General features: G+C 51.3%; 7 protein-coding genes across 14 annotated transcripts; 5 read left to right on the top strand and 2 right to left on the bottom strand.

Moving 5' to 3' along the window:
- The first annotated feature begins 42922 nt into the window (after positions 1 to 42922).
- RSPO1 (R-spondin 1) lies at positions 42923 to 66584 on the top strand. 3 transcript variants are annotated; one of them, XM_085081385.1, is made up of 8 exons: positions 51767 to 51823; positions 51948 to 52023; positions 52154 to 52274; positions 59356 to 59744; positions 61328 to 61519; positions 62337 to 62486; positions 62863 to 63051; positions 63636 to 66584. In XM_085081385.1, exons 4-8 carry the CDS (start codon positions 59651 to 59653, stop codon positions 63785 to 63787), a joined length of 777 nt encoding a protein of 258 aa, XP_084937511.1. In that variant the 5' UTR covers positions 51767 to 51823; positions 51948 to 52023; positions 52154 to 52274; positions 59356 to 59650; the 3' UTR covers positions 63788 to 66584. The 3 variants fall into 3 exon arrangements, with proteins under 3 accessions (XP_084937514.1, XP_084937511.1, XP_084937512.1); XM_085081388.1 differs by lacking the exons at positions 51767 to 51823; positions 51948 to 52023; positions 52154 to 52274 and adding an exon at positions 42923 to 43066; XM_085081386.1 differs by lacking the exons at positions 51767 to 51823; positions 51948 to 52023; positions 52154 to 52274 and adding an exon at positions 52524 to 52775.
- A 4375-nt stretch (positions 66585 to 70959) lies between these two features.
- GNL2 (G protein nucleolar 2) lies at positions 70960 to 80530 on the top strand. The gene is made up of 16 exons (XM_085081381.1): positions 70960 to 71115; positions 71198 to 71282; positions 72147 to 72241; positions 72640 to 72779; positions 74047 to 74231; positions 74487 to 74553; positions 75631 to 75789; positions 76349 to 76462; positions 76607 to 76735; positions 77084 to 77188; positions 77290 to 77448; positions 77574 to 77690; positions 78014 to 78456; positions 79107 to 79186; positions 79835 to 79935; positions 80350 to 80530. Exons 1-16 carry the CDS (start codon positions 71052 to 71054, stop codon positions 80497 to 80499), a joined length of 2193 nt encoding a protein of 730 aa, XP_084937507.1. The 5' UTR covers positions 70960 to 71051; the 3' UTR covers positions 80500 to 80530.
- A 655-nt stretch (positions 80531 to 81185) lies between these two features.
- Positions 81186 to 84233, bottom strand: DNALI1 (dynein axonemal light intermediate chain 1). Its single transcript, XM_085081384.1, has 6 exons — positions 84110 to 84233; positions 83885 to 83988; positions 83636 to 83805; positions 82912 to 83090; positions 82477 to 82641; positions 81186 to 81528 (listed from the first exon to the last, which is right to left on the bottom strand). Exons 1-6 carry the CDS (start codon positions 84188 to 84190, stop codon positions 81493 to 81495), a joined length of 735 nt encoding a protein of 244 aa, XP_084937510.1. The 5' UTR covers positions 84191 to 84233; the 3' UTR covers positions 81186 to 81492.
- On the top strand, positions 84197 to 88067 carry SNIP1 (Smad nuclear interacting protein 1). 2 transcript variants are annotated; one of them, XM_085081383.1, is made up of 4 exons: positions 84285 to 84487; positions 84559 to 84661; positions 85121 to 85701; positions 86592 to 88067. In XM_085081383.1, the coding sequence occupies exons 1-4, from the start codon at positions 84336 to 84338 to the stop codon at positions 86854 to 86856; spliced, it is 1101 nt and encodes a 366-aa protein (XP_084937509.1). In that variant the 5' UTR covers positions 84285 to 84335; the 3' UTR covers positions 86857 to 88067. The 2 variants fall into 2 exon arrangements, with proteins under 2 accessions (XP_084937508.1, XP_084937509.1); XM_085081382.1 differs by having other exon boundaries at positions 84197 to 84661.
- A 1671-nt stretch (positions 88068 to 89738) lies between these two features.
- Positions 89739 to 96449, top strand: MEAF6 (MYST/Esa1 associated factor 6). Of its 5 annotated transcripts, XR_014856310.1 has the most exons (9): positions 89739 to 89893; positions 90013 to 90128; positions 90212 to 90299; positions 90850 to 90895; positions 91449 to 91641; positions 94400 to 94429; positions 94533 to 94590; positions 95192 to 95225; positions 95688 to 96449. XR_014856310.1 is itself a non-coding variant. In XM_085081367.1 (8 exons), the coding sequence occupies exons 1-8, from the start codon at positions 89798 to 89800 to the stop codon at positions 95694 to 95696; spliced, it is 612 nt and encodes a 203-aa protein (XP_084937493.1). In that variant the 5' UTR covers positions 89739 to 89797; the 3' UTR covers positions 95697 to 96449. The 5 variants fall into 5 exon arrangements, 3 of the variants coding, with proteins under 3 accessions (XP_084937493.1, XP_084937494.1, XP_084937495.1); XR_014856311.1 differs by lacking the exon at positions 94400 to 94429; XM_085081367.1 differs by lacking the exon at positions 94533 to 94590.
- A 2201-nt stretch (positions 96450 to 98650) lies between these two features.
- On the top strand, positions 98651 to 100715 carry LOC146427843 (uncharacterized). Its single transcript, XM_085081371.1, has 5 exons — positions 98651 to 99016; positions 99208 to 99295; positions 99379 to 99545; positions 99616 to 99718; positions 99983 to 100715. The coding sequence occupies exons 1-5, from the start codon at positions 98834 to 98836 to the stop codon at positions 100048 to 100050; spliced, it is 609 nt and encodes a 202-aa protein (XP_084937497.1). The 5' UTR covers positions 98651 to 98833; the 3' UTR covers positions 100051 to 100715.
- A 3191-nt stretch (positions 100716 to 103906) lies between these two features.
- Positions 103907 to 111882, bottom strand: ZC3H12A (zinc finger CCCH-type containing 12A). Its single transcript, XM_085081366.1, has 6 exons — positions 111765 to 111882; positions 111216 to 111650; positions 108084 to 108223; positions 107304 to 107538; positions 106721 to 106827; positions 103907 to 106616 (listed from the first exon to the last, which is right to left on the bottom strand). The coding sequence occupies exons 2-6, from the start codon at positions 111605 to 111607 to the stop codon at positions 105622 to 105624; spliced, it is 1869 nt and encodes a 622-aa protein (XP_084937492.1). The 5' UTR covers positions 111608 to 111650; positions 111765 to 111882; the 3' UTR covers positions 103907 to 105621.
- Positions 111883 to 138101: the final 26219 nt, after the last annotated feature.

Genomic DNA, 138101 nt, shown 5'->3' with positions numbered 1-138101 from the left:
ATTGTCTGTTGGCAATTATAAGGAGAACAGTTATAAACCCCAACAGATGGAACTCAAATGGGTCAGTCTCTCTTTTTTTTTTGTTTTATTTATTTCCATCCCCAAAAGGCATTTGCTATGAGCTAAACTCAGGTTCTCACTAGGGTTCAGAAGGCAGCCAGCCTGTGAGTCAACGAGCAGCAGGGTCCCTGCAGGCTGCCATCCTGCACCCCAGCCCTGCACATGGAGCTGGTCCTGTCCAGATCTTCCCAAATGACCCAGCTTTGAGGCCGGGGAGTTCAGCTAATAGCGCTGTGGTTTCCATCATTTACTCTCTGTGGTGTTTTTTTAGTAGCCGTGGAAAAGTGGAGAGCAGAGAAATCCACCTGCAATGTGTAATTCCTCTCATCCAGTTCTTCATGACTGTACAACTTCAGGTAATACCTTCTCTTCACTCCCCAGCCGTGACACAAACCAATGGTGCATCCCTGAGCATGATTTCTGAATCTTTCGAGGTTGTCTGAGGGATTTTCATTCCCTATCGAGGCTGAGTCAGAACAGGGCTCTCTGCAAAGATGAGCAGGGCAGGAAGCAGTGCTCTGCTTCCCCTCTCCTGTCACAAGAGATACCAGCAGAGCAGCTCCCAGAGGGCAGAGATTATCTCACTGCTCAGAAATGCCTGGGTGATGCAGCACCAGGACATGACAGAGGGGTGGAACATAAGCCCTGGACTCAAGGGATGGCTCAGCACATGCTTTACATCTGTTTGAATCAAACACAGATGCTCCTACCTGTGACACTTTGCTCACCTCTGGGTGGATTTTGTGCTCCATGAGTTTGGCGTTAAAGGGATGCTGTGATGGGAGTGTGCCGAGTTGTGGGAGTTTGGGTGGAAGCTGACAGAAAGCTGCAGCTATCGAGACCTTTAGATATTAGTTAATGGGAGACAGTTAATGGGAAGTTAAGCTGAGCCGCCCCTAGCAAGGGCAGAGACTGATAGTATTGATAGGTGATTAACAGGGGTGATTGGGAGTGATGAAGGTCATTAGTAACCCATTAAGACCCAGTTCTTGTAACGGCTAAAGTTATACTTTGTATAAAACCATGATGTTTCTGTTCAATAAACAGAACTTTGCATGAACCAGGCTGAGTCCCCAAAACAACGCCGACACCGAATGGATGAGAAATCATCATTTACCTGTAAACATTTTCTCTGCTGAAGCGTGTCAAGGTCCAAGCTGTGCACACAGAGCAGTTTGAGGCCAGAGGCATACAGGGGGCACACAAGGAAGCCTGAAGACCCTGAGTATTCCAGCCTGGCACATGCCAGTCTGTTCCTTGGGAGTGTGGGAGCAAAGCTGCTCTGACACATGGAAACTGATTCTGCATTTCAGATTCCTTTCTAGAGTAGGGACCAGTATGGACAGATTTGGCCTTAAACAAAGCATCCCAGAAGGTATCCTGAGGTTCACTAAGGAGCCTCATATCTACATTCAGATGGTCTGTGGCCACAGAAGGAGCTTTGCCCCTTATCTTTCCTGGATGTTGGTGATGCCAGTGACTATGGCAAAAGAACATCCTCATTTTGGGTCTAGCTGATACCCAACACAGACAGCTGGGTGATCTGAAACAGATTAAGCCCAGCAACATGAATTTCATAAATAGCAACACAAACCCACTGCACACCTTCAGCTGATATTAAACAGGGGATGGGTTGGAATTCATCTCAGAGCAAATGCATTATAATGAAATGGAAACATCAGGTTTTACTTAGAACCTCCAGGTTTCCCATAGGAGGCAGTTTATGTAGTGCCCATTTATTAAAGACAAATGCTATCATTTGGAACATATCTCACGGAGAGCAGGGGACTGGCTGATGCAGGGGAGCAGTAACTGGAGATGGAGATTTGCATTTACAAGCAGTTGTTTTCAACAGGATCTGCATGTACTGCCACGTGTGATGAAAGCTGCCAGGTGCCCCAGTGTCCACCAGGAGCCTCAGCACTGACCTCCCACCATGCACAGCCCTGTGAGGCGCCAAGGGCTGTGAACCAGGCGAAACATTCTGGACTTCAACATATATTTAACAGCAGACAGAAAGATAATCCAGTTATCTGGAGTCAGGCTAAAATAAGCAGGGCTAAAATAAGGTATGGATGGGAGGTCCAGCTCTGGCCCCAGGAATCCCCTGAAATGAGAGCCAGCTCCTGCAGAGCATCTGCTGGGGCTGGAGGAGAGCTTGGCCAAGGAGCAGCAGGGATAAGGATCCTCACTCTGCCCAAGGACAGAGGGCAGCCTGCAGGTCACCTCCTCACCGAGGTTCTGGTGTCTCTGATTTGGGGTCCTCACTCAAAAAGCTTCAGAGGGATGTGCCTTTTGGAGAGAGATACTCGCGGGTTCAGCTTGTTCCTTTTGAGGCTCACTGGTATCAATACCCACTAGTCAGCAGCCTGGTGTTCCTTTCCTTTCATGAGTGAGTGGATCTGAGCCACAGGGAAAGTGCTAAACAACAACTGCTGTTATAGCCACATCTACAGTAAGTTTGGGTTGGGTATTCAGCTGGAAATAAACAGTGTCCAGTCAATGAATTGAATAACTATATATTGCCTTCCTGAAGTCATTCTGGATAGGTCCTGTTACTGAACCAAGATGGTGCTGTTTGTTCTTTATTTTTGAGATCAGAAGCTCAGGACAGGCCTGTCCTTCCCGGGCAATGGCAGTAAAACTACACGCTTTGGGAAGCATAAGTTCCACTCTTTGCATAGAGAACTTTCTGGCTCAATGCAGGATGACATTTGCAACCATTTAATTTGTGTAAATTCCATTTTCCTGCTCCATCCAGCTTTTAGTACCTCAGCCAAAGCTTTCCTATGGGACAGGATGTGTGATCATCAGGGATCTGACATTTAATGCCACTGTTCCTTTTACTTACAGAGCTCCCAAAGGTCAGCTGGTCAGATCCTGGAGTCCTATGAGAAGCCATGGATTCCTTTTGGGTAGAAAATGGGGAAGAATATTGACATTGCTGCAGATGGGATCCACCCAGTGAGCACTGCAGTTATCAGGGAACCTCCTGTCACGATACAGGCAGAGGCAAAGGTACTGGGCTGAAGAGCCATCTTTTGGCATCCCTGAATGAGAAAATCAAATCTTGTCCCACAGAACTGCCTGTTCCAGGTAGCTTTTTCCTGGGAATGTTGGTGGGGAAGATGTCCATCTGCTCTGAGCCTGCCTGGCCTCTGCACAGAGTGGAATAACCCCCCAAAAGACAAATGGTATCAGACAAGGGATCTCCTAACTGCCTTATCCTCCCAGCTCCACATCTGGGAGGAGAGCAAGAGGGCAGGGAAGTGCATTGCCTGTACTGTGCAGACAGGCTGGTGACAGCTCAGCGATGTAAATGATGCATAATAAGCCCTAAATAAAGTGCGAGGAGCATGTTTGGGATCAGCAAATCCATTCTGACAAGAAGAAGCAAAGGAATGAAATCCCTTTTCCCAAACAGACTGCAAAGTCGTGGACTAAATGTAATCTAGTCCCACTGAAAAATGGCTGCTGAAGATTTATAGCTGGGCTCTCCCTGCTGTGATCCATGGGGACACAAGTGAGTTTGTACCAGGGAACATGAGGAGGAGGAGGCTCAGGAGTGGGAGCCACATTCCCCTCCTCGAAATGCTCAGGTTCTTTCTCCACTCACATTTACAGCCAAGTCTCTCTCATTTTCCTACATTCCCCCATCAGCCATTTATCATCTGCAAGGGGTGGCTGCAGCCAAATGTTCCCCTGACCTTCAACAGCCCTGTGAGCTTTTCTTCTCTGCTTAAGTGGGAGACTTAAGATAAGCCCAGAGTCTCTTAAACATGCCTACTCCAAATAAACAGAGTGGGCTGATGGGTTGCAGGCTGTGCTGGCCAGATGAAGAGGACTCTCTTCACAATTCTGTTGGTGCTGTAGAGTCACTTGTCCTCACAAGATGACAGGTTGCTTCAGCTTTGCACTGTTAATTTTCCATGGGTTTCTATGCTGCCTCTGCTGAGCCACCTCCTGCAGGTACATGTTTTCCAGGGAAAATGCAATTTTTGTCTCTGTGCCCACCCTGGGAGGTGCTGAGGCTGTTCCTGTGGAGTCCTGGGTAAGCTGCAGGGAGAGGCTCTTCCTGGACCTCATTGGGATTATAAGTCTTTAGGCAATTGTTTTATGTTCTTTGCTGCCCTTTCGTTTGAACAGGGGCCAAAAAGGTGGGATCCAGATTGCAGGTGTGTTTCTGGAACCTCTTTCTGCTCAGGAGCTGCTGTTCCTGCTCTTTGTGGGCTGCAGTGAGGTTCTCTCCCCATCCCCAGGGCTTGGGAGCCACAGTCCCCCCAGGGCTGTGCCTTTGGAGTGCTGTGGGTCAGGCAGCTGTCCCAGGACACAGGGCTGCACTGACAGCATGAGATGCAGGCTCAGAGTGCAGGAGGCTGCCAGGACACCTCACCAGATGCAGTTTGCCTCTTTGTTCCTCTGAAAACCACAGAAAAAAAAGTTCCTCTCTTCACAGTTCAGCGATGCCCAGACAAAGATGATGTGAAATCTGTGGGAAGACTTATTTTATTACAATATAGGAATGCACAGAACCAGATGTTTAGGCTTAGCTGTGGCTCCTCCATGAGAGCCCTGCTGTCCCTGCTCAGGGAGCTCCTTGCAGGGTGATCTACAATATTTTGAGCATGTTTGCTGCTGCTCAGGTCTCCAGGAGCTGCTTGGAGTCAGGGCTGATGCCACAGCAGGTCCCCTGGATGGTTCTGTGCCACAAGGCCTGGTCAGAGGTGGCAATGTGACACAGCAGAAGAGCAGGTGTCCCTCAGTGACCCCACCACGACTCACAGGAGCATCCCCCAGTCCTTGCCCATGGCCCCTGCAGGTGCTGCCCTGTGCAGTCCCAGGGTGTGTCACCTTTCTGTGCTCTCCTGCTTCGCTGGTTTTCTCTGCTGCCTCTCAACTGGGTTAAAACCACTCAAATCCCAGCCAGAGCTGTGTCCTGGTGGGATCTGTGAGCCGGCAGCTGTTTTGCAGCAGCCTGGGATCACCTCCCCAGCCCGCCAGCCTCTGAGTCAACCCAGCGCTCTGCTCTGCATCCCCAGGCTGGAACAGGGAAGCAAGGCTCACACGCACGTCCAGCCTGGCAGCCTTGTTTGTTTCTCCAGCAGCCAGAATTTCATCTTTTCCACCTCCACGCTGCCAGCAGAGCCCTTATCCACTGCCCTGACACCTCCAGGGTTTATTTCCAGCTGAACCACGCTGCCTCCATATGTGCTGCCGCTGGCTGCTGGTTATTAAGTTGGTGCTGTTGTTGGTCCTCCTGCCTCCATTCAGAAGTTGGCAGTCCTTAAAAGCTCATTCATCTTGGGAGCCTAGTGGCAATTACAGCCTCATCCTGCAGGATGGATTAACTCCTGGTCTCCCACCAGCCCAAGGGGCAGCAGGCATGCCTGGTTTGGATTAACACTGTGCACAAAATCCAGTGTGTTCCCCACACTGCTCAGGGGAGGCATGGAGGTGGAAAGGAGGAAAACAGTGAAAACTGCCTGTTTTCAGGAGAAACTTCCTCTCCTGAGGCAGGAGATCTCTGGATTATTGTGAGCTGCAGGCACTGCATCCCTTCTCTGGGAAGGACAGTCCCTACAGAGAGACAGTGACTGCAGGAAGGATGAGAGAGGATGTAGGTATTTCCCCAGCAGGCCTTGCAAGATTAAATTGTAAAATTGTAAATCTGATCACCACTTATTGCTTTCCCACCTGCCAAGGTATTCCTGGCTGTTGGAGGAAGAATTGGCAAATGTTTGTGGGGAATTCCAGGGACTGTTCCCCAGGAGGTTTAGGTTGTGAGTAAGGAATAACAATTCACTACCTGGAGAAGTGCAAGGCTCACACCAATTCCCCCATTTCCAGTGACAGGAGGGGCTGCTCCCCTGGATGTGGTCACTGTTTAGCAGAAAACTCCAGCAAATCAAACGCTCTGAACTGTCTGTGGGTACAAAACTCCCAAAACACATGGATTATAATGAGCAGGAAAGAGTGAGTCGAGGGTTTGTGGCCCCTGAGCAGACTGTTTGCAAATCCTCCTGCTCCAGAGGTTCCCTCCAGTCTGCAAGTCAGAGCTAATGCTAAAAAAATATTTTTTATGCAAGATCAGCTCTGAAGTGAAATAGAGAAACGTACAAAGGAATCTCAATTGATCATCTGGCTCTGATGCTCCTGAAGCTCGTCACCATTTATCTCTCTCCAAAAGTGTGCTTTAAAGACTCAATGGGAATCTTTGGGGAGAGAATGGAGTGTATGTTTGGCCTCCAAGCATCAAATCGAACACCAAAGCTATGGGAAGCACATAAATGCCAGAGAACAAATAAGCTCGCTCCATACCTGAGATGAAGCTTGATTTTTCATGCAGAAATGTGTTTATTTTCTTGGAAAGAAACAGGCTCAGGCCTTTCAGCTGTTACAGATTTTCTCAAGGGAATAATTTTCCTAGCAAACCTTGTTCCTTCTGCAGCCCTTTGTAGCAACTCACCGAGTCATGCTGCCTTTGCTTTAAAAAAAACGTTTTCAAAGCCCATTAGCAAATTCACAGGTTTTTTTTATACACTGAGAATTAAAGTGAAAACATAAGACCCAGCAAATTATTTTCACTTTATATACAGTCTCCCCAGTAAACAAGTGTTGCAAGAGGCAGTGTGCTGCCGGCAGAGCGGAGGGATGGAGAACAGAATGTGGTCACATGTGGTTTTATTCAGCGAGTTATTTATATAATCTGAAGTATAGTAACAATGTCCTTGGATCCAGAGTCTCCCAGCTCCACAGTCCCAGCCTATGGTGCCTCTTGGCTTTTCCCACTGTGTCTAGATGGACGTGCCTGAGCTCCCAGTGCTTCACTTCCATGTGACACCTCTGCATTCCAGATCCTTCTTCCTGGGAGTTTGGGTCTGCCGGGCTCTTGGACACATTTCCAGAGGTGCATCCTGGTACTCCCATAGTACAGCATCCTGCATCCTGGTACTCACTTGGTACATCATCCTGCATCCTGGTACTCATTTGGTACAGCATCCTGCATCGTGGAGCTCTCCTGGTACATCACTGTGTGCCCAGGTACTCCCCTGGTACATCATCCCATGTCCTGGTGCTCCACATGGACACTCAGCATCACCTGAGGCTGGGCAGGAGGTTGTGGTGAGAATAAAGGACAGGATATCCCAGCAGCCAGCACAGCCTCATCCTCCCTGGTTCTACCTGCCTCTGCCTCCCCAAAGGCCCAGTTTTATGCCCAGAGATGTCCAAAAGAATGTGACTCTGTCTCCTCACCTCCTCTGCATCCCCTGGCACATGGCATCTCCTCCTCTGCCCTCCCAAAGCCGTGTTCCATTTCCCACACACCCTGGCCCCACAGCCCAGATCCACCTGCACAGAGCTGGGCTCTGCTGCACGCCGTGTCTGCATCCTCTGGCACTGGGAGAGAGCACAGCAGCACTCCTGGCTTCCCCAGGAGGGCACAGGATGGGCAAAGAGCTTGGCTGCTCAGCTGCACGATGGACTATGCAACATTGCAGACTAGTGGCACAGGAGGAGATCAGCTGGGGCTGGGGAGAGCCAGGCGAGGCCAGAGCAAATCTGAGGCTGTCAACAAACACCTGATCCATTCCCTCTGAAGAAATGTCTTTAATCTTGCTGGCATTAGAGGTTACAGTCAGCCATTCTCCAGGCAGGTGAATGGAACTCTTTATTGTGGGTATTTGGTTATATCTTGGATAGCAATAAGGATTATCCTCCAGATTTCTGTGTCTCACTCGGAGCTCCCAGCATGTGTTTATAATTTTCTTCTCCCTTTCAGGCAATGCCAGCAATCTCCTGAAGTTCTTAAACTGAACCTGTGAAATTTAATGGCTGGACAGTGTATCTGACATATTCCTCTAAAATTCAAGTGTGCTTCTCATACTGATTTATGATATTTTTTTCTCCAGCAAAGTATCCACTGTATTTTATCTCTAGTATTTCTCATGTGATTCTGTGTCAGAAAGGAAGGTCAGGCACGACGCTGCTCTGAATTTCCAAGCAGCAGCAGTAGGTGGCTGGCTTGGATTTCTTTAGTCTGGCTGTGCTTGTTTGAACAGCCAAAAGCTTCTTCATGGCACAGTCAGAGTCCTGGGCTGGGCAGGTCCTGTCCCTTGGCTCTGGTGCTGCAGGCACAGCAGCAGGGGTGGGTTGGGGTCTGGGGGAGAGGTGGTGGCACTGCCCAGCCCTGCTCCCTGCTTTGGTGATGCCAGGCTGGTGCTGCTCAGCTGCATCCCAGCACAGCTCAGCCACCCTGCTCCACTCTTGGTTGCCTTTCTGTTATGAGCCAGGAGTTTAAAACTTGAAATAACCAAGGATAATTGCCCAAATTGAGGGGGATGACGCTGCTTCTCTTCCTAAGCCAAAAGAAAGACAATTTATCATAAAAATTCCATAGGTTTTCCGACACTTACACACACACTGCTCCTGCAGAGCTGGCTGGGTGACTCAGGACACTCAAATATCTCCATATCAGATTTTAGGGCACCTTTTGTGTCATGCTGTCCCCCTGGGATGCACCCAAGGCTTGTGCCTGGCATGGTGTGGGGGCAGCCAGCTTGGCTCTGGGGCCACAGAGGGTTACAGGCAGTGCTTGGTGGCAGGCAGGATGCTGAGCTCCATGAATCTGTAATTGCAAATGTGGAGTTGTGGTACTGAGGGAATTCAATGAATCCACAGATTTCGTATCTCCGCTGACCCTCTGTGGTCCATAAATGGTCTAAATGCTGGTTCCTCTCGTCTGTGTCCAAGAGTTAGCTCTTGGGTTTTTTGAACAAGAGCTGGCATCATCTGGCAGTGGATTTGAGGCTGTATGGAGTCATCAGCTCTGTTTCCCCAAAGCTTTTTTTCCAAAGTGATTTCTTCCACTGAACCTTTAACTGCTGCCCTCATCCCATCCCAGCCCTTCCCTGCTCCTGCTGGATCCTCAGTCATCACATCCTTGCCTGGGGTGAGCAGTGGGGCTTCTCCTCTGCCACACAGCAGTGAGGTGAGTGATTTAGGGTAAACAGGCTCCACTTCCCACCCCAGGCACTGCGTGTGGATCCCAGTTCTCCTCCACCGAAGAGCTGGGAGCAGGCAGGAGGAGGTGGAAACGCCAAGACAAGGAGCTGCCCCAGGGCGTTGCACAACCGGAGGGTTTGCAAGAGGGATCCAGCAGCACCACCACGCACCGGCGTGTGCTGGGAGGAGGCTGGCAGAGAAACTTATTTTCTTTTCAAGTGGTCATCCCACCCCTGTCTCTGCCTCAGCCAAGTGTTTCCAGCTTTCAGGAGAAACGGCACAACGCAATCTGCCGCTGTCCCCTGGGGCAAGCTGAGGTGGGCAGTGGCACTGCCACCATCCCTGCTCCTGTCTGGTGGCTCAAGGCTCCTGCCATGCTATTCCTGCATTCCTCTCCCACCCTGATTTCCCGTGGCCTCTCCTCCCACCCAGTGCCCAGCAGAGGGGTGGCTGCTGCTTCCTACAGCTGCCCAGCCCAGTGCCCACTGCCCACACCATGGCCACAGCCTCGGTAGCCATCGAGCCCAGGACCCACATCCGGGGACAGCCAGGCTCTTTTCCAGCCCAGCAGAAATCCACAGCTTGGCTCTCTGCTTCCTCCCATCTGCCCAAGTTTATTTTCCTTGTTTTCTGTTTATGAGCTAGGGGAGTATTGAATTTCCCAAAGTCACTGCCATCCATTGCCACAGGTCTTGCACACAAAGACTCCCTCAATGCCAGGATCCAAGTTTTGCAATTGGACTCGTTCCCTTCCCCTTCAACCATTGTGGAAACAGCCTTTGTTTTGCTTCTGGATCTTGTTCCTCAGGCCCAAATCAAGGGCCACTGTCCAAGCCTGGGTTTTTTGAAATCCGATTTCACTGCTTTAATGAAAACAGCACATTTCAGGGGATGGGGCTGAGGTCCTTGAACAGTAGGATTTTTTCTGCAGGACTTGTATATCTGCAAATGCTGCGCTGTCCAGCCCTGCCAGTTCCCTCTGAGCAGCAGGAACTGGAGGGACAGGACATGAATGCTCCTCAGGGACTTGTTAAAAGAGAAAGCTGCTCAGAATCTCCATTCCATCTGCAGACTGACAGCCAAGGTTGAACATCCTGTGTCTCAAAGGGGCTGGGGAGCTTGGCAGGTGCAGAAGCAGAGAGCAGGCTTTGGCAGAGGCTGTGGTCAGTGGCAACCATCATCCTGCTCTGTCTCCTCTAGGGCCTCTCTGGCCCCAGGAATGAGGCTCATTTCACTGAAGTCACACGTTGCCTCCAGTGGGAGATGCTTCTGCACCATGTCCTGGCAAAGGGCAGCCGTGCTCCTCTGCTCCATGCACAGAAGTCACACCAACCTCAGCCTTTCCCGATGAAAACTCCATTTATTCTGGGCCTGTAGGAGAGGAATCCCCTCTAACTGCATGCTCAGGCATGTGCTGAAACTGCCCTTGTGTGTGTCAGAGCCAGGGAGCGGTTCTGTAATCGCCCATTTTTATTTAATTGTAACGCCCCTGTCCCACTAACTGTTCCAGATGCTCTCATGGTTCCTAGCTCTGGGCTCTAAACATGCTGTTCTCCTCACCCTGGTCCCCGCCCTTCAAGCACAAACAATGGTTTTGCTGGTTTTTGAGCCTTTTTTGTGCCAACGGGATGTGGGGAGAGAATCCCCTTCATGCCAAATTCAGTTGATAATAAAAAACAGGAAGGGAGCTGCATGCCAGCTTCAGAGGAGCTGGGGAGCCCAGGCTGTGGGTGTCACCATCGCCCTGCAGCATCCAGGGGTGGGATGAGGGGGCAGGTGAGGGGAAAGCCATGGGCTGGAGGAGGCTGGAGTTGCACTGAGGGATATGAGGAGGAGGCTGTGATGCTCCCAGAGCTCCAGCTGCAGTGCCCAGTGGATGCTGGCTGCTCCCAGTGAGCACCAAGGATGCTGCTGGGTAGGGAAGCTCCAGGTGATCACAGCAGTGCCAGATACAACCAGTGCTGCCATTTTGTGGGGAAGGGGACTGAGGGATGTGAGGATCCTGCATCTGGCAGCACCTGGAGCACCCTGTGCCACAGCAGTGCCACCACCTGTAGGTCACAGCGTGTCCTGCCACTGCCCTGCAGGTGCTGTGCCCATGCTGGTGGCACCAGTGCCCTTGGCAGTGGCTGTGGGCAGGTGGCAAGGGCCCAGAGACACTCCTGAGCAGTTTCTCCCTCCTGCCCACTGCACAGTGGGTTAACAGCCCACTGTCACCTTTGCTGTTCCTTGGGGGATCAGCTATCCTTGTCCCCATGCTGAGGGCAGAGGTGGGGAGGAGCAGCTCTAGATGCAGCTGGGAAACTGGTGCCATATGGGACCAGTGGCTAGAAGAAGGGGATCTTTGCTCCCAGGATGGATTGTTACTCTGGTCTCTGCAGGTTCCTCCATCTCCTCTTTTATCCCTTCTTTACATATATTTCAGAATGATATAAATTCTCCGCTATGGACCCTGCTGGGTGAGCACAAAAGAGAACTTGCAGGCAGGCCCAAGAGAAAGGGAGGATAAAAAAAACCACAGGAGAAAATTAATAAAGCATTCGAGAAAGGGAGAGGATGCCTCGCTGGGAAAGTGTGTAGCACACAGGGCTCCCCAAAGCACATCAAAGCCTGACTCTGAAATTAGCCCAACTGATGGGAATGTAAAGCAGGGGATTCTCCCACTGAGCTGTGGATTGAGAGTCCCCCCACAGGCTGCGAGGCACTGACATTTGTATTTATCCAGGCTCGAAGCTCCATCATGGAGCTTTTCAAAGGGCACTGCTGGGACCCAGCAGGCTTCCTCCCCAGCATGGCAAACATGGCACTTTTAATTACTGCTCTGTGCCTGCACATGTGCCCGACCCCCACACTAATTCTTGTTGCAATTACAGCGATCTAATTGAGTTTATTCACTCTCTGAAGCTTTTGTGTCTTTCTTCCTCGCACTCCCTGCCGGTGAGAGCTGGGGCCTCCATTGATCTGGTAGGTAGGGACAGGGACAGTGGCTGGTGCTGGCCCTGGGGCCTCATTGTGTCCATTGAGCTGCTGGGAAATGCCAAAAACCTCCCGAAGCAGCACCCTGGTGACCCCAGCACCGAAGCATTTCACCACACTGGCGAGTGGTGTGTGCCTGACGGCTCGTTTGGAGAGGCAATTTTACATTTTTATAGGAAAATTGCTTACAATTGAGAGGGGAACGATGCTGTGAAAGTGACAAATAGGCAATATGCAGGGAGGATGTGTTCAACAGGGAGCAGAAAGGTCTTCAGACATGTTTGTGCAAATGGGGGGAAGCCAGAGACATCAGAGGTTGTGTCTCCATCTCCCCCTCGCTCTCTGCAGGTGCTCCAGGGAGGTCTGAGACTCACCAGGTTCCCACCATGAAAATGCACCACCTGCCCACCAGGGAGGGTTTTGGAAGGAGGTTCCTGGCTGAGTGTGGTCTGTTCCCAGCCAGCACCAGCTCTGTTATCAGCAGGTGCACAGCACCCTGTGCCAGCAAGTGCCATTAGTGTCTAAAGAATGACAGAATGACCTTGTGACAGCCCCCAGCTGTGCCTGGCACCTGGGCAGGTGTTGCAGGAGGAGCCAGGAGCCATCAGGGTCAGGCCAGGGAGCATCAGGGAATCCCAGGTAGGTCATTGGGAAGAGCCCCTGCTTGTTGCCCCTCCAGCTTTTTTTATACAATGGCAAATATTGATGTCTACTGAAAACAAACAAACCCACTTGCAAGTTTTCTATCGGAAATATTTTGACCAGAAAACAAATAAAAATCCGCTTAATTTCTTTTTAATCCCCTTAGTTTTTTCATCTCTTGGGAGTGAATTTTGCCTCCTCTTTTCCAGCACTCTCACCTCTTCTTTCTGTTTTCTCCCTTCTTGCTGTCTCTTTGGATTACAGGGCCATGGTGGGACATGACACTCCAGCCCCAGGGGCTGTTGCCACTGCTCATCACAGTGACCTCTTGCTTTTCCAGCTCATTTGATTAACAATAAGGAAAATAAAACTTGGCAGTGCTTGAAATTAAAATTTTCTCACCCAGTATGAGCTGGAGAAATGCTGGACCTTTACAGGGAAATGAACAGAGCTCCCACCTGAGACTGTGCCAGGGTTGAGCTGGGAGCCCAGGGACACCTCCATTCCTGGGGGCTCCTGGAGGAGAACCTCTTCTTGGAGAGCCTGGTGGGAACATCTGCCATGGCTTCTGTGGATGCTCTTCAAGAGGGAGTGAGGCAGACACATGGTGACTGGCACCCAGCCCAATGAGGGAGGAGGGGGAGGAATTAACTCTCATTTAAGTCCACTTTTGTTGTAAATAAACTATAATCACTTCAAACCTTTTGCTTAATCAGAAAAGGCTGTTGAACATTAAGTAAACCATCAGCAGGCTTGTCTTACTGCTGGATTAGAGATATTAAATGCCAGCAATTCTTGCTTTTTTTAATCTGTCCTGCAGCTGCATTATTAAAACAAACACATTTGCAGACCTGCAAAAATCCTGAAATGAAAACAAAAGATGAGATTGAAGCTCTCCCAGAGGCAAGATCTGAAATCTGGATAATTTTTAAATCTACGTTTAGTCTTCATCTTTTGAACCAAGTAATGGAGGGAAATGACGCATAATAAAATTACCACTGGAATTAGCAGCACATTCTCCAACAGAGCCAGGTTAAAACTGAGGAATCCCTCTGTGCAGAGACAACACCTCTGGAGCTCTCTCACTGCCCTGCCAGCACTCAGGACTTCTCTGCAGCCCCAGATTTCTGCTGAAGAGAACAGCCAGCTCTGGCTGTAACAACAATGCCACCTTTTTTCAGGAACTGGTGGGTTTTCTGAGAGCTCCAGCTCCTGGGTTCCAGTAAACAACCCCAGAAAGGCTCTTGCAGGTCATTAAATCTCACCTGATTTGAAAAAAATGAAGGTTTCTGGTTACCTTGGTGGCAGAGAAAGGCTTGGAAGTGTGATGCTCAGGAGCCCAGCTGGAGGCAGAGAGCAGCACATACTCATCATTTACTCAAGATTTGAGCCCTCGTGCTGACCAGGGAGCATCTGCTGGTGCCAGGAGCTCCAGGAAGCCACAGGAAGCATGAAACTCCACTGCTCCAGAGCTGCCCCCCAAATAGGTTCTGGGGGCTCCTGAGGATGAGGATGGCCAGGAGCAGAGCAGAGTCCTGCCCCAGGCTGGGGTGTGAGCAGAACCCTCCTTGCTCCACCAGAGTTACGCAGCCACTGCCACCCTACCCACAGCTCTGGCATCCTTTTGTTCCTCCCTTCAGCCCTGGGGACAATAAACCCCAATTTTAAGGGAAAGAGAGGAAGATGCCAGCTTGGCAGGGCTGGGCACACTGGGACGTGCTGCTGTCTCAGGACAGCAGAGTTGCAGTGAGTGTCCGTTGCTGACAGGGATGCCAGCCAGCAATTTATTTTCCACATTAATTTTGATTATGAGTTCTTATATGGTTGCAGAGTCCAATTTTCACAAGGGAAACTTCCCCCCCCCTACACACAGGACAACAAATCAGATTGACCTAAAGTTGTTCTTTCCTAAATTTCTTGTGGAATCTTGGCTGGATACAAGTTGTCTCAAATGCAATTACACTGTCATAAATAATTTTCCACCTCTTTTTTCCGTCTCAACCATCCCGCTCCCCTGCGGTCAGTGGAAATTTCCCCCTTTTATTAGGTTAGACTCATTGGCACTGAGAAAAACTGTGCTCATGGCATCATTGTCTGCTCCGAGCCAAATCCTCGGAGATTTCCCTCCCACTAACACAAAAGCTGGGGCCAGGGCTGGATATCCAAGCCTGTAGCCGGGTGACAAGCTGGGCCCTTCCATCAACCTCCTTTTCCCCACTCAGGAAAAACCCATTTTTATTTAGAGTTTGAAAAAAGGAGCTCAGGAATGTCACTGAGCTGAGCACCCTCACAAGCCTCACGGGGCTCCGAGCTCACAGTGCTTCCAGACAAACACTTTGCTCCAGCAAGATGCTGGCGAGAGTTTACCACACCCAGCTCTCAAGATTTTGGCCAAAATACACCATTTTCTCGTGCCTGCTCGGCTCCCTGCGCTTTCCTTGTGTGGCTGAGTCCCCCCAGACAAAAGGCCCTGCAATGTGACTAACAGCTGCCACATGTGGACATGTCCTCCTGCTATTTAGAACTCGGCTGTGCTCGGTTTTACTGTGCCTTTCATACGAGCTGCATCCCCAAACCACTTCACAGAGCCGGCTAATTAGAATCATGGGTGCAGAGCCATGCGGGGAGGAGAAGCTCTTTGAGGCCTGCAGAGAGAAGAGGGTCGTGCTCTGCACCCCGACTGCTCTGCGGGGCGAGGGACACATCCCTCCCCGGGCTCTGTCACACCCAGGCCACGTCTGAGCACATTCCATTAATTCAGCTCCTTCCAGGGCTGCTAAACAATTGCCAAGGGTCATTAAAAGTGTTATTGGGCCTTAACACCCTGTGTGCCTGGGGTAGCCAGGGCAGGCACAGAGTGGGGTGGCCATGCAGGGACAGGGGAGGCTGTGGTGCCCCAGAGTTATCCCTGACCATTTGCCCTCCTTTTTCCAAATACAAGGACACTGCCTCTCCCTCCAGATGAAGGACAGAGGACCCCAACCCTCTCTGCCTGCTCCCTGGCAGTCTGCAGGGTGCAAACAGCATCTCAGGCCGCAGAGCCCATTTTGCAACGCTGCAGTAAGCCTCCAACAGTTGGATGTATCTTCTGCTGCAAGAAGTTTGTCTCCTGACTCTTCCTTCAGTGCAATCCCAGCGACGAGACCGTCTCGCTCTGGCCTGATGGTGTTCTGGTTTCTGTCTGGATGAGGAGTGCTCATCCTCCTCCTGCTCCCGTGACGGCGTGGTTTGAATTAAATCCTATCAGAGACATGCAGGAAAGTGTGAAGTGATTTTTATTTAGGGTTTGAAAAAGTTCGGTGGGGGGAAATAGAATTTGATGAAATCGCGCTGTCCAATATTGGTAACTGGTTCACAGAAAAGCAGAGAGAGGAGCCTGCAGCCCCAAGTCATGTGAAGGCTGCCAGGACTGTGAGCCACATTACTCACTAAGTGGAAAGTCCAGGTAAAGCCCAACCCTTGGCTCCACATGTGGTAGTGATTTGGGCAGATCCTCTGTCAGAGTGGCTGACATCATGGCAAGAGGTATTTACAGCTGACAAGGAGAGCTCTGCGCAGACCTTGGCCCCCCCTCCCCGTTTTTTTGTTTTATTCTGAGCTGTTATTATAAAGTATTATTTATGAAGTGGTGAGAGCATGAGCAGCACAACCCTGCCAAACTTAAAGCACTTTTCATTTAACAGAATGAAAATTATTTTAACATGAGTATCTGAAGGAAAGATCCGCAGATTCTGGACAGCTTTATGGAGGCAGGCTATAAATTCTGAGCTCACAGAGCCATTTTTCTCACCAATAGGCTTCTCTTTACCTCTGAAAGCTTATTTTCAATAAACACAAGCTGACTCCTCAATAGGAATCAGCAATAGGCTTCTCTTTACCTCTGAAGGTTTATTTTCAATAAACACAAGCTGACCCCTCAGCAGTTTCCAGAGGAGGATGTTCACAGCTATCCCTATATCTAATCCATGTGACCTGTGGATCGTTCCAGTGAGGCACTTGGGGTAATTTTCCTTGTCCCCTGGGGTCATTTTCCTTGTCCCAGCACTGTCCCTACACGAGGTCTGAGGCTTTGCTGCCTCACCTGGCCAAACACAGCCAGAGGGAGGTTGTATTTCTTTCTCACAGAGCTCAGAATGCCAGCTGCCATCATATTATTTTTGTTGGCGATCTCATGTCAATTCAGAAGGGCTACTGAAATGGATCCTCCCCTCAGACGAGGGCTGTAGGGAAACCACAAGCTTTTTGAAATTCAAAATTGGTAAGCAACAGAATTATGAAACCACAGGAAATGAAATGAGCAATTCCTGCAGTTCATGCTTTTTCCCCTAAGTTCCTCCATTACTCTCAGAAAAATGTGCATTAAATGGGGTGTTAGCAAAAGCTTCCTGTCCTCCAGTAAGATTCCAACATCCCAAGTGAGGAGTGGGTGCTGAGAAGGATGGAGGGATGAGTTGTAGAGGGAAATGCTGACTCACTGTGACAAACACCACAAATGAAAAAATCCATCACGACCACTGGGCAGAGGCTGCCAAGGGACCCCCACGGTGACAATAGGCAGTGACATCTGCGACCCGCCAGCACACACACTGATGGCTGCATGGAGAGCCACAGCACACTCTCTGCTCCGTGTTTATGGGGTGATATTTTGTCTTCTTGTTGCCACTCCAGCGGTGGGATAACTCCACACAGGGCTCCTTCCACCCATGGCTCACACCAGGGTGCAAGGCAGTGCCATGCCATGCTCTCTGTGCTCACTGCCTGGCACTGGACAAGGGGTGTTTTCTCCTGCTCAGAGGGGTGCTGAACCTTCCCAGCCTTCTGGGGAGAAAGCTGCCCATTTTGGGAGCATCAGGCACTGTTAAGGGATAGAATAGGTAGGATAGAATAGATAGAATAGCATGGCCCACAGCACATCCCCCTGTCCAGTAAGCCTTGTCCCATCACATGGAGCCCCACAGTCCTTCCTCCTCCCTATACTCTTTGTCAGAAGTGCAATCACAGAGGAAGTACAAACCAGCTAGTGCTACTCTGACTATGGCTGGCTTCACTGTGATATGGTTTGTGTCTCACTGCTGACACGTTTATGGGGTGCCATGCCAGGGCAGCAGCCCCTGGGGATCAGTGAGAGGCATCAGTGCTTTCCCCCTTTTGCAGAACACACCAGGATGTGTGCATGAATGGCCAGAAGCTGGAGGTGGTGGCACAATCAAGCCCAGTCTCCACGATGCTTAGAGGCATGATTCATGCTGCTCCATAAAATCAGTGACCAGAGCAGCTTCAGCCCTTCACTCCTCAGCAGGTGCAGCTCTGCTGGCTGCAGAACCCATACCTCACAAGTGGGCAAACTGGCAGGGGCTACTGGCAGTGCTTATCCCATTTCATCTTGCTTTTGGCCAGGCAGAGGGTGATGGTAATCTCTCTGAATCCTTCATCAAGCAGCCCAGCAAGAGCAGCTGCCCTGGGGAAGGCTCTGTGCCCTTGGAAGGACTGTCACAGCCCGTGGGGAGCGAAGCAGCAGCTCCCCAGCCCTCAGCAGCTGCCTGCACATCACACTGCTGGCTCCACTGGGGTGTCCTGGTGCCTCCAGTGAGCTGTGAGTCTCCAGGATTTCCCCAAGAAATGTCAAGGGACAGCGCAGAAAATGATGCTTTTCAATAACAAGGAAATATTCCATGAATGAAACCAGATCTGTTTATTTTGAGTTCGCTGTTGCAAATCATTGCAAAGAGAACCCAGTCCTCACAGAATAGATCCAAAGTGGATGTGAACCACATGAGGTGCAGGTTTGATCCAGCACAGAAACTTTTTGAATTTGCTTTTTTTTTAAAATCTAATTTCTTATTGAAACAATGTGGTTTGCATTAAGGTTTTGATGTTTTGTTTTAAAACCACACATCTAATTTTAAATGTTTAAGGCTTATAAATAATACAGTAATTTTGATGCAGCCAAAGAAGATCTCATGCGAGAAACAGATAAATCAGTAAATCAGTACCTCATTTACATGTTTAACATGTGCCACATTTCATTCCCCATCCTCCTTGGATGGGACTCAAAGGGACTCTCTAAAGAATTTGCCCCCACATCCTTGCTTCATCCTGAGATAGAAACAAGTTCCAGTTTGGAAAAAAACAGCTTTTATCACAGATGTCAGCAATTAAATTGTCCATTAAATAAAACATTCGCTCACCTTATTTTTCCCTTCTCTCATTTGCTAAGATGAGAAATATTTCCCTCCGTAGCTGCATTCCTCTGGGAAGGTTTCCCAGCACATCCCAGAGGATTTGAGCTCTCAGATCAGGAGGAGAGGGAGCCAGAGCTGCTCCACGGGGGCAGAATTACAGAGCCCATCACCCTCTCATGGGGTCTGCCTGGGGTCCTGGTGGCAGTGTCAGGATGGGAAGTCCCCTGGGGGTGGTGTTGGGACACCCTGGGGGGCACACTTCCTCCAGGGCCACCTTTGGCCACCTGGACACTCCCTGGGTTACAGACTTGGCACACACAAACCTTCAGAGAAGTAAAGAACAGGCTAAGGTTGCTCAGAGAGCCCACACATCCCTCTGTGCCTGCCCCGTTCCTCTGCTCCCCAGGACTGTCCCCATGTCCCTCTGCTCTCTGTCCCTGCACCCGCCTCCCCAGCAAGGCCACAGCCATGCTTGTTATTCCCTATGCTTGCACCTGTCCTCAGTCAGATGATAATCACACCAAATTAACTCATTTCCTCCTGCTTCCCCTCACGAGAGCTTCTGCCTCCTGCAGAAGGATTAATTCCAGTAATTAATTCAGCCACTCTAGCCATGAACAGAAAATGCCCCAATTACTGTCTCTCTTCCTGTGGTGTCACAGTGAAATCTCATTAGCACTTGTTCATAGCCAGAACGCACTAACAGGGGTGTTAGATGTGTTAATGGAAAACACTTCCCTTTATCCTTTGGCAAATCCAGCTGTTTCCACCCAAGAAGTGTGGAATTTGATTTGGAGGAGTCTGCATGGCCAGGCTTTGGGGTTGTGAAGTGTTAAAGGGAGCAGAGCTCTGGCAGTGCCCTGACCTGGGCTCACCCAGCACTCCTGTCTGCTCCTCATCGGTGCTGTTGGATTTCTGCAAGGTGCAAGGACCTAAATCTTGAGCTGTTTTATGGGCTGATGTGAATCAGTGTGTAGATCTCAGACTTGCATGAGCTGGACCCTGCATGCTGAAAGGGCTGGCTGCCAGGGGAAGGTGTGACAGGAGCTCCAGGGGCCATGGGACTTTGCTCCCAGTCAGTCAGTGGCTGTCCTGGGGGTTCTGTGGTGGTGGAGAGCCCATCCTGCCTGTGGGCATGCCTCCATCAGGCCTGCTGGAAAGGTTAAAAGCATTCCTGATCTGACCCCAGTGCAGGTCTGAATTAGAAATAAATGAAAAAGGAGAGAAGACAAACCCATCATTTGACTTTTATTAAAGTTTCAGGAGGGATACAGGCCAATAATTCCTTTTTATTGATAAAAGTACCATTAAACAATGCATTCCTCCATCCCTTTCCACTTTTGGCTCTAAGGTATCTGGCACTGATGGGCAGAGGAATGCGGGGAGCAGGGACATTTTGGGCCAGGATGCCCCATAAATGCTGAGGGCCAGTGACCCATGGGCATGGCACAGGGAGTGTGGAGAGAGTGAGGAATCACATCAGCCCAGTTCCTCTTGGCCCCAGTCTCACAGGGATGCTGCAGCCCTGACCAAAAAGATACTGTTTGTTTAGTTTGGCAGGGAAAGCTGCTTCTCTTCCGCTATTTATTGACATATGAATCAGAGCTGGCACCGGCAGCCAGGACTCCACAGTTGTGTACAAGCACAAGAGCGTGTGTCAGGCAGAGCAGTGAAAGCTGCAGTAATGAGCCCATTAATCATGTTGTTCCCAGGCAGGGAAAGCCCACAGTCCGTGGTGCGTGGGACAGTCAGCGAGGGGAGCCCAGCATGTGGCCACTGCTGCTGCCTGTGGGCTACTGATGGGCTCAGGACATTTAGATATGTGTTTGTGCCACTGTCCCCATCACTGCCCTGCCATGGGGATCCCAACAGACATCACAGCATGGAAGGAGAGCTGCCCCTAGTGTGGGGGTGCCTGGCTGTGGGGCTCAGTGTGCCACATCCTGCAGTGCTCCCCTGAGCTCCCAGGTGAGACACTCTGCTGTTCCTCCTGGCCTTCCGTCCCCAGCTCCACTCACCCAGCCCACTTATGTCCACAACCCTGTGGTCCACACCCACAGCTGTCACCCCAGGTGACCCTTCCTGCTCCCACGTGCCTGCAGTGCACATGCTTCTGGCCTCTGCCTCCACCCCTGCTCTGCCTGTTCAGAGCTAGCAGGCCAGCTAGTAAAAAAGCCAGCAACTTTTATTCAGGATTAATGGACACTTTTAGTCATTATTTTTCACAACTTGAGAGGATTTATTTTGTTTGATCCCAGGATGTAAAATGTTCCCCTTCAGGGAAATTCCCACTGCAAGTACTAACCTAAATAAGAAGTTTTCTTGTAAAATCTCAGAAGGAACTTTCTTTTGAAAACGATGACACTTCAGAGGGAGTTTGCAATGAGTTTTACTTTGAGTGCAACACAGCTTGACCTTAATTTTGGAGCTGTCCCTACTGCTTCATTAAACAGTAAACAACAATAAGAAGCAGATTTGCTTAATGTCACTGCAGAGTTTGTGGGCCAAGTTCTGGATGTTAAGTGCTGCAGCAGTGTCTGTGCTGACACTTCAAGCAGGATTAATAACGACAGACACGACATGTGGGGGACATGGTGCTGGTGGAGCATCCTTCCCCCATGAGGTCTCCAGGAGCTGGTGCTGGTGGCTGTGCCTCAGAAAGTGGGTACACATTTTACTGCATTTCTACAAGCTGGTCTGTAATCCAAACCAGGCCATGGGAAAGCTGAGCTCCTCACAGCACAAAAAAACCGCTTTTTGTGTCTGCCCTGTGCCAGCAGCAAGACTGACCTCTCCTCGGGGCTGCAGCTGCTCTGGTGCCACTTTGGTATCAATAAACTACTGGAGGAGGTTGGTGAAATCAGGAAAGCACCAGATCGTGAGCACTGCTCTGGGTCAGCCATCAGCAGCCTCTTGGCAGGCGCAGCAGCAGCACAGCGTGTATTTCATGTGTGAGAGCAGAGCCCCGGCACGACTGCTCCTCATTTGCTCGGGGTGAATGAAGTGAGATGCTGCTCTGCTGAGCTGCAGGAACACAAGGAGAGAGCTGTGCTGAGTGCTGTGCCCATGGCCTGGCTGGGATCAGGGCTCGGTGGCCTTGCACAACCCCAGCTCGTCACATATGATGTCCTGCCTGTCCCACTTGGGGCTCCTGGTGCACATCTCCCTCCCTGGCTGCAGAGCTGCATTCTGGGGAGGGAGGACAAGGACAAGGACAAGGACAAGGACAAGGACAAGGACAGAACAAGGGGGTGGCATCTGCAGCACTGCATTGGACCAGCACCTGCCCTCCCACACCCAGAACCAGTTCCAAGAGACAAATGCTGTCACTGCTGCTTGTCTTCTAGTGAAGATCAGCTATGAAGCTGATTAATGCAAAGCAGAAATGAAATTCAGAGAGAGGAGGGGGAGGATGGAAACTGCATTACCCCAAGCCTTCTGGGGTTCCAGGGAGCCAGTCACAACAACCTGCTCCTCCTGGGCACTGCCTTGAGTGCCAGGTGGGACATGCCACGAGGGCAGCCCTGGCTCCTGGCTGGCAGCAACATTGGTTTTACTAGAGCAAGTACTTCCATAAGCTCTGTGCTCTAAGGGAGTGCAGGATACAGCAGAGCTGCAGCCAAAAACATAAAGTGAAGAAAACATGTGAGACAGAGAAAACCACCGGTTCCTGATCTCATTCTCTTGGAATCAGTGCAAGATCTCTCCAATCTTAGCCTATAAATTAATGGATAAATTAAACATTAATTTTAAGCTGATGACATCCCTTTAAATAAACAACAACATTGGTGTCTTGCTTGCAATCAGCTCCTGATCAATTATCTGTGTTTTCACCAATGTGCTGTTGCATAGTGTCTGAAGTTCCTTCCTGCACTGCAGCATCCTGAATCAAAGAAACCTTTCACACGAACATCACGGGCAGAAAACAATGGAACTGAGCACCACTTCTTCAATTTAAATTGCTAACAGACCACAAAATTAAATAGACTTTTTCCATCAGAGAACTCTCGGCAGCAGAGTCAATCATGAGGGACTCAGTAACATCTCAGAGTAAATGCTCAGAAAGTGGATTTTACTCATCCTGAAGTTCTTGCTCAGGCACTGGGGAGCAATGTGAGGCTGGGAGGTGACATCACTGCAGTCCTGCCCAGTGCCCAGACGTCCCAGGGGACCCTGCAGTGGTGGCAGCACCCACAGTTGGCCCAGCATCTGGGTGTGCCTGGATCCTGAGGACTGAGGGCTTTTCTGTCAATCTTTGGTGCTAAATCTCAAAATGAAAAAGAAGTTGAGTTAAAATTTATCTTTCCCCTCTGAATTACTTTCTTGGCAGAAGTATGAGCTGTGTGACAGCTGCTACTTCAGACACTAAAAACGCTCATTCATCACAGAAAATAAAACCCCTCGTTGCTGTTCAGCCGAGAGCCCATGTAATCACCATGTAACTGAATTAGAAATGGGTGACTTTGCTCAGCTTCAGTTTCACACGATCCAGACAAGACCTGCTTGGTTGACTCCTCTGGGAACTGCGCTTTATTACAGCTTCAAAAGTTCAATAACGCTCAGAAGAAAAGTTAACTTTTATGACCTCAGCCAGTGCCCACCACGCCTTGCGCCACATAACATTTATATTCTAAATTTCCAACATCAGCATAAGGCTCTTTGAACTCAGGCTTTGCTGGTTTTCTCATTGCTAGGATTGGCTTTCTGCTGCTTAACTGGAGGTGCAATGTTCAGGATTTGGGGTGCAACGTCCAGGATCTGCTGTACAGCGCCTAAGAGCTGTGAGAGCAGCGCCCAAGAACTGAGGGTGCACTGCCGAGCATCCAGGGGTGCACTGAGCAGGATTTGGGGTACAACACCCAGCACAGGGGGCTGCAGCCCCCAGGATGTGGGGGCTCAAGGCTGCTGCTGGGCTGGAGCGATTGACACCAGCTGTGGAGGCTCCTCGTGTCCGTGGTGGCTCCGCGCCCCGCGGGGAGCTTTGCGCAAGGCGATCTGCTGTCAGGATTTGCACATAAGTCACAGGGCTTAACCGAAATCCAATTTGCCGCAGAGGAGTGTTGGTTTAGATTATGGAAGAACAATTCACTTGTGGGTGTGCTGGGAGGGGAGCGGGGAAGGGAGGGCAGGGGACTGGGGGGGCCCTTCCCTGCCATCGCCAGGTTTGGTGGAGACTCGCTGAGCCTGAATGAAAACAAATGTAAAACTGATAGGTACATTTGTAACCCATTACCAGGCTGACTTTATGAAACCCTAAACTTGCTGGCAAGCGGAGGGAGGTGGCGGCTTCCAAAATATTTTTTCTTAAATGAGAAAGTTGCTTCGGATTGTGCTGGTTCTCCTGCGGGCGCCTGGCCCAGGCTGAGCCCCCACACCTGGAGCCTGGCTGCACCTCACTTTAATCACCTGAGGCAGCACTTCCAACCCCTGGTGCATGTGTGGGTGTCATGTCCACCATCCCCAGCCCCTGATCCTCACCATAAGGAAAAGCTGATCCATTGCCATGGGTGGGGATTAGCCAACAGGCCCCAGGGAAGTTTTAGGCAGGCGAGCTGGATGCCATGGATCCCTGGCCGAGCTCCCTTTGCAGGAGGGGCACCATGGCCTTCTGGTGTGTGAGCATCAGTATCCCATTATGGACATCTGTGATGGTCCAAGTGCCCCCCAGGCCTCACCACGCCACCAGCTCATGGAGACATCAAAGGTGTCTATTTATGAGTCATGTTCTGGTGACTCATTCTGCTCAAGGCACTTGGTGATTACATAACACAGCACGTTCCCTGCTCTCCCAGGGACAGGGATGGTATCACTGCAAAGGCACCTCAGCCCTCCCCAGGGCAAGGGTCCCTAGTTAGGTGTTGGCAGGGGGTCAGTGCGTGCCACTGTGTGTCCCATAAAAACCCCACAGTGTCATTTCCACCTTTTCCCATCAGGGTGATGGCATGATGGTGGCAGCTGGGGCTCAGGGCTTTGGGACAGCTCCATCCAGACCAGGGAATCACTGCAGATTGCTGAGCACAGCCAAAGCGACCCAACTGTGGACTTGGTCTCTGTTCTGTTTTCATATTTACAGCTCTCAGATTCTGAAATCCCTTACACCTGTCTCTTCCTCGGTGGGGACACAGTGGGGAGTCACGAGGAGAGCAGGAGTGAGTTTTCCCTGGAGCACCAGGCCTGCTGCAAGGTTGCAACTCCCTTCACTTGTATTGCTCTCCTATTGGGTTCCCATGTGCAAAGGAAGTTATCTGCCCAGGCAGGAGCTTTCATGGATGTGCTCACCCTTGAAAATCTGACCCTCAGATCCCGTGCAACCCACGTGAGTTTTGAAAGAAGAAATATTGGACTTTATTTCTTAAAGGAAAATAAATGTGATTTCAGAATAAATCAATAGAACATGACTTTGCTCGGTGGAATAAGCCAAGTGGAGACATGGAAAAATAAACTCTTTCTGACGACTCCTGCTGAAAGATTCTCATCTCTGTAGGTCATGGGATCAGCGCTGGAATGGCAGCACTTGAACCCTGGCAGGCAGCCCACGAGCTCTGACAGATGTTCCTGGCACTGAGGCACGAGGATGCTTTGCCAATTGCTCCTGGGCGGGACAGGGCTGGCTCCTGGGCAGCTCCACGTGCCACTCTGGGGGTCACCCTGAGCCTCCCCCTGCATTCCACCCTGCATGGAGGTGGTGGCTGCAGCAGCACTGCTGGCTCAGGAGTCAGGGATGGTGTCAGGGGTGAAGAGCTGGGGCTCCACCACAGCCTCTGGAGATGCTGAAGCATCAGGAAAGGCTCCAGAGGCAGCAGGGATGCACGTGGCTCTGTCTGTCCTGTCCATGGATGTGGTCCCAATGTCCCAGGAGGCAGCAGCTAGGAGCACTTTGTTCCTGCCCATGCAGCCAGGACAGAACTTGAGTGCCCTTCAGGGCCTCACACCCCCTGCAGTGTCCCCAATTCTCCAACCTTCTCCACTTATGGGAGGTGACCAGATTAGACCATGGAAGACTAATTTGGGAAGGCTGGCAGGACAGAGCCCCACTGCCAGCTCAGCAAGTGATACCTGTAGTCCCAGCAAAGTCACTAAAATGGGGAGAAGTTCTCATTTAATTTGGTTCATTTGTTATAATGATTCTTCACCATGGTCCATATTAAACACTTCAGTGATTTTTGCCTCTAAAACCCTCTTGCAGGGATCGTGATGAAAGGTATATTTATTGTACTTCGGCTTGGAAAGTTGTTTCAGATGTTTCCAATTCATCAACCAGTTCAGACATCTGTTCCTGGTTGGGGCAGAAAAGCTTAACTCACACACATACACAAAAACTGCTCATTTTGGAGGGTTTTATGATGAGCTTTCTAATCTTGACAAGTTGTCAAATAGTGCTAATAGCCACATCACCCGTGGCCTCATCACCCCTGGCCTCATCACCCCTGGCCTCAGGTAGTGGGCTGAGGTGACCACTGGGCTCAGGGGGCTTGGTGATGTCCCCAACCTGGGGCTGCCCCTGGTGAGACCCCCAGTGCCACCATGAGGGGCTGGACACAGCAGGACACAGCCAGGACTGCACAGCCGGACTGACTGGCTCTACTCAGGATTGCAAAATCTGGCTCTCAATTGGAACAAAACTATAATATTTAGAAATACTCTGGTACGGCAAATCAAACCTCAAAGCAGATTTGAAGGAGGGGGTTGAGATGTTTCAGCGAGGCAAAAAAAATCAATGACTTTGTTTAGTTACAACTTGTCAATAAACACAATCCATTTCTGTACCAAAAAGAAGGCAGCGAAGTAATTCCAAACAAAAAAAATCAAAGTGATTCATTCAGAAAATGTCAAAACAGGATGTTTTGATACTGTCAGAGTCTATTTCCAGATTTCTTTCGAAAGATATTTTGGTTCAGTGGACCAGGTTGCAGGAAGGGCTGGGATTTTGGAAGAAGAACCACATGCTCTGACAGGACAGGGCAGACAGATTGCCCTCGCTGTCGTTGCTCCAAGATTTCCTTCCAGCCTGCATTAATCCTGGCAGCTTGGCAGGCTGGGGTGGCCACAAGTCCCACAGCTGGGGACAAGGGCTGAGCCCTGGGGACAAGGTGACAGCAGTGCTGCTGGGCCAGCGCGGAAAGGAACCCTGTGAGTGCGGACAGGACACACACACAGGTACATATGGACACACATGGACACACTTACACATGTATGCACACACATGGACACACATAGACATGCATAGACATACTTACACACACATGGACACATGGACACACATAGACACACTTACACATGTATGCACACACATGGACATACATGGACACACATGGACACGCATAGACACATGCATAGACACACACACATGGACACATATAGACACAGATACACACATGGACACACACATGCATGCACACACATGGACACACATGCATGCACATGTATACATATGTACACACACATACACACACATGTGCACACGTGGGCACACACACATGCACATACATGCACATACACATAGACACTAATGGGCACCCACAAGCACACACACATATGGACACACACATGCACACACATAAACACATGTACACACATGCATGCACACACACATACGGACACACGTGCACACACACAGATGCACAGACCCACATAGACACACATATGCACGCATACATACACATGCACACACATGGACATACACGGACACACGTGAGATACATGGACATGCATGTATGCACACGGACACACATGTACACACATGTAAACACATGGACACACAGACAGACAGACACACACATGGTTTCTTCAGCCATGACAAGGCGTTTGGTGATGGATGTGACTTTCCAGCACAGCAACAGAGAGTGAGGAGTGAGATGCCACCCATCGTCCCCCCCAGGGCAGGCAGGGGAGGCTGGGGACACTCTGGGGACCCTTCTGGCCGCACTGGCAGCTCTGGGAACCAGCGGCTTCCAGCACCAGGCTGCTTTCCCAGGAGAGTGAAGTTCTGGGAATGTCAGCTCCTTAATTAATCCTGAGCCTTGTCACCTTCCTGGGGTGTGAACCCCCAGCCACACTCTGCGTCTGGCCCAAAGGGAAAGTGAGAAAAGTTAATTGAACTACGTTCTTCAGATTCACACAGAAGTTCCCCTGTTTCCTTGTGCCAAGCAACCTGAGAGATTCCCAGAGCCTAATCTCTGGAAAGAGACAGACTGTCTCGTGACTCGGCAAATGCCACAGATCCCGCACGGGTGAATCTGCCCTCTGGTGCCATGCAGAGATTCTTTAATTAAAGCCAGTGTTGCCATGGTGGGGTCCAGAGAGCTCCTGACAGATTCAGGCTGGGGAGCGACAGCCAATGCACAATCTCATTAGCACCTGCAGCTCCAGCTGGTTATTGGATTGGGATGCTTTGAATTTTTATTGTGTGGCCTCTCGGTTCTCACCCCTCTCGTGGCATGAGGAGCAGGTTACAATCAGCCTCACTCTGCCCAGAACAGCACATCCCAGCGTGACAGGACCGTCTCTGCAGGTGTTGGAGAAGCAGCAGCTCCTGCTTGGGCCTTGGGGGTGAGGCAGGTTCTGGTGAGCTTGTGCCAGGCATGGCCATCCTGTTATCACAGCAGCTCTGCAGCTGGAGGAAGAAGCAGACCCTGCCCTCAGCCCAGGGAAGAGCTTCTGACAGACAGCAGAGCATCCTGCACTCACCTCTGGAATGGGAGAGGACAGCTCTCTCACAGCTCCCTGCACTGCTGCCCACACTCCCAGGCAGTGGCTGCCCTCAAGGTGACTACCCCAAACAGGACATGGGGAGTCAGAGCAGGTCATGCTGGTGCACAGGCACAAAGGGGATTCAGGCCAGGCAGTGCATGCTGTCAGCAAAGTGACAAGATGCAGAGGTGCCACCCATCCCATCCCATCCCAGGATGGCCATGCTGGAGTTGTCCCTGTCCACCAGCACACAGCCCATCTGCCAAAGCACTGATGAGGTCTCCGTGTCTGTTCCTTCCCCAAATTCCTGGCAGACAGAATTCACCTTTTTGCAGTAATTCCCTTATTTTCCAGCTTTATTTGTGAGCTGAATGAAAATCAGAACGCTCCAACCTCAAAGCCAAACCGAGATGCCAGGAGCATCAGGGCATCACCCTGGATTAGTAGAACTTCAGTTCCCACTGAAGGGCACAGATTTGCTGCTCCACATCCCTCACCCCACCCTGCCATTCCCAGGCTCTCTCCGTGGCCAGTGCAATTTCCAAACTGGGTGTGCTGAAGCCTCAGAGGTATCCTGGGCCTCGAAGAGCTGGGCAGCACTTGCTGTTGCTGCTGTTGTGCTTCCAATTAGCTCACATCTGCTCCCGCTCTCCCTGCGCCCACCCCACCTCGAGCGCCTGCAAGTGATTTTATGCAGCAATAACAGAAATCACGAAACCTGAAATGAATCTAAACAAAAGGAATCATTCAAATTACCCTTAACCCGTTGAAGACCAGGCCCTGTGTGCAGCCAGAGGCTGTGGTTTGATGTGCTCCATGACACAGATCCAGCTTCTTGACCCAATTCTTGGTGACCTGCAGGAGCACTGAGTGGCACAGCTGGCCCAGGCTCCCCAGCACAGTGGGTTATTTATGTTGGGTGTGTCTGACACCGATGTGTGGGGCAGCCCCCCATAGCATCAACCCTCTGCTGTGCAAGCTGGGGGTCCCACAGTTACACCTGATTGCAGGTTCTGGAGTTTTCCAGCTAGAAGGAACAGATAGGTTTGCACTGGGAGGGCTGCTGGGGCATCCTGTTCTGCCCTTCTACCCATGCTATGTGATGTAAGATTCAATGCCTCCATGGCTAAATTATGCTGCTCCAGGCTCCACCTTTCAGGGCCAGGCTCCTCCTGGGATGGAGAGATGCTTTTCACACTGCATTCTTTGGTCCTCAGAGGATCATCTGGACGCATGACTGAGCAGCAGAGAAGCAGCAGAGAGCAGCAACCATGACCTCAGCCCATGAATGGAGCTGTCCTACTCCACGGCCACTCTGGGGTTCCTGCCCTGGAAGGCTCCAGATGTCCACAGCAGTTTTATTACTCTAGTCCAGAATTCTCAAAGGCCCCAATACATAAATAATAAAGCAGTGTTTTTTTTGTTTTTTGGGGTTTTTTTCAATTATTTCAGGAACGCACCAGCTTCTTTCAATATAGCCCAGTTCTGAGGCATTTCTGTGGGTTGTTGCAAATGACCTCCAAGCAGGAGGTTAATGCTGGTGGTTGTGGTTAGCAGTCACCCACGAGCTGGAGGCTCCTGACACTGCTAACAAGGCACATGTGTGGGAACAGAGGATGCGGCATGTGGCAGCACCAGGATTTCCTGTGTTTGGGGTTGACTGAAGCTCTCTGGCAGCACAAGATGCCAGGGTTCAGGTTTCCCTGACCTGCTGCAGCAGGCTCCAGGCACAGCAGCCCAGTGCTGACCCAAGGATGGGGACAATGAGCACCATTCCTGGCTGGAGGAGCCTCGTGCAGCCGTGAGCCTCTGAAAGGGAAACACATGGGTAGGCAATTCCTTTGTCCCTCTGCCCCACGAGTGGGTTGGCAAACATCCTTCTCTTTTTCTGATGATCACCATCATTTAGTGTCAGAGGACTCTGATTTGGGAAAAAAATCCACCTTCACCAAGGCTGGTTGTGATCTAATATTGGTTATTTCATTACAGAACCCTCTGTCCCTGTGTGGCAATGAGCATCTCCTGATCCTGCCCTTGCAGCTGACATCTTCACAGCCTTTCTGTTCTAGCAGCAGAGAGGTGCTCTCCTGTTCCCTGCTCCCCTCGTTCCCAGGCTCCAAAATTCCTAAAAACACCTCAATCCCAACCTGTATGGCCGACTGGAGACACACCTGCAGAGCAGAGAACCAAAAACCAATTCCTCACTCATCCTTCTGTATCCCCCATATGAGTTTGGGTGCCATGTGAACACCTGGTAATTTGAGGGGTAAAAAAGGAGCATTAGAGATGATGTATGCAAGAAATTCATGTCCACATCTCCAGAGAGGTGTCAGATGGGGAAAAGATATAGAAGGATGAAGGGCAGGAAGAAGGTGAGTTCCCCCACAGGAAGGTGGCTTGTCACCACACTTATTTGTGAAGCCCATCCTCATCTGTCTCAGTCAGATAAATCACTCCAAGCCCAAAATTCTCAGGAATTCTCCTCACAAGCCAGGCACTGCTTTGACAAACTGCACTGCCAAAGCAATGCCATTTTTACAGCAGCAGTGTCATTTTGCTATCACGCTGTAACAGCTACTTTTGCACAGGGGGTTCTACATTCCTCTTCCTCTGCAGTCACAGTAAATGTGTTTTTCACTTTCTTACCATGCTTAAAAATAGCATTAAGTTTTTGCTGATCACATGATTAAAAAAAAAAAACCTGAATGATGCAGGGAGTAAAACCATGTGGCACAGTAAAAACAAATTAGGCTCACATATGTTTTGTGTAACCCTCAAGACTTGTCTGTATTAGATATCGGTAATGAAAAGAATATTAAACTCTAACAGCACAGAATGCCATATGCTGAGGAATTCAAAGAGGAACAATGCATTTGCACAGGATGCTCCTGAATGGAAAATGCCCACGAATGAGCATTTTTTTCCTTAGCTGTGGAAAAAAGCTCTATCACTCCTCTACTTTTCCATAACTTTTTTGCAAGCCTTCAGGCACTGCTGTCACGTCACTGGAAGGTCTTTGTGGAATCATCCCATGCTGCTGGCCCGGGGGCACAGGAGGCTGGGACACAGGTCAGGAATGGCCATGGCCACAGCAGTGGCACCAGGGGCACTGGCAGGGGCAAGGCTGTCCTCTGACCCCTGGATGGCCACCAGAAACAGCCTTGGTTTTGCCCTGCATTCTAGTGAGAGGCATGGCCAGCAGTCCATCGCCATCCCTGTCCCTATCCCTATCCCTATCCCTATCCCTATCCCTATCCCTATCCCTATCCCTATCCCTATCCCCATCCCTATTCCCATCCCTATCCCCATCCCTATTTCTCCATTCCCATCCCTGTCCCTATTTCTCCATTCCCATCCCTGTCCCTATTCCCATCCCTATCCCCATCCCTATTTCTCCATTCCCATCCCTGTCCCTATTTCTCCATTCCCATCCCTGTCCCTATTCCCATCCCTATCCCCATCCCTATTTCTCCATTCCCATCCCTTCCCCATCCCCATCCCACCCCACTGCGAGGCCCCCAGGAACAGCCCCGGGCAGGAACGCGTGTTTCTCCCTCCTGTTTACGAGCTGTGAGTGGGGATCCTCGCCGTGACTCACAGCCACGGCTCAACCACAACTGTAACTTTCCAGTTTGCCTCAGAAACAGGGGGGAGGGCAGCATGGAGGGGGAGGAAGAGCTGGAAAATGTTAGGAAAAGGCAGCAAAGCCTCTAAAAAGACCAGAGGCAGCTGAGAAAAACAACAAATGGTCTTGGTAGGATACTAACGTTTTAACAAGAATTCCTTTAATTTAATCACAATAAGATTCACCAAGAGGAGGAAGGAACAGAAAGCTTCATCTGAGCATTTAATGAAAAAATATTCACACTACAGGCCAGTGCTCCTGCAATTAATTCCTCTTGGTGGAGAGTTTCCATGTGCACCTCCGGAGTCAGAGCTTTCACGCCTTGGCATTTGCAGAGCAACCGAAGGGTTGGCGGAGATTAATTTGCTTTAATCTTCTGCATCTTGCTCTGATGTTTGTGGCATCGCAGACATTGCCACAGCCGCTCACTGGGATGTCCCAAGTGGAAACACAAGAGGTAGCAGGAGGTTCTGGTGGTGAGAGCAGCATCCACGAGGGCTCTGTGCCTCTGTCCCATGAGACACCCAGGGTGCTCGCAAGGGAACTCGCAATGGGATGTCCAGAGTGGGCAGAGTGACTCTGCCCTGGGCACTGGGGTGTCACAGCTGGTAAGTGCTTCCCTCACCCTGCCCTGCAAATAAAATAAACTCATTTGGGTTTTACGCGGAGAGCAGCTTTTACTGCCGCCGAGCTCAGCCGCGGTGCGGAGCCGTCCGAGTCAGACAATACAAATGACACGTCCTAAACGGCATTTTTTAAAGGCTCAAAGCAAGCTTGTAAAGATTTTATTTGTATATGAGACTGTAATGAATAAAGGAGTTGGCAGTGCCGCCTCCGCCACCCTCCAGGAGCTCTGTCTGCCTTGCTGAAGGGAACACGCCAGGGAGCAGCGGCCGTGACGCCAGGGCCTCAGTGCCTGGATGGCTGTGGCACAGGGCTAGGGCACTCGGGGGGCTCAGGGCACACGGGGGGCTCAGGGCACACGGGGGGCACAGGCAGAGGTGGCTCTGATGGGATCTCTTGTCCCCCCAGCTCAGGGAGTAGGGCGCCTCTCCCTGTCACACCACGGGTGACAAGGTGTTCTGTTTTCAGGCTTGCTGCTCTGGGAAGTATCTTAACAGTAACCTACTCTGCATTCAACAGTTTTCCTTGGGAAAAAAGCAGCACACAGGGGTGGTGAGAGGCCAGGGAGGGCTGTCCTGAGGCCCTTGACCGGAACCTGCTGTGAGTCTGGCTGTCCCCAGCATGCCACGCCTGGCTCCCCAGGCAGCTCCTGCCCCCCCTGGCCTCCCCAGCACAAAATCCAGCGCTGCCCTTTCCCAGACGCCCTTCCCAGGCTGCACACGGTGATTTCACCAGCTAATCCCGGGCAACTGCTGAACCATTGTCTGCCCAGCGCTGAGCTAGGATATTATGGCTGGGAAAACTTCCTTCCGATCTGCAAGCTGTGTGAACAGAACTTGTTTAAAATAGCTGCTTTGACAAACAAACAGAGCCAGCTCCATTTCCATCAGCATCTCCCCTCCTCAAACATCAACATTTGCGTTTCGGTAACAGGAGATGGCCTTTGGAGCAGCCACAGCTGAAGCCATGCAGATCCTTGCCAGCATTGCTGGCAAAGGGCAGGAGTGAGGAAGATGCTGAACGGCCAATTTGGGCAGTGACAGAATCCCTGGTGTCCCAGCAAGGCTCTGCCAGCAGCCACTCTCCCTGCCTGCGTGGTGGCCCCACAGCATGCCTGAGTGGCTGGAGGCACCTTGGGCACCTCAGGAGGGGGTTGGTGTTCCTGGGTGCATTCCCTGGGATGGAAAGGAGCATTGCTGTCGGAAAGCCTGTGAACCACAAAGCATCCCAAGGACAGACTTTGAAGCCCACGTTGTTCTCATTTGGATGTTATTATTAAAAAAGTCACTTGCGTGTTTTCTGGTAAAACAGTTTGCTGCAATGTTTCCTCTTCTCCTCCTGCTCTGAGAAGAATGCAAGGGGAGCACACGTGGGGCCTGGCTGTGTGCATGGGGTGGGAGAGAGGTAGTTATTCTCATCAAAAACTTCTGCAAGTGACCAGAGTGGACATGGGGACAGCATCCTGCTGTCAGACCTAGTGATTCTGGGTGCCAAGCTGCCATCTCCCAGAGCTGGAGCTGAAAAAAGGCAGCAAGTCTCTGGGTTTCCAGCACGGTGTAGCCTTGCTGCAGGCAGTGCACAGGCAAAGGGAAGAAATTCTGTGGAAGAAGGAGAAGGCTGAGTGGCTGCATTGGTCCCACTGTTTAGGGGGCTGTGGGGTTGGGCCACACATCTGGCAGCACTGCAGAGCTGTGTGTCATGGTGCTGCACAGAATTAGCTTCTATCTAGAGGTGTTTGATAAAGCCAAACAGTTAGGTTTGTCCAAAAAATGAAGCAGTGTGGCATTGGGACAAGCAGGAACCCAGGAGTGCTGCAGCTGCCTCTCCAAACCAGTTCTAGAGAACAAAGGGTGTCCTGAGCTTTGGAAATCACTTTCACTGACTTTTAAACCCAGAGGATCCCTGCTTAGCTGGAAACTACCCCTCCAACAGAGAAAATTAATTATGTCCCAAAGACAGTGCGAGAAGCAGCAAGGAGGCCAGCTGGAAGCAGCCTGAGTCCTCTCGCACCCAGGGCCAAGTTCCATTTCACATGACATCAGTGGGTGCTTTGACTGTGATGCCAAAGTAACCAAGGTCTGTCCCGGGTGCAGACAGCTGCCTTCACAGAGAGGAGAAAATCCAGGCCTCTGGATGGTGCTCCCAGTGCAAACAGTTCCCTCCCTGCTCCTTGTTTGTAGGGATTTGGAGCGCTTTGCCCTGAGCCACAGTGCAGGCTGGTTTGTCCCCAGGATGTCATGGGGAGAGCAGAGCCCACCAGGCCTGTGCATCCCCATTGCCCAGAGAGCCCCAGTGAGGAGGAGCTGGTTTGGGATGGGGCATCCTCCTGCCTCTTCTGCTGCTGGCCACAGGGGCTGGGGAGAACAAGGGGGGCTGCCTTGGAGGGTGGTGGTGGGTGGCTGAGAGTGCAAAGTCCCCTTGCCCTTGGGAGAGGGCAAGTGTGGCCATGGGTGATGCTTTCAGCCCTGAGGACTGGGCATGGACAGGCAGAGAGCTGTCCCCGGGGCCTCTCATCCACCCAGATCAATGACAGGACAGCACCCTCACTGAGGGAGATCATTTCACTCAGTAACAGCCCTTGGGGACAGCTCGTGCTGAGGTCAGTACCCTGGTTGGTGACACTCTGTGTGTGCAGCCTGCTCCTTCCCACACTGGGACAGCAGCACTGTCCCTGCAGACACTGAAGAAGGTGTGAAATGACACAGGAGCAAAGTGAAGAGAGGCCTGGGGACAGCTTGGGCGACATCACCACCATCCTCAGCTGCAGCTGTGTGTCAGGGATGGTCCCTGATCAGCCTGGGTATCTCATCTGCCTGCATTTCTCTCCACTACAGCAGCAGTCCTTCAAGCCCAGCTTCCCATGTAGTATGGGGCCATCCCTCCTGGGACTGAGCAGGGCAGAAGGGCTCACTGGCACAGGCTCAACACAGCTCTGAGTCCATCCCTGCTCAGCTCTCAGGCTCCAGCCCAGCCAGGCAGCCTTGCCACGAGCTGGGGAGGCCTCGCACCATGCGCTGCCTCTCCTGCCAGCAGCACTCAGGTTACACTTGACATAGCGAAGCGGCAGCAAAATGGATTTAATTTATTTACTTTTTAAATGTAATGGTGGAAAACAAAGCGTGTTGCAAAAGTTGTTTGTTTCGTACCAGCCCTGCACAGACCCGCTGCAGAAGGAGTGGCTCCTGGCAGCTCAGCTCTTGGGAGACCAGCGATTGCTGGGCTGACGGGCTGTGCCAAGGAGCAGACTGGAGACTCCCTCCCTCCCTCCCTCCCTCCCTCCCTCCCTCTCCAGGGGCTGTGACCAGGCCAGCTCCCCGGCCAGGGTGCCTGTGACCATGGGGCCACTGAGCTGCAGACCCAGAACCAGGCAGAGCCTGAGCACATGATGAGGCAGAGGGGCTGTCAGTGGGGCAAACTCCTGCCCACCCTCCAGCAGTGCCCTTGGGCTGTTCTGCCCCATGCCGCTGCCTCCAGACTGGGCATGGGGCACAGACAAAGAGGGGGTGAGCCTGTCCAGCATCCCTGGGGAGAAGGGACACCCACCAATGCAGCTGGCACCTTCCCAGGCAGGACAGGGCATGTGGACCAGGTGGGAGGCACTGGCAGGGCTCACTGTCCCACAGCAATGGGGACAACAGCTCTGGTGAGGGGCTGGGCAGCAGCAGGGCTGGGTTGGTGTGTCCAGAGAGCCTGGCCCCGTGATGCACCCTGAGGCACCACCCCCCTCGGTCCAAACTTTCCCGTGGCACCGTCAGCACTCTCAATTTATGAGGGACCACCAAACCTGGGCATTGTCAAGCACCTAATTGAAAACACTGTGAAGGCAACACGGCAACATGGCCTGAGAGCTGATGCTGATGGCCACCCAGGTGCCTCATGGCATGGGGGTCCCAGCATGGCATGGCTGGCATGCAGGGGCAATGCCAGGCCAGGATCCCACTTGGTGGGCACTGCTTGGCTCTGAGTCCATCCTGGTCAGGCATCTGTGGAAGGGGAGAGGCTCCAGGGAAACCTCCCACAGATGTGCTGCCTCCCACACAGGAGGGTGCTCTTTCCCAGAGCTTTGGTTAGGAGATACTCATGAGTTAATTAATCCTTGAGTTTTTAAGCAGAGACATATTTATGAGCCCTGTAAGAGGCTGGGGCCCAGAGAGACATTTCTTTATTCTTCCTCCAGCTCAGCTGAAGGAAACCATAAGGGGAAAGAGCGACTGAGCCACGAAAGCATGGAAGATGGACTTCAGGCTGGTGATGGGGAAACAAATCCCCAACTTGCCGGGGTGGGAACAGTGACCCAATGACAGCCCCCTTCCCTCTGCTTTGTCTCCTCATCCTTTGTCTCCCCATCCTTTGTCTCCCCTTGGTCAATGGGTACCTCCAGTCTGAAGTGCAGATGTGAAGCCCATATGGGGTTTGAGTGCCCACCATGAACCTTCCCAGCTCCTTCAGCTGGAGGGAAGGTGTCATGGTCTCATTTGTCCCCTTCCCCAACAGCTGTGGGGAGCACTAGCCCTGGAATTCCAGCTCCCCATGCCAAGGGGATCTGACATGTCAGGAGATGTAGGACATGGCACCATGGCAGGTGGAAGCCACCATTGATGCCAGCAGCCCAGGGAGCAGAGTGCAGCAGTCTGAGAGCATCAGCCAAGGCACCAATGTAAAACCAAGAGTGGAGGACACTGTGCTTTTGTTGGGCTCTGCTGCATTCCAAGCAGCTGAGAAAATGTGCGATGGGGACAACCAGATGCCTTCCTGGGCAGGGCACATTTTTCCAGACTAAAAGCTTGGAACGGAGGCTATTTTGCTTTACCCCTTTCCCCAGAGTGAGCTGCTTATGGCGTTCCCTCTCTCTCTCCAATCACCAGTTTATCTCTCCACCTCAGATGATGCTTCCTCAGCTTTACTGCGCATCTTGGCCAATAGCAGTGGAGAAATGTGGCCACCACATGTTGGCAGCAATTGAATCCTGGGCACATTTTTTTCTCTGCGCAGCCTTTAAGCTGTGGGAACCATTTCAAAGGAAACCATTCCCCCTATAACATGCTTGTGATCTGAAGATGTCTATTTAGATGGCAGCCCGGCATTAATTTAGCAATTCACTACAGAGTTTGGCGTGATGTTTAAAGCACTAAAATAAATTGTGGTGAAGTCGTTTCCCTCAAACCAGATTGTGTGGTTTACATTATTTGTCAACCTTAAGTACAACTGGCATGTTTGTATCACTCATGCAAAGCCCCATTGTGCCTCTCTAGAAGGGGGAAGAATCCGCACAGAAATGCATCCAAGTTCCTGCCCCGGCAGTTTCATGTCCCTGGGAGATCTGCCCCGGAGGCACGCAGCCCAACCGGCTGGAAGAGAGCCTGGGCTTTCCTCAGGATGATGGGTGTTAAGTGCAGGCTCATATAGGTTATATTACAAAGGGCCGATTTAATCAGAGGCAGATTTGTGCTCTCTGCCTGCAGTGCCTGAAATCCACCGAGCCGCGATGGCTTCGACACACACACGCGAGCTTCACACACGCATGTCGCGGCGAGAGCGGGGCTGTGGGGTCACCTGGGCGGCTGTGCCCACCGAGGAGGGTACTGGCCAGCACGGTGACAATCTGCCCTGCTGCCCGTGGCCTCCTGCCCTGCCCGGTGCGCCCAAGGGAAGGTCACGGTCAGGAGCAGCAGGGAGGGAAGGGACAGGTGAGGGAAGGCTGCCCCGAGATTTTGGGGAGCCCGGCGGGTTCTGGGTGTGCCTTCTGGCATCTCCTCTCTCTTCGAGGGGTGGTGTGATGATATCCCAGGCATGCAAGCCAGCCGAGGGGAGTCGGGACGAGCTGCAGGCTGCTGGCTTCACGCAGGGGACACCCGGAGAGGTGCTCGCCTCTGTCCAGGCTGAGATGTTGTCGCAGCCTGGCTGCAGCACTAGGCAGCACTGCGCTGTCCCCTGTCGCTCCGGCCATGCCTGGCTGTCCCTGCTGCCCTGGGCTGCCGGTGATCCGTGCTCCGTGGGGACGGCTGCGGGGTCAGGCGGGGACAGCACGGCGGCACTTTCGCCAGCGCCGCCGGGAGCAGGTTGGCGGGGCGTGCTGTGGTGCTGCGCCTGCCTCTGGGCGAGCAGGCGGGATCTCGTCTGTGATCTCAGTGCTTTATCCCTTCCTTCCCTTCCCTCAGTCGCTGCAGCCAGAGAAATCCCCGGATGGCTGTCACAGCTCTCCGCACATAAGCCGGCTGGCAGCGCACAGGGTGTTTCATTCCTCCACCTCCCAGCGACTCCCCGATGCCAGAAGAGCCGTCCTGCGGCAGGCGGCCGAGGCTCTGCACTGACACAACTGCACTCGCACATCTCCTCCTCTCGCAGGCTCCCAACCCAGGGCTCTCCCTCCCTCCCTCCCCACTGAGCCGCACCCCGGGGCGCCTGGACCACCGGCCAGGTCTGCTCTGCTGGATAGAACCTTCCTCCCCTCCTCCTGGGTGCTCCCTCCTCCTCCTCCTCCTTATCACAAGCCCCTGGGATCAGTGGCCAAGGTTCTGCTGTCCCCCTTTTCCCTGCCGCCCCCTCCCAACCTCTCCAACCCCACCCTCCACCTGCCCGCTCCTCTGCAGGTCTCTGGACCTTGCTGGGAGCATTTTCCCCACCGTGCCCGCAGAGCAGCTTGGTAGGCGTGTGCCCTCCGTGTTGTTCTAGCGGCAGCTTCTCAGCTGCATCTCTTCTGCAGCATTTCTGAGTTGTAAGAGACACCCAATTTTCTGGGAATTAAACTGAGACAACAAAAAGCTCTGTTGCTCTGACCATGGACATGTTTGCGCTTTTACGGGGTGATGGTAGAAACTCCTTCGCTCTCATGGGCATTCCAAGAGACAAGCAGAAGCCAAGACAGGCTGGGCAGATATGTGGCCGCACCGGCTGCAGCCCGCTGTCGCCTGTCCCCTCCTGTCCCAAGTACCCGGGCAGCGCCTGTCCTCGGCAGCTCCTGTCGATGAGACACTGCCCAGAAGGGCTGCACAAAAGCTCCCAGCCACGGCATGAAGTAATTGTCACATTTTTCTTCTGTAAGGATTAACGTTCCTGCTAACCTTGCAAACCTTCATTGAGCCATTGTCACCCCCCGAAAGGCGGCACAATCGCCAAGGGATTAGGGTGTCTGCGGAGCAGCCTGTCCCCGCTATTGTGCGCTCCCGGCGGGGGGAGGAAATCCTGCGACATCAGGGATTTGGGGACGCCAAATTCACTGCCGGCCGGGCACACGGCAGCCCTCGGGGGCACCTGGGAGCAGTCCCTGCCGCGGTTGGGTGGCCCAAAACCTGGCTGGGCCGATGGCACCCGATGTCACTCGGGGCTGCCCTCCCCTGTCCTGGGCACCAGGGAGCCGGGCAGTCCCCAGCCCTGTCCCCTCCGGGCAGCAAGGTCTTCCTGCTCAGCTTTGCCAGTGGCTGCACTCTTGGGTGCTGAGGAAACCTCATAAAAAATTTAACGGGAAACACAGAGCCATAAAGGGAAGTTGCTGGCATTTTTGCCAGCTGTCGGCACTGCCCGCTGTGTGCGCTGTGCTCAGGCACCTGGCAAGCCACAGCGGGACTGTGGCCAGGCCAAGCTGGATTAGCAGCTCGTTCCCTTTGGAGCAAGAGCAAATGAGCATGGCAGCAGCACAGATGGATGCTCTTGGGAGCAGGACTCCAGATTCTGCACAGCTCGGGCTTGCAGACGGGCAGGACAGGCAGAAGCTGTGTTGCAAGGATGCAAGAGGAAAAAAGGAATGCTGAAGCAAACCCAAGATTTATGCATGCAGGTCCCAGGAGGGTCCTACAGAGCTTATAAATGACAATACATATTGTCATCCCAACCCCCATGCTCAGTAGCAAAGGAAAAGGAGTGGGAAGTGTCTCCAGCGTTGGGGCCATTGCACAACAACAGAGAATGGAAAACAATCTCATCTGCTTCTCCCCAGCATCTGGGTTCTGCATCAGCTTCCCCACTCCCATGGCACTTTCCCAAGAGACAGAACCATCCCTTCTGGATGGGGAGGATGGGGACAGGGGAGTCCTGAGGGTGGTGCTCAGGGAGCAGAGCCTGGCATCATTCTGTTGTGCCCAGTCTGGGCTGTTCAAACAGCAAAAACCAATCACCAGCTCCAGCCCTCTGCCCCATGCAAATAAGGACTCTTCCAGCCAAGACAGAGTGAAGTCTCCATCACGGATGTCTCTGAGTCCAGCAGGTGCTCATTTCTGGAAAAGGGCTGGAGCAGGCTCGTGGGGAGGCTCTGCTGGGGCTGGCCTCCTGCAGACCTGCACCAAGAGGATATGTCATGGCAGATGTGGCATCTGGATGCCTCCTCCCAGCAGGATCTGGACTTGCCAGCCCTTTGGCAGGGCACTCAGTGTTTGGAAGCCAGGACTTGCCCATTGTTACTGCTGTGCAGTGGGATTTCATGACAGTTTTTCATAAGCTTTGCACGTGTTTGATAGTACAAATAGGAACTGAATCTCCCCACAAGTGACAGCAGCCTGGCTGCCTGGGGCCCGCTGGGGCTTGAGAGGAAAGATGTCCATTCACATTCAGAAAAATCTCTGTATTAATTGAGCACATGGGGACAATTTAGCTTCTCTTCTCTGGCATCATGGCAGGGAAAGGGCTTCTCACTCTGCCTTGAGGATGTACAGGTGATTGTGTACATGGATCAAGAGCACTCCTAAAACCAGACAGCAACCTGGAGCTCCTCCACTAAATCCTGCAGCAGGAGCTTTCCCTAGACACTCCCACTGAATGCAATAAATGGGTTTTGCATTTTGATTTCTTTTGCCTCATCTGGAGTAATTTTGAGGAACAGGTGCTGCAGTCAGGCTGGCTCTTCTTGGTCTCATCTCCTGAGGCTGAAATGAGCCTCCATGGACAAGGAAGGGCTGCTGAGGGCACTCAGAGTCTCCCTGTGCCTCTGTGGGGCTCCTTCTCATTGAATCCTCCTCAGACCACACCTCCTGTTCCATCAGGGTGTCCATTTCCAAAAAGCAGGTGGTGACTGTGGTGACCAGGATCCCTCCCAAGACATTTGGAGGGAGGCTGATCTCCAGGAGGCAGCAACAGATGGGCTTAGTGCCTGTTGAAAATTAGGCTCTGACTGTATATACTGTCCTTAAAACACAAGCAGCTGTGCTTTAAGTAGCAAAATTCTTGGTCTTCCAAAGGCAGGAGGTGGTGATGCCCCCACTTTGCTGGCCTGGCTCGTTCTTCGTGGGGCAGATTGTGGCCATGCATACTCAATGGCTGCAGTGAAGTGGGGAAAGTTTCACTGGATTCATTTTTCACCAGAAAAGGTCGTGAAGTCCGGGATGGGTGTCCCACCCTGGGAGCAAAAGTCTTCTGATGCCAGCCCAGCCACCATCACGGCGGTCTGAGCCACCACAGTCCCTGCTCCCCTGGCTCAGCGTGACCCATGGCTATTGGCTATTCCGGAGATGGTTTCCATGAGGACTTCTTTTTTTTTTTTGGTAAAAATGTTGAACAATTCTGGTTTCATCCCCATGTGGAGCGGGAAAAATTTTGAAATCTCGGACATTTTTGAGGGCTTAAAAACAATTTCCCACCCAGTTATAGCCACCAGTCTCATCAGGATGTGTTTGAAAAGCCTCCAGCAGGAGCTGAGCAGAGCTGGTCTCAGCTGGATACCACTCTCGACGAGAAATGCCGTGGCAAAGGGTCATGTTTCTTCAGAAAAAAAGTATCTTCAATAGCTCAGGAAGTTATTAGTGTCTGCTAACAATAAGGGCTTTCGATTGATTCAATAGATGCTCATTTTAATTGTAAAATGCCAGTAATGAGAAATGTGCCATCCAATGACTCATTTTTCCCTTGTAAAAATTATTGGACATTTTTATTAGTTTTACAAATGACAGGACCTCGTATTTCTGAGAACACTTTATACAAGCCTTGCACAAGCCCACTCTCATAAAAGCGTGTCTGTGGTGACATCCAGAGCCACAAGAAGGGGAGCGGTAGAAAGGCCCAAAGTGGTGAGGACAGCCCACAAGTGGAACTGGCAGGACCGAACCCCAAGAGGGTGGGAAGGGGTGGATACAGCACCGGAGACATGAGCCCCGGCACTCCTTCCCAGCAGTGCCTTTCTGGAGAGGCACGGGGCAGGCAGGGGGATGGGTGCCAGCCGGCGCCCGGAGGTCTGCCCGGCGCGGAGCCCCAGCGCGGGGCAGCGCTGAGCGCTGTGCGGGGCGATGCGCGGGGCGCAGGGAGGGCAGGAGCCAGCCCCGGCCGAGCAGAGCTGAGCCAGGTAAGCGCCGTGCCACGGCGGCGGGCAGAGCGGGAGCGCGGAGCCTGCTCCTCGCTGCGCGATCCGTCCCGCTGTTAGCTGTGCGCGCACTGCCGGGCCGCGCTGCGCGGGGAGCGCACGGCTTGCTGGGCGAGAAACACCGTCAGGGGTCAAGCGCGGCCAGGGAGACGGGGACAGGGACAGCGGGACATCCCGGAGCGGCACGGCTGCGACAGCAGCGCTGCTGGACTGCGTCTGGATGGGCTGGAGGGGAGCGCCGCCAGAGCATGCTGCTCCTGCTCCGGAGAGCAGCGGAGCTGCTTTGGCCAGGCTGTGCTCATTGGAAAAATCCAAGCGATTTCCCATGGAGAATTAATTTGCACAAGGGGGGAAAAAAAGTAGTTGTAGAGAATTTGTCATTTCAGCATTTCATTTCTCCTCCCTTGCTGACATTATTTGTATTTTTGTTTACATCTCCTCATGAGAATTCATCTGTGACTCTGCACAGTGTACCGTGAGCTGGCATGATATGACATAATGCAAGAGCTGAGATAGCCCAACACTTCTATTTTAGTTCGGAGGATATTTTAAACTTTAGGTTATCCAGGAAATTTCTGAAATATTTGTCTTCACTCCAAGCCAGAACGAAAACAATTTTTGAAATGTCGGAAGTTCCCGTGAAACAAGTAGCGAGAGTTTCCAGCTCTGCCACCGTGCGTGACAGGGTGGCCAGTGGGGAGGCCCTAGCCTTGTGCAGGAGAGTGGCAGTGGGCATTGGAGAGCAGGGAACGGATTTCTGTGCGCCAGGACATCCCAGGAGAGACCTGTGGTCACTTTACAAACCCTCTCTGGTTTGTGGGGCACCAGTCTAGAGAGGGAGAGGCTCAGCGGGGCTGCTGCTCCAAGCAAACAGCCCCAGTTCGCCAAGGCTGAGCTGCTGTGGGATAGGCAGGGCTCTGTGGGGCCGCAGGAAGCCAGGGTCCACATGTCTCTGTGTCTGGGTGGAAAGTGCTATCAGGTTCCCAAAGTCTTTGCCTTTGCCTCTGCGCTGAGACACTCAATCCTCGGAGCTTTGTTTTGTGTACTCTGGGAACTGACAATTTGTAAAGACATGCTGCTGGGCTAATCCTCCATCAGCTCCTGGAGCGGAGACCAGCTGGATCTGGCAGCTCCTTTCCTTCTCCCACTCCAGCCTGCTAGAGCACTGAGTGTCTGTAACCAGTAGCTCACAGGTTTTGACTTATACGCAAAGCAGAGCAGCAGCTTTCCCAGCCGGCAGCCAGGACCGCACAGGCACCTTGTCCCCTGCCAGCGTGGTGACCACGGGGTGGCAATGCCAGCCGTGCCAGCGAGGTGTGTACGCCACTCGGGTGATGCCAGCCTCGGTGCTGAACTCATCCTGGCTCTCTGCTGGCCTCAGCCTGTGCTATGCCCTGCAGATGCTCTCAGGAAACCATTCCCACAGCATGGTTTGCTGTTGCTGCACTCCACAAGCTGATGCATCAGGGAAGAGATAGAATCAAGTTCTAAAAAGGACACCTTCCTCTTTGCATGCAGGAAATCTCACAAAGGAGCAAAGGGCCAAGGGCTCCTTGCCCATCGCCCCATGCACAGAGCTCACCCACAGGCCACTCAGGTCTCCTGAGTTTGGGAAACTGTGGGAGCTGGGTGTCCATCAGACTAGTCCCTGGAAAATGGGATCACCCTGCAACCATTGGTGGGAAGGCACCAGTGCTGTTACTTGGCATGTCCGAGGCCTCAGGTTTCAGGAAAACTCGTTTTTAAGCTACTTGGGGTCTGTCAAAGCAAATGAATTGCAGTTTCGGCAGCCACTTGGTCCTGGGTTAACCCTGGGAAAGCAACTGTGCTACAAATATTTACCTGATGAGGTAAACCATCAATATCCTTGAAACTTACATTAAAAAATACTGGACTAGAGCATCTTGTGGGTTTTGCTTTTTTCCCTGCTGATTTGTTTCACAATATGCCAGAAGCATGGCTTGAGTTAGGGCTTTGGCAGGGGCTTTTATCATGATTGATATAGTGGAGGATAGAAAAGAAATTTGGTTATCAGAGGATGCCAGAACTCAACTTCCTAGCACATACATTCAATAATGCAAAAGTTCTCCTTTAAAGGTCTCCTTAGAACAAATCCCAGTCATCACAAAACCCATAGAGATAAATTAAATTACATTTTAATAGCGGAGAACTCATTCCTGGGCCAGGCGCAGCAGTGAAAGTATGTTCTCTCTTAGGCAAAAGTAGCCTCATCTCCCATCAAAATTCTGAATGCTACCAGATGAAAAACTTAATTGGAAATGAAACCCCAAATCTCCCAGGGCAGGAGAGGCTGCCTGACCTCCTGCTCCACTGCCCCACTGATGCCCTGGCTGTGTTCTTGCTTGTCCTGCCCTGTGCTGGGATTGGTGTGTCTCCTGAAAAAGCCAGGTGAGACTCATCTCTTCCTCATGCCATTGTCCTGTGGATATTTAAAAGGCATACAAATGCAGGGTGTCTGAAGTGTCTGGTATGCTGCAGTGTGGGGTTATTGGGGTGGTGATGCAGGCGGATGGGGGATGATGGGGAGTCATGGGGATAGTGATCCAGGGTGATGTGGGGTGATGTGAGGTGATTCTGGGTGCTGACGTGGGGTGCAGGCTGGGCCAGCCTCACCTCGAGGTCCCACATGATAACATATCCAAAACTGAAAGGCAAAAGGCAGAAAGGGAGAGGGCAGAGCTGCTGGTCCTTCCCACCGAGGGAACCTTTCACTCCTCATCCTCCCCATCTCATCCTCCCCTTGCCCTGGCTCTGGCAGCCTGGACCTCAGTTCCTGCCCAGCTTCCTCCATCCTGGCCTCACCCTGCAGTGCTGGGCTGAGCCTCACTCTTCTCTGTGTCTGTACAATGACCAAACCCCCCGGCAGAATTAGCTCCTTGCTCAGCACTGCATCCAATTAATTATATAGTTTAGGACACAATATGTAGACATTTCCCATCCACACCAGCAAAGCTCTTGGCCCTGCTGGAGACCTCTGCATGGCAGAAGGTGGCTGGGCATGAGCTGAAGCGTGTGCCCTTGGCACGGGCACGGGAGAGTCCCAAGCTGTAATTAAAATAATTACAGGTGCTTTGCAAATGGCTTGGAATACAGCGCAGTGAGCACATCACTACAGCTTTTGCTGCTCAAGGATCCCCTCCATGTGTTTTCTGCTGATCTGTTCAGCTGCTTTCAGTGCAGTGATGCTCCTGGACTGACCTGAATGTGTCCCTGCCCGGGGGACATGTGTCTGCTGTTAATGAGGACAGCCAGACAGGCAGTGCCCACCCATGGGTGGTGTGTCAGTCCAACCCAGAGCACCAGCATCCGTTCTGTGGGTCAGCAGGAGCCTCCAGTTCATGCCTGGGGCATTCCCAAACTACCCCAGCATCCCAAAATCACCCCACAGTCCCAAAACTGGTGCAGGTCTCTTCTGCTACAGCCTGTTCTCCATGGGCACAGCTGGGCCAGGAAGGAGCTCAGTGTCACTCCCAGTGCCAGCCCAGGATCCAGGACACTTCTCTCGCTGTGGCAGGTGACCCATGGGGTGCTCAGGACTCCCAAGGTCACCAGCCTGTCCCCACGCAGTGATGGGAGCCCACAACAACAATTACAGGCTTCCTGCATGTCCTGCCTGTGGGGTTTTGTCACACATGATGTCCCACATCTGGGACTCACCAGTTGGAGATGGCAGTGCTATTTCCATGTCGAACTGTAGCTGTTTTACCCCCAGCCGTTCCAGGGCTTACAACTATTGTGTGGGGTTTTTAATGTTGCAAGAATTTATATTGGGAAAAAAGTGCTTTTTTTTTTTTTTTTTTTTCTCTATGCCTTGGGAAATGTCATCCAGCAGGAATGTTCCCAAGAACTGATCATGGCTGAGAGAAGGATGGGCTCGAGCAGGGGCTGCATGCCCAGCTCCCATCCCTGCCCCAGTCTCCCAGGACTGCCTCACAGGGCTGTGGCTCCCTTGGGTGCTCCATCCGTGCTCCCCAAACTCTGCCCCATGGTCCTGGGGGACATCTGCAGCAGCAGAGGCAGGAGGGAGGGAGCAGATGCCTGGAGAGGGACGAGCTGCTCACAAAGCCACTCCTGCTGCAGAGGCTTTTGGTTTCATGTCCTCTTGGCTGTGCCAGTGGCCTCTTCCACTTCCAGCTCTGGATGGAGTTTACAAGAAACGCTGGAAGTCCCAGCCCTGTGGTGTGTCATCATTCAAACTTCTCTTTAATAGCGTCCCAAAGTAATTTATTTTTCCCTAACATCAAAGCCCCCTAAGCGACGCTGGGAGAGGCAGGGCTTCCCCCCAGACCCTGGTGGCTCCTGCACCCCTCTGCCCTGCTCTCAGGGGCTGGACACCCTCCTTGGCTGTGCTGGGGACAGTGATGGTTTCAGGTGGGGCTGTGGAGCCAGGGGAGGCAGAGCTGTGACACTGCATGCAGGATGAGAAGGCAGATCTTCCCCCTGAAAATACAAGTGAGATGTGTATGGATTGCCCTGCAGTGAGGGTTCTGAGGCCTTTTCCAGGCTCAGCATCACATCACAGACCCCTTTCAGGAGCAGGTAGCAAAGGAAAAAGAGTAACGAGGAGAAAGAAATAGCAAGGAGATGCAGGTCTGTATTTCCATCTCTTCTGCCAGAATTCAGAGCTGCCCTCCACTGCCTGGTGTGCCAGGGGTGCTGGGGATGCAGGCAGAGCATCTCCTCAATTAGACCTCTGTGCTCAGGGTATCCTCTGTTCCCCAGAACTGCTGTCCTCCCCAGCTGCATGAGTTTTGTAGAGGGGAATTTAACAGAAAAATTGCAGCAGCTCCTGCCTTTACAAACACAGCGTGCTACTGTCCCTGCCAGCACTCCATGCTGGTTTGCCTCAAGGAATCTGTGAGATCCATCCTGCTGTGATCTGTAACAATATTGGGATTAAATTAGCTTCCCTGAGCTGCAGAGAGGTCAGTGTGTAAGGCCCCTGGTTAATCCAGCAGGCCAGAGAGAACAGAAGCCTCCCTGCATTGGGAAAGGAAAACAACGGGGTCTGTTTGCAATCCGTGGAGCTAATTCAAACAGCATTCCTCAAACAACAGGGGAAAAGGGCCTTTGGAGCAAATGGGAAAAGAGTGTTTCCCAACATGCACATAATGTTGCTCCTTGGGGAGAGGGGAAATGTCCAGACTGCACGGATGAGGTGCCAGAAAACCTGGCAGGCACAAGAAAGGGGTCTGAATAGCTGGGCAGCTGGTGGGGCACACAGGAATTACCCTCTGCCCTGGGCATGGCAAGCCTAGAGCAGGGCTGTCCTGCTGGAGCACTCCTGAGCAGCCCACAGGGAGCAGGGGAGCAGGCAGGCATCCAGCTGCTGCCTGCACATCTGGGCAGGATGGGGCATCTCATCCACCCACCTCTGGGGTGACAGGATCTTGCTCTCTTGTCACCTACAGGGAGTTTTACACTGAAGCAATGTAAAACTGCACTTGTGGCTCTCAGCACCAATCCGAGATGACAATCCAGGGACAATCCCAGATGGAGATGCTCCCTGCACAGGCTGCTGCCAGCACTGCCACCTCTGAGCACAGCCTGCAAGCAGCACTGACTGGATGAAAGCCTGGGCTTGCTTGGGAAGCAGAGGCATGCCCGGGTGATCCTATCAGGAAGCCAGCTCCACATCCTCTGGCTCTCACATCTGCCACAGAAGGCGTGATCCCAGTGCCCCTGTGCCTGACCCCCAGTGCAGCCCCTGCCAGGAATGCAGGCATTGTCAGCAGCCACAGCAAGTGGTGGTGCAGTGAGCAGGCACTGGCAGAACCCTGTTCCCAGGACTCAGATACATATTCATATAATTCCTGCAGATATTCAGGTGTTATTAGAAACAATTGCCCGAGTTTCAGTCATCCTGCAGCAGAGAATCCTCAGAGCAGCAGGCCAGAGAAGACCTCATGTCAAGGCTGGGAGCGTCACAGACACTTCAGGATGTACTTGCTTTCCTTCTGCTTTCTCTGCAAGTGTCTTTTCTGCTTTTTGCTTATGCTGAGATATTATCAAAGGCTGATGAGGCACCAGGGATGAGTAATGCACCCTCTGTGCCAGCTGGGAATTTGTAGGCACTGGTAGGGTTAATGTGGGTCTGAAAGAAGCTGTGGTGCTCAGTGCTGGATCTGCTGGCTGCAGACCTGGGTATGTCTGCAGTTCCCCCTGTCCTCAGCTGCCCTGGGGGCTGAGGGACACAGCTCCTGGTGTCTCTGTGGTCCCTGGGCAGGGTCAGCCTTCCATGGAGACACCTTCCCTCTCATTGAGAGAGGCAGGAACCATAGAGGGATGAAATTGGACCAAAATGTGGCAGGTTTAATGTAGAGCAGAACCACCTACTTGAAGAGTGGGTTGGGGGATGTGGGGGAGTCCTGTGCAGAAAGAGAGTGAGTTTCTCCCCATAGCTTTGTGCAGAGCCACTGTGCCCATGAAGCTGCCCAAGGAACCTGCTGTGGGTGTTAAGGAACCCTGAAAGCAGAGCTCTGCTTTCAATCTGGAGCCACTAGGCATCTTATCCTGCTAAAATGGGGAATTTCATGTCCTTTTGTACAGGAGAGGAACAACCTGTTTGGGATTAATTTAGGACCAGCTCCAACAGCCATTAGCTAAAAAACCAAGCCTGTAAATGAGCTCCTGTCAGAAAGGGAAGAAATGTAGGATTGATGCTGGATTTATTGTGCAGGGTGTTAAAGCAGGATTTAGTGTGATTTACCATCCTCTGCAATGACACCTCTGGCACCAGGGAGCTGTGAGCATGTCCCCTTGCCTTCAGCCAGACCTGCTGCTCTGCTGGCTAATTCCTGCTGTGCTGATAGCCCTGCTGCTGCAGCTGGGTCTGTCAGCATTGCCACTACAGAGCTCTGACTTTGGGGGTTATTGCTCACTTAGAAACATTTGCTCCAGACTGAAACTTGAGCTACAGCTGTCAGCTGAGGCTGCAGCACTCCAATATCAGATAGGAGGTTTGGCTGTTCAATGTGCATGAAATACAGATCTTGGGTTCATCAGATTTTTTTACTTGTACAGTCAATGGAGCGATATTGTCCCTTGCCAACATTTGATGGTACTTGAGAATTTCCTAGAATAGAAAGTAAAAGGGCTTTAAATATAAATAGAAAAAGGTCTTCAATATGGAGACTTGCAGCAGTGACTGCTCAGCATCTGCCAACAAGCAAACACATTCACTTCACAAGCAGCATTCACAATGCTGCTGTGAGATAGCAAGGATCTCAGTGACATCATTTACAAATAGGAAATGAGGGACATTTAACGAGGTGCCAAGGAAAATTGGAGATGAATAAAACTTCTGTGTACACGAGCACAAACACAGGGCACAAAGGAAAAGCTGCAGAAGGGGTGAGTTTCCCCTCTTGCCTCTTGTTTGGGTTATTTTGCACCCTTGTGTTCACAGCTGCCCCACACAAGTGCTGTGTACAGCAGAGAGGATGGCAGGTGGGTGAGGAAGTCATGAGGCTCTCCAAATCTGTGTGTCTGGGGGGCTGCTTGGTGCCATGTTCTGTATCCACACCCTGCCCTCCTCTTCCTTTGGGCTTTAGGGTCCAAAGTGAGTCCCACTGAGCACTCCAGGGCTCATGGCAGCAGCTGCCAGGGATGCTCAGGGATCTGTCTTCAGCAGGGCTCTTCAGCAGAGTGCTGAAGGGAGCTGCCCCAGCCCCAGCAGGGGACTGAGGAGGGATTCAGGAGCCACTACAGGGTTTGTCACCTCCTTTGAAAGAGCCTGTGCCCTATAGCTTCCAGCTCAGAGCCCTGAGAGCTTGGGGAGTCTCTTCCAGGAGATTGCCAGGGTCCATGGGTGTGTCATGCCGAGGGGCTGGCTGGCAGCCTGTCACACACCCCTGGGACAACTCTCCAGGGCACCAGGGCTCCCAGCAGAGCCCCATGGCCTTGAGCATCACATCAGCCCCGTCAGAAGCAGGGAGGAGGGTCAGTCATGGCTGGGCAGCACTGCTGGCCCTCAGGAGGCAGGTGGACACCAACTCTGTGTGGCTTGTACAGGGACACTGGGGCAGGGTTTAGCATGGCTCCTGGGAGTGCCAGCTGCTGCCCGAGCCCCAGGGCAGGATCTGCCCATCCCACCAGGCACAGTGGGGCTCAGGGAAGGTGCCTGAGCCCTGCTGTCCCCTGTGCACCTGCATGAAGCAGGGAAGTGCAGGTGGAGAAGGGAAAGGGAGCTGGGAGCACAGGGAGGAGAGCCCAGGCTGCTCAGATGTGCTGGAGGGCAGGTGTCCCAGGCAGTCCAACTGCAGCCATGCTCTTCTTCTGAGCAGGAATGTTTCCTCCTGCTGCACAGCCAGCAGTGGAAAAAGAACCAGGCTCTGAGCTCTTTGCCTTCATGCCTTCCCCCTCCAGAGGATAATAAGCTGCTTTTAATATCTGACATGCTTATTAACAGATGCAGTTGTGACAGCTGATGACTTCATATGCCACTTACCACTAAAATGTTAGTAATAACTCAGAATTAACTGTCATAAATAAAAAAGACTACAAAGACAACTCGATGGTGTGTCACTCTGCAGTAATTTACTGAGACCCTGTTGGCTCTGGATGCGAGGCTGGAAGGTCCTTTGTGGAGCTCCAGTCCGGGTTTTGCAACAGTCACAATATTTTGGCTGGATATTGTCTTAGGAGGTGGTACTAGTGGGGTGGAATTCCCTCATGCAGGAGTTTGCACTGGATGCCTTTACAAAGCTGGATACTCTGGTAATAATAATAATTAAAAGCCCCTACCCAGTGGATGGGGACGGAGTCTACGCATTGAGACCAGGATTTATTAATGTGCAAATTGCTCTGATATGATCACATACTTTCTGCTTTGCATACGCAGGGAGCAGCGTGGGCTGATGGAGTAGGAACTAGCCTGAGCGATCTTTACGAGCTGAGATCCTGCACATCGCAGAAGGGTTTGTTTCTCCGTGCAAAACCTGGGACCCCGTTAGAAACCTGCTTTAAAAAACGAGTCACCAAAATATCCAAACGCACCAGACTTCTCCATGAACTCGCCATGAATGTATTTTTCATTTTTTTTGACAGAAGCGTGTGTGTAACTTTCTCTGGAGGAACTGAGGAATTTTGTAGTTGGTCTTGATAGTATTTTCAATCTGAGAACCCAGTAGAGTCTTTTCCGCAGTGATGAGGGAGTGACAAGTTGGAGGTAAGGGTTTCAGCATGCATGTTTGTGTCGATGGAGCTTTTGCAATGTGGGCTGCTAATGAGGAACGCGAGCCGTGTCAGCATCTGACTGCGGGTTTGCCTTGTGCAACGTGGATAATGAGTTCAGACAATGAGAGCTGCACAAAATCCCAGCACGACCCGTGGGATCCCCTTCCCACCGCCCCCACCCCCCTCCCCGAGGTGCGTGGGGCTTGCAGGGAAGCTGGGCTGCTGCGTGTGTCCCCTGCCACTCTGGGGAAGGGGACATGGAGAGCCGGTCGGGGTATTGATCAGCTTGCTGGAGCTCGTTGCTGATTCTGGAGCAGCCGCAGGGTCTCGGTGCAGAGGGTGGCCGTGCCCTGCTGCCCTCCCTCTGATCCCAGGGCAGGGGCAATGGGAGGACGGGATGGTTAGGCTGCTGCTGTCTCAGTAGTGCTGTAGCTGCAGCTAACCCAGCCTCCTGCCACCCATGGGGGCACAGCAGGCGCCTGGAGAGCGTGGGGTAAGTAGGGGCTGTCTGGCGGTTTGAGTGCGGGATCAGTGGGGAAATAGTTAATAGGGGTTATGGCAATAATTAGCGGTGTGAGCAGCTGGTGCTGATGTGCAGGGGAAGTGCTGCTGGATGCACTGCTGGCTGCCATGGGTCAGCGAGGGCTCCCATGGGCTGGGACACAGTGAGGGCACGGGTCAAGGTGACACTTCAGCCTCGCTCCTCTGCGCTGACAGAGCCGGGGTGCTGTGAGACGTGGGTGTGGGTTACTGGGGATTGGTCACCCCTGGGCTGCTGGAGTGTTTTACAGGCATGTGTGTTCCCTTGAACAGCCCTGGGGACATGAGAGGGCTGTTCAGGTGATGTGGTTTGGGTTTAAAGAGGCACCTTATGGTCAAAGGCATTAAAATAGCCATACTGGCAGAAGAAAATGCTGTATGACAAGGCACACATGGAGCCTCCACTGCTGCACAGGGGTCAGCAGGTACCCACACCAAAAAATCCTATCCCCTGAATGTCTGTGAACCTGGGGCAGTGCTTACAGTGCTGTTTGGGGTGGGCAGCTCTGTGCTGAGATCCCGTGGGGACTGAGCACTTGCAGTGAAACATCTGCCTGGAGGGTTCTTCAGTTGGAATGATTGTGTCTGAAGCCTTGGGCAAGTGAACTCCTGACTCCATCCTCTCACCCCTCGGTGGTGCCAGGGCTGTGGAGGCTGGGTGGGAGGATGGCAGCAGCACTGCGGGCCTGGGAATGCCAGTGCTGCAACATGCCTGGAAACCACCCTGGAAAAAAGGCTCGTTGGAGCTGGATCAGCTCCCTGGCCCCGCGCAGCCGCTGCGAGAGCAGCAGCACCACCCTGAGGGACGCGGCAGGGAGGAGCCAGGGTGCAGAGCAGGGGCAGTGACCCCCTGAGCACTGCCAGAACGAGCTAGCCATGCCAGTGTGTGCAGGCAGCAGCTGAGAGAGCAGAAACACCATGCTTCCATCAGCCGAGCTAGATGTGAGCTGGCAGAGCTCTTCCTGTGCTGTGAGGTTGGGATTGTGGTGAGCAACAGAGCCAGGTCAGCCCTGCTGGGCTGTGGGGACAGCCCCAGGCCAGGATCATGCAGCTGAGAGAGATGGCCCTGGCAGCAGAGACCCTTCCCCTGTGTGGTGTGAGGGTGACCTGTCATCTCCCCAAGGATGGAAGTGCCTGTCTTTGCCTAAGACCTGGAAATTACTGACCGGCTTCCAGTCCTACCCACCACGAGTGGGTATGGAAGATAGATCCAGCAGATCCTCTGGGATTGCAGCTTCCCCACATGCTCATGGGCAGTGGGGTGGCACAGGCCAGCTGCAGGATGTCCTTCATTGCAAACCACCCTGAGCACTGCCAGGCCTGCTGAGCTCAGAACTTGGTCCCCCTGTCCTGATGGTGCAGGGTGCTGTCATCCCACAGAAAGGCAGAATTTGGATAGGCTCAGCCCAGGCTGGCAGCAGCAGCTGGTCTGAAGGACACCCTGGCTGCCTTCTCACTCCCTCCTGCTGACTGGGTGCTCCATCCTGCCACTCACCCAGAGCTGAGGGTTACTTTTCCCAGTTTGTTTTCCTCTGCTGCCGGAGTTGGTGCTACTCCTGCCTCTCCAGGGCTCAGGTTTCCCAGGCAGTGATGTCTCAGTGGGAGAGCCAGAGCACTGGGAATCCCTGCAGGAAGCTCCTCTTGGCAGATGATTCCTGTGCTTATGGCCAAGCAGAAAGCCCCAGGTGCTGCTCAGGGCTTTTCCCTGGGCTTCAGGCTTTGGCTCTGCCTTTGCCTGGAGAAGCAGATTGGCACGGCAGCTCATGGCTCACTGGGCTCCTGTGAGCCTGGAAATTTGTGTTTACAAAGCTGGCAGTCAGGGTTTGTGCTGGAAGGAGCTGTAAGCTCTTGTTTGCACGCATTTATACCGGAGTAAGAGGGGAATGTGTATTGAGCTGAGTGTGTGCACTTGCTGTAGGATGAGCCTCAGCACCCCTGGCTGTGCTCACCCTGCTCCCCACAGCCAGGGCTATACATGCTGTGTGTCCACCCACACCTCCAGGGGCACCTGCTGAGCATGTCCCTGCTCAACAATTGCCCTTTAGGGAACCCTTTTGGGGGAAAAGCAAAGTTTTCAGTGCCCTGGTCTGTGCTACCCCGAATTGGGCTGTTCTCTTTCCTGGTCTGAGATTTGGTTCTGCTGTTCTGGTGAGTTAATGATCTTTAGGAGGCTCAAACCCGCCTGAGTTGTGCCCAACAGGTACAGGTTTGCTTTTCCCATGAATGCAGCCATGGCAGCACCCTGATCACAGCACAGAGCTGTGCCTGCCAGGATGACTCCAGTGCAATTCCAGATGCTGCTCTGGCTCTGTGGAGAAGCAGCAGGCATGGATCCTTGCAGCCTGCCTCAGGGCTCTGCCTCCTTCTCCTCCTCCAGAGCAGTGTGCCGCCTCTGTGCTGGCATGAGGGCCATGGAAATCCCCCTGTAAAACATTTCCTGATGTTTTATAGCACTGAAGCACAAGCACTCCTGGGGGGAGGCCTGTGGCACTATGGATCACAGTGTTCCTTGGAGCAGCTACTGTGCCAGGCACTGAGCAAGGCAGGCAGGGAGCTGGGGCTGGAGCTGCAGGGGCTGAGGTGCTGCTGACCCCCAGAGCAGCCAGGGCAGAGGGGTGGCTATGAGCAGCAGCCTCTCCTCAGTGTATTCCCCATCAGTGGGTCACAGCATGGCTCTGCAGATCTGGAGAATGCAGTGCAGGAGCTGGTGGAAGAAGTCAGACCTCAACAATGCTGTGGATAGCTCTGCTGCCAGATTGGGCTTTATTATTTTATTTTTTCAGTGAAGTTTATGGGTTGGGGATTTTGCAGAACTTGGCACTGGGATCTAATATCAAATGAAGACCTTCTGGTTCGGAAATTTGACTTAATGCAGTCGTCTTTTATTGCTTCAAGGATTAAGCAGAACAAAGTGGCTCTGCCTGTGCATGTGCAGAGACATTTGCTGGAGGCATGTGAGACACCCTGTGGCAGCTGTGATGGCCGAGCCAAACGCGGTGGGACCTTCCTCTGCCGAGGGTTTCACAGGAGCTCCTGGAGCATGGGCTGATAGGGAAACAGCCCACAGAACAGAGCAGAAGAGAGGGACTTTCCCAAAGAGAACAAGGGCCCAAACATGCTCCCTCAGCCCTGGCTGCTTCCCTCCCATGGCAGGAGCTCTGCCATGGGGTCACCAGAGTAGGCGGAGCAGACAGCAGGCTCAAGGAGCACCATGGGGACATCCCTGTGTGCCTGGGGAGCAGGGACAATGGTGCTGCCTCTGATAGCTGGGTGCCATCAGTGGTGTGTGAGGAGCCTGTTGAAATCTCCAAAAAGGCAGGCTGGGGAATGAGTTGGCAGCACGGAGCTGCTGCTGCCAACCTTCTGGAGCTGGGCTGGGCCATGGGGCTGGGAGGGTTTGGGGTGGTTTGCCCCAGGTGCTGTCCCCTGGGAGACCTGGGACCAAACTAACCCGAGTGAGACCCTGGGAAACCATGCCTCCTCCTGCAGGAAGCTAATTTCCACATATTCACATCCCTCACTGACTACCAAGGGGAAGTTCAAATTCCCCATCCAGCTCGAGGACCTGGAAACCCAAATTCCTCACCTCCCAGCTGGTGCCCAGCCGGCTGTTGGCAGCGAGCTGGCAGTTCCCAGGGGTTCATTCCTACTGCTACTAACCAGGTTTGTCCTGCCTCCAGCATCTGGTCCTTCTCTCCGGGGCTCAGTAAACCTTTGGAGAGCCCGTTTACATTACAGATCCCTGGTATATTCAGCAAGAGGCAATATATCAGGAATTTAGTTATTGTGGATTAGGTCTCAGATATCCCAGGGATATAATGTTGGTCTTTCTCACCTCGTGTGTAGGAGGACTAATGGCAAATTATCTGGATGGTTTACATTTTCTGGTTTGTATTGGAGCTCCCAAGGACCAATTTATCCTGATTGAATTGCAAACAAGGCTTAGTGCCATCTCAGATTCAGGGGCCAGGTGTCTCCATAAATGAATTCAGAGCAATTCAGGTTACCCCAAATTCTTCCTGTAGATGGGATAATGGCATAAATCCTGCTAATGTTTAGACTGGAAATTGTTTGTAGCAACCTGAGCTTGACTGATGGCTGCAATAACAGAAAGAATCATAACTCGTGTCCTGCAGTGAGGGTGGGAAGAGCCAGCAGTCCAGCCAGACGGCTCACCACAGACTCCAGGTGCTCATGGGGAGGATTTGGAGATCTATGAATGGTGTGTGACCTGCCAAGGCACTGACTCTGCAGCGCCTAGAATGCCAGTGGCCTTTCTGTGCTGAGGGAGCAGCTGTCCAGGCTCTCTTTGGGCTAGAAAGCAAGGAGAAAGGAGGGAAAAGTGTGTGCTTGCTTGGTCTGTGCTGCAGTCTCAAGGTTTCCAGTGGCACCTCCCTGCCCTGGAGCGCCCAGGCTCTCAGATTTGGGGTACGTGGTGGTGGCACAAGCTTCCTGCTGGCTCTTGGCACGCTGGGGCTGTGCTGCTCCCTCCAGACATCCATCCCTGCTGCAGTCCCCACGCTGGGGGATTGTGCCCAAACTGTGAGTGTTGTGTAAACACGGCGAGTGCTTCCTGTGAACGCGCTTCACCCGCAAAACCACCGTAATTAAAAACCAGGGGCTGCCGGAGCAGGCAGTGGCACCACAGTCCCTCCAGAGCCGCTGGCACTTGGCACTCATCTGGGGACAGTTTGGGCTGTGCTGCACATGACACACCTGCTTGTGTCCCCAGGGTCCTCTGGCTGTGCTATGCATGGCCAGACCATTCCACACCACCTGCCATCAGAGGGACCCTCCTGACCTGCTGTCCCCACCTTGCAGGGAAGCCTGGCACCATGCCCAGGTCACTGCACAAGGAGCAGAGGGGCTGCAGGGATCCCCACTCTGCACAGCTCCCTGCTCCGTAAATATTCCCGCAGCCCAGCTTAAGCACTTGACAGTGTTTATAAAGCAGCTTGCAGCAAACAGGCTTGGAAGTGCAGAACAAGTTGGTGTTTACACAAGTGACTAATTATTTATTTGAAAATCCTGTGGACCAGCCGTGGGCTGTAACGACAAGCACATGGGGAGCGCTGGGCTCCTGCCCTGGCAGGCGCAGCAGGGACACGGTGAAAAGTTCAGAAGCACCAGGGAAGGGGGACAGTGGATGTGGCCCTGATGGCCACCAGCCCTGCTGGCACAGGTGAGCCAGCACTGCCAGGAGGTGCCCACATGGGGCACAGCTCAGTGTCACGGCATGTGCTGCCACATCTCCATGGCATGTCCCTGTGTCACCTCTCCCTGCAGCAGCTGCCAGCCCACACCTGCTGATGGGACAGCTCCTCCCTCCAGGTGCTGTGCCGCCAGAACCACTCTTAGGTGGGCTGGAGTAGGGGCGCTGCAGTGGCCCCTCAGCCCCCCGGGGACCCTGGCCATCCCAGGCTGAGGCCAGGCTCACTTCCAGCACGGTCGCCACCAGTCGTTTGGGGCATCAGTGATTGCGCAGTTATTATAAAGGGATTAAAACAATTTTCTGTTTCATTTGACTTCGCAGAGCAAATGTTGTCGCCTTTATTCCCACACAATGTCCGCCGTTGGCAGGGCTTTGCTCTGCCAGCTGCAGAGAGGAGCATGGCCCTGCTTGGCAGTGCCAGAGCTCTTGGTACAGCACGGAGCTTGCCCTTCCTTCACACCAGGCACAGGGAAAACCACCTGAAAACTCAGGGAAAATGCCCTGTCAGCAGCCAGCTGGAGCAAGGGCTTGGGCTCTCTCAGGAAAGGATGGGACATGTGGAGCCCTGGGTGCTGGCTGGCCGGCCATAGGGCAACTGGGCTTCCCTTTTCTCTCCAGAAGTTCGTGCAGAGCCATTGGTTTGCTGCCCAGCCCGTCCCGCTGGTGTTGCCATGCCATCAGTCTGTCCTGCCATGCACATTTGGCTGCTCCATGCCATGGCTTGCTGAGGGCAGTGTGGCACTCACAGCTGGGCTGTGTCTAACAGCAGGGCTGTGGGAGTTGGTGAGCCTGGGCAGAGCAGCTCCTGCACTGACCCTGCCCTGTGCTTCGGGGAATGGGAGATGGGAGGTTTGGAAATTCCCTCAGAGGAGAAACACAGCATTTTGGGCAGCTCACAGAGGATCCCACCCCGTCCCCAGACAGCCCCAGCCCCAGCTGGGGACAGCAGGCTCACTCTCTGCTAGGCTCAACTACCAGCCCCAGAGGTGCCCACTTGATGGGAAACATCTTGTGTGCCTGGCACCCGCAGCAGCCATCTGCCGCTCGGGGAGGGCGGCCCAGGGGTCTGGCTCTATTTTAAACAAGTTCCAGCTATAACTGTTTGCAGCACTGGCAGATGGCAAAGCCTGTGCTGAGCATTTCAATGGGTGCTGACTATTAGCAACAGGGACTTATGGATGAGGCTGGAGCACAGCTCTCCCCACACCGCTCTGGGTGCTGCCAGCACCCCCAGTTCACCCCACAACCCCTGTGCTCACCCCCAGCCATTGTGGGAACGATGCTGTCTGTCAAGTTAACCTGTTCTCCTCTTCTTTTGCAGTTCCTGCCAGCACACCTGGAACCTGCAAGCAGCTAACGCCTGCTGCCGAGCCCCCGATGGGACTGGGGCCAAGCTCCTGCACTCCTGACGGGGATGAAGGTAGAGCCATGTTACCTGCTACCTAAGCTCGCTGGTGCTGATGTAGTTTGTGGATATGGTCCCAGACCCGGCTCTGTGCACAGACTCTCAGCTCTGATCCCACCCGAGACGATTTAGTGGCAGCAGAGACCCCAGCTGTGGAGCACGCTCCCCCAACCACCCCACGACGGAGGGGCTGCAGCGCTGGAGAGTTACTATGCAGCTTGGACTGCTTGTGGTGGTGGTTTTTCTAAGCTCGATGGATCTAACAGGCAGCAGCAAAGTGGTGAAGGGCAAGAGGCAAAGACGAAGTATGTATGAAATGCTTTTCTTCTCTACTTCCTCTCATGGTGCCATGAGGGTCGTGCTGGTGTGAATGTGTTTATAGCACAGGGAGCTGGGCAGGACCTGCAGTGTCCCAAGAGCTCCCCCAGTCCCACTTCCAGGCAGACACTCCCTGCCCTGTCCCCTGACCTGCCCCAGCCCCGAGCTGCAGTGTGCCCTGAGGTCACAGTGGGGTCAGTTATCTCCCCAGCCCAGAGGGTCCCTGGCAGGGCTCTTGCAGGGCAGCCAGGCAGAACTGGCACAAGAGCAGCCGCAGGCGTTTGCCCTCCTTTATGTGAGCTCATGATGTTAGAACTGTTTTACATTAAAACCGTTTTAAATTGAATTATAGAAAATTGATTTTATATTAAAACTGGGACTGCCGAGCCCTGGGAGAACAAGGAAAACCTGACGTCATGGCTAATGCTATAAAGGGCAATTTCCAGCGAGGGCCCAGTTTATACCTTTGCCATGGATGCAGAGCTTGGCACCAGAGCCCAGCGCTGCGGGAGGGATGGGGCCAAATTCCCGGGGGTCCCTGTGTTGCCCACAGTGCCAAGGGGATCCCAATAGAGACCAGTGAACCCTTCTGGGGGGCTGAGGACCCTCCTGCCTTCTGTGTCTCTTCCCAAGGCTGCAGCAGCCCCCAGACCCACAGGCCCAGCAATGGGGCAGTCAGTGGGGACTGCCAGGCTCTTGGGTCACAGCAGGGGGACAAGGACAGCTCTCTTACCTCTACTCCTGGCACGTGAACACTGTGCTGCTCAGCTCTTGCTTTTGAAGTGTAGTAAACACAGTATTTAAAAGAATACATCTTTTAAATACATGGCTTTTCTATAAACAAGGACATGGCTTGCATAATAAACTAATAAAAATAACCTGCATTCTAGCCTGCAAAGAATGCGATTGGTTTCAAAACAAGCAGAATTTTATATGATAATTAAAAGCAGAAAACTCTCAAGACATGGGATTGAGTATTTTTCTTGGACTGAATGTAGGAGCTGAGAGAACATATCTCTATTTTGGGGGCAGTGACACCTCCTGACTGCCAGAGAGAGTTTAACATAGGCAGGGTCAGAGGGAGATCCAGCCTGGGACGCAGCATGGACGGAATTAGTGGAATTGTTTCACTCCAGGGCCGTGTGCTCTGCTCCCCACTGGTCCTCAGCATGGAGGCACGGCCAGCTCGGAGCGGGGAGGCAGCAGGAGGTGCTGGAGCCCTGGGCACATGCCCATCGTGAGTGTCTGCCCCGTGTGGGCATCAGGGCTGGGAGGCAGTGGGCTGGGGTGGACAATGCTGGGGCTCTGGGCACAGCTGGTGGCTGCTTCTGGGTTCTGCTCCTCAGTGCTGCCACTATCATGACTCTCGATGTCCCTGTGGGTGTCAGGGACAGGGACAGGGCCATGGTGTTGGGCTGGAACAGTGCTGGGAGTGTGTCAGTGCTGCAGCACACTGACCCTCGCTCTGCCCCACTTCCTGCCCTTCCTGCCAGTGGTGCCAGAGGTTTGGGGTCACAGCTGGTGCCTGCAGAGCCCAACACTAACCACTGCCTCTCTCCTGCTCTTCCAGTCAGCACCGAGCTCAGTCAGGGCTGTGCCAGAGGTTGTGACCTGTGCTCCGAGTTCAATGGGTGCCTGAGGTGTTCCCCCAAACTCTTCATCCTCCTGGAGCGGAATGATATCCGGCAAATTGGGATTTGCCTGCCTTCTTGTCCACTGGGATACTTTGGCCTTCGCAACACGGACATGAACAAGTGCATCAGTGAGTGTGGGGTGGCAGGGAAGGGGCAGGGTGGGAGGCAGAGCTCTGCAGGGCAGTGTGTGCCTCTGCTCAGGTGCTGTGGCTGTATGGAAGGGGAGAAAGGGCTAAGCAGGGCAACCATCTGCCTGGCAAGAACCCCATGAGGCAGCCGCGGGGTCTTGCAGGACCTCTGGGCAGTTTTGCTACATGGGTTGCCAGACTGGAGCCAGACTGTTCCTTCCTGGAGGAGGGAGATCCTTTCAGGCATTTAGTGCCTCTTTTCCTGCTGTGCTGCTCACCAGAGTCAGGCAGCTCTGAGTGAAATCCTTGGCTTGCATCAGAGCACCATTCTGGTGCTTTGGCTATCCAGAGCACCAGAAAGAGCTGGCCGTGGAAACGTGTGATCACTCCCCTGGCAGATCCATGCACAGCACCCTCACAGCCAGGTTTCCATCCAACTCCCTTTCCACGCAGCCTGTCATGTAGCTGCAGCTGGAGCTGGGGCTGTGTCCTTTGCACTGTCCCCTTTGGCTGACTGATGCTCAGCTGAACACTAACCCAAAACCTTCCCACCCTGATTCTGTCCTGGCAGTGGCTGCTGCTGGCTGTGAGAGCTGCAGCATAGGGCTGTCCTGCACAGGGAATGGTGCAAAGAAAACTGACTTCTGAGTGGCACGGCCAGGCCAGGCAAGATGCTCAGAGACATGCCCCGGCTGCTGCAAAACCCCTGGGAGCCAGGACTGAGCTCTGGTTGGCAGTGTGGAGCTTCTTGAGTCTTTTGTTCACATCAGACTACATGATGGCTTTGGTGTTTTTGTTTTTTTTTTTTCTTCCCCAGAATGCAAAATTGAGAACTGTGAGTCCTGTTTCAGTCGAAACTTTTGCACAAAATGTAAGGAAGGTTTGTATTTGCACAAAGGGAGATGTTACGTCACATGCCCCGAAGGCTATGCTGCTGCCAACGGCACCATGGAGTGCAGCAGTCCTGGTAAGTGGCATCAGGCATGTCTGGTTTTGGGTGCAGGGGGGTTTAGATGATGAACCAAACCCCTTCTTGTACCTGTGTCAAGGGGGTGACAGCACAGCCCTTCATGGAGCAGAGCCAGCTAGGAACCAGCCTGGCATTTGTGTAATGTGAACCAGAGCTGGTGTGGTGTGGCAAGGAATGGGCTGGCTGGGGGCTTAGGAAGCTGCTGGGGAAACACAAACTCCCTTGCAGCCTAAGGTGGGCTCTGGGATGGCTGTGGGATGGCTGTGGGATGGCTGTGGGATGGCTCTGGGATGGCTGTGGGATGGCTCTGGGATGGCCTGAGTCAGCAACCCAAGAACAGGAGCTACAGCTGGGCTCTCTTCTTATCTGGCAGCACAATGTGAAATGAGTGAGTGGGGGCCGTGGGGACCCTGCTCCAAGAAAAGGAAGCTCTGTGGCTTCAAGAAGGGCAACGAAGAGCGCACACGGCGGATTCTGCAGGCTCCCTCTGGGGACGTGTCTCTGTGTCCTCCAACCACGGAGGTGCGGCGATGCACCGTGCAGAAGAGCCAGTGCCCCGAAGGTGAGCAGAGGTGGAGTGTCTTGTCATCCCTCCCTACACCCTGTATAGGTCAGGCACGAGTAGTCAGCCAGTTGTCCAGTGTCACAAATGTTCTGTGCAGCTCCTGACCTCTCTGAAGTGCAGAGGAGATGATGTCGTGGTAGCTGGAAGAACTGCAGGTGGAAGGGGCTCAGCCCCCCAGAGAGGTGATTTTTGGCACTGCTTGCCAAGTGTGCCACAAGTTTCAGCTATTTTAGCTTCTTCCCTGGCCAGGGTGCATGCCTGTGTTCTGCCGTGATGGGAGTTCTCTACCAGAATTAGGTCTGTTTTTCCCAGAAATTAGAGTGTCTTCAGGATGAATGGTGGTTTATCTTGTTATAGACTGGATCTTGTTATAGAACGCTTTATCTTGTTATAGAATGCTTTATGTTGTTATAGACTGGACAAGGATTGCAGCTGTGTTGGATGTTTTGAGGGGAAATGGTTCTGAGCAGTGACTAGATAGATGCACAGGAATTAAGCAGCAGGGCAGGGGGAGGTGGACACAGACAATCTGTTCCCTGATGCCTCACTCCACCTCACGCTGCCCCTTTGCTTCACTGCAGGGAAAAGGAAGAAAAAGGAAGAGCAAGGAAAGCAAGATAATGGGAACAGAAATCGGAAAGACACCAAAGACACTAAGTCTGGCACCAAGAAGAGGAAGAACAAACAGAGAGGGGCCACAGTGCCTGCAACGCCTGCTAGCCCCACCCAGTAGCTGGCCCTGTGTGTCTCCTGATGGCAAGACTCCATTGCTGCTATGTATATGAAAGCTTTATTGACCAGAGCACTGCTACACCACGTACACATGTCCAGAGACAGACATATACTCCAGACTGATCCACGGACCGACAGCCACACTCACAGAACTGAAGGAGGCTGCACACACACCCTGCCCAGGACTGCAGAAGGACGCTGCTGAGGAGTGGGAGCACACAGGGAGGCAAAGCCCACAGCCCCAGGGCTCTGTGGGGACACTGCAGGGAGGAGAGGTGGAGCATGAGCCAGTGAAGGACCCAGACAAGGGATTGATTTCATGATCAAAGACCTCAACTGGAGCCCAAGCATGCGGCCCCAGTGCAGTCCCACTCAGCCAGAGGATGACTGAACCCACATGGCCACTCTCCCTGAGCTGGGACCAGACACACATGGCAGTGGCCTCTTTCTCTTCCCCCACCCCTTGTTTTGTGTTTTAAGCTGTATGACTTTATCATTGCGATTACATGTTAAAAGTTTGTGGTAAGAGGTCAGTGGTATCTGCCCTGAATCTGCTTGAAAGAATTATTTCAAATTAAAAAAAAAAAACAAAAAAAAACCCAAACCAAAATCAAAATGACAACCAGCTTCCTGAGTGTGTGGTTCATACCTTGGCCCCTATGGAGGCTGGTGTCCCACAGGACAGAGACTCACTTGTGGAAGGGAAACTCACCAAAGCTTTAAGAAAATCCCAGAAAATGCTGCCAGCTGCACTGCAGCCACAAATCAGCCGCCCTGCATGTGAGACCCCAGCTGCACCCTGCAAAGCCCCGAGGAATTCCCCACTGAAGTACTCAGTTAACACACAGCAGACTGAGAAAATGAGAGGTTACAACAAACTGCAGGTTGCTGAAACACTGTGACTCTGCTCAGTCACAACTGTGGGACCATCCTGGGCTGGGGAGAGCTGGTCCAGCTGCTGGACACCACCCTGGCATGTGGCAGGAGGGAGGCAGGTGGGAGGGGGAAAGCACAGCTCAGGTCCTGCAGAAGAAAAACAAATTTTTAGGTTGGGTAGAAACTACTTGTCTGCATCCCACTGGCTGGAATTCCCTGGATTCTCCTGCTTTGCAAGAGCTGACACCTGAGCAGAGGAACAGGGACAAGGACTGTGCAAGAGAGACCTGATGAGCTCTGCATGGGATGCATGGGAATGCTGCCTGCTCTGCTCAGGGAGTTCTACCTTCGGTGGTGTCACAGGGTTCTCACTACTCACTGCCCTGCTATTTTAAAATGTGCTTTCTCTGTATAGATATGTGGAGACACATTTAATTTCTCAGGAGCTCAGCACAAGCCCTCTGGTCCTGAGGGATGGTGCTATGGCTCCCAGAGATGTGCCCAGGGTGGATCAGGGATGTGCTGCTGGAGCTTCCAGCTTCCCTGGTAGGGCAAAGTGCAGGAGAAACCTCACCCCAGACTAACCCTGGTGAATCTGATCTTTGCTGTACTCGCTTCCATACCACCCTGTGCCCTGTGGTTTCAGAGGGCAGAGCGAGCCACAGGATGTGCAGGGTCACCTGCCAGAGAGCTCCCTGTCCCTCTGAGGGGTCACCTGCCCACACCCACAGCCCTGGTTCTCTCCTGTAGCTCATGGAACCCACCGAGGACTCAGCTCTGGCACAGGACACCCCAGCTCCCTTCACCCAGGGCTGCCTTGGCTCGGTGCAGGATGTGGGGGCTGCACAGTTGTTTTGGCTCCAGAGCTGTACCAAGCTCTCTGTGACTGCTCTGCTGGCAGAAAAACCTTTCAGCCCATCGTCCACTTTGTGTTTAAGTAAACAAGAAGCTGTTACATCTTTGAAAGGGGATTCCATTTCAGCACAATGATAAACGACCAGCATACCAAGCAGGGGGAGAAAGAGGTTCTTAAAAGTCATCCTTGGAGTTGTTTACGGATCATGTTCATACGATTTCTGAAAGCTTCCCAGCTGAATGATCCAGCCTGACTCTATTTTCTAGAATTCTACTTCTATTTTCTGTGAGAGAAGTATTTTCTTAGCAGAACCATTTCCCCTTCCACTTTTACCAGCACCCACCAGCCACCCTCTGGTGAACCTCAGCTTGCTGTGCCTCCCTCCTGCTGCTGTTTCCCCATCCAGTTCTCAGCGAGGATTAAGGAAAAGAGAGTGCATTAGGAAAGTTTTCTACATGAGGCTCTGTTAATGACTTGATTCCCTACAGTAACTCCTGGCACTATTAGCGCAACTATTTCAAAACTAAACTGCATATAATAAATCAACAGAACCTATTTTAGAGGACTCTAGAGATTATTAGAAAAACTGACAAGCTTCTTTCTGTTGTAGCCTTTCCCCTACTTTTTTTCATAGGAAAATGGGAAGAAAAAGGGACAAAAGGCAACAGGAAGTTTAAGATGCATATTAAGAATATCCAAGATTTTTCAGTAGGGGTGATTTTAAAATGAAATTGTCTTAGAACAATTAGGAGAAAAAATATAAAAAATAAATCCAATTTCTCTTTTTTTTTTTGAGTCAGCTCGAAAATTGTGTTTATTCCCACTTCCAGAGAGCTGGTTCAGTTATGAATTTAGGAACATTTTGCCTTTGACCAATATGAACAGCACGCTGAGCTCCCCAGTCCAAGCTGAGACGTCCTTAGCTGGGTGATGTCACCTCAACTCACACACACCTGAATGCTCTCTTTCCACCCACTAAATAACCCTGTTGTGGTGTTCTCTCCGTGGCATCACTGTAAAATACATGTCTTTAAACAAATAAATCAATAAATGGTTTGCTGAACCAGCTTCACTTGTTTATTCATCAAAACTGGAGTCAAATCCCAACTAATCAAAAATGTCCACAGAGAGAGTGAGCCTCTCCTGAGAGCATTCTGCCTACATCTGAGAGCCAAAGGAAGCAACATGGATCATGGATGGGAACATTGCTGCTCTGACTCCTGCATGTATTCTCACCCTGTGCTTTGAGCAGCTTGATGCTGAGCTGGAGAAGCAGCTGCTGGATGGACAGACAGACAGAGAGATCCTTGGTCAGGAACTCTACTGCACAGAAAACAGCTTCATTTTCCCTGCTGAACAACCTGGTGTTATTCACTGGACAGAACTGCATTCACTCAGAATCTGCAGGATGGCTCCTAGGCAGTTTCCTCAGCTTTTGAGCAATCCATCCCATGCCACAGGGGAACAAAGGGCCAGGATTAACGGACAGCTTCCAGTCCTGGGTTTGGAACTGTTTCATTTCTCTCTCATTTGCTGAGATTTGGAAGCTAAAGCAGATGAACGTCACCAAACACAGGTTGGTTCTGTGCAATTCTTAACCCTCTCTGGGTAATATAAATCTGTATTTTTCATCATCTACAGTCAATGCACTGTGTGCACACACACTCCTCACACAGTAATTCACTGACTTTCCACCCCCAGAGAGGTGGAGGCAATGTATATACTCCTTAGCCCATGTTTATGTTAAAATGATTTCTCACTCAGGAGAAATCTTAGCTTTGATTAAAGGAAACAGAGCAGGATAGAGAAACAGGTTATCTCCAAAACTATTGCTTGGATTACATTGTCTAAGAACACTAAAAGGGATAGTTCAGATACATATTTACAGATGTTATGAAGTCAATAGCCTTCACAGAAAGAGATGATAGGCATCATGTTTTAAAAAATCTCTATTAAAATTAGAGAAATACCAGTGTATTTGATCAGTCACCATAAATCAATCACCCTGATGGCATTTATGTACACGGTAATACATCACACCAACCAAATGCCAAACCACAGTTTGGATGGAGCTGCTTGCTGGAATCTCCATGATTTTTGAAGAGCATGATCTTAGTGGGAAAAAAAGAAGCAGCCAGGTAGGTAGTGTACTATTTATAGCCTGAGGTAAAGGCTGGTTTAGAGGCACTGACAGGACCTCCTGTGCCACAGAGGAGCCCAGCCTGCCGGGGAAGAAGTTATTTTCATGACTGTTCAAATCCAACCACAGGAACACGTCAATATTTAAGTGCTTTAGCTTCCAGAGTGCTGGTGAATGCCACATCCATGGCTCTGGCAGATGTTCCCAGAGTGAAGCTGAGGGCTCTGCAGGCTGCACAGCTCAGCCTGGGCTCTCAATGCTCTCTTACACCTTTTTGCCTTTTTTCTTGACTGCAGTTTTGTCCTCCCTCCCGATTCCCCCTGCTGCTTTCAGTCATCATTTTGGGAACTCCAGATAGAAGGCAACAATCCAGGATCACTTTGTTTTTCCTGTTCAAGAGCCTTCACACCTGGAGCCTTTTGCCAAGGAGCCCTCCCTCCTGCTCCTGTCAGCTGTATCCCTCTGATGTCTGGGATGATGTCCCTGTTCCCTCAGGAAGCCATGCCTGAGGAACTGAGCTGGGAAAGCTACTGTGGTGATAAACTGCCTACAGTATCTTCTGCTGTGCTTTTGAAAAGGAGCTAAAAAATCCACTTGCATCCTTGTGCTCCACATGGAACTGCTGCAATGGAGGGAGATGGCTGATGCTGCTTTATCCTGTTAAATAAAACAGAGCTCAATACCACACTGAAAAAGGGCTCTGAGTGCAAGTCTGGTCTTGTTCTGAACTCTTGGAAATCTACTTTTCCTTCATTTAATTGACAAAATCTGTAGATCATACAAGGAAGACAGCCCCTGCCAAAAATCCAACATCACTAGTTTTTAATAACACAATGGGAATAACCCCTCAGAACATATGTAATTATGGGAATGAGTCATTCCGATGGCATCATGTAACCACATTCACTGGGATTTGACAATGATGCGGCCACATAAAACTCCAAATTATTTCATTTCAGCCCTGGTCAGGGCAGTGGTGCTGAGGAGCTGGGGCCATGTAGCAGAGGCAACAGACAATGATCTGCGACCCCATTGTCCTGGCTGGTTGTGTCACAGACAGTGTCCTGCTGCACCAAATGGCAACAGAACAAGAAAAAGCTAAAGATTGAAGCAGAGGGATGCATGAAGAGCGAAGGAAAAGCTGTGAGTCATAGAGCAAGAAAACATCAGTTTAGTGGAGCAAAATCTCTGACTTGCACGTTATCAGATACACAATAAACAGCTGCAGCCTCAGGGATGCTGCGAGTTAAACAGCAATTGTTGGCCCCAGGGATGGAATTTGAGGCAGGGAATATGTGAGAGTGAGGAAAGTCCAGCAGGAAGGTGCCAGTCTGAATGCAGGTCTCACACATTATCAGTAGATTCTTTTCTTAGGACAGAAAATCCTGGCTCGTAGCCCAACCCTATGGAGGTGTGGGGCATGGCTGGGTAGAGGACCTGAGCTCTCCCAGCAGTGCTTCCAACCTGGGAATTCAGCACCCAACTCTGGGGCATCCCCCAGACAAGTTCTCCGTGCCACAACCTCCTGCCCAAAGCTGGCTGGCTCTGCTCTCTCACAGAGAGAGACAGCAACTTGCTGGCTGTGCCCCAAGATCTCTTGCTAACAATAAAGAGGGAGTTTTCTTAAGGGAAAGGAAGAAAGAGTGGGGGAGAGCAGAGCAAGTATTACTCAACTATTTAGTCTAAAATGTTGAAAATCAAAAGGATCTTCTGACAGATTGATATCGACTCTAATGCAAAACACACTTGTCCCAGGAAAACTCTTCTACATGAGCCTCGAGTCTGATAGCTTAAACAATTATCTACAATTTGGAATTGATTTTTTATGCCCACATCAATGTGTACTTTTTCAATGCCCAAGGCACAGATAATTCTATTAAGAGAAAAACCAGAACGCGTAGGCTTAAGCCAAACAGCCTCCAACCCCAGACTCTGTCTTACAAAACATGTCCCAAGGCCTGACTCATCATGGCTCCCTTGTACAGCAGGGACTCTACACCTCACAGCAAAACGCTGAAAATCATTAAAAGAACAAAATCCCAGCAGCTCTGTTATTGTTCTGGGTTTAAAGGAGCATTAGCAGCACCAGAAGGACATTGCACTGGCCAGGAAGGCTCTGCTGCTAATAAGTGTTTAGGAAGGATGGGCCAGAGCTGTGTTTTGGGGAAGTATTCCCCAAGGTGCTGAGCTTGGCCCTAGCCCAAGCTCTGCTATCAATTAACACTGTTTCAGAGAAGCTTTGTTCATTTCCCTTAGGTGAGGAGCTTTCAAATTGCTATTAAAATCTGGCAGTAACATGAATGTAGGCTCAGGCTTTGGACACAGAGCTTGCACAGATTTGATTTGTTAGTGCACCGTCCATGCAATTCTTTACACGCACACAAAAACACCAGTGTTGTTGTTGTTAATTTCTAAAATTCTTCACCAGTAACCCAGAAAGAACAGCCCCGTGTGCCTGTAAACACACAGCAGCACTGCCAGGACAGGGAGTCCCTGCTGCAGCAGGGCTCCCTAGCAGCCCCAGTGTCCCTCTGACTGTCCCAGTGTCCCACCAGCTCCTTAAGTGTCCCAAGAGCTGCTCAAGTGTCCCATCAGCAGCCCCAGTGTCCCAATAGCTGCTCAAGTGTCTCACCAGTAATCCCAGTGTCCCACCAGCAGCAGCCCCAGTGTCCCACCAGCTGCTCAAGTGTCCCACCAGCTCCTTAAGTGTCCCACCAGCTGCTCGTGTCCCACCAGCAACCCCAATGTCACACCAGCAGCCCCAGTGTCACACCAGCTGCCCAAGTGTCCCACCAGCAGCCCCAGTGCCCCTCAGACTGCCCAAGTGTCCCACCACCAGCTTCAGTGTCCCACCAGCAGCCCCAGTGTCCCACCAGCAGCCCAAGTGTCCCACCAGCCGCCCCCATTCATCAGCGAGTAGCAGGGAGCGTTCCTGCCGTTCCCCCGAACCGTTCCCATTATGTGTCTGCGAACAAACACCATTTCCCAAACAATGGGGGCTGCCGTGCCAGCGCCCCCGCCGGGCCTTCGAGCCACGCCGCAGCCCCGGGCGGGACCCGGGCAGAGCGCAGCGCTCTGGGGCGGGCAGCGCCGCGTCCCGCCGCCCCCCGGAGACGGGGAGAGACACGGAGCGCACGGGGGACACAGGGAAATGTGGTGACCTCGGGGGGACACAAAGTGACCCCACGGCCGGGCGGGGGCCTGGGGAGGGCCGAGCCCACGCGTTGCCACGGCAACCGGAGCCGCACGTGGTCGCGCGGAGATCCCGCTGCGCCTGCGCCGCCGTGCGGTGGCTGCCGGAAGTGCGTCAGGCGGCGCGGCGCGCCGGAAGTGCCGCTGGCGTGTGTCGGTGCCGCTCGGCTCGCTCGGGCCTGTCCCGCACCGCACGGCACCATGGTGAAGCCGCGCTACAAGGGCCGCTGCTCCATCAACCCCTCCCGCGCCAGCACCAACCCCGGTACGGCCGGGGCGGCGGGCGGGCTGGGGCGGTGCGGAGCGGTGCGGTGCGGAGCGGGGCTGATGTTGTCTTGTGTCTGCAGATCGCGTCGGGGGCGAGGGAGGGAACAACATGCGGGACCGAGCGACCATCCGCCGCCTCAACATGTACCGGCAGAAGGAGCGCAGGTGAGCGCCGCCCGGCCCGAGGGGTTCCCGGTACCGGCTGGCCAGGGACAGGCGACAGAACGGCACGGTGTCGCTCCGTCGTGTGCTCTGACCAGCCTGATCCCGAGCTGAGCTCTCATCAGCCCGGCGGTGTGCCAGGGTACAGCTGGGAAACACCTCAACACCTGCCTGAAATGTCCTGAGACCCGAAACACCCAGAATCCCCCCGTTTCCCACAGCAGAATAGCTCAAAAGCTTTGCCCCCAAATGCCTGGGGAGCCTGACTCCCCTCAGCTTCTGTACAGAGGGTCTCCCTGTGCCCCAAGGAGGGACCTGCTGTGCCCCAAGGAGGGACATTCTGTGCCCCACTCGGGGGTCTCTGGCAGGGGAGCAGCACCCACCATGTCTGTGCCGTGGCAGTTCTGGTTCACACCAGCACTTTTGGTTTGTTTTGCCAAATTTCCCATTGTTTGGAGAGCAGACAGGGAGGAGGGATTTTGAAATATTGCTGAATTTAAACCAGGTCTCAGCTTGGGAATCCTGTATTAATGAGACCTGCAGAGCTGGTTAAAAGGCTGCATGAGAGAACATAGTGGGATTTGCTAGAAAATGGTGCTTGATGCCCTTTGCAGCCCCATGAGCCCTTCCTGGGCTGACACAGCCAGCTGCAGGGAGGGTCTGGCCAGGCTGCAGTGAGACCAAGGGCTGTGACTGCCATCACTGCTGCTCAGGGTTGGATTAACTCACCCCATGGAACACTCAGGAGCACTGGCTGGAGGTGAAGGGTCTCTGCACTTCATGGCTGTTCTTCTAGCCTGGTGCACACAGGGGCTGGAGGGGTCAGTGCTGCCCCTGTACACTGACATGTCCTGATTTGTCCCTTAGGAACAAACGTGGCAAAGTGATCAAACCTCTGCAGTATCAGTCAACGGTGGCACCAGGCACAGTTGCAAGAGTGGAACCAAATATCAAATGGTTTGGTGAGTTTTGTCCCAACTTTCAGGCTCAGCAAGCTTAGAAACTATTGAACTTCATGTGCTGAAAGGGAAGCTGAGGGACTCTCACTATTGGCTGTACCTGTGCTTTGGGATTTGCTTTCCACCCACTCCCCTAAGGGTGGTTATTCTGCCTCCTGTGCCATTCCCTGTGGTTTGCCCATGTGTATGGCTATTAAGCATCTTAGAAATACTTTTAAAATTTCCTTTAAATGGTGGGAAAGGACAGGATTGGCTGCCTACTTGGGCTTGTGAAATCCTTTGGGTTTGTCACTGGTATTTTTGATCCTAGATGGAAAGTTCATGTTTTGCTAGTGCCCCCAGGGTCTTTGGAGCAGTTAAGATGAGGAATGGCCAGGTGTAATGTTTGTTTTTACCTGCAGGAAATACTCGTGTGATCAAGCAGTCATCCCTTCAGAAATTCCAGGAGGAGATGGAGACTGTGATGAAGGATCCTTACAGGGTGATCATGAAGCAGAAGAAGCTGCCCATGTCTCTGTTCCACGACAGGATCAAACCACACGTGGGTATCACTCACTGAGGTTGTGCACACAGGGCTGCCAGGATGGGGATTTAGCTGTGAACAGTTGGGTTGTGCTGTCTCTGCTCAGTCTGGGGAAGTATTGGGTTCTGGAGGCCTTGGGAGGGGCAGCTGTGGTGGATTCCTTGGGGAGGGATGGTTTTGATTCCCTGTCACTGGGTGTCAAGTGTGAGGGCAAAGAGAGAGGGAGAAGATACATTAATAAATAAAAATTTTCTTTTTCCAATAGGACATTACCCCAAAAGTTCTTATTGTAAGGGTGGGGAGGCCCTGGCACAGGCTGCCCAGAGAATCTGTGGCTGTCCCATCCCTGGAAATGTCCAAGGCCAGGCTGGATGGGGTTTGGAGCAACCTGGGCTTGTGGAAGATGTCCTTGCCCATGGCCAGAGGTGGAACAAGATGGGCTTTAAGGGCCCTTCCAGCCCAAAGCCTTTTGTGATTCTATGATAGATTATGATATTATCATATTGTGATCTAATTTCATCAGCCAGCTGATGTTCAAATGCTTCTGACAGCTCCTGGGCCTTTTTTGAGTGTGCTTCACACTGCAGACATTTGTGATGAATTTGAACTGAAATACGTGTGTTTTATCCTGTATTAGAAATTCTTCCTCATTCATCCTTCATTTCTAGTACATCAACTTTTAGTTGTTGCCATTTTTTTTCACGGTGTCTAAACCATTATTTTGGACTCTTGGTAGCTATTTTGTCTCATGGAAACTTTCTAAGTTTATGTCATAAGAATGTTATTTAAGTTAAGGAAAACATTGTGTTAAAATATGCATTACGAAAACAAATTGCTGCTTTCAACGATGGATTGTTTGCTGTTCCAAGAAAAGTTGGCTTTCATTTCAAGCTTTAAAATCTACAATTTTGATCGTAATTATCCCTGACAAAAATCTGAGAATTTGGCGAGATCTGTGCTCTTGTTAGAAAAATAAGAAATGATCAAAGATAGCAGCTGAATTTTCATCATGGTGCTTGTAATTGCATTTGACACCATTTATGGTGGAAGAACTGAAGCATGGTTCGTTGGCAAGCGCAGAATGTTTTGTTGCCTATTAAATATCCACTCTTGTGTTTCTCAAAGCTTAAGCTGGAAAACTCAAACATTGTTAGGGAAGTGCCTGTCACTTGTTACAAGCTGCCAGGGCTGTGTTGAACTCAGGGCTCCTTCACTGTGTGTCACGAGAGATGGAAAAAAACGGTGCTTGGGGTTTTTTTTTTTTAACCAACCTGTTTTTTCTCAGACCTCCAGAGTTCACATTCTTGACACGGAAACATTCGAAACAACGTTTGGCCCCAAATCACAAAGGAAAAGACCAACTCTGTCTGCAAGTGATGTGCAATCTCTGGTGGAGAATGCTGAGGCTTCCTCAGAGTCTTATGACCAGGGCAAGGACCGAGACTTGGTGACAGAGGACACTGGTGTGAGGTGACTGGAAAGGAAAAATGATTCATTGTTTACATATATGAAAAGCCAGCCTTGTTTTTAAAGAAGTATCTGGTAGCTGCATTAATGCTGTTGCTGTGTGAGGAGTAAGGAAGGAGAGATTGGCTGAATTTGGGATTTTGGCTGAATACCAGTGGTTGCTTGGGTTTTTTCTCCTCTTTTGTCTGTAAATGGCTTTAGTTAAGAGAAGATGACTCTGTATCTGTGGTTGCTGATGTTTCTGGTGATTTCTTCTAGGGATGAAGCACAAGAGGAAATCTTTAAGAAAGGACAGTCCAAAAGAATCTGGGGTGAGCTCTACAAGGTAAATGGCACTTGAAATTTGCAGCAGAGTTACATCTGTCAGCCTTTTCACAGTTAGGAGCTTCAGCACAGCATTGAAATCCTGTAGAACAACGAGAAAATCTCAAAGAAAGCAGATTTTCATTTCCAAATCTCTGCCTGACTGAGCTTGATTCTTGAGCTCTTGTCCTCCAGGAACAAACATTCTTAAAGTACATGATCTAGAAGAGGACTGGCAGAGTGAATGTGTACATTTCTCTTGGATTCCTGGGTCTCCACCACAAGCAAACGAGTCCTGTTCCCTTAAGTTTCTTTAAGCTAAAAACATCTGGCATGTTGATAGGGTCATCCTGGGAGAGCTCTGACCCTCAATTCCCCATGAGTCTCCATGGCTGCCAGAGAAATGGAGACTGAGTGCACTGGGGTGGTATGAGCACTTTGTGTGCTCTCAGTGACTCCTAGGTGTGAAATTGCTTGACTTTTTACTCTGGATTTCTGAATGTAGCTTAAAACCTTTTCATTTGGACCTAAAAGCATTGGGAATGATTGAGCAAAACAGATTTCAGTAAGAGGCTGCCAAAACTGCAGGAAAAAGCTGTGAAACAAATTCACTTGGCTTGAAGCAAGTAGTAAAATGACAGCTCCCTGCTGGAGTTGCCTAGTGGACTAACAGCAGGTTCCTGCTTGGTTTTGTGTTTCATATTGATCCAGAAAACATCCTTTATACCCTGATCCATTATGAAATGGTAGAAGGGAGTTGTTGCTGAATGGTTGATGAGCACTGGGGTTTTGTGTGCTGCAGCAATTTAGTTTTCCCATTTGGGCATAGTGTTTTCTTTCCCTGGTGCATAAGGACAGGTAAAAGTCATTCAGCTGTCCAGGCTGAATTTGGAGAGGATTTAGGAGAGGAGGAGAGGAGCATCAGTGGATGTTAGTCTGAACTTCACTAGTCTGTGAGGAAGTAGCAGTTTGTGAAGGATACAAGGTTTTTAAATTAATGATGTACTTTTAACTAGGACTAGTTTTCATTTGGGTGGTACAGATATCTTGCTTTCTGCAAAATCCTTTACTTTTGTGTGATTTTTTTTTTATTTTTCAGGTGATTGACTCATCAGACGTTGTTGTTCAAGTTCTTGATGCCAGGGATCCCATGGGCACTCGCTCCCCTCACGTGGAATCTTACCTTAAAAAGGAGAAGCACTGGAAACATCTCATTTTTGTCCTGAACAAATGTGATCTTGTTCCTACCTGGGCCACTGTAAGCACAGTCCTGCCTGTTATTATTTGGAGCTTCTTTGTTCCTGTTGTAGCTGTGCTGTAGCTCCATTCCAGTCCCCATGCTGGTCTGGAAGGGCGTATTGCAACTGGGGCGCTGGGAGTTCTCTGCTTGCCTGCAGTAAAAGTAACAATTACGATGTAAATCTGTCCAAGTTTGGCCAAGTTGAGCAACACAAACCAGCCACAAATTCCCTACTTCCTCTGTCTGGATTTAACAGTTCAGCTGTTGTCTCCAGAGTATGCTAAATGTTATTCTCCCTAGGATCCATATCCACCCCAGCTGTTTTGCTTTATGTCGTTAAACTAATGAGTTTTAGCTAGCAGTGAAGGCGTTTTTGGGAAATTGTTTGTCTTTTATACAAACAATACTCAGTGCTTTTAGCTGTCGGGTTGGGGAAATGCTTCAAAGGTTCTTCCTTAGCAATATTCGTGGCCAGTTGCAGCTGTGAGCGCAGTGGAGATGCTGTGTCCTCCTCTCTGAGCACATGGTGTCACTCTCCACCCCAGGGTCACTAACCCAGTCCCCTTTTCCTCTCCAGAAACGCTGGGTTGCTGTCCTTTCCCAGGAGTATCCAACACTGGCTTTCCATGCCAGCCTCACAAACCCATTTGGCAAAGGTGCTTTCATACAGCTCCTAAGGCAGTTTGGAAAGGTACAAAACAATTTTGGGGCTCTGTGGTTGGTTTGGTGGGGTTACTGTGTGGTCTTTTGCTGTGTTAGCATTGGGGGTTCAGGACTGCAGTGGTAATTCAGTCCCTCACTCTGAAGTGTAAAAGGTTGTGTTATTTCTCACCAGTTACACTCTGACAAGAAGCAGATCAGTGTGGGGTTCATTGGTTACCCCAATGTTGGCAAGAGCTCAGTGATCAACACCCTACGGTCCAAGAAGGTCTGCAATGTGGCCCCCATTGCTGGGGAAACAAAGGTAGGAACATCCCTGGGTTAAAGATACAAATGTGGTCCAAACCAGAATTCATGTGAAATCAGCCTAATGACTTTGTAAAGCTCTTCAGTGAGCCACACAGGCTGTGTGACTCTGAGGAGGGGCTGAAGGACAGTCCCTGCTCTGAGGCACTGCTCTGGCAGCATTCCCAAGTTCCTGCTCTGCTGTACTGCAGAGCTGTGATGGGAATCTCAATTGCCCTCACTCCCTGTCTGCCCTCTCCTGATCCAAACACTGAGCCAAACAGGCTCAGTTCTCTGACTCTGGTCTTCAAAAACTAAGCAAGGACAGTGTGGAAGGTACTAACAGGGAACTGCTGATCTCTTCCAGGTGTGGCAATACATCACCTTGATGAGGCGGATTTTTCTCATCGACTGCCCAGGGGTGGTTTATCCATCAGGGGACTCAGAGACAGACATTGTGCTGAAGGGAGTGGTATGTGTCTGCACTGGAAAGCTTTGCTGTTGTCACTGTGATGGGCTCAGAGGGATGAAAGCACACTTCCAAGGGTTGATCCTCTACTGTGCTTTTTCCAGGTTCAAGTTGAAAAGATTAAGAGCCCTGAAGACCATATTGGTGCTGTGCTAGAAAGAGCCAAAGCAGAGTACATCAGGAAGACATACAAAATTGATTCCTGGACAGATGCAGAGGATTTCCTTGAGAAACTTGCTGCTAGGACTGGGAAACTGCTAAAGGTGTGACAGCTTCCTGCATTTGCAGGCTGGAAGAGCACATGGCCTGTTACAGAATATGGGAAAAGAGCTTAGGAGGGCTGTGTGCCCTGCCAACACAGACATGAATTGCTCCTGTTTTTTCTCAGGGTGGTGAGCCTGACTTGCAGACTGTGAGCAAGATGGTTCTCAATGACTGGCAGAGGGGCAGAATCCCTTTCTTTGTGAAGCCACCAAATGCAGAGCCAGGTCAACCAGGTCCCCAGGTGAGAATGTGATGCTTATGCCTCTTCTTCTCACATACTTGATTTTCCTGATGGTATTCACTGCTACTTTTCCCAGAATGCCATGAGACTTGGGCAGCACATGTTCTGAGCTCTGCCCAAGCCTGGTCATTTAGGTGACACTTGAATTTGGTGAGCACCAGGTAGCAGAGCTCTTTACAGAGATGTCTGAGCCATTACTATCAGAAATGTCAGTAATCGCGTTGTCATCTTAGGCTTTTTCCAAAGACAGAAAATGGAAATTGTTCTTGGAGATAGTGAGACACATGTTGTGGGTAATACATCCATGATGTTCTTCCTTGCAGCCTCCTGTGTTGGAAGCATCTGTGACATCCAGCCAAGATAATACTGAGGAGAAGGTCTCTGAGTTGGTGGCATCAGGTGTGGAGCCAGCAGAAGAGAGGAATGACACAAACAACGAAATGAGGCAGCTCATGTCCCACGTTCGGCAGAACTTTGGCAGGATTAATGTGGCACCTCAGTTCTCAGAAGAAGACCTGGTTCCTGTGGATGTGCCAGGTTTTGATGACACAGACAATGATTCCTCTGGAGGAGAGGAGCAGGAGGAGGAGGAGGAGGAGAAAAAGGAGAATGTGCAACATCAAGATCCTGGAAAGGAAGAATCACAGGTGGCTGCACCAGGTGCCCAGGAGAACCCTAAAGCAGTTCTCAAGGCTTTGGAGGACAAGATTGCAAAATACAAAAAATTTCTGGATAAAGCCAAGGCCAAGAGATTCTCAGCAATAAGGTACCTAAATCTATCCAATACTTTGCAGGGGGTAAAAGGGTTCATGAAGTTCTGCTGTAGTCTCACTTCATTCTTGACTTGCTTGAAAGGTTGCCTTGAACTGCCTCACACAAGTTGCCACAGCTTATCTGGCTGTGCCATAACGGTTGGAAGTTTGGCCAAGTAGCAGTTTGTTTTTGAAAGATTATTCCAATAAGTGCTATTTACCAGCAAATTAAAAATGTTCTCACTTTTGGAACGCTGCCTCTTAAACTATGGATTAGAATTACCATTATCTCGGTGTTCTGGGCAGCAGCACTGCATCCTTGGATCTCTCCTTGATGGTGGGTAATACCAAGGCTGGATACACCTGGATTTTCATGCATGTGCAGAGAATCCTGGCCTGTGCAGCAGGCTCAGTTTTATCAAAGCTCACTCACCAGCCTTGTGAGGACTGAGATCTCAAGGTTTAAGTGTTACATTTTCTCTCTGGTGTAGTGCAAGAGCACAGTAACTCCAGAGATGTGAGTACTGCAATATGTTTCTTAGGTGCGAAGACTGTGGCTTTGGTCCTGATGGGGGACTGGGATCTGCTGGAGTCTGATGGGTTCTCAGAGGTGGTCACAGCTTGTGTAACAACAGCCTTTTATTGCTGATTTTATCTTCTGTAGAATCCCTAAGGGACTGAGTGACAAAGTGTTTGCAAAATCCATGCAGAAGGCTGAAGAACCCAAAGAAACTGAAGACAGAGGTAAAACAAGATTAGTACATGTTCTTAATCTACATTTGGAAATCCTGTGAGCCAGAGAAGAAAGGGCATTAAGAGAAGTATCCATTAGATTCTGCATTCAAGTTCTTTTCCCCTAAAACTGCTTAAATCTCCTTTTAGCTGATCCAAGGGCTACTGGTGTAGCCTCCCTATAGAGCACCTGTCTGTGATGGGACATGTTCCTCTCAGTGAGGGAAGGCAAGTGTTGTGTTCAACAGCCTGGGCTCCAGGCAGGCTGAGCCTCAGCAGCTCCCCTTCCCTGGAGTGTTACACAGGAAGGAGTGCATGGGGTTTGGGATGTTATAAAAGCAGAGATACTTTAGGCTATGAGTTTTACTGTGGCTTCAGTAATAGTCAGTTTGAATAAAGGCACAATCAGGTGGGAGAGCCCTGACCTGACAGGACTGTGGAATTCTTCTGGACTAGAAAGGGGTTGGAGCAATCTGCTTCTCGAGAGCAGGTTTCACAGTAATAGCTGATGATTCTGTGGTGAGGAGCATGAGTGTTGTTTGGGTAGAAACTCCAAGGAATGTTTTGCTCAAGGAGCTGGGATGGTGACCCAAGCCTGAAGTTCTCCAAACAAATTGGTGTTCTGGAAGATACAAAGTGTGTGATCTCTGCTGTTTGCAGGCAGCACAGAGAAGAGAAGAAAGAGGAAAGCAGAAGAGGAAGGTGATGATGATGATGACCAGTTGGGTAAACAGCCTTGTAAGAAACTCACATCCAAAGAAGTAAGTGTGATTTCCTATAGTACAACTGAGCAGGGAAATAAGCTGGCTATTTTATCCTTGGATTGCCTGTTATCACTAAGAGCTTTGAGACTTTGGACATGAGCAGAAGGGGAATGAAAACTGAATTCTATTATGAATGTTCTGTCACAGCTTCTGTCCCTCCCCTCTTACCTGACTGTGCACACCAGCTTGCATCTTGTATCCTGTTGACTACTTCTGTAAAGACCGAAGTGGAGTTTACTCTCGTAAGAACAGGGGTGGGTTGGTTCCCTATAGAGTCACATCAGTAACATGTTGTTGGAAATAATTTATTTTACTTAAGGCGTGTGGAATGCGAAAGTGAACACCATTGGAGAGTTGCAGACACCGAGGCTCTGGATGCTGGGGATTTGCTAATGTGTTTTGTGTTTGCAGAGGAGACGAGCCGAAAGGCAGCAGCGCTCCAAGAAAGTCGGAGTCCGGTATTATGAAACTCACAACGTGAAAAATAAGAATAAGAACAAGAAAAAAACTGGCTTGGAGGAACAAAGATCAAAGCACAAAAAATACAAACATAAGCAATAGCTGCTTATTCTATTAAATTTTACATAAAACAGCTCTAGTATGCGGTGGCTTTTTTTACTATAAAACTTGCGGTTCCTGTTCAAAGCCCAGTGTGACCGGTCTGTCCTGGCCCCAGGAGCAGCATCTTTCTCTTTGTTTCTGCATCATCTGAAAGTTCTTTGTGCAGTTGGAGCTGATGGTATTTCCACATCGCTGTCCCAGGCCAGCAAACACTGCAGTAGCCAAACAGCCATTCCGGTGTTGCTCAGTGGTGGGGTTTGGGTGGGTTTTTTTTCTGGAAACCAGCTTTATGGGGTTTTTCACATGACTACGGGGAATTCTCTTTCCCATCTTCGCTTGCTATGTGTAACCAGCTGCTTACACAGGTATCTCAAGCAAGGATTTCATCTGCTTCCATTGAGAAGTGAATCCATGACTGCCATCTTGCCCCTTCATTTCACTAGAAATGATCACACCCAGAGCTTTGGTGTTGCCTGTGCTCCGTTACTGCTGATGGTTCTGACAAGGGATTTCGATGTACAGTTGACAACAACTTGCAGGTACTCAAGGAAATGTCCCCAAGACACTTGTCCAAGAATGTGCTGCCATTTGTTTCTTGGTGCATGTGACTTACGTTTCCTGTAGACACTTTTATATGGTTTCTGAATCTTCTACAACGTTTTCAAATTAATAATGTCAGAGAGATGTTTGCATTTAAAAATGTTTATTAGTTATTGCTTTGAAGGTCATTAGCACGTTACCAACAGGCAAGTTCCAGACAAGTTCACTGTTCAAAGAGCTGACTGCTGAGATGGCACTGAAAGAGGGAGCAGTAATTAATGAAGCTTTTGAATTTCAACTCTTCAAGAGAGAAAGAAAGAACACAGTTATACTGCCTGCTGTTACTGGTAAGTGAAAACTCAAGATCGTTTTAGGAAGACAAATCTCTGTCACTAATTACAAGCTTCTTGCTCTGACAGCTCTTCTGAGCCTGCCTTGAGGACAACAAAACAATTAGTTCTTTGCTGCAATGATGCTGTCAAGTTGAGTCTGAAAAACAAATGAGACAGTGAGACAAATTAGATTCCCAAACCTAAAAAATAAAACCTGCAGTGCTGTGAAGGGCTAAATTTTCTGTTGGATGTTCACAGCGAGGAGCTGAGGGACACTGCACTACTGCCAGGAGAGCCAGGCCAGGTTTGTTCCCTAGCCATTCCATTCCTACATGTTTTATAAATTAGTTTGTCGTTTCTGGCATGCACACTTGTTGCATTCTGAGGAGAACAGAGCTGGCCTTGGCTCCATACAATGAGAGATTCGGTTTAGAATATGAAGCATCGAGGGGTAAATTAAATAAAAGCTGTTGAAACAGTGGTCTGAATTCTCTGATTTCAGGCTGGGACTGTGTGAGCTAAATTAAATATTTGGCGCCCTAGCATTTGGAACACAAATTGATTCTGGGACAAGAGTAGCTGGGAACAACAAGTTTCATGATTATTGAGACAACTTGATGCCAGTTAGTGGGTTGATGGGAGCAGCCACCACAATAACCCACAGCAGTGACCCACATAGCTGGTGAAGTACAGGTATTTCAAGGAAGAAACAGATTCAGGAGCAACATACTTCTGATCTAAGATTTTGTATCCTAAAACGTTCTAAGATAGCCTGAAAATGTGGGTTAGCAGGTAGGACCTGCAGGAAAAGCAGCGTGCTCTAAAGGAAATGTTTTTAGCTGTAGCCAGAAATATTTGACATTGTTCAGGGTGACATTCTTTCCTTACTCAAAAGATGTGGGACTGTTCTTCCTTTCAAAAACAAAGTAGAGAGTAGAAACTGTTCTCCCCAAAGCCACATGCACAAATAATTATCCAGTCCCTGCACAGTTGTTCTTGGGTAATATTTAATGTTAAATGGTGTGTTGTGTTACCAGGGGCGCAGCTTTAATGGATTTAATGAGAATTTTACCACTAGTATTTGGAGTTCTGGGTTTTTACTGACCTTCAGCTGCTGATTTGTCCTTTTGAGAAACAGAACCTCTTCGCTGTGTTTCTTCTCTTCTATCTCTCGCCGTTCAGTTTCTTGCCTTTCAATAGCCTCACATTTTGCTTTCTCCTCACTCACTTGTTTTTCCAGCTCCCTGTTTTCTTCTTCCAGCTCTGCAATCTTGGAAAAGAGTACAGATATCTCAAGTTTTGTTGATAAATAGTAAATTTTCAGTCAAGGTGGGACAAAGCTGTGTGTGGTACAGTCTCTAAAGCTGCAGAACAGGCTTCAGAAGTGCAGCTGAGCCCCAGGACAGCGAGCCAAGTATTTTAATGGTCTTTGCTGCCATCCCGTGGAAATGGGAACGATTCAAGGCTATAAAATTTGCTATGATGTGGTGTATCACTGCAGAAAGCTCCATCACGGGGTGGACAGGACAGCCCCACTCACCCTTTTCTCCAAGTGGACCTTGCCCTGCTCAGCCTGCAGTGCCTTGCGCACGCCAAAGGCCACGCTGCTCTCGTACAGAGCCTGGTAGGCAGACAGGGTCAGCTGGAGCTCATCCCTGACCCGCAGCAGCAGCAGCCCCCGCTCCGCACAGCTCACCGTGGTCTGACGGATCAGCTCGTCTGCAAAGGAGGAACAGCAGCTGCAGTGCCTTTGTCTGGGAGGGTTGGACATGCACAGGGCCAGAGCTGCTCCTTGTAACCATTCCCTCCACCACACACAATTTACTAGATTTACTAGAGATAGTAATCGTTGGTTTGTTTTGTTATATTGCAGGTGTAGCATTAAGTGCAGCAGGTAAAAGTGGAGTGATGGTATAGGCTCAGGTAATGCCAGGGATGCTGATCCTCTAAAGCTGTAACAGCAACCACTTAAAAAAGTGTAATGAATTGTTGCAATTATGGGAGAGAATCCCCCATATGGGGGAGAATTATGGGGGAGCCTTCAGAGGATCCTGCTCTCCAACCCGTGGCCATCCCTTGCCTTTGGGAGAGCTGCACCATTAGAGTGTGTAAGAAACACAGGGGTTTAAGTTACTTTGAACAAACCGTTGGTTTCAGTGCAACTAAGAGGATAACTAAGAGGGTTTCAAACTGGTTTTCATGGCTAGGCATCTCCTGCCAGGCTGTCCTTTGGGTGTGAGCAGCCCGAGCCGCGCGGCACTGACCGAAGCACTGCGTGTAGAGCTCCCTGCGCACCGGGCACAGCCCTGTCTCCCGCGCCTGCCGCTGCTGCAGCTGCCGGTCCAGCTGCTCCTGCAGCAGCACGACGTCGCGGCGGGTGCTGGGCGCGGTGGACACCTCCTGCACCCAGAGCTTCTGCGCCTCTTGCCACTGCCTGCCAGAGAAGCACGGGCCGTTACCGGAGGCAGCGGGTGACCCCCGGGCGCTGCCCGCCCCGGCCCGGCCCCGCTCACCGCGGCGGCAGGATGGCGTTCAGCAGCTCCTGCGGCTGCTGCGTGGAGGCGATGCTGGCGGGGCTCGGCGGGGCGCTTCCCTTCGGCGGCTGACCCTGCGGGAACTGGAGAGGACAGCGCCGTAGAAGCGAGCGGGGGACAGCGGTCCCCTCGGCCCCCGGCCCGCTCAACCCCGGCGGAGCGCGGTATCCCCCCAACCCCCTGCGTGCCCCGGGCCCCGCTCACCCCGGCGGAGACCCTCTCTCCCCGCCGGGACACCAGCATGGGCGGGCAGTACCGCAGCAGCGAGTCCGGCGGCGCCGCCATGGCGGCCGCGGCCCTGTCACCATGGCGACCGCGACGCCACCGCCGGCAGCGGCCCCGCGCAGGCGCAGCAGCGGCCGGGCGGAAGCGCTCGAGGCGGAAGTGCTGCGGGCCGGAAGCGGCGGCACTTCCCGTCGGGACGGGCGCCATGGAGGCGGCGGCGGCAGACAGGCGGCGGGAGCGGCGGCGGCGGGAGGTGGCGGTGAAGGCCGAGCGGCGAAGCCCCCGGCGCAGCCCGTCGCCGCCGGGCGAGGAGCGGCGGGGCCCGGCCGGGTCCCGCGCGGGCAGCCGCGGCAGCAGGTAGGGAGGCCCGGCCGCTCGACCCCACGCTCGGCCTGGCCCGCCGCTTACCCCCTCCCGTTGTTCCCCAGGTCGCCGCGGCGGAGGAGCCGGTCCGGACGGAGGAGCCGCTCCCCGCGAGGCAGGAGGAGCCGCAGCTACAGCCCGCACCACGGCGCCGTGAGGGTGAAGCAGGTAAGTGGTGCTGTCGGTACGGCGGGACCCTCGGGCACCGCAGCGGACTGAGCTCCCGGAGACTCGGCCGTGCCGGGTACGGAAGGCGCCTCTTCGCTTGTCAGTTCATACTGCTCCCTGCATCGTGTCCATGAGCAGAGGGAGGATCTGGGCAAGTCAGGAGCTCCCGCTGCCCGGCTCAGGCTGTGCTACCAGTGACTGCAGCTCCTGCTCGGGCCCAGCCTGCCACAGCACAGGACCTCTGTCCCTTGCCCAGAGCAGGCGACACTGCCTGTTTCCTCTGCTTTATTCGGTGCAAACTGTGGGAACCCAAGTAGTTTGGCGAGGAAGTCTGTTTGTTCTGTGTCGTGTCAGATCTACACACGTGTGTCCCAGTACGTGTTTTCCATGTGTATTAGGGTTGGGATTTTCTGAAAAGCCGAGGTAGATCTGCTCATTCATTCTGCTTGTCCGTTCCAGGAGCGAGATGATCACAGCCGGAGGGGCAACGAGGAGAGGAAGCAGAGACACCCGTCAGAGCAGGAGCACCGGCGGGACAGGAGTGGTGACAGGGACAGACACAGGGACCACTCGGACAGGAAGAAGAACCCCACTGACCGGCCGGGAGCTCGCGGCCACGAGCGGGACGCGCAGAACCTGCGGGAGCAGCAGGCAGAGAGGGAGTTCTACAACGAGAGGAGGCGAGAGCACCGGCAGGGCACCGAGGGCAGCGGCGACCAGAACGCGGAGCTGCGGCAGTCGGAGGGCAAGCCCAAAGAAAAAGCCGCTGTGAACAAGGAGAAGCCGAGCTTCGAGCTGTCAGGGGCGCTGCTGGAGGACACCAACACCTTCCGGGGGGTGGTGATCAAGTACAGCGAGCCCCCCGAGGCGCGAATCCCCAAGACACGCTGGCGCCTGTACCCCTTCAAGAACGACGAGTTCCTGCCGGTGATGTACATCCACAGGCAGAGTGCTTACCTGCTGGGCAGGCACCGCCGCATCGCCGACATCCCCATCGACCACCCCTCCTGCTCCAAGCAGCACGCTGTCTTCCAGTACAGGTGAGTGCCTTGGGGACTTGGGGAGGAAAACATCATGCAAACCAGAAGGTTTGGAATGCATGGCTGCGAGGGGTGAGTTTGCTGGCAGTGTTGCCGGGCAACAACTGACAGAACAAGAGGACACAGTCTTAAGTTGCACCAAGGAAAATATAGGTTAGATATTAGGAGAAACTTTTTTACAGAAAGAGTGATAAAATATTGGAATGGTCTGCCTGGGGAGGTGGTGGAGTCACCATCCCTGGACGTGTTTAAAAAGAGACTGGATGTGGTGCTTGTTGCCATGGTTTAGTTTAGTTGAGGTGTTAGGACAGAGGTTGGACTCGATGATCTTGAAGGTCTCTTCCAACCTGGTGATTCTGTGATTCTGTGTTAGGAATTGAATTTGTGTGTGGCTGCTGTGGATCATCCCAGCAGAGACCAAAAATACCTGCAGTTCCTCTAGTTTAGCCACAAGCAGAGAAATCACATAGCAGGCTTAGACACAGAATGGGGTGTGAATCCAGGTTGTATTCATACCCACCAGGTGTGACTGACAGTAAAAGCATTTCAAGGAGAGGTGTGTTGCTTTGCTCTCTCACAGTGACAGCAGTTGTGCTCTGATGCAGAGGGGGCTGCTGCTGCTGGCAGCAGTGCTCTCTTGGAGAACAGGCCAGCTTTCTGAAAGAATATCTGTCCCAATGCAGGAGTTGTTGTGCTACATCACCAGAGGTTTAGGGAATGAGGCAGCCTCTCTCTGTCTCATGCAGTTTGTTGTTGCTCTCATTGAGCTATTCCAGTCTGGGGACAGATGAGTGCTCACTCACTGTCAGAGTGCAGTTTCTATCTCACCTACTTTAGGAGCATGTTTCCTGTATCTCTCTGGTGGTTCAGGCAGTGTTTTTGTTTCACAGGCTGGTGGAGTACACCCGAGCTGATGGCACCGTGGGCCGCAGGGTGAGGCCCTACATCATCGACCTGGGCTCGGGGAACGGCACCTTCCTCAACAACCAGCGCATCGAGCCCCAGCGCTACTACGAACTGAAGGAGAAGGACGTGCTCAAGTTCGGGTTCAGCAGCAGGGAGTATGTCCTGCTCCACGAATCCTCAGATAAATCTGAGGCCAATGCAAAGGACGATGATGAGGATGAGGAGAAGGAGGAAGAGTCTGACAGTTAACGGATGAGGAAGAAGTTGGAGAGGGGCAGAGGAGAGAAACTCCTTGCAGTTGAATGGGACTGGGATGTGAACACGGAGAGCATCGCAGCACTGATGCCTCTTGTTGCCTTAAAGTCCTTTCTCTGTTGCTGTTCTATTCCCATAGTTTGTTTGGGGGGACTTTGCTCGTTATTCATCTTTGATAGTTTTGCATATCAGGAAATACAGCTTTACTTTTATTTTATTTTTCCCCCAACAAGCAGAAGAGCACCTGGACGTGAAAGCTCTGGTGCTGAAAAGCCTCTGCAGATGTTGCCAGACTTTTCCAGCAAACCACGTCAAATGCAGCCAGCATCTGGAAATTTATTTTTATGACTTGTTTTGTTATAGCCCTTTGAAAATGCTACAGACTGAAATGTTAGTTAGAGAGTACTTCATGCACGTCCTGTTCAGTAGTTTGCCAAATTCCTCTGCCTGTTGGGAGTTCTGACAGGAGAATTTACCCAGATCACTGCAAAAATGGCAGAAATGTGGCAAAGCCCCTCATGTATTTGTATGTTTTGGGTATTTAATTTGACTCATGGTGACTGAGGGACAGGCATTTCACTGGAATTCTGCTTGAAATCACAAGGGAATGTGAAACAGGAGTTAAACAGTTCTGGAATTTCAGGTGACGAGACTGTGACTGGGGGCTGAAGTCCCCCAATTTCCTGTTCCCACACATGATGCTGAAACTGCCCTGGATGGGGAATGTCTGGGTTGAAAGCTGGAGCTGTTATTTCTGACCCCACCCCAGGGTTTGTTTGTGTCACACAGAAACACCTCTGATGGGGTGACATGTTTTAACCAGAGTTTGCACTATTTAAGTTCTCTTTTTATAAAAACTTCCCCAAGTCCATTGTTTAACAGTCTTCTCCCTGTAAAGAAATCATTTAAGGGGAGAGAAGCACCAGTCCTGCTCACTGGGAGTTGCATAGTCTTTGGTGTCTCCTCCATGTTGCTTTATGTTCAATGTGTATGTCCCACACTTTCCTGATTCACCTGGGTGTTTGTGGTCTCACCTGTTTGTCCCTGCTGTGTACAGACTGTACACAAATGGTGCTTGCTGTACACATTGATGGTGTAAATATGGGGCATTGCTGTGGGGTTCAGACGGGTAGGATGGGGTTTGAGCAGGAGGAGCTCCTTTGTATCTACTCCAAGGGTTTTTAAATAAACAATTTGTAAATTTAGCCCTGATCACTTTTGGTTGTAATATTTTGCTAGTGTCCCTTTTTCCTTGAAAGAGATGAAGTTTCAGTACCTGTTGCTGTATTAAAGGAACCAAGTAAGTACAAACTGCATGTTTTTTGTACTGGAGAGGCTGTGAGCAGAGGAGGTTTGTGTCACTTCCTCTGCCCAGGCCTTTCTCACCTGAGTGTGGCCCATGTGGCTCGTTCTGTGTCCCCTGAACAACTGGGGACACATCAGGTTCCTGTCACTTCACAGGAACATGAAGTGACATCATTGCTGTACTGCAGAAGGACAAACCAGCCACCCCAGTGTCACTGCAGAGGATCAGAGTGACACAGTTTAATAGCATCATGGAAGGGATTGGGTTAGAGGTAAAATAAACAAATTCACAAGCTGAAATTTTTAGAAGTATAATATTGAACATCTGTTAGGAGAGCAAAGGCAAAAACAGCACTGGGAGTTTAGCAATTTTGCCAGAGGTGCAATTCTATTAATTCTACTGTGAACTTAAGTACTTTCTCCAACTGTTACCTATTCGTTAAGCCTCGAAGATAATTTACACTTTACTTAGTTACTTACACTTTACTTACTCTCTGATCTTTGCCCCCTTCTGCCAGCACAGTGCCGTCTTGGTTCTTCTGGATTGTCTGAGTTGAAGGTAGAAATCCTCCTCGATGTCTCCTCAGCTCCAACCTAATTTGAGGCTGACAGCTTCTCTGTGAGGTGTGAATGGAGAGAACAGACTTCCTGGGATGCATGTGCTTTATCTTTGTCATTTCTTTAGGATGTCTTGATCTCTGGCTTTGTGGCTTATCAATTTAAAAGACATTAATTACCATGTATTTCTTACTATATTTTCTACCATATTACAACTATTTCGAAGTTCACTCTAAACTTGTTTCTACTTAACTATATTTTATATATACTTTATATATAGTTTATATAGTATGTAGTAAATATATCTATATAAAATAAAATATACAAATATATAAATATATAAAAATTTATTTATAATTATAAACGTATATATAAATTTTATTTTATATAATAAATATAAATAATGTATAATATAAATAATAAATAACGAATACAATAAATATAAATTATTCTATTTATACATAAATTAGATAGATGTATAGCTATATTTTGCATATAATTATTTTACCCAGTGCATTATCACCTGTGAACGTTAAATTCATATATGCGAAAGCCAGCATTTCCCATTCACTGATTTATCACGTTAAAGGGCACAGAACCATGGAATATCTAAATTTTTGAGGTTTGTACATCACTCCAACATTTGCCATTCACTCATTTATCCCATTAAAGGGCACAATCCCATGGCATATTTACATTTTCGAGGCTGGCACATCAGTCCCACATTTCCCATTCACTCGTTTATCCCGTTAAAGGGCACAAACCCATGGAATATTTACATTTTTAAGGCTGGCACATCACTCCAACATTTCCCATTCACTCGTTTATCCCGTTAAAGGGCACAAACCCATGGAATATTTACATTTTCAAGGTTCGCACATCACTCCGCCCGGGCGGCTCCTGCCGCAGCCTGAGCGCCTCCCGCCCCGCCACTGCCCCCAGCGGTCACTGCTGGTATCGCCCCGCCCCGCCACTGCCCCCAGCGGTCACTGCCGGTATCGCCCCGCCCCGCCACTGCCCCCAGCGGTCACTGCCGGTATCGCCCCGCCCCGCCCCGCCAGGCCGCGCCGCCATGGCCGCGCTGCACGCCAAGGCCGGCGGCCCTCCGCAGATCCCGGACACCCGCCGGGAGCTCGCCGAGCTGGTGAAGCGCAAGCAGGAGCTGGCGGTGAGCGCCGGGGAGCGCGGCGGGGCGGGCCGGGTGTCGGCGGGGCGGCGCGGGGAGCGGCGGGGCCGGAGCGGCGCGGCCGGGCCTGCTCCATGCGGCGCGCTGTTCCCTCCCGGCAGGAGACGCTGGCCAACCTGGAGCGGCAGATCTACGCCTTCGAGGGCAGCTACCTGGAGGACACGCAGATGTACGGGAATATCATCCGCGGCTGGGATCGCTACCTCACCAACCAGAAGTGAGTGGCGGAGGCGCTGCCCACCTGCCCGGCCCTCCCTCCCCGCCGGCCCGGCCCCGCCATCGCGCCTCTCTCTGTTTCAGGAACTCCAACAGCAAAAACGACCGCAGGAACCGCAAGTTCAAGGAGGCCGAGAGGCTCTTCAGCAAGTCCTCGGTTACCTCGGCAGCGGTGAGTGCTGGGATGGGTGCTGGCGGGACGGGCAGATGCTCCTGACCCCGTAGCCGTCCCTGTGCCCAGCCCTCTCCTTATCCCTGTCCCCATCCCTGTTTGCATTCCTGTTTGTATTCCCATCCCTTTCCCTGTTCCCATTCCTGTTCCAGTCCCATCCCCATCCCATCCCATCCCATCCCATCCCATCCCATCCCATCCCATCCCATCCCATCCCATCCCATCCCATCCCATCCCTGTCCTACGTCTCCCCAGTCCTGCCGTGCTGCAGAACAACTTTGCCGTTTGAACTCCCGTACCTGTCCTGGCTCCCTCACCTGAGCATCCCCATCCCACCCTGCAGCCTCTTGCAGAGCCCCTTCTCCCGGTGTCTGGGGTCTGGGAGGACACCTGTCACTTCTGTCCCCTGTCTTTGTCCCTGCTCCAGACCCCCGGTGTCACATGGGGCCACGGGCACTTCAGAGGGATGTGTCTGTGTGATCTGGGCTCTGTGCTTTGAGCATTAGGAATTGAATCCCTGCTTGGCTTGACATCCCATTTGGTTTTACAGGCTGTCAGTGCATTAGCTGGAGTCCAGGACCAGCTCATTGAGAAGCGTAAGTCACTTTATAATTTTTCTGTGAATTTGGGAAGAATTGCACTCTCCCCACCGTTCAGCCCTGTCTCAGCCTTCCAGATCTGGGCTGGGCTTGGGCTCCTGTTCCCAGGCTCTGTGTCTGCTGCCCTCAGGCTGCTCCCAGCTGTTGACTTCTTGAGCTCCTTCCATGCTCAGCAGGGGTTTGTTGTGGGTAAAAGGGATTGAAATTGGTTTGCTGCTCTTGGGAGGAAGAGGCTGATGAGCTGAAGCACCATGGCTGTAGGTGTGTCAGTCACTCACAGGAGATGTGGGGAGGGACCACTCACCTCCAGCATGTTTATAACATTTTTGTGATCAGCACCAAATAGGATGTGGTTCCAGAGAGCCTCAGTGCTGAGGAGCTGCTTCCTGTCCATCCTGCAGAGTTGTTTCCCAGGTTCTGTGCATTACCTCCTGGTGCTGCAGGGCTCAGGTGTCTCTGCTGTTGTTCTGGGGTTGTTTCTCCCACTCAGGGCTGTGCCAGGGCAGCCAGGAGCTCACCCTGGTGCTCACCCGGGTTTGTCCTGCTCTAGGGGAGCCGGGCAGTGGCACAGAGAGTGACACTTCTCCAGACTTCCACAACCAGGAGAATGAGCCCAACCAGGAGGATGCTGAAGAGCTAGATGGCTCCGTGCAGGGTGTGAAGCCCCAGAAAGCTGCTTCCTCCACTTCCTCTGGGAGCCACCACAGCAGCCACAAAAAGCGAAAGAACAAAAACAGACACAGGTCAGTGGGACCAGCAGCCTCCTCACCACACCTGGACAGTTGGCTGGGGCTGGATTGAATTTATTATCTGAGGGGAACCAGTAACATGTTGGATTAATGGGCAGCTGGGGTCAGTTGTTTGGGTGGTTTTCCTGGTTTTGGAAGAGGAGGGGAATGTGCTGAGGAAGTTAAACAACACAGGGTGCTCACTCCAGCTGTGGCACAGCTGTGCTTCTGGGCAGCTTCTCCAGCTCTCCCATCTCTCCAGAATAAAGCTGATTGCTTCCAGCAGGTCCTGACCTCCTGAGCTTGCTGCTTGCTTTCTGCAGAGCCCAGTAGGACAGGAATGTCAATGCTTTCTTTGAAGGAGGGTGGAAAGCAAATGGGAATGGTTTGGGATTTTGGACACTCCCAGTATCTGGATTTCCACTCCAGCCCCTTCCAGCTCTCACATCTCAGCCGAGTCTCAGTGCTGTGTCACCTGCACTTCAGAGTGTGTGTTATTAAATTGACCTGAAATTCGTGTGAAACAGATTCCTTGAACTCTTTTCTAGTTGGATTTCCCTGTCCAGCTCTGCCCCTAAGGTGTAATGAGGACGATGAGCCCTCAGCCCAGGCTGCCAGCAGTGACAGTGCCTGTGAGTCAGGCCCTGAGAGGAGACACTGCAGAGCTGCACCTCTCTGGAAGGAGTGCTGAAGCTGGGATCTAAGGAATTAGTAGAAGTAATGGAGCTTTTAAAACTCCAAAGTGTCTGTGCTGGCTCTGAGCTGTTGGCTCTGGCTGAGGAGAGGCTTTCCTCTTTAAGGGACCTGCCATGCAGTTAAAGAGAGGAAGGGTTTAAAGTGGTAAAAGTTTATGAGGGGGCTGGGGACAGTTGGGGTGGGGACATGAGGTAGGTACAATGCTTGAAAAATGCTTAACTCCTTTTTTGCCTTCATTAAGTGTTGAGTCATTAGTGTGTCTTTAATTCTTAGGTCAGAATTTCCTTCCTACAGCAGCCTGAATTGGGCATATGTCCGAAAGGACTGGATGTCCCTTTGGTTCCCCATGAGCTGGGAATCCAAAGAAGTTCAAATCTCTTTTTTTGCCTGTAGATATTTGGAAGAAGTTCAGGAATAACACAAGAAACTACATCCGTGAACAAGTCCAGAGAAACAACCTGTAAAACTGAAGTACAGCTTAAGAAAACTGCCATTTCAAACCAATTATAAAATATTCTCCCAGGCGCTTCCCTGGACAAACCATGACCAGCAACATGGTGGGGTTCAGGGCAGGTGCTAGAACTGACATAAATTCCTTTTCTCTGGTCCATAACCTGGACTTTAGGGACAGGAGCTGAGGGAAAGCTCCCCCACAGCAGGTTGTGTGGCTCTGGGTTCCTTCACTTCTGGGTTCCTCTGCAGCTGTGGCTGCTGCTGCCAGGCCAGGCTGTTGGACAGAGGAACACTGCCCTGTTCACCTGTGGCAGCTCCTGTGTCCCCAGGCCCTGCCCAAGGGGCTCAGTGAGACAGGAACTGACTGTTTGTAATCCTTAGCAGGGCCAGATAGATAATTTAAAAAGAAAAAGATAATTAAATTTGTCTGTAATAAAGGCTCTGTTAAAATTGTGATTGCTGTTACTGACTGTCCCCATAATTTTGGCAGACAAGACCAAACAATTTTCAAGTATATTTAGGCTAAAAAAACCCAGCAACAACCCCATCCCAGTCCCTGAGTGTGCAGCAAGGGCATTCCAGGCCCTGCAGCCCCACAGGTGCTCCAGCCAGACCTGAGGGTTCTGGCATGAAAAAGAGAAAAATAAAAATAAATGTTGCCCTTTCTCCCTATTCAGCAGCTCTTCTGTTTGCCAGCACGACTCTGGGTTTCACTCCCCTGTTCCTGGAGAGCCAGGAGGTGCAGGAGCACAGCCTCACTGGGGTTCCCATGTGGGGAACTGGGGCAGACTGGGCAGCGTGGGGATGTTTGGTTTCAGGTGCACACAGCCCTCAGGTGTGGGTTAGAGGCTGTGCTGTCCCTCTGCTCCCTCCAACACCCCAGGAAGGGTGGATATTTTCTGTGTGCTTGGCTGTTTGCATGCCTAACAAATGTTTGAGGGAACCCAGTGCTGTTTCCTCTTAGCAGTGCAGTCCTGGAATGAGATTCCATATCAATCCTTCCTGACCAGGGTCAGCTGTGGGCAGAGCTGTGTCTGGAGGCCATGCTGTGGCACTTGAGTGAGGGGTTGGGACAGTCACCAAATGGTCAGCTCTGGCCAAATGTTCCTGGGTCACCTTAGCCTGGGACAGCAGTGCTGGGGTGTGGGGGGAACAGCCCAGTGCAGGGTTGGGCTCCAAGTTCTGTGTCACCTCTGCCTGAAGCAGCTTTGCCTTGCCCTGGGAGCCCAGACCCCTCCCCAGCTCCCTGAGCCCTCACTTGGTTTTCCAAGCCCTCGGGTTCCTCTCCTGCCCCTGAGCTCTGTCCTCTCCGGGTCTGGCAGTTGCTGCTCTTTCAGCTCCTAAAATCCCCTGCATAAAGCAAACCCACCTCTGCTAACACCCCTTGTTCCCTGAAATCCAGTGGGGAGGGGGACTCTGGATTGCCAACCCAGAGTGCTTTTTGTGCCCAGTCCTGGTTAAGCTATCTGAAGAACTTGATGGTGTTTGAACACTGGCTTTATTATTTATTTCATTTTATTTTGTTTTTTTAGCAATCTCGCTAGGGTGGCTAATCAACTAATTGATTTAATTCATTAGTATATTAATTTCTATTGCTTTCTTCCTTTCAAATGCTGCCCCTCAGCCCGTCTGGCATGTTTGATTATGACTTTGAGTAAGTTTGACTTGAATTAGTACTTGTGCTGTGTTGTTAGTGTGTAGACACCGATGTGCCTTTTGAGACCTCGCTAACCCCTAGTTTATCTGTTTAATTGTAGGTATGTATATTAGGTTAGGCTGGGAAGTTTTTTTTAAAAACAGAAAAGCGTGATGGAGGTAACATTTTATTTAATAACTTCAGCAAATTATAAATTAACTTCACTCTTCTTTACCTTTCTGTTTCATATTTAAATAGATAAAACTTCTTAACTTTAAAATTTAGTTTAAAAACTGATCCTTTTGGCTTTGCTGCTTAAGGAGATTAGTATAGACTTGGATATTTCCTTCTGGAAAAATGTACTAAACTCAATACCTCTGTCTTATGTAATCCTTGTCATCCTAACTCCTCTCTATCCAAGTAAATAACTCTCACACTATGTCTGGATAATTACCTGTGGCATAGTTACACCTCTGACAGAGTGAATTAACATAGAGCATGCCTCGTTCCCCTAGTTTACCTGCCTAAGTGCCCTGTGATTGATTGTGCCCCTTAATTAACTCTGTCTGGGAGTGGATGGAATCTGCTTTTTGGCAAATAATAGCGACTCCACTCTCCTCTGCTGCTCTCGTGCCCAGTAACCCTGGGACAGTGCCCTGGCTCAGCCAGTTGGGAATGGATGGATTAACCGTAGTCTCTGTCATAGCTGTGCCCTGTGCAGTAGCTCTGGTGTCAGGTCAGGTATTGACATGGACGTTTCTCTTGTCTTTCCAACCACAGGATTGATCTCAAGTTAAACAAAAAGCCAAGAGCTGTAAGTATCCGTGCTCTGTCTGTGTTTTCACTGCTCACTGGAGGGGCTGGCTGACTCCCAAGCTTAAAAATCCCTCCCTCTGCTGCGGTCGTTTAAGTTCTTATTGTGGTTGAGGAGTGTCACAGTGTGAGATCAGCATTGTCCCCTGGCTGTAACAGCAACTGAGCCCGGGTGGGCTGTTCTGAGTTCGGGTCACAGGTAACTCCTGTGTGCTTCTCATGGAAAAAGCTGCTTTGCATCCTTGTGTCCTTGTCGTGATCTGGAGCATCGAAAGCATCTGGTTTGAGTCGATGCTCAAGGTTGGAAGGGTCCATCCTTTTCAGTGTTTAGCTACAAGAAAAAAATCTGTTTTGCCTGCAACTAGTGGTGTGTGAGATGAGAGAGGACTGAGACCCCCCAGCTCTGAGAGCAGAACCGGAGTTGGGAAGGTGTTAACGTGCCTGTGCTGTCCTTTCTCTGCAGGACTACTAGAGCCATCAGTGCTGATGCTCCTGGGATTTAGGTCTGTGACTCCCCACTGAGAAGCCCTGAAGCAGGATGGCAGCTGCAGCAGGAGTGACTCACTCCAAGGGACTTGGATGGGGGGAGGAAATCCTGGACCATGTACTTTGCATCATTTTTAAATCACCTGAGTTGCGGGAAGATGAAGGTGGCATAGTAGTTGTAGTAGTCCTGAATTCCTGACTGTTCTGTGCTTCCACCTTGGTCGGGAACTTCCTGAAACGGCTGATACTGCTGCCCCCTGTCACCTGCAGACCCACAGAGAGGCATTTCCTTTTCCACTGGAACTGGGATAGGATTCAATGTGTCCCATCCATGTTGTGAGACTTAGATTACTTTTGTTGCTGATATTTAGCTTTGTAGGTTTGTTTTTTATTTTGTTTTGTTGTGCTTTTTTTAAAGCTGAAGTGTACAGTTACAAGTTGACTTTGGGTTTCTTTGTTTAGTCCATGTAGTGGAAGGTTCTTCATTTTGTGGAGCAGCTCTTTTGATTCTTACTCAAACAGAGAATAAGGTAGTCTAACCTTTTTCTCTTACTTTCATTTCAAACACCATCTCCCAATATTCCTCAGTGTGTTAGGTGCAGGAAGGGCCAGAGCTCAGAGCCAACTCTTCAGTGTCGCTGACTCTGGGTGGATTCTCTTTTTAATACAAACTTCTGTCGTTTGTACATAAACAATAAAAGTTCCATGTTGTCTCTTCTCATGGTTTATTCAGTCCAAACTTTGACTCCTGGTGCTTTTTAGTCTCCACCTGCTTCACAAGGACTTTGCTGGAATTCTTCCCCTTTGGCACAGGTGCTGTTCCTTGTCCTGTGGCCCATGTGAGGTTCACTTGGTGCTTTCTCTCCTTGGGGTAGCTGTAACTAAGTGCTTCAGGGACTGCCAGGCTGTAATCTCCAGCTGTGTTTGGTTGATCCTGCTGCAAGGCAGGGCTGGGATGTCCATGGTTCTGCTGGTGAGGGCAGATTGCTTGTAGATGAGGGATGAGCCAGCTGGATTGTCTCTGGAACAGGACAGAGGGGTGAGGAGCAGGTGTTTTTCACAGCAGCCAGGTCAGGATCTTGGTGTTGAGCTGAGCTTTGCTTCACTCAGGGTGGGGAGTTTCCTTCTTCATCAGTGCTGGGATGTGTTTTTGTAACCCCTGCTGCTGGAGAGAGAGATGGGAAAGGGGCCATGGGACAGATATCACTGAGCCTCTGGAGTGTGCACAGCCCTTGGAACAGCCATGGCTCATGCGTTTGCTGCACCTCTGCTCCCCTGGAGTTTGGGGTCTTTCTCAGCTCTCCCAGGCACCCCAGTCTGTGCAGGGCAGGGTCTGAGCGAAGGTGAGTGCGCAGGAGCAGAATTGCCCCTCGGGCTGTCTCTGATCCGGGGATCAGGGCAGCTCCGTGTTTGTTCCCGGAGGGAGCTGGCTGATCCCGCAGGGAGTGTCTCTGCGAGGGGACTGGCGGCTGCTGCTCCACGGGGGGGTCGGGATGGAGCAGCTTAAAGGCCAAGCTGCAAAGCCGGCCTACTTCTGTGTCTTTTGAGTTACAGAGGTTAAGTGCAGGGGGGTGGAAGATCTAGGAAACAGCACAACAAGGCTTTGCTCCTCTGTAGTTCTGGAAAAAAGAATTCTCAGCTGGTGGTTTTGATTCCCTGGCCTCTGTACAAAAGCAGTTCTGATCTTGCTGCTCCAAGCAGGCATGGCTGGAGCACCTGGAGTTCACAGGCTGAAGTCTCTGCTGCAACTCTGACCTCGAGGAAAGCAGTCAGACTTTTTTGGGCAGAACATTTTGGAAGAGCAGCTAAGGGCTGGTGTAGCTCTGAGCACTATGTGCAGGCAGGCTGTGTGGCAGGGTCACTCAGCTCTGCTTTCCCTATGACACATTGGGGTGCTGCAGAGACAACGGGGAAATGCAGCTATTCTGCCTCCGGCTGTGTTTGTCACCAAAAGAGAGGACAGCCTGTTCTGCCCAGGTCGATGTCTGATGGCAGCAGCCTGAGGGGAGAACATTGATCAGGGCAAAAAGTGAAATGGCAAACACTTGATTCATTTAAAGGATCAGCTGTTCCCTGCTGGGTGCTGACTCAAGCAGTTGTGCCGAAAACTTCCATCTGATTTTTGAACACTTCTGTTTTACTTCATAAGAACCTGAGTGACTAAAGACCCCCAGGATGGCCAGTGCCTGGGCACAGGAGTCAGAGGGAGCTGCACAGGCTTCACCTGAATGCTAATTAAAGCTAAAAGTAGTGGTTAGAAATATATCCCAAGTCCTTTGCTTGTGAAAGATGAATCCTGAGCAAAGGAAAATATAGAAGAGCAGCCACTGCCCTTATGGACCCCAAAGGTGGAGCGTTAGGGAAACGCTAATCCCTGCACAGCCTCGTCACCAAGAGGATTAGGCAGGAGTTCATCTGGTCGCCGAGGGGCAGGAGGGGCCGCGCCCGGTGCATGGCTGGGTAAGGGGGCAGAGAGGAGGGGGCAGCGGGGGTCCCGCGTGGGGGATCCGGCCCTGCAAACACTCCGGTCCCCTCTCGCTGTCCCGGCTCATGGGGAGTCGGGACAGACCCTGGCAGGGGTTGGCATTGCTCCTTCGGTGTCTCCTGGTCCGCAGGGAGCCATGGGCCGGCAGCGCGCACCGCCCGAACCCTGCTGGAGGCGCGTCCTGCGCTCAGCGTGCTGTTGGCTCCTGTCGCTCTGCGGGACAGCGCTGCGGGGGCTGCGGGGGCTCTGGAGCCTGACGTGGGTTGGTACCGCACAGCCCCTTCCCCAGGGACCTCCACCTACCTGTGCTGGCTCCAAACGTGGCGCCTGGCTGGAGGCAGGGGTGCTGCTGGGATGCAGTCCTTGTACGGCTGGTGCTGGGGGCTGTGGTTTCTGGGATGCAATCCTTGTACTGCTGGTGCTGGGGGCTGTGGTTTCTGGGATGCAATCCTTGTACTGCTGGTGCCGGGGGCTGTGGTTTTTGGGATGCAATCCTTATACTGCTGGTGCTGGGAGCTGTGGTTTCTGGGGGTGCAATCCTTGTACTGCTGGTGCTGGGGGCTGTGGTTTCTGGGGTTTGTTGCAATGGGCAGCTGGAGAAGGGGGAATGCATCACCACAAAACCCAGCAGCTCGGCAATGGGATTGGGATTCTCATCCCAGGGAGCTGGTTGTTGGCTCAAGGCACTGTGGGGCTGTGAGCCCTGGGAATCCCAGGACATCGCTCCAGGCTCTGCACTCCACAGGGCACTGTCCTCTCCCCAGGTCCTGCTGATCTGCTACAAGAGCTGGTGGGATGGCGCCTTCCAGGTCACCGAGGAGGTAACTCCCCCAGTGTTCTTCCACACCGTGGGGACCGTGGTGCTCGCCAAGCCCTGGGACAGAGCTGAGGCCGGTGACACGGCCCCTTGGGTGGCACGAGGGGAGTTCCCCAGACAGGGTTGGTGCCAGGGGCCATCTGGGCTCAGCTGCCCGTGGACCTGTCAGTCCCCACTGTCCGTGTTGGCTTCCAGCTCGGCACAGCCCTGCAGCTGAGACTAGAGGGGAGTGAGGAGGAGGAGGACAGGGACTCAGATTCTGCGCTGGAGCCTGGACAGACAGGTGGGTCCCTGGCCCGGGGGTGTCCCTGGGGCTGGCAGGTGTCATTGGGGACTGGCAGGAGCTGAGCTGTGCTGCCAGGGCAGTGGCGGGGCAGCAGCAGCGCAGCGATGCCAGCGAGGCCATGCTGGGGAGGCTGGAGGCTCTGGAGGCAGATGTTCGCTTCCTCTGCACGGAGCTGGGCGCTGAGAAACTTCTGTGGAGCAGTCGGTTCTTGGAGCTGCTGCGGGAACAGCAAAGCCTGCGCCAACGGGTGAGTCCCCTGAGGGGTCCCAGCCTCCCCAGTCCCCTCTGACACCCCAGACCTTCACACCCTGCTCCAGCTGCAGGAGCTGCCGTGGCAGTGGAACAGTGGTGACAGCCCCGAGCCACTGGGGGAAGCAGAGGACCAAAGTGCCAGTGGGAGTGAGGGAGAGAGCCCAGAAGGTAGGGGCTGGGGATTGCAGGGGGCACAGGGAGGCAGTAGCTGGGGAGGGGGGACCTGCCACCAGAGCTGGGGATGGGGCAGGGTGCTGACTTCTGCTACTGGGCAGGGTAGGGAAACCACCAGCTGTCACCTGGGCACTGGGTGGCACTGGTCAGCCCAGGGAGGTAGTTGGAGAAGGGTGCTGGGAAAGTTTCCCAGTTCTCAGCACCAGTTCCCACCACGAGCCTGGCTGGGTGCCCTCTCTCTCCTTTGCTCTGTTCCAGGACGCCGGTGGATGGAGCCACCACGGCAACCACGTGGCTTCATCGAGCCTGACAGGCAGAAAACGTAAGTGAAGGTGCGAGCAGGGCCTCAGCAAACCGGGAAGGATGCACACATTCCTCCCTGCCCAGGCCTTGCAGGACACAGGCCAGGCTAGTGCAGTCCCAGCTGTATGTGCCTCCATCCCTTGGTGCTGGCTGGGCCCAGCCCCACCCAGCAGAACTGCAGCCATTTCCCAGGGCAGGAGCCAGCTGGCAGGCAGGTCAGGACAAGCTGCTGGCCCTGGGTCTACCCCAGGACACGTCACAGCCCTCCCTGCCCAGAGCCACCCCCAGGCTGCCTCTGCCCTGTGGGGGCTGCCTCTGATGCAGCCCACCAAGGAACATCCTCCTGCTCTGCTGCAACTCGTTGGGAGGTTCCAGGAACAAGGAGTCTGGTCAACGCCAGCTTCAGTCACCTTGCACTGAGGCGACGGATTGCAAAACTCCCCAGCAGACTTCCTCATCGGCCACATCCATCTTCTCTGTCAGCTGCTCCCGCACATGTTGCAACCCTGGGCCAGCTCCTTGCAACAGTGGTCAAGGGAAACCAGGAATGGCTGAGGGCTCCTCATTGCCCAGAACAGCTCAGCTCAGGATGCTGAGCCACGGGAGCAGAGCTGAGGTGCTGTGCCCAAGCCTGGCCCAGCACAGGGGGCTGGCTGCACCCTGCCCTGGGCTCCCACTGTTCAATACAGGCAGCTGCTTTCCATCCACTGTGTCTGCCTGGTGTTTCCCCAGCAGAGCCAGGACAGCTAGTGCCCTGCAGCAGACTCAGCTCTTTGGGGAGGGGAACAGGGACCAGCAGCCACCCGCAGCAGGGGCTGGGGACAGGCTCCAGCAGCAGGCAGGATGGGCAGGGATCTGTCCTCCCAACGTGCCTGTGCAGCTCCCACATGCAGGGAATTGATGCAACACAAATAGCAGCAGCCTGACTCACCCTGCACCCACCTGGCCGCGGTGTGGCTGAGGTGGGACAGCCCCGTGCTGCTCAGAAATACCAGAGTAAATCAGGTCCTGCAGATGAGCTGCTCTGGGGGCCCTGCTGCAGTAAAACCCCTGCCACAAGCTGGCCACCCCCTCTCCCTCAGGAATCACAGCAGCATCCGTGCTGAGACACCATGGGAACACCAGACAAGGTCCTGTCCCTGGTGTAGCCACCATTCACCTCTCCCGTGGAAATCCTTGGGTTGGAAAACACCAGCCAGCCCCACAGCAGCCACGGTGCAGGAGGTGGAGGGTGACATCAAGCAGCATTAGCTACAGGCACCAGCTCTACCAGCAGAGCAGCCCCTCACCAAAGCACCTGCAGCAAGGCAAGAGCCACTGCACAGATCACAGAAACCTTTCCCCAGCCACCATGCCATCCAAAACCTCCTGACCTATTGCTTAAGCCAAGGCTGTATTTATTCACACACACTTGTGCAACATGGCTCTCCAGTCCTGGCCAGAGGGCTCAGTGGCTGAGGTGGTGGCTGCTACCCCAGACAGGGCTTTGGCTTCTGGGGCAGCCTCTGGCCTTGGAGAGCACAGGGGTATTCAGGTCCCTTAGGAGGTGACAGAACTGAAAAGCATGTGGCTGGAGGGTAAGAGCTGAGAGCATCTGCATAGGTAGCACCACCATCACCATCCCATCCCATCCCAGCCTCCCCACCACTGCCCTGGGGCAGCACTCAGCTCCTCCCCAGCAGCTTTCTGTTCTCTTGTGTGCAACACTTTGCAGTTATTTGCTTCCTGCAGTCCTGTCTTACAGGGAGGCTGTGCTGCAGAGGCAGTTTGGGGTACAGGGTGCAGAGCTGCTGCCATGTTGGGACACCTCCTCCTCTTTGTGAAGAGAGCAGCAGCCCAGCAGCCTCAGTGCTGGGGGAAACACAGCGTGTTGCTGCCAAACCTGCTCCCATGTACATCACCACAGCCCCTGTGATGGCACAAACACCACCATACCCTTTCCCACAGCCTGCACAGGAACCATGGGTCAGATTCCTGTCTCTGAAAATGCCTTAAAACATTAGAACTGAGCTAGCCACATCCTGGAAAACCCCAGTGGGAGGAACCGGCTGAGTTCAAATGGAAGTTCAGGGGGCAAGGGCAGCACAGGGCAGTGGTGCTGGGGAGAGGAGAGCAAGCCCCAGAGAACAGACTGAGCTGCTTGGAGGAGCCAGCCTCTCCTGAAGCTCAGCACGAGGCTTCAGTGGCACACAGCTGACAGGATGAGGGCTGGGAAGCCCCTGAGCACAGGAAACCTCCAACAGGCCCATGTGTGACCTCCTTCCCTCCAACAGCTCAGTGAGCTGACACACAGATCTGACCCATTTTGGCTTGCCCAGGAACACAAAACAAACACGCAGCAGCCATGGCAGGCTCTACCCCCAGGCCCCAGGAAGTGCTGAGCCAAAGGATGCACCCCAAAAAACCCTCCTTGACAGTCCCAGCAGGATTGTCAAGGTGTGCAGGAAGGCAGCTCCACCACTCCTGACACTGCAGAATGTGTATATGGGGGGAAAATGTGCAGCAGCAACAGTCCTAGTCAGCATTCCCATTTCCCAAATTTCTGGCACCACAGTGAGCTTGGGAAATGGGGACACAGAACCTTGTGTGAATGAAGGAGAGAATTCAGAGAACAGCAGTGGGATTGTGGCTAGGCTGGCTTGCTGCCCCAGCAGCACACACAGCAGTTTGGGGGAATAACTTTGACCAGATCTGTGCAAGTGCCTGACCCTCCCAAACCATTCCATGTGACCCCCATGATTGTCACTGCAATAGAAACATCACAACCAGAGTCAGACACCTCCAGCTCTTCCTTACTGGTTGTGACAATGAACCGCTGCACTTCTGCACTGATTCCTTTAATGGTGTCTCAGCACAGCTTTGAGAGAAGCAAAAATAAACATCTACTCCCTCTATACATCCTGTAAACTAGAATTGCCTATTGTAATTACAGGAAAAACAGCCTTAAAATCCTGCAGCATTTTTCAACTGCAGACCCCACTATGGACAGCAGCAAACTCCTCACCTGGCTAAAGGTGTGCTCAGATCCCTGACACACCACTCCATCCCCCCACCACACATGCACAGAGCCACGTGAGCTCTGTCACTGCAGTGACGTCCTCAGAGGGTTCCTCTCCCACAGTCAATAAAGACCTTTCCAACTGTGAGGCTGCAGGTTTGTTTTGAAATGCAGCTGGTCTCTGGGAGCTCCTGCCTCCCTGGTTTCTGATTAACTAGAGTCACTGCCCTGTGGTAAATGAAGAGCACAAGTTTCAATACAGACCATAAAGTTACTTAACCAGTGAGATAAGAACGTGCAGTGGAGCAGGAGGGAGGGGAAGATCCTTACACTGCAATGCCAACACTGATACTCCTGCTGCACTTCCCTCCAAGCCCATAACAAACGTTCAGAGCAAAGTCTGGACCTGTTACCATTCACATATTCCACGCTCAACATCGGACACAGATGTACTATAGCTGGATAAAATATGTATTTATTTCCAGCGTGTACTGTGGAATTGCCCCTTAAAGCCACAGTCCATGCTGATTCCAGAATTTCCAGGAGTGTACAGTGCTTTAGCACCTGAGACACCCACCCTGTGGTGCTGAGTGAGAGCCAGCACTGCTGCTTGTCCCACCTCCCCTGCCAGCATACTGAGCAGTCCCAGTGAAGCCAAATAAACAGCAAACACTGCACATGCTCTTATCTGCCACAGCACATGGGTGTGTTGGTCTCACTGCATCGATTAACAGCCTGTCAATAACCAACCCTCAGACTGCACACAGAGATCAAAGCCTGTCAGAGGAACCCCGCAGAAGAAGGATAATTTGTCTGACTTTCCTGGAAAGCCATCCAAAATGTTGAATGTTCCTCCACAAAGCCAGCAGAGACCAAATACGTCAACTCAGCAGTTTTTATTTACACAACACAGTTCTTCCTTTGCCATGGCTGTCACATGGCTATTCAGTACATGACTATACTGCATAGTGATACAGAAAGTTCAGCAAGTGTCAGCTGGGGAGTACAAAATGTTAATCTTCTCATTGCAAGAGAGGCAGCAGATACCAGCATTCCACCAGAAACCCAAACCCACCTCGCCAAGTAACACATGGCTGAGGCGAGAACAGCACTGATTAAAACTGCAAGCAGCAAGGTGCTGAACAATAACATTAAAAACCATTTTTTTTCCTGTAATTTACAAATATGCAAAGTATCAGGTTACTTAAAATTAAGAAGCATTTTGCTTACTAACATGAAACATTACTAAGTTGTAATGTATCATTATTAACCAGGTATACAGGTTTCTGTGTCCCTGTGGTCTCATGGCACACGGTGCCAGTCTGGGCAGGTCATTCCTCGGACATCAGAGGGCAGAGCAGGAATGGACAACACTGTTCCCAGGAGGGCTTCAGGAGCAGCTGCATTCCACTCTCCCCTTCCTAATTTGCCACTCAACGACCTTGGTTTAACCACAGAAGGGCGTATTGTATTTAGAAAACAACAACACACACAGATACAATGTGTATCAACAAATCAACTGCTTCTGGCCTGCAAGTGCCAGGAACATTTCTGCATCCCAAGCACAGCAAAATTCCAGGACCAGAACCAATTACTACAGCAATTGGGGTTTTGCATATTTAAAATCTCTTACAGTACCTACAATAGAAAACATCTTACAGAGTAAGAGCAAATTAAACAGGAACAGTCTTGCCAAGTAAGTCTTACTCTACAATTCTGGATGCTGCTCTAGTTGGGCACAGCCAAAGGCAACAGGGGAATATTGTGAGGAAGAAGATGAAGCAACAGCTTTACAGAGCAAAATATTAAAGACTCCTCAAGAAGAGCCCTGGCAGTACTCCAGACGTGACTGCAGCTGTTCTATTGCTGTTTGAAAGCAAAAGGCACATAATAAGTCCTTGTCAGTGCTGTACAGAGCCAGCCTGGGATAGGGACCAGCAAGGTGACTGCCACTCCTGAGCAAGGACTGTGCTCCTGGCTCCCAGGAGCTGAGCAGCTCACTAAGCACTTGTGGTCCATGTGGCAGAATTACCTCACCTCAGGAAGATAAGCTGAAGTGGGAGGGGTGTGGAAAGCATCATTCAAGAAGTGCACCAGTAAAACCAGTCAGATAAACCCAGCTTCAGATTACACTAATAACCCATCATTTGCCACAGATCTGAATGGTGGGATTTAGTAAAGAGGCTTAGTCAGGACCTAACAAAGCATTGACAAGGCATTTGAGTCTTCTAAAACTAGCCTTAGGCCACTACAAAAGCAGCACCCACCTCTCTCACATCCAGTTATGGACAACTGCAGGAATTAGGGGTGTGTCAGACTCCCACAAACCCCAAAGTAACAGTCCTGTTCTAGAGCTGCAGCCTCCCTTCCTGCTTGGCAACCCCTGAGGAAGGTGGGACTCTGGGGAGCTCTCACCTTTCCCACAGGCATGTGGTCATAGCTAGAGCAAAGTTTACTGTGAGCACACAGCAAACACACATCTGGCAACCAGTACCTCTCCGGGTACTTCCAAAGGAATAAGAAGGAGCAGTCAGAAGGCACCCGTGGCAGCTGCAGAGGCAAAAACAGCCCCTCACACTCTCCCCTGGCACCTGCCTCACATACCTGGGTTCTGGGCCTTGTAGGTGAGGATCTCTGCTGCCAGCCTCTGGGGGTCCAGCAGCGTGGGGAAGCGGCTCATCACAGCATCGACCAGGTGTGGGTGGAAGATGCCGCACAGCTTGACGTGCACATTGGCTCTCTCCTCAGCAAACTGCTCCTCAGCAGCCCAGGGCCCTGAATCCCCATAGCCTGGCCCTGGGGCTCTCTGCACCGCACGAGGGTCACGCAAACCTGGGGATCTCACCTGAGGCAGGGGGTATGGCTCAGACCAGAACTCCCGTGAGTGGGCTGGGGCAGCATTGAACTCACTAGGCAGGCTGTACTGCCCCACAGTAGCTGGGTGCACAGGCACCCCATAGCCTGAGAAAGAGTGGGGTGCTCCTGACTGAGACATCTCAGGGCTGTACTGCAGGAAGCTAGCACCAGAGGAAGAAGATTTATGGGAGCCATGCTTGTAAGAGACCAGACCATTCTGGTCTAAGCTGGGAGAATGTGGGTAGACAGGCCTCTGCCTGCCACAGGTGCAGACGGTCACCTGCTCTGTATGGGAATGGTCACAGTGACTGGTACATCTGTGAGGCCACATGTCAGACAGCTGGTTCTCCAGAGACCCAATGCCTGAGTCAAGACGCTCCTGAGAGATGTAAGAAAGTGAGTCCATGTGAGGCTGCTGGTACCTGTCAGGGGTGACACTGCCTGACACACAGCCTTTGGCCTGAAGCGCAACATCGCTGGGCTTGGCTTTGTGGGCCAAGCTCTTCCTCTCTGCAGAGACCTTCTGCAAAGAGCTTTTGTCATTCTCTGTGGGCACAGAGCACAAGAGCTCTGCCTGGGAACCCCTTTTGCCCTTTTTCTCCTCCTTGGCACTGGTACTTCTGGTTGGAGACAGCCTTGCATTGGCACGGAGTTCATCAGCTAACGAGCGCTGGGGCTGGTTGACCCTTTCAGGATGGTAGAATTTACACTTAATTCCATAAGTACATTTTTTCCCTGTAAGGAAAGCCAGAGCATGGAATGACCAACTGCATTTGATTAGAATATGAATGACACTTGCACAGACACTTTGTTCTTCATGTACAGAAGGCAGGTCTTACCATAAGGGCACTGCTGTTTCTTGTGTTCTGGAACTATAGGTTTCTTCCTGAGGAAATTATCCAGGCTGGGGCCATGACGCCCTAAGGGATCATCCGGAGGCATAAACCTAAAGAAAAACAAATCTCAGTCAGGAGTGGTTCCCTTTTTGGAGTTGAGGCTTCGTTTCTTCTCAAAGTCTCCTATTTCACTTAAGATCAAAAGCTATCTGATCCCTATGAAGCTCTCCAATTTCCTGCAGAGATAACCCTCTGGCCACCCAGTCCACACCAGCACAAAATGCTTCCCTTCAAGCACAGAAGAGATTTAATGCTTGGTTGTTGACCAGAATTAGTACCTGCTGCTGAGTCTGCTAACTGTCCTGTGAGGAAATTGCACCCTGAAGCTCTCCTTGGAGCTCTTAGCTCCAAACTATGAGCAGCTACTGAGATGCCACCAACTCCTTTTGCCCTTGTATCCTACAGCTTTTCTTTATTTCTTTACTATCATTTCACTCTTTTCATGCATCACTCACTATTGCTTCACTACACCAAGCCAGCACGCTCACACGGACGTTTCTCAAAAGCCCAGAAGATGTGACCATACTTGTCATTAACAAAGGAATACATCAGCAGACGCTCCTCGATGAATTTCTTCCACTCGGGACGCTCGTTCTGCAGGTCCCGGTAGGTGTCATTGGACACGACGATGCCATCAGACTCGTGGGCCAGCTTGACGATGAACCTGTCATCGTAGCACACCACGCGCTTGCCCCCGACCCGCCGCGACGGCGTGAACACCAGGATCTTCTTCTTCTCAAGGTCACGCAGGATGTACTGGTCTAGAGCAAACACAACGGTGAGCTCACCTGCACAGCCCAAAGGCTTTTGCAGAAATGAATTAACATCACAAATCAACAACAACAACAAAAAATAATGTGAAGTCATTCCATCTCTCCACAACCCAGGCTGTACTCAATTCTGCACATCGCTGTTCTGAGTTACTCAGAAATCTCAGCTCTATGCAAGTTCAGGGCAAACTCCCCTCAATCTGAATAATTCTGGCTAAATACGCTTCAGTTAAATACAAAGCACAAAGTGTGTCCCCGCAAGAGGAAAAAATTCAAGAAATAAAAGACAAGAAGTTAGGAAGTAGAGCAGTATTACATTCCTTGCTTTCTGAATTATTCCAACTGATTCAGGCAAAAGCTGGCTTAGGGGAAAAGTTAATGACTAATTCTCGCTGGTCAGTTCAGCTCACTGCACCTCCTACTACTCAGACTTTCCATTCTGAAGTTAATTACTGACTTAGCCAGAACTCTGCAAGCTCACTAAGTGACAGACCAGTCAGCCAGAAAAACTACTTTTGGTTTTCATATTTTCACACCTGTTATAAGCACATCTGGTCGAGGTTGCTCCTTCCTCCACGACGGCACAAAGACTGTAATATCCTTGTGTCCCCTGTCCCAGAACCACTGGACAGCCAGAAGGATACCTCGGCAGGAGAACACTTCTTTATTCCCATGGCTGCATCAAAGGAGGAAATTAAGACTTTAATTCCTTCATTATTCAGTACAGACTTGTCAGGCAATGCATAGAGCAAAGGAAGCTGGCAACTAGGACAAGCTTCAGTAGTGTTGAGAGGCACAGGCAGCAAACATAGGTGCTTGTCTTGTGTAACAACACTCTCACTCAAACCTGCCCAGCACCACTGCTCATTTCAGCACTTCAGGATACCAGTAAACACCCAAATACTCGTTGGGAGAGACGGAGGGAGACAGCAGCTGGAACTGTTGCAGCTGCTCTGAAACAGCCTCTGCTTCAACCCTGAACTTCTGGTGGTTATTTTTAGCCCAGAGCACAATGTGATCCAAAACCCTCTTTGTGCTACTCTGACAGCTAATGCCAGTGGCTGTTCCCTGCCAGGGTGCACTGTACCCTGGCTGGGGGTTTGCTTGCAAAGTTGTTCTGATCACTTCAGGAGAACAAGACATTTTATGCACTCTCACCTCAAAGAATGATGATTCATTCCATTATGGCTTAAAACCTCTTCTACAAATGCACTATTTGCACAGAACAGCAACATCTCCTGTGATCTGTGCTGGATGAGTGAACAGCTCATGGCAGTCGGAGAACAAAGTTTGACAACCTTGTCAGAAGCCACGTACTGATTCCAAAAGCTTCTTAATTATTCATAAGTCATAGCAATGAGTTTCCAGAACTACTAGGAGGAAACTACCCCTCCTGTTTTACAAGCACTAATATTTACAGTGCAATCAGCTCTTCTGCTGATAAAGTTTGCTGCTGGCAAACTTTCAGCATTTCTATTCCAGCCCAGTTTGTCACTCTGGGGATCCAACTGCCTGGGTTCTGTGACAGCATCCTGGGAAGATGCACTACACCAAAGGGAACTGCTCTCAGAATTCAGGGAGATTTCCCTGAATTCTAAGAGCAGAATTCAGGGAATTCTGCACCAAGTGTTACCCTTTCCATCTACACCTGAATGACATTTCAGCTCCCACCACCCCTTGGAAGCCATTCTTGCAGTGGCACTGTTGCAGCACCACTACAAATTTCACTTCCCCTCCCAGCCTCACCCTTTCTTTGAAATTAAAAGGAAAAGTTCAGTACTTTTGTACAGCTCTTCATTCTAAAAGAGCTAAATACTCAGCAACAGAACTAACACCTAAAGAGACACCTAACATACCTCCAATAAAAATCTTAAATTACAGAAGACTGATGAACACCATCAGAGAAATCTCTGAAAGTTTTCTCCAATATCAGATGGATTTAGCTATAAATAGCCGGGCACAGATTAATGTTATCTTTTAGAGATAAATGAAAACCAGATGCTTTTTGGTGGGATTTTTTTTTTGGATTTTTGGTAGTTTATTTTTTGAGTCCCTGCTACCAACCTCAAACCTCCAGAAGGCAGCTAATTGGGCTGATCTGATTTGGCAGCAGCCAAGGAAAAATTCCCTTAGAAGGAAGTAAAACTAATTTCCACTATGATTTGCATAAGTTTGTCAAGAGCTGTTGAGGGAGGCCGCGGTACACACTGCAAATGAATCAGCAGGGAACATCACACCATCAATACAGGAAGTTTCAGAATGGAATTCCCCTTCTAGCAAGTTGCTTAAAAAAACCCTGACTGCTTCTCTCATGTCAGACCCTGGGCTCTAGCCTGCCCTGACTCACAGCTGCTGTGATTTCCCCTCTGCATTTTGGGGTAACTTTCACCAGTAAAAGGCTCCTCATTAAACAAACACAGCCAGTCCTGCTGTTAGAGCCCAAGCACTTATCCAAGGTAAACTTTGCTGCAACTCACTTATCAGCCTGGGCTAACAATAGCCAATTTTCCATAGTGTTTCCAGAGCTGTGGAGAGGGTAGGAACTGGAATGGGCTCTCCTGCAGAGACACCAGGCACAGCTTTCCCTCTCTGGCCCTGCTCCACTGCCATCACCATTCCTCATTTGCCCCAGGACCCGCAGGCACAGCAGCCTGTGCCCTATCTTTTCTCAATTCTATTCCCAGAACTGTCAGCCAGGGCTCGGAGAAAACCACACCTGCAAACAAACCTCCACGCAGCACTTTCACCTCAGACAAACCTACTGCGACACGCATGGCAGCTCCACCTGCACCTAGGGTTATTTTTTATAAAAGCTGCACGCACAAACATAAACAACACAGGAAGCGGCTTCTGAGCTGCAACAGGAAAAAAAGCTTTCAGAACCGAAATCAGAACTTGGCATGTTAAATTTCTAGAGCCCAGAACCCCCCTGTGCAGAAGTGAGGAATGCATGCTGCTGGGGCTGGGGTGAGGGTAAGCAATGCTCACCATCCTGGGAGCAAAAAGCAGGGTGAAAGTTGGGGCATCACACCAATAAATATCCAGCCCTGAGATTCTGGATGCTTCGTGGATATTGGGGACTCTGGTCACAGTGTCCAACAGGACCTGCTCCAGCAGCACCAGGACACACGAGATGCTGAGGATGAGTCACAGCCCTGCCTTGGTGACACCTTAGGCGTATCTCATCGTTCTCCACCATGTACAGAAATTCCCCAAAATACAAGAGGCACAATTTGGAGACAGGTCTCCAGTACAGCTCCATATTACAAACCCTTCTCTAATTAACCCTGTAATTATTTATTGGGCAACTTCCTGCTACGGAAACTTACACAAAGCCACCAGTTACGAGGACAACGTCTCTTCAATTACCCCTCGGCGACAGAGCACGGGGGAAATGTCTGTTCCAAAGGAAGCACTGCTGCCCTCATCCCTGCCCCGTGACTGCTGCTCCGGGCGGGCAGGGCAGTGACAAACGCAATGCTCATCCTCGTGAGAACCTTAAGTGTCGGAGAAACACCTTGGAAAGTATTACCAGCCCCTTCCAAGCACCCAGAAGCGGCTGCTTTGAGTGAGAGCCGCGGAGTTTTTCTCCTCCTAGCTCAGCGCGCCTGGCACAGCTCCCACCCAGAGCTCACACACCGCCAGCCCCGCGCCCACCCGGGACACACCTCATGGCCACGTTGCTGCCATCGATGACGATGGGCTTCAGGTTGTCGCTCTCCGTCTCCTCGGGGCCGGGCGCGGGGGACTTGTTGCCGGCGCCGCCCCGAGCGACCAGCGGGGCCTCGCCGGGCTCGGGCGGTGCCTCAGGGCCGTCCCGCTCGGCCGGGCCGTGCTTCACCAGCTCCCCCAGCACCGTGTTGGTGTCGGCGCCCAGGCCCAGCTTCTGCAGCACCACGCGGATTTCCTCCGAAGAGTAGCCGAGCTTGCGGAAGAAATCCACCTTCAGCTGCAGCTCGGGGCAATCGGCGGGCCCCTCGGGGCTCTGGCTGCCGCTCATCCCCGCTGCGGGCCGGGCCAGCGCCTCAGGCCAGCCCGGGGCGACGCTGCCCGCGCTCATGGCTCCCGGCGGGGCACCCGCGGCCTCGGCTAACCGCCCGGACCTGCGGGGCGACAGCGGCGTTAGCAAGGGCGTTAGCAGCGGTGTTAACAGCGGCGTTAGCAGCGGCTCCGGCCCTCGCTCCCCTCCCTCCCGGCCGAACCCGCCCCGCGCTCACCGGGCCGCTGCCGCCGCCGGGTCGCCGCTGCCTCTCCATGGGGCCGGAGCAGGGCGGGCGGCGGCCGCCGATTTATACGGAGTGCGGCGCAGGGCGGAAGGGCAGAGCCAGGGGCGGAGCGGCAGTGCTTCCCGGCCCGCCCCGGCCCGCCCCGGCCCTCGGCTCACCCGCCCCGGCCCGCCCGGTGAGGCGGAGCTGCAGCAGGACGGGGCACCGAGAGGGGACAGCCTGCGTGACACATGTCCCTTGCTCCTCTAGCATCCCGGGGATGCAGGTGGCCGTGATTCAGCCGGTGGTGGCTTATCGACACCGCGTGAGGAGGAGATAAGCGCTTGGCAGGAAACATCTGTCACCCACCGGCACCTTGCGCAGTGCTAAACCACCCTGCAGGCTGTGTGGGACTGCAGGGGTTAACGTCCACATTGTGAAACGTGCAAAAACTTCACATCTCTGACTTCTGATTAATCATCCCTAAACAATTTAATGAAGGTAGTTGCAAATTTGCTTCCCCGAGGCCATGTACTGGAGCCCAGCTCGGGAGCAAGGAACTCTCCCACTTACAGGAATATATTTGCATTCATCTTCCTTGTGGTTACCCCGAAACAATAATTTTTCCTTGTCTCTGGCCATGTCTGAAACCGCACTGTGTGCTCAACAGTAACACACACACACACAGTGAGATTCAGATCAGAGATAATCCTTACTCAGTTCTTAAGTAGGTGCTTTCCCAACACTTCTTTCCCTTGGAATCTACTCCAGTCAGCATGAATTTAGCATTGTTTGTGTGCTTTTGCTTCCAGGCTGAAGTCTATTGCACCAGAAAGTGTGGCCACAGATGTACTTATAGGAAATACCCCTAGGAAGAGGCAAAATCTGGATGCTGATTTATGCAAAGCAGTGAGAGCAGCCGCATGGTGAAAGAGAAGCCAGGAGAGAAGAAGGCTATTGGCTTCTCCACCTGAAAAGTCAGAGGGAGTGACACACCAGTCACACCGCAGAGCTCCTCATGGGTGATTTTGACTTTTTTTTCACTTTTGCAAACTGCTTTGAACAGTACTTCTTATTTTTGGTACTGCAAGGGCTTTGGTCAAGGCTGCAGCTTGTGAGGGTATGGAGATTCACAGAATAAAGCCTCTGCTGGGATCACGGATGCACTGAGGCCCTTCACCACCAGGTACAAGGCAAGAGACTCTGCTTCTTCTGGCCAGTGCTGTGCCTACAGCCACCTGGCATTGCCAGGCTGCCGAGCAGGGCTCACAACTCTGTCCCTCTGTGACACATCTGTGGCCACAGGACAGAGGTGGAAGTCCTCACCATAATGCAAGAGAGCACTGGGCTGTTCCAGGGAGGACTGATGGGAGGACAGGGGCTGGCAAGGCCAGATGCCCTCAGGATACTCATTAAGAGCAGCCAGCAGCATCTCATCCCGCTGAGTTGGGAATTCTAATAAGCAAAAAAGGAGCTAAAGCATCCAGGGGCAGTGGGGACACCAAGGTGGTCTGTGACAGCAGGAGCCCTGTCCCATGGATGGGCTCAGTCCTTCCCAGTCCTCCACCTCCATCCATTTCTCTGTTGACTCAGTGTAAGCTTTCCTCCAGCCTGGTTCCTTGTTCATGGACAAGTCTCGTAAAATTCTGACGCCACATTTTTCTAGGGATTACCACCCCCACGTCCCAGATTTTAAAGGAAGAGCTTGTCCTCTGGCAGAGCCTTTCATCTCCCACTCATACATTTAACACAGTCAAAATAGGTGATATTCAGGGATCCTATTATCTGCTAGTGAGAAAGAAGCTGGCCTTGTGCCAGTTGCTTGGGAAGACATGCCAGCACTTTGCAATTCCTGCTAACCAGCCACAACCAGGAGCCCTGTCAGCAAAGTGGCTCTGGACTCAGCTGCCTGCTTATGGAAGCTCAAGGCAGCTAACTCACTTCTAAAAAAGGGCTAATTAAGCCTCATTTATAAAAGCCTATGTGGGACCATTATATTAATTAAAGACAATTTAAATGGCCTTATTTAGTAGCATTTGGGAGTAATTTAAACTGAATTAAGTCCACTTTAATTCGGAATGAGAATTTTATGCAGAATTTTAATGTTCTACTTTAGATTTAGTGAATTCAATTTAATTTTCTTAAGAATCCTGTATAGGCAAACCCTGAGCAATGAGGTACCTACTCAGGTACCTGCTACTAGCTGAGCTCATTCCTCAGTTTCTCTGGGAGCTGACAGGGCTGGGACTGGCTGCCTTGGGATCCATGTGTTTCCAACAGCTTTGGTGTCCTAATTGCCTTGCTCATCTGTAGAGTGACCTCATCTCACTGCACCCACCTACATGTGCTTCTGGTGATGAACTGAATTCTCCCATCATCTGCAACTCAGAGACTCAAGAGGCTCACAGAGCTGCTTGTGGATTTTCTTTTACAGTGAGCAGTATAATTTATTATACGGGACTCAGCACATTCAGGAAATAAAGGAAAAACAAACGATGATTTATGCCCTTTCTTTGGAAGAGGGTCACCATGCCTCACGAGGAGAGCAGAGCAGTAGTGCTGGAAGCAAAGCTGAGCAACATCCCTTTATGGTAATTTGTTTTTCCAGTGCAGCCACTCAGGTTCATGGAGATGCTGCCTGAGAGACCATCTGCTGCTCTGTCTGGCCTAGATAAAAGTCTCTGAAGGCAGCACCATGGTGGGTTGCTGGATTGAAAGCCCACCAGCTGAGCAAAGCCCCGGGCTGGAAATGAGCCCAGTGGAGGCACTGGGGGAAGTTTACTCCCACTCATGTGGCAAGAGCTCCTGGCCTTCTGACCCCAATGCTCTGTGCTGTAGTGATTCCAGAGGAGAAAGGGAGCTTAGGTTTTCTCAGAAAAAAGGAAGGTGTAACAAGGGAGGACTAGAGCAGAAGCCTATCAAGGATGTGCAGAACTCACGTTTGGAGCCTGTATACCTGCAATCCTTGTGACACTGCTTGTGACCCTCCCATTGCTGCCTTCACCCACGAGTATGGGATTCCTATGCAGCTGCAGACAAGTAGATGGATTTTTCTTTAAAATACTATGTTTTGAACTCATCTTATGGCTTTAAAGAAGATCCTTATAAGCACTCTGCAGGGCTACTCCCTGAGTAGCCCAAGGGCTCCTTGCAGAGCAGGAATGTTTCTGAGCTCTGGAGGAGAGCGCATGCTCCCAAGGGACCATACCAGGGATATTTATTTGGCTGTCACTGTGTGCCTGACTAGACATGGCCTTAGGAACTCCTCTGAGTAAGCAGCCTTGATCTCTACCTTTGGTCTTAGTGATTGATGGCATTAAGTTATAGGACGAGCTTATTTCCTCAGTGACAGATGGACTGCGCACACCCTGACAATTTTTTTCTCATGCACTTTCATCAAGGAAAAGAGCCATCCTGTGAGGGGCTTTTGGGCCGTAAATCTGTTATTTATTTTGGGCCGTAAATCTGTTATTTATTTTGGGCTGTAAATCTGTTATTCAGTTGAGGGCTGAAGTGACAGAGGCAGCAGAAGCCTCACCATCGCCTGGGCTGTCCCCAGGGCTGTGCAGGGTCTCAGCAGGGCCTGGGAAAGCAGTTCCTCCACACCCCTGCACCAAAGCCGGGGGGAACAGTCCCACTGTCCCTGCCCAGGATGCATCAGGGATTCAACATCTGGTGATTTCTCCCCACTGTGATCCCTTATCCCAGCATCGTGTCTAGCAGCACTACCCAGAGCATCCACACTCCAGCAGCACCCTCTCTACTTGGAAGCAGCACTCCTGGCTCACCAGGCAACCTCGGGTTTCCAGCAGCGAGGTCAAGAGCAGAGAAAAGCAACAAATTCAAGTAATAAATAATGCTGGGGAAAACCAAGCAATTGCGCAAGTGCCTGTGACAGCAGCATTTGCTGTTTTGCTCAGCTCTTCCCAGCTGTGGCCTCTCTGCCGGAAAATGTCAGTGGTCCCCTTATCCAGAAACATCCCTTCCTGCTCAGCCCTAGTTTAGTTTGGATGTGATGTCTGCAGCTCTGGATTTGCTGTACTCTGACATGCCTGGGAGCATTCGCTACTTCAGAACTAAAAGAATAATAGAAGTTGAACAAACACTTCATGGTATTAACATAAGATGTTTAAATAGACAGTCCCAGAATATTTTATCCCACCCAGAGCAATGTGAAGAGCAGAAGATTTATGCCTATTGCTAAGCAAATACCTCCTAAGAAGTCACATCCATCTGGGAAGCGGTTTTTATTCTAAGGAACTGAATGCAGAGCAGGAGTGTCTGCTCTGGGCACCCAGAACATCAGGGAAGGATGTGACAGTCCCAAACCCAATGCTTAACTCCTGGACAACTTTGGGACCTTCTCTACTAAGTGGCCTCATCGTGAATCTCTCGGGACACAAGCTGTTTCCCCCATTCTTTTGTTAGAAATGGGAGCTCACGGCTCTGATCACACATTGCTTGTCAGGGAATTGATTTCCTCCTTCTCATGGCCAGGCCGGTTGGGTCAGAACGGACTCTGGACAAGGGACAGTGTCTCCATGGGGGCCATGTGGCCATGGGGGCTGTATGGCCATGGGGGCTGTGTCCCCACGGGGGCCGTGTGACCATGGGGGCTGTGTCCCCATGGGGGCTGTGTCCCCACGGGGGCCGTGTCGCTGCCCGCCTGCCTGCGCAATGTGGGGCAGCGTTGGCCGCCCCGGCCCTCCCACGGGACGGATGTGTGTCAGCGGGGCACGGAGACAAACAGCCGCAGCTCCGCTCGCCGCTCCCGTGATGTCAGCGCCGGCGGCCGCCGCTCCGCTGCCGATCTGATATGACTCAGGAGGTGTCAGCCTGGTGGCAGGCAGGGGCCGGGAGATGGTTCCTACCTGCTCAGGCTACACCTGGAGAAGGTGTTCACTGGCCCGCGGAGGTGGGAAAAGGTCGTTCCCAATGCCTGGCATGGCCAGGAGCGCGGACAAGAGCTGAGCTGTGCGGTAGCGGAGGGGAGAGCCGCGTTCGCAGCCCTCGCAGCAGTTGTGCAACGCTCACGGCGCAGCCGAGCAAACAGGAACGGCCTCTCCCTCGGCTCTCACTGCTATGGGAACAACCCAGCAGAGTGAGGCAAGACAGTGCTTTCGTTCCCTTCGGCTGGGGATTTCCCCGTCGCAAGGCGTGTCGTGCTGGTGTGGGGCTGGGGCAGAGCCGGGCTCTGCCTGCTGCTGGGGAGATGTAGGTTTGTGCGATGTCCGGAGCACGGGGAGCTCCCCTGGCACGGCACCGAACTCAGGATGCTGCAGCTGGCGGCTTGGGCCACTGCCACCCCCAGCCCCAGTCCTGGGCACGCTGCTGTGCCACGGTGGGAGAGCACAGCCCGGCCCCAGCCTGTCTTTCCACTTTTACACAACCGTGTGCAGGAGTGATGCATTTATTGCAAAACACCTTCTGGAGTGGAGACTCAAGAGACACAACATTCAGCGTGTGGGATCTGAGGTCTGTTTGTCAGACGGTTTCAGTTAAGACCTTGCCAGTCTTAACATCCTCCCAAGCCCACACACCTGATTCACAGCTGACATCAACGAAAGGGGGCAAAGAAGTGATTGCGCTTTTGTTTTGCTCGTTGGGACAACCACCTCTTTCCCAAGAATCAGATTTGCTTTCTCAGCCTTCCACCTAGAGGCCTAAGCAAGGTTTTACACTTTAGACTAAATACTCGGATTGATTGTCTCAGCTTTGTGGAATGAGCATTTGGGATGAGTAGGATGATGTGATGCAGAGAGCAGGTGAATGAGAGGCCAAGGCTGCTAAATGCCACTTCCAGCCCTGCTGACAAATGCCTGTTCCTTGCTGGGCTTGCTTGTCCAATCTGATGTGCAGAAATAAAAACTTTATTACTTTATTACTTTATATTTACTTTTTGGTTTATAATCTTAAATTCCCTCTACAGTAACTACCAACAGATTTGGGTTGCTCGGAGCAGGAGGTGGATCTGCTGTGCCTCACCCCTGTCCCTGTTTGCCATCCTGCCTCTTTGCAAACCTGGAAGAGCAGCACATCCTTCTCTTCCTCCCTGCTCCATGCAGTGCTTCTGTGAAAGTGGAAAGTTTCCCATTTACCAGGAATCATAGCATTTTGGTAGAAAACACTTGGTTCCCATTTAGATTTGCTTTAACAGACACTCATTAATGTGCTGATGAAATTAAGGGAAAAACCTGTTCATGCAACAACACCTTAAGAACCATGAACAGCAGTGACCCAGCAGCCTGTTCTGACTCCTCAGGAGGTTCCTCACCTTGCCAGCAGCCTCAGTTTCTGGGTGTTGCTGTTATCACAAACTTTGGGCTGCTCCTGCAAAGCCACAAAGTCTGGAAAGTCTGCAGAGCTGCCTGGTGCTTCCTGCAGAGGATGCTGTAGGAATTGGGGGTCTGAAATTTCCAAAGAAATGTCTTTGACTGTTCCTGAAGGGAGCAGCTGAGCACCTCCTGCTGCAGTGCTGCTGGGCTGGCTCAGTGCTCTGAGCATCACGGGGTGACACAGTGCAATGAAAGACTGCCGAGCAGTAAATACTGATCCATTTAACATGACTATAAAAAAATCCATGCTAATAACCTGTTGCGGCTTAAGGCATTTAAACAATTCTCTATCTTTTTGTAATTCTCTGTAATAATAATTAAATGACCTTTAAAACGGCAGTGGGTGGAAAAATTGTGCAAAGCTGAATAGCAATTCAGCAACTGCTGAGGAACATTGAAAATCAAGTAGAAAAAAACTCACTTTGATGTTAAGGGAAGTGAAGCAATTGAGTCTGAAGCTGGAAGTTTGTTCTCCATTTGTGCTGATTTACAGATCCCATTGGGCAGAATAAATAGGGGATCACTGAGCACCCAAGGGATCAGCAAACACCTCCCAGTGCACAGGAGCCTCCACTGGCCTCAGCCCTCTTGGTGCTCAGTGGTCACATCTGCTCCAGAGCAAGGGACAGCAGAGTGGTGACAGGGTTTGCTTTGCCATGACCAGCAGCTGTTGGAGAGTGGTTGAAGCTGCTGAGGGCTTTGATCCCCCTGAGGAGCTGGTTAAACCCCCTGTGTGTGCTCATACACCAGCTCTGGTGAGGAAGGAGCTGATCCCTCTTCCCTGCACCCACCCACCGAGCAGCAAACAGTCCCTCTGCCCCTCTTGCTTTGAGCACTGATGGTTTCACAGCCATCAGCAGGGCTGGGGGATGCACCCAGCTGGAGATCTCCTGCGTATTTCACCGCAGATTCCCAGAGGCAAGCAGTGGCGGGTGACAGAGAAGTGACAGAGGGGACAGAAGCGGTGGAGGGTGACAGAGGCCAGGCCAGGCAGAGCCTGCAGCGTCCTGGGAGAGGAGCTATTGCTGCACTGCCGCCAGCACAGCCTCCTCGCTGGTATCGCCACTTCGCAGCCTTGCGCTGGATTTGATCCCTACAATACATGGGATTTATCTCTCTCACTTTCATGTGCCTTTAAGGAAACACCACTTTTTATCTCATTTCTGCCGCTTTTTATCATCACAAAGAGTTTTTAATGAAATGAGAAAGCGTCTGTTTCTGCAGGCCGGCGTGGCGTGGGTAATTTCAATATAAAACAAACAAGGCGGCTTTCAAAATTAAAATTTTATGTGTGGCGTTTTCTCATTTAACGGAATGCACAAAGACGGGCAAAACCAATTAACGGGAGGTTGAGACTCAGCAATCGGCAAAATTAAACAACAGGACTCTGCAAATGGAATGATTTGTTCAAAGGAAGCTGGAGAAGGGGATGGAGAGGAGGGAGGAAGAAAGGCTGTGATCAAAAATCCACCACCTCTTAAAAATAAATGTAGACAAACCTACTCCTTACCTCATGTTCCTCAGACAGGCTCCAGAGCCCCACAAGCCAGGTGGTAACATTGGGAAATGGCAAAGTCTGGGAATGTCAGCTTCAGGGGAGAGCTGGGGACATCCCAAGTCAGGGTTTGGATGCTGTGAGTGGCAGCAGCAGCTCGTGTCGGGTCAAGGCTCCTCTAAAGACCCTTCAGGAGAGGGCTGCTTCCTTCCCCAGATTTCCCTCTGCTTCCAAACCCACTCCCACCAAGGAAAAAAAATCAGTTCCAGCAGGAGTCAAGCTGGAGGGAAGAAGGAAACCAAGAAGGGGAGGCTGGAGGTAGCTGAGTAGGAGCAAAGGCAGCCTCTGCCAGCCATGCATGTCCTCACTCCTGCACAGGGCTGTGATCAGAGGGACACCGTAGGGGCTCCAGAGGAACCATCTGAAAAGAGAGGAAGAGTGGAATTAAGGCTAATCACTTGCTATCAACCATCAACCGGGGCTGTGCCTGCAGAGTTCAGGATTTACAGTCCCTGGGAGCCAACCTGAGCTGGGTTCTGATTGCTGCAATCACTGCAAAATGGGGCTGGGGCTTATTTGCCTGTTTAGCTCATAATTTGTGGTGTGAAGTGCTGTATTCTTTAAGGTGAGAAATAAAATCTTTAAGGGATTTTATTTAACCCGGAATTTAGGCCTGCTGGACCAGAGCAGGGGTGAGTCCTGCCTCCTCACATAAGTCAAGATTTCTCTTTGGTGTGCTGCCCTTTGCTGGAGACACAGAGATCACAGTGGGAGAATCCCTCTGCCTGGTGAGTGAAATGTGGAGCACCACCATTCCCTGTGCTTCCAGCTCTGGTTTCCACAGAGTGACTGATGGAGGAGACAAAAGTCACAGCAGCCATCCAGCCCTGGCTGGAGTTTGCTCCTTGCATGTGGCTGCTCAGCTACATGTCTTAAAAAAAGAGGCGATTCCTGGGGGGAGAAAGTTGGGAAGGGATGTGCTGAACATCCGCATCAGCCTGGGCAGAAAGAGATCCTGAGCTTTGCACCCACTTACGTAGGAGACAGAGCTCATGTGGCACTATTTCAGCCCACCATTATTTGTGGCTGACAGATGAAAGGAGGGAATCCCCATGCTTGAGTCTGGAGGGGGACACCAGCTTCCAACCTGCAGGAATCACCCAGTTGCTCTGGCAGCCACTGGTCCAGCCTGGTTGGACTGGAGAGTGACATGGGACTCCCTGGGGCATGGGCATGGAGCAGGAAGCTTCTGCGCTGGGGAAATGAAACTTCACTGCAAGGAGAAAAGCATGGCTGTGGAAAGAGAGGAGCAAGCTGCCAAACCAGGTAATCCATCTCCAGAGCCTCTGCGTCAAGATGATTCATGTCTTCCAATTTACTCCCAGCTCAAATCTAAAGTAAATCAGCCCAGACTGTTCCCGCCCCGTGCCGGGACATGGTGTCAGTGTGGAGAACATCCCATCCCACCCATCCGTCTCGCTGGGCTCACAGCTCCCCACTCTAAAGTGTGTCCTTCGCAATTAGAGCCAAACTGCTTGTTTGTTGATAGGTGACGGGAGGAGAGGAGAGGAGGCGCCCTGGGAAGCAAGATGGGATGTGAAAAGGGATGATGAGAATGGATTTTTTTTAATATGCTGCTCAGTTGCTTTCCTGCAGCAAATCTTTCCACAGGAGAATAGCTCAGGAAGAACGTTATCAATATTAGTTCCCACCTGTAATAAGAAAGTTGTCCAAAGTCTTAATTACCTTTTAAAACTATTTACAATTCTTCTGCTTCCTTCAGTGGCCTTTCTGGCAGCAGGCCAGAGCCAGCCCTGGTGCCAAAAGGAAGGGAGAAGGGAAGGGAGAAGGGAACATGGGGCCAGCTTGGAGCACCCCTCTGCAGAGCCTCTGGTGTGGAGCAGGATGTCCCCTGTGCCATCACAGCCCCCAGGACAGCCTGTGCTGCAGGAGAAGCTGTAGGAACATGGATTCTGGCTGTTCCCTTACTCTGGCATCCCATGCTTTACAGCTGAGGGAAGGCAGGCCGGGAGGTGCCCCGGTTCTGCCATCAGTGGCAGCAGGCTGTGTTCCCCCAGCTGCTCCTGCTCCCCATGGATGCTCTGGAAAAAGCAGGTTGTGGCTCCTGCCCTGTCCTGCAGCCTGGGGGGCTCAGCCATGGGGTCTGCAGGATGTGGGTAGTAAACAGCCCTGGCTGCAGACCTGGGAGCAGTGACAGCTCTGAGTCTGCAAATGAGCCAGAGACATTTTAGGCACTAATTCACTTTATGATGAGAGCATTACTGCTACTCAGATTAAGTATTTATGTACTTGTTTAATGCAAATCAATAACTGAATAACTGTTCGATGGGGTGGTGGCATTTGTGGAACTCTGCAGTCATTTGTAAGTCGTGTTTTAATGCCTTTTTAATGAGCAATACCAGTTTCTCGCCACTCAGGCCATGCACTGAGAGCAATGAACCTAAACACACCATCCTCAGGAGCTTTCCTTGGTGTTCCATCCATTCCTGCCTTCTAGTCCCCTCTTTCCCCTGTTGTCAGAGCTGCTGAGGGACTGGGAAGAGCTGGCAGCAAAGCCAAAACCCCGTGGGGTCTCAGTCCTGTATTGACATGGGCTGTGAACTACTTTGACTTGTCCTCTGTCAGTTCTGTTCCTTGCAGGAAAAGTTATCCGTTAGAATCTAATTTTCATTCTGCTTCAACTGTTTTGTGCCAATAAGTTTGGGAATTGCTGGACAATGGGACCTGCCTGTCTGGGTAAGGCAGGACTCTGCTCACTTGTGTGTTGTAGGCAAGACCAGCAGCTGGATAGGAAAAGAGTCTGGGAGTGTCAAATCCAGGAAAGGAAAGGATCTCAGGGTGCCATCTCACCCCTCTCCCTCCTCCTGGCCCTGTCCAGTCAGCTCTGACAGACATTTTTGGAGTAGTTCCTAAAAGGATCCATGCAGGAGACTTTTTAGTCTCCTTTTAGCTCTCAGGCAGCACATCCTGCAGACATGGTTCTGGAGCTGTGCCTCCAAAGTGTCCTAGAAAGGGTCCCCAGAAGAAATAATTTCCAGCTGGGCTGGCCTTTATGTGCTCCAGCCATGTTTAATTTGCTGAATATTTCATCTTGCTGGTTTTGGTAGCTCTTCAAACTCCTCAACAGTGAGAAGACAAACTTTTCCATCTATTATCTTGGGCCATTTTGCATCTGTTACCCCATGGCTGCGGTCCCAATGCTGGAGGCACCATATGGCTTGCATTGTTATTAGACACAGCACACACAAGGAGCAGCAGGACTGAAAAAATGGTCTGGAATTAAAATCCACCTTGTTGCTAACTGCAGAGTAAATGACTAAGCCAGAGGGACCAGGTATCACTGCAGTGGGCAGAGGGTGTTTGTTTCTCAGCTGAAGGAGTCCTGAAGTATTTTGATATTGTGTCTGATTTAAAAACCAGGAGTTGCTTCCACTCCTGGTACAGCACAGCTCTGCTGAGAGTGGCTAATGAGAGTGGCACAAATACCAGAGTGGTGAAACAGGCCCTAAATTCCACTTACATTTTTCATGATATGGGAAATAAGAGTGTCCCTAAAGGGAGCTCCTTCTGGGAAGTACCAACGCGGTGAAAATAATCCACTCATCCAGCAAACCTGCAATTAGAGAGGTACCTGGGTGAGCTGCCTGTCATCCCCAGCAGAACATGCCAGGTTGAGCTGCTCCTCATCCTCAGCAGAACACATCAGGGTGAGCTGCTCCTCATCCTTGGCAGAACATGCCTCAGCCTGGTGTAATGGAACTGAAACAGGGCCCTGCCACGCTGCACCTCTGATTCCATTAGCAGCTGCTCTGCAGTGGGGATGGATGGGTGTTTTTCCATCTCTGCAGCGAGGAGATGGGCAGTGGGCTGTGACACAGCTTGGTGTGTGCTCAGGAACAACCTGCAGCCCAGACCTCTCAGGTCAGAGGTAGCTGCACCAGCCCAGCCCAGCCCAGCCTGTCCATGCTCCCTTCTGTGCCCAGGACATGGTTCTCTGGGCTGTGCTTGAACCCTGAGCAGGCTGGGGTTTGACAAACATACGGCAGCAGTTGGAGGATGCTTCCCACTAATGAGATCTCGGAGGGTTTCACCCTTCTCCGCTCTCCTCTGTATTTGCAGTAGCAGCAGGGCTGGCACTGCCATCAGCATCTCCTGCTACCAGGCAGCTCGCAGGGGGAATGTGCTGTGCAACTTGCTCTGGAAGCTGAAATCCATCATTAAAGGGTCTGCCTCCCTCTTTGAAGTTGAAGCTTAAGAGCAGTTTGAAAATGTGGCAGTTTGGGTGGGAGCACAAGAGAGCAAACTCCTGAGGTGTGCTGTCACTTTCCACACCGGGACAAGAGGACCCCAGGATCACGTGGATCCCTTCCTTCTGATGGTTCCCAAGTCCCAGCAGCTCCCTATGGCACTGAGGAACCTCTTTGTGTCCTTCTCTGTCAGGTTCTGCCTGCACAGGACAGGACTTGACTTGGATTTCAAGCTGTGGTTTCCTCCACTCCATTTTATCCCTCTGCGTGGAGGTTTTCTCGAAGACTCGCAGCCTTCTTTGATCTCAGAATATTGATGTAAATATTGCATGATCCTGCCTCAGCCTCCAGGAAACACAGATGTTCAATTGATCAGATCTTAACATCGTGTTCAGGAACCCTGAAAAGCACATGAAATAATAAACTTGCTCCAGCATGACATTTCTCTGTTCACGATCAAATTCAGGGTTTATTCATTATTCCTGACAGCTATTGCAGGAGGCAAAGCAGGTAAATAAAGGAGTTGTGGGCTGGATCTGCATGAGCTGAATTCAACAGGTCACACACAATTAATATTCAAATCAGCCTGATACAGAGGCGTAAAACCCCCAGCCGGCCGTCTCGCTGGGTGGAAAGCTGAGTAAGGCTGAGCCCAAGTTTTCCTAGAGTTCCTCATGCTGTTGTTTAGATAAGTTTAAATGAGCTGTGATTAAGCTAATTTCAAGCTAATTAACTCAGAAAGATATTCGCCACTTTTTAAAATTCTAAGTGGTTGTTCATTAGGAGGGAGCGAACGGGTGGAGGCTGCGTCACTGCAGCGCGAGGAGCTAAATGCAGCACGAGCAGAGTCATTACTGAAATATGAGTATTTGTCATCTAATTAAATGGCATAATTAATGGACTGTTCCCGGGCTGCTGCGGTGGGGATGTGTGCCCTCGTGCAGGCAGGTGTGGGGTGCTGGATATTCGTGTCCTGACCCCTGCTGTCCTCCTGGTGCTGCTGGACACACTCAGGCTCTGCCCCACTGTGGTGGGAGCGAGTTCTGGGAACGAGGTGGCACTTGGGGACCAACCCTTGGTGTCATCCCCCAGGACACAGCCCAGGAGCCTGTGTGGCAGAACCTCTGCTGGCTTGTGCCCAGGGCTGTAGGTCATGCACTCCCTTCCCACGTCAGTCTGCTCCAAAACCGAGATGGGAAAGCCCAGCCCAGCCCTGCTCAAGGGACACTGCCATGTGGCTGCAGCCCAGCGCTGCCAGGGTGATGAAAAATGAATGAAAACAAGATTGGGAGGAGAGGTGGTGGGTTGGTCCAGGGAGACAGCTCTGTCTATGGTTGTGAGCATGTGGTTCTGGCCATGTTGCTGCTGGATCTAATGGCTTTTGCAGTTCAGTTTCTGGCTCACTGGAGCATCACCTGATTGCAGGCACAGGGGAAGGGCTGGGCCATCCCCACACTGCCACAGCCTTCGGTTCAGGCTGAGGGAGCACTGGGGAGTGAGCAGTGCCTGCAGGGGCTGCCGGGCAGGCTGCTCTGGGAAAGCCTTTCAGGGAATGTGGTCTGCAGGGACCAGGATCCCTCCCCAGCCCCCTGCACCCTCATCGTCCCTCTCTGCCCTTCCCAAATCCCCTCTGGGCTGGTGAAGGCACTCTGGCTGTGCCTGGCCAGCCCTGCTCCCCTCTCACAGAGGCAGAGGCACAGCCACGTGCTGGCAGGAGCATTTCATGAGCAGCACAAGATGCTCAAGAAGGTGGTGACCCCTGCTTTAAAACCCCACAAAGCCATAACACAGACCATCACGAGTGCAGCACAGACACAAACTGTGTATCATCACAGCTCATGAGTTCTCCTTTCCTGCCCAGGTCATTCTGCATTGAATGGAAACCAGAGAGCTCTTTATCCTAACGTCCTTCTCTCCGCAGCTCTTGTTCCGTCAAGTGAAAAACCTGAAAATCCCCAAGCAGGTAGTGAAATACAGTTACAATGGAGTGAGAGGCATTAGATTGAAGGATTGATCCCAGCAGCAAAACCATTTCCCTCTGTTGTGCACATATAAATAAAGCTGGATTGTGTGTTGAGGATGAGCTGCTGCCACAGATGGCTCTTGGCACGGGGAGGGGCAGGTGCACTCTGTGTTGTGTTCCCAGGGTGCTGAAGGCAGACCTGTCCTCTGCATGCTCCTCTCTCACCCCCTGAGAGGGGCCAGAGGGACCATGGTGCTCCTGGCAGGACCAGGGTGGCTCAGCTCTTCCTCTTCTCCTCCTCTCATGAGTGCATCCCCGTGCAGCCTCCCTGCAGAGAATGTGGTGCCCAGCTCTGCCTTTCCCACTGCCCAGGTCCTTCCAGCACCCCTCGGGGATATTATTAAAATTTCACAGTCATCAGTTGCAGAAATTATTTCTGAAATTTCCATTGCTCTTGGAGCCGTAATAATTTATCCCTATCCCCAGGAGCTGGGGAGCAGAGCCACCATCCCTGGCAGCAGCTCCCTCATCTCCTGTCTTCAGACTTTTTTGGTTTTTTGATAGGTACAAATCGCACTAACACCCCCCCAGAGCCTTTTCTGTCCAGCCAGGGAGATGGGAGCTCATCCCAGCAGAGCTCTAAGAGCAGGATTCCTCCTCCCTCACCTCTGGCTCACACTGTGAGGCACAGTTCCTGTGTCCAGGCTGTTAGCTCAGCTTAAACAGAACAGCGCAGCAAAAGGTGTCTCCAAAGGGGACAATAAATCAATGCTAAAATCTATTTTGCCTAATAACACAATGATCTTTTCTAGCAGGAGAGAAAACCCTGTTTGGAACATGCACCAACATGAACTGCTCCTCTCCAGCCTTGCTCTTGAGCTGCTGAGTTGGTGCAGCACAGCTCAGGGTAGAGGCTCTGCCATGAGCTCTGCTTCCAGCGCTGTGTAGTTTGATGCTAATTTGAGGTAATGAATTAAACTTAAAACTCATGATCTCCCGTTCTGCAATCTCTCATCTGTGGCTTCGAAGATTTACAGAAGGTCTAGTGCAAACTAATTCCTTGTGAGAGCTTGTTCTTGTGATTAGCAGCGCTGAAGGGAAACGCCACCTGATTATTTCATAACTCTCAGAAATGCAAAGAGGTTTTTCTTCCCCCTTTGGTATCCCTGCCTGCTTTAAAGGGAAGCAGCAGCAAAATTGTGGGGGAAGAGCTGGAAAACCATCCTAGTTTGGGGTCTGGCATTGAGCTGCAGCATCTCCTACAACACTGAGGTAATGGCTCTGCTGGCATTATCCAACTCCCCATCCCGGGACCTGGTGCCACTAGGGATAAATGTCCCTGCTGAGCCCTGCTGTGGCCTCAGTTCAAAGGAGACCAACTCAAAAGCTTAAAATGAAGTGCCTGGTTGGGCAGAGATGAGGTTTATTTATTGGCATTGCACGAGGGGCTGTTTGGCATCCTGTGAAGTGCAAAGGTCTGGCGCTGCAGACCTGGGAGAAGCTGCTCTTCATCTGAATGTAATTCATAATAATCATGGCAGCATATGGCAAGTGACATTTCCAAGCATCTAAATCTCACCAAGGCACAGGTAGGCTTCCTAATGTAAAATATTCAGCCTGCTGCCGTAGAAAATGTGAGAAAGACAGAAAACCCAGCACTGACAATGCCTGGAGTTAGAAGAGAGTCCCTGGAAAATGGCTCAGTTGATGATATCAAAGTTCACAAATTTAAGTGCCTGAGAGTGCACTTTCCTGACAGCTGAACATTTCCTCTAAGTCTCATCATCTTGTAACAAATTAAAGGCAAACAGGAATTCATCAAAGGGAACAGTCTCAACTGTTATAGCAAATTGACTTTAGATTATTGCTGGAGATGGAGTGAGGACAGGGCAGCAGCTCCCTGAGCAGGGTGTGAGCATGAGCAGGGGACATTCACCCCATGGGAGGGATGGCTTCAGACACTGATGGCTGAATCAGAGCCACTGCTGTGACACCTCTGTGACACTTACCAGCTCCCCTCACCCCCCTGGTGGGGGAGAATGTCCCCCAGTCACATTCCCTGGTCCCTGAGAGTGGTGGCCTTGTCCTGGGATATGTGCCTGAGGCAGGGAGCAGTGCCAGCCCTGTGTCAGCAGAGCTGATTCCTCCTCCTCACTGCTCTGTCCCCCTGCATGGGCAGGATGTGACCAACATCTCCCAGCATGACAGAGCTGCTCTGAGCTCCTGTCTCCTGCTCCAGGCAGCCCTGGAGGTGTCTGTGTGTCTGTCTGCCCATGCAGCTCGAGGGGGTTCTCCTCATCTCCACTCCAGCTTCTGTTTATTAATGTGGTTCAGAAAATAAACAGTGAGTTGTGGGTTTTTACCATTATAAGCCAGCCAAGATATGAGTGGGTGAAAAATGACAGATGAGCGGAAACAAATCCTCCAGAATCATAAAAAGATACCAGAGGGGAAAAAAAAGGCTTTTTACTGTGATTGTGCAGAAAATCAATAAAGCCCCACTACAAGGCAGTGCTGCAGATAACAAGCAGATTATATCAGTTTTCATGGAACATATTGTTTGGCAGGCGGAATGCTCTCGGAGGCTGTAATGGTGCATCATAAAGTTTAAGTTAGTGTTGTTGGTGAGGTGATTTAAATAAAACCTAAATGCTGACATTTTGATGGTTATTATTTATTCAATAGCCTCAGACGTCAAACCTTGTTGTCTTCAGTTTTCCAAGGAAGGGAAGCTCCAGACAGAGCAGGCCTGGAGTGATGGATAGCCATTCCATCCCACACTTCAGCACGATCCCAGGTGGATATCCTCCCAGAAACAGGCTTGAGGGCAGCCACAGAGCCACTCTGCCTTTGACAGAGAAAATTCCCATGGCAGATATACCTACCTGTGCCCTCAGACACACAGCCTGGCCAGCCACACTCTCCCCAGGAGCATCCCCAGGGCTCCAGCAGAAGATGCTCCATTTCTGCAGCAGCACTCACCAGCCCAGGCTCCCCCAAAAATCCATCCTGTTCCTGCCACGGGCTCAGCACTACCAGGAAGGGCTAATGACTGCAGGGCTCTGAGGATCACTGTTGGGGAAGATGAAATAGGAAAGCCCTATAAATATGATTACCTGGCAAAAGATGCTGAGAATATGGAAACCATAAGCAAGACTGAATTGAAGACAAGCTTTGGGATACCAAACCCCAGTTACTGAACAACTAGAAAACAATGGTATGGCCATTGGAGGTAATCCCCCTTTATGATGAAACAATACCTTCTGCCTGCAGACAGCTCCAAGGTTCAGAGCACACCCTGATAACTTGGCAGAGGGTCCAAAAAGCAGTTTTTAGGGTTTAAAATATAATGCCATATGGTAATGTGATGATTCTTATAGGTTGTATGTAAATGTTGTAGGGTTTGTAGCTTGTTCTAGATTGGTTAATGAAAATTAGAATATTCAACACGGAAGATGATTTCTGGTATTGTAAATGGCAACCAGTATCCTTTTCTCTCTCTTTCTCTGTCTTGCTTCCCTGACCTGCTTTGGGCCATGTCTGGCAGCCCCTGGCAGCTCTTCTACATCCTCACCTTCCACAACAAACCCCATGCTCTAAGACCTGACTGCAGAGATCTCTCGTCTCTGTCCCAACCATCCCAAACTGACAAACAGACTCTCCAATCCTACAGCATCAAATCTTACCCTGCAAATCAAGTGATCAATGCCCTGCCAATAACAGGGCAGAAATAAACTGACCACCATCAGCCCACCTTCACCCCCACACCTTGGTCACTGGGGACATTGGGTCAGTGGGAGAAATATTATTGGGGTTGAAAGTCAAAGGGTTTTGCTCTACCCATGGAAATGCTGTTGTTCACTCTCCACGGGGTATTCCTGATGGCCTGGTGCCAAGTGAAGCCGGTTGCAGAGCGCTCACTCTTCTGCTAATTGCAAAGCTAATTGTTCTTACTGCAGAACCCATTACAGAGTATCGTTATACTGCGCTTAACGAGATGTTTGGATTAAATGGCTCACTAAAAGTCAATAAAAAGAAATTTGCTTGACTATTCCTTTAATTTTTCAGATGCAGCGTTAATTCACTGTTAATTCTCCCTAAAGGCCTGGATTCATTAAACTGCTTAACACAGGACTAATAAATATATATACATATATATTTATTATTTATTTGCACATATATATTGTGCAAAGGCATGATGGCAGAACCCCAAATCATTGAGCATGGGGGATCAGAACCCCAGAGCAGGGATCAGAACCTCAGAGCAGGGAGAAAAAGGGATCAGAACCCCAGAACAGGGAGAAAAAGGGATCAGAACCCCAGAACAGGGAGAAAAAGGGATCAGAACCCCAGAACAGAACCCCAGCACAAGGCATCGGGGAGACATTGCACAATGCAGATGTCAAATGGACACACAGTCACCCCCCAGAATGACCCCAATGACAGCATCAGGCAGCTCCTGTCCTCTGGCAGGGAAGGGCAGTGTCACACTCTGTTCCAAAATTAGGTGGAGGAGCTCACAGCACTTTTAGAAAGGATCCCAAGCATCTGAATTCTGAGCAGAAAATCCTCGTTTCAGCTGTAATGAGCTATAAAGAAGGAATAAATGCCTTTTATAGTGACTTGCCTTGCAGAAAACCTTCCTCCTTCATTTGTCTTGTTGCTGTGTGTGCTCCATGGGGTGCTGCCCTTGGGTTTCCAGGGGTTTCCTTGCTACTAGAACAGAGCTGGAGCCATTCAGAGAACAGCCAGACATTGGTCCAGTCTCGAGGAGGTGGGCAGGGGTGGGTGAGAGTTTTCTGCACAAGAAGCATTTTCAAGGGCAAATGCAAAACAATCTGGTGAACACTGAGAAAATTTTGCATTGAGTGAATGAGTGAATGTGTAAAGGAAATCCTTTCGTCTCACTTCCCACTTAGCCTGGCACAGGCTCCTGACATGCTGCCAGGCAAGATATGACAGAGAATTATGCCTTTAACTAAGAACAGAGGAGGGAGAAGGTGAAAAGCAGAATAAAGGGGCAGCCACACTGCTATTGCCTGACACTGGGCTGTTCCCAATGGCTCAATCAGCTGCCCTGAGCACAGAGAGGGCTGCTGGTGTCACTGATTCTGCTTCCAGAAAGGTATTATTGCTGATTTTAAGCCCACCAGCCTTCCCACAGCTCAGTCACCAGGCCTGCAGCAGCACTGAGGCTCCACTGCCCCTCCAGCTCCCTGAAATTTCTTGGGATGTTTTGGGCTCCTTTGTTCTAGGACAGAGCTGCAGTCATTCTGCAAATGTGCTCCCAAGAAGTAATGAAACTGCAGCTCAGTGCCAGCAAGGTCCATGTGCAAAGCCTTGGCTACTTCAAAGCCAGCAGCAGAATAAAGAAGATGACAGGAATCATGAAAGGCACAACATGAAATTGGGTTTAACAGAAGTTCAGAGTCATTACCTAGATCACAGTTAGGCAGGATGAAGCATCTTTATCAATCAGCTGTGTGCACAGAGGGTGATCCTCCCTGGAGCACTGGGTTCCTTCACTGGCCAGGAATTCCCTCATGGAGAGACCCAAATCACTTCTACAGGTGAGGAAAATCCAAAGCTGCCAGCAGGACTCTGCCATGCCACTCATTCCCCACAGTCACCTCATCCATCCTTATCACATCACCGAGAAAAAGGTTCCTGTTCCCTAGGAATAATCCTCAGTCTCATTAAGAGCAGGGCTGGATTACTAAATTTTTAACCAGGGGAAGCTCCCTGGTCCATTAGTGCCTTCCTCCCATGTTTATTAAAGCAATAACTTTGTTTTTAAAAGGGACATGTTTCCCTTGAGCTCTCTCACACTTTGGTGTCCTAATTAAAAAATATAAATTAGAGATTGAGCAGGTCTCCTGCTTCAAAGGAGCATAAATTGAGTGGCTTGAAATCCTGGGGAAAGTCTGAGCACAAAACACTCCGAGGTGGCTCTGCAGATGATGGTACCTGAGATGAGAGGAGGAGGAAGATGGAGGTGGAGCAGCACACTGAGGCTCTCATTCACAGCTCTGTGCACTTTGGGGAAGTTCTGATTAAAATTTCATCACCTCTTTCCTCCACAAGCAGAGGGGCCCTGCAGGCTGCTCTGTCAGCTGGCACTGTCTCTGCCTCCAGAGCCTTGGAGGAGCAGCTGCTGCTGTGTTCCCAACCCCACATATCTCCATGCTGTGCTCCACATCCCTGCCTTGGAGGTTTTCAGCCCAAATCTGATGGACAAGGAGGAACTCGGGGTGCAGACAGGGCAGGGGCTAACAAGGTGACTTTCCTTTGTGCTCTGCTGGCTTTCCTGCTCTGGGTTTTGCCTGATTCAGTCTTACACCTTCTACAAGTCCAGAAAAATGGAACTTAGCGTTTGGCCACAAATGGAGAATTCTGATGGTTTGATACAAAGCTGTATTTTTTTAAAATGTTATTTTCCCAGGTATATTTTTCTATATGCACTCATACATATCCACAGGTCCACAGGAACCCCTCCACCTCCTGGGCCCTGGCAGTCCCACCCAGGCCAGCAGCTCATCCATAACCATCACACACATCCACCTTCAGCCCAGAGATGCTGCTGGACTTTGCTCTGTTATCTTTCCGTTTCTATGGCAATAAAAGTAGCTTCTGATAATGGCTATTTCCTAAGTACTGCGAGGTTTGGTAATTTTAGCAGCATTATAGCACAGACTTCAAATGGCCAGAGCTGGTCAGGGTCACTCCAGCTTGGGCTTTGAGTTGAGAGTAGATGTGAGCAGATCCTGCACTCTAGGGGAGGTTTTTCTGGTTATCCGTAGCTTATTCCTTGTTCCCAAGGGATCCACAGGGCTCTGCTCAGCCCCAGGCAGGTTTTGGCTGTTCATGGTGTTGGTGTGACTCTGTGGGAAACCATCAGCTCACCTCTCACCTGAACCAGCCTCCCAAACAGCAGCTGATTTAATTATTAGCAGAAAAAGGAAATAATGCCCCATATTCCCTGGGGACAACCTAGGGACATCACCCAGCTGGCACCTTCCAGACCCAAGTGGCAGTAATTTAATCTCCAGATCTGCTGAGATCTTGACCTGCAGAATCACATTCCTCCAGCTCTCAATAAGCCAACCTTTAATATGAAGTGTGGAACTTCTAATTTAGTGTCATATCAAATAATAACTGTCGTGTTTAAACTGTTGCTTGTATTAGTCAAACAATCACAGATCAGAGCCACAGGCTCCTCGTCTCTCTCATTACCACTGACTTGCAATTAATATTTATGAGGCAGGAGGGATTTCTCTTTAAAGGGGAATTTTCAGCTGTCCTTCAGATTCTCAGACACAGGCTGCAAAATTTATAGGCTCTCCTTCACCTTCACTCTAAGAGAACAAAGATTTTCGTCTGACATATTTATAATTTTAGTCTGTAGGGACAGAAATGAAGCAAAGCACAGTGAGGGATGGCAGAGAGCTGGGAAGGGGAGAAGGGAGTGGGCAGTGACCACCAGCAATCATAGGCTCAGATTCACAAAATGCACTGGAAATTCCCCTGGATTTGAGGAGGGGAAGACTAACTTTTGGACTGTTTGCTTAAAAAAAAAAAACCCAAAAGTTTCCCCCTTTGGTGAAAATTTTCATAATTTCCAATGGTAAAATCATTCCAATTTATTCACAGTGTTCCTGGATATCTCATTGTGAAACTGAAATTAAAATATCCCAATAGACTCTGGCAGAAATCTTTGCATAAACCTGATAGGATTTTCCCACAGTAATAAGTCCCCAAGGTAAAATATATCAGAGAAGAAAATGTTTCAAAATAACTGTTCCCAATTAAAACTTCCCTTTGCACTCCATGAGTTTTCTTTTTTCCAGCATGATAAGCATAAAAATGACACACCCAGTCCAACAGCAATTGCTCCCAATGATGGCAGAGCAGGAGTTAGACAAACCACACTCTGTATGAGACACTGAGCTGAAATGGCCAAACTCCCTCCTGCCATTCCTCACTTCACAATCCCCTTGCTTTTTAAAATTAATATCAACAAAAGATACATTAGAATTGCAGAAATCATGGAAATGTCAAACATCTCTCACTCGCTTTGGTGAGAACTTTGTTAAGTACCAAATGCAAATGTGCAGCTGGTGCCTCTGACATTTTGGTTCCTTTGCTGGCACAGGCTAATCAATTCAGTTTCTAATTTTAATTTTATCAGCAGCAAATCTGTTGGATTTTTCAGGCTCTGATGTAGGCCAATTAATTTCTAATCAAATTACCTGCGCTCTGATAGGTTTTGCCCACACTCTGAGCCCATGACCCACAGCACTGAAAATTAAGCCCCATTTTCTTCTGAAAAAGAGCTTCTGAGAGCACAGGAGTGTCAGGCACTTGCTGCTGGGAAAATGCCTTAATGACAAAAAATTACTGAGTTTTCAGACCTGCTCAAAATCGAGAATAGACCTGGAAACAAGAGGAGTCTCAGTGTCTCCTTGTCTGTAATTCAGCTGCTGGTTTTAAAAACTATCCTGCGATGTCCAGCCAGAGTTTGCATTTATTGCCATTTTAATTTGAGCTTTTTTAATTTCCACCTGCTTATCTCTGATGAGGGATGTCATTAGTGCAGCAATTAACCAAGCTGGTGACCAAACACATGCAACGGGCAGTCGCTCATCCCAGTATTGATTGATACTGATTGATTGGTTGATTGATTTATATTGATTGATTGATTGATTGATTGATTTCCAGAACTAGAACTGAAGCTGGGTGTGCACAGATTTGTACACTCAGAGATCTCTGTGCCTGATTGGCAAGTGGGGATGAGTCACAGATAAAGCTCCATTTTGCTGAAAGAGCCCTTAAAAAGAAACACTCTTAAATATCAATATTTGCACTTAAAAGAAGTTCTTCCTAGAAAAAAAAAATATTGCATTTTCAGAGCGGGGATGGCAGCTGGGACAGACTGACAGGGTCAGGGCTCTGGCTCCTCTGCCAGTATTGTTGCAGCCACAAGGGAAGCAGCCCAGAGCACATCCTTCCACTGCTCTAGGCTTGTTGCTGCTCCACCATTATCTGCAGCCTGTAGTAATCTCCAATCTTTGTACTTTAATCTGTAAAATAGACAAAGAGCTTTTCCAGCCTTTCATGTGCTGAATGACAGGCCTCGCTCTCTCCCCACCATTTCCTCTGACTCACTCATTACAAGCTATTTTAGAATGTGCTAATGACAAAAAATATGTTTTTGATCTTTGCTCTTATGAGTAAATAAAGAAACTCCCCTTTGAGGTATTTGAAAAGGATTTTGTCTCTTCCCATTCCATGTCCAAGGGGCCCCTCTGTTCTTATCTGCAAAAGGGCTTTAAGTTTTTACTCAGAAACAAGCAGGACTCACCCGAGCTGTTCATGCAATAAAGTTTTCAGTCCAACCAGAGTCAGGGACACAAGCCAAGCGGGAGAACCAAATCCCTGATTTTATCACCATGCAAAGAATTTTTTGCCCCTTTTGTGACTTGTTCTGCTCAGAGACATTGCTCTCCTCCCTCTGTCTGCAGCCACAGACGAGGTGGAATAAGAGGAAAACCTGTTTCCATCTTCCCAGCTCACAGGCTAAGTGGAAGCATGGGAGCCAAGATGCTGAAATGCTGCATCCTAATGTGATGTTGCTGCGCAACCAGAGCAGAGCAGGAGCTGCAGCCCTGGGGAGCAGAACCTGCACAGCACAAGTTTCTCCATCCAGGCTGCTTCCTCCTCCCCACGCTGTTCCCTCCAGGACAGCAGCTGCTCCTAGAGCGAGCCTGGAGCTTGTTTTGCCTCCTCCATCCATCCTGGTGGGCCTCCCAAACATTCCTTATTATTCTGCCCAACATCTGTTCACAATTTGTTTCTAATTCCTCGCTCTGCTCCTCCTTGCCTGACTCTGGACGTGGAGTTAAATTCTTGTGCAGACCTGCGGTGTACTCCCACTGCACACCCTGTGGATCCTTTTGGAAGATGAATCCTGCATCTTCTGGAAGATGAATCCCTGGTCTGTGAGAGACCAGGGCAGGTGGTTGGGATAACAGCTCCCAAACCAACCCAAAACTCAGTGCTTACCCCGAGCCACCACAGTGGCAGCTGCTGTGGGACTGCCCAGGGTTGGCTCTTATCAGTGGACATTAAATAACCTTAATATCACCTTCTCAAAGGACAAGGTCAGCTCTGAGTTGTTTTGCACATACACAGGTGCAATGGAGAGCCAAACACTGCCCCGAGTTTGCAGAATGCTTTGGATCCTCTGGAGGGAAAGGGAGACACAAACTCCTGGGTGGATGCCAGGTGGTAATGGTGAGCAGATGGCAGGGAGACTGTTGAGAGAGGATGGGTTTATTTACTTGCTTATGCATTTATAGCCCATATTTTGGGAAAAGAAAATGAACGTGACTTTGTACATTTGCACTTGGAGAGAAGAGGCACGGGCACAGCTCACGGCTACCTGTGCCTCTCCCTGCTCTCCATGTTCATCTGCTGGCAGGCAGGGATCAGGTCCTTTGTCTCCTGCACACTTCTGCAAAGCTGGGCTTGACCCGAGGGCAGAGCTGGGATGTGAAAACTAATAATGAGCACATCAAAACCACAGCAACACACACCGCAAGGGGCACTGCCTGCCTCAGGCCTGAGCAGCTCTGTGTCACCAGTCCTGGAGGTGTTCATTGCCCCTGGGAGGAACCAGGAATCCCACAGCCTCTCTGGCAGCTTGTTCTCCACTCATTATCCCTGGCTGAAAATCTCTTTCAATGCTCAGAGTGAGGACTGGCTATGATGCTGCTCTCTCCCAGCTTCACACCCCTCTCTGCTTGTGCCCTCATGTGAGACTTTTCAATCTCATGCCACAACAACTCCTCTATGCCTCAAAAATGTCCTCAGCGACAAGAAATCCTGTCCCACCCCCAGGTGCTTTAAACCTCACCTCCAATACTGGAGCATTCCTAAAAGAGCAGGGAGCTCAGGCACAAGAGCTCCTGTACCAAGCTCAGAGCAACCCAGGGGCTCTCGGGGCAGTTGTCCCCAACAGTGACCCCAAAACAGGTCGTGCTGGGTGTCAGAAGGACCTGTCCATATGAGACAATAGGGGTAAAACCTCCACAGCACCTCTCCAGCTGATGCTGGAGAAACCTTTTTCAAGTACCTGCCCTTGCTCCATCTCGCTCCGCCAGAGCTGCTGGCTGAATGTGAATTGAATTACAAAATAATTGACTCAACAAAAGCTCAGGAGCTCCTTGGCACATGTGCCTGTCTCATGCACTACTGCCAGTGTCCTTTTGTCACTCTACCAGCTTTTGCTGGCCCTGCTGAGACATCATGGAGCTCCAAATCGCTTCCCTTCTCCTTCCTCTGCATGACACTTCTTGGATCACTGGATGAAACCACCTCGAGCCTGATCTCAGGCTCATTTGGACTACACCCAAAATGGACAGTGGGTCAGGAGCTCTTCACCTTTTATAAGTTTTGTCTTATTAGCATATTGGTCCCTAATTCTCCAATCACACCTTCAGGTGATGATATTGATCACCCCAAGCCCTGCTTCCCCTTTTCACCATTATTTACATATTTCAGGCCCTAGGGTAAGGAATATGTCCTTAAGTCTCTATCCAGAGAGCTTTGCTTTGGTTAAATGTTTTGGAAACAGAGGTTTGCAGCATTCTGTAAGAGCACAGAGCAACACCAAGTTACAGACGCATGAAGAGAACAGAAAACCCCAAAATTATTAAGGCATCAGGTGGTGGCAATGCCCTGCCCAGCCCTGGTGCTCTGCACATCCCCACCTCAGCCAGGACTGTCTGGCAGTGCCATTGCTCAGCAGCACCAGCCCAGCTGCCTTTGCAGCGTTGCTAACAGAGCTTTGCTTCCTCTCTCGTCTTTTCGCTGTGAGGAATTAGCATTAATAAACTCTCTGCCCTCCGTGGGGAATACAAAACAACACCTCCACCACACTCAGCCCTCTCTGGTCCCACAGAGCCCCAGCAGCCTCTGCATCCCCATCCCTGCACCTCTTCTTCCAGCTGCTGTTTTGGGGTGCAGAGGGGAGGGATGGCTGGAGGGATGGCAGGAACTCAGCTCCTCCTGCCTCTCCTCCCTGCAGGTGGGTAGGAAAGCTGGGGAGGCAGAGCCTTTGGGAAGGAGCTCACCCAGAAACCACAGGGAAGGATTTTGGGAGCCAGGAGAGGAGGAATAGGGGTGAGGAAGAAAGATGGAGCCTGGCAAACCCTTGTCACCCTGGGCTGGGAATCCAATCCCCACTGTGCTGGGCCAGGCACTGCTGTGGTGGGTGAGCCATACCTG

This window comes from Lichenostomus cassidix, chromosome 23, assembly GCF_008360975.1.
Source record: "Lichenostomus cassidix isolate B80296 chromosome 23, HeHo_3.0, whole genome shotgun sequence".
In the NCBI taxonomy this organism is placed as follows: Eukaryota; Metazoa; Chordata; class Aves; order Passeriformes; family Meliphagidae; genus Lichenostomus; species Lichenostomus cassidix.
This window is presented reverse-complemented; position numbering and strand designations above follow the sequence as displayed.

Bases quoted from the DNA above. Each gene is read 5' to 3' on its own strand.
- MEAF6 (XM_085081367.1), top strand. From the start codon at position 89,798: ATGGCCGCGCTGCACGCCAAGGCCGGCGGCCCTCCGCAGATCCCGGAC. The intron at 90,896-91,448 runs GTAAGTCACTTT...GTCCTGCTCTAG, and splicing joins GGACCAGCTCATTGAGAAGC to GGGAGCCGGGCAGTGGCACA. The intron at 91,642-94,399 runs GTCAGTGGGACC...GCTGCCCCTCAG, and splicing joins AAGAACAAAAACAGACACAG to CCCGTCTGGCATGTTTGATT.
- ZC3H12A (XM_085081366.1), bottom strand. From the start codon at position 111,607: ATGAGCGCGGGCAGCGTCGCCCCGGGCTGGCCTGAGGCGCTGGCCCGG. The intron at 108,224-111,215 runs GTGTGTCCCGGG...CCTTTGATGCAG, and splicing joins GGCAGCAACGTGGCCATGAG to CCATGGGAATAAAGAAGTGT. The intron at 106,828-107,303 runs GTATGGTCACAT...GTTTTTCTTTAG, and splicing joins TATTCCTTTGTTAATGACAA to GTTTATGCCTCCGGATGATC.
- RSPO1 (XM_085081388.1), top strand. From the start codon at position 59,651: ATGCAGCTTGGACTGCTTGTGGTGGTGGTTTTTCTAAGCTCGATGGAT. The intron at 62,487-62,862 runs GTAAGTGGCATC...CTTATCTGGCAG, and splicing joins CATGGAGTGCAGCAGTCCTG to CACAATGTGAAATGAGTGAG. The intron at 63,052-63,635 runs GTGAGCAGAGGT...GCTTCACTGCAG, and splicing joins GAAGAGCCAGTGCCCCGAAG to GGAAAAGGAAGAAAAAGGAA.
- GNL2 (XM_085081381.1), top strand. From the start codon at position 71,052: ATGGTGAAGCCGCGCTACAAGGGCCGCTGCTCCATCAACCCCTCCCGC. The intron at 75,790-76,348 runs GTAAGCACAGTC...TTTCCTCTCCAG, and splicing joins TTGTTCCTACCTGGGCCACT to AAACGCTGGGTTGCTGTCCT. The intron at 77,189-77,289 runs GTATGTGTCTGC...TGCTTTTTCCAG, and splicing joins ACATTGTGCTGAAGGGAGTG to GTTCAAGTTGAAAAGATTAA.
- SNIP1 (XM_085081382.1), top strand. From the start codon at position 84,212: ATGGCGACCGCGACGCCACCGCCGGCAGCGGCCCCGCGCAGGCGCAGC. The intron at 84,662-85,120 runs GTAAGTGGTGCT...TGTCCGTTCCAG, and splicing joins GCGCCGTGAGGGTGAAGCAG to GAGCGAGATGATCACAGCCG. The intron at 85,702-86,591 runs GTGAGTGCCTTG...TTTGTTTCACAG, and splicing joins CACGCTGTCTTCCAGTACAG to GCTGGTGGAGTACACCCGAG.
- DNALI1 (XM_085081384.1), bottom strand. From the start codon at position 84,190: ATGGCGGCGCCGCCGGACTCGCTGCTGCGGTACTGCCCGCCCATGCTG. The intron at 83,091-83,635 runs GTCAGTGCCGCG...CCTCCTTTGCAG, and splicing joins GCTCTACACGCAGTGCTTCG to ACGAGCTGATCCGTCAGACC. The intron at 81,529-82,476 runs GTCAGTAAAAAC...TTTGTTTTTCAG, and splicing joins GGACAAATCAGCAGCTGAAG to ACTCAACTTGACAGCATCAT.
- LOC146427843 (XM_085081371.1), top strand. From the start codon at position 98,834: ATGGGATTGGGATTCTCATCCCAGGGAGCTGGTTGTTGGCTCAAGGCA. The intron at 99,546-99,615 runs GTGAGTCCCCTG...ACCCTGCTCCAG, and splicing joins AGCAAAGCCTGCGCCAACGG to CTGCAGGAGCTGCCGTGGCA. The intron at 99,719-99,982 runs GTAGGGGCTGGG...GCTCTGTTCCAG, and splicing joins TGAGGGAGAGAGCCCAGAAG to GACGCCGGTGGATGGAGCCA.